This window comes from Aquila chrysaetos, chromosome 7, assembly GCF_900496995.4.
Source record: "Aquila chrysaetos chrysaetos chromosome 7, bAquChr1.4, whole genome shotgun sequence".
Taxonomy (NCBI): Eukaryota; Metazoa; Chordata; class Aves; order Accipitriformes; family Accipitridae; genus Aquila; species Aquila chrysaetos.
Genome location: NC_044010.1, coordinates 1,301,185 through 1,433,437, shown reverse-complemented (window position 1 = coordinate 1,433,437; position 132,253 = coordinate 1,301,185). Strand labels below are relative to the sequence as shown.

At 42.7% G+C, this 132,253-nt stretch overlaps 7 protein-coding genes and 2 long non-coding RNA genes across 14 annotated transcripts; 5 read left to right on the top strand and 4 right to left on the bottom strand.

Annotated features, from left to right (window-relative positions):
* Positions 1–1,702: 1,702 nt before the first annotated feature.
* LOC115343757 (cystatin-B-like) lies at positions 1,703–8,168 on the top strand. Its single transcript, XM_030020160.2, has 3 exons — positions 1,703–1,928; positions 6,508–6,609; positions 7,342–8,168. Exons 1-3 carry the CDS (start codon positions 1,818–1,820, stop codon positions 7,468–7,470), a joined length of 342 nt encoding a protein of 113 aa, XP_029876020.1. The 5' UTR covers positions 1,703–1,817; the 3' UTR covers positions 7,471–8,168.
* A 3,275-nt stretch (positions 8,169–11,443) lies between these two features.
* Positions 11,444–18,366, bottom strand: LOC115343758 (cystatin-A-like). The gene is made up of 3 exons (XM_030020162.2): positions 18,180–18,366; positions 13,902–14,003; positions 11,444–11,667 (listed from the first exon to the last, which is right to left on the bottom strand). Exons 1-3 carry the CDS (start codon positions 18,243–18,245, stop codon positions 11,539–11,541), a joined length of 297 nt encoding a protein of 98 aa, XP_029876022.1. The 5' UTR covers positions 18,246–18,366; the 3' UTR covers positions 11,444–11,538.
* On the bottom strand, positions 18,270–33,314 carry MIX23 (mitochondrial matrix import factor 23). 5 transcript variants are annotated; one of them, XR_005932855.1, is made up of 6 exons: positions 33,191–33,313; positions 32,219–32,344; positions 31,555–31,701; positions 28,111–28,170; positions 24,434–24,547; positions 18,270–18,366 (listed from the first exon to the last, which is right to left on the bottom strand). XR_005932855.1 is itself a non-coding variant. In XM_030020158.2 (5 exons), exons 1-5 carry the CDS (start codon positions 33,239–33,241, stop codon positions 24,497–24,499), a joined length of 435 nt encoding a protein of 144 aa, XP_029876018.1. In that variant the 5' UTR covers positions 33,242–33,313; the 3' UTR covers positions 24,254–24,496. The 5 variants fall into 5 exon arrangements, 2 of the variants coding, with proteins under 2 accessions (XP_029876018.1, XP_029876019.1); XR_005932853.1 differs by lacking the exon at positions 18,270–18,366 and adding an exon at positions 22,552–22,639; XR_005932854.1 differs by lacking the exon at positions 18,270–18,366 and adding an exon at positions 22,646–23,131.
* Positions 33,315–33,471: 157 nt separating this feature from the next.
* On the top strand, positions 33,472–42,504 carry FAM162A (family with sequence similarity 162 member A). The gene is made up of 6 exons (XM_041124913.1): positions 33,472–33,575; positions 33,882–34,104; positions 34,587–34,712; positions 37,032–37,140; positions 40,333–40,441; positions 42,247–42,504. The coding sequence occupies exons 3-6, from the start codon at positions 34,634–34,636 to the stop codon at positions 42,340–42,342; spliced, it is 393 nt and encodes a 130-aa protein (XP_040980847.1). The 5' UTR covers positions 33,472–33,575; positions 33,882–34,104; positions 34,587–34,633; the 3' UTR covers positions 42,343–42,504.
* Positions 42,505–47,232: 4,728 nt separating this feature from the next.
* On the bottom strand, positions 47,233–99,950 carry KPNA1 (karyopherin subunit alpha 1). The gene is made up of 14 exons (XM_030020156.2): positions 99,834–99,950; positions 87,133–87,266; positions 84,608–84,715; positions 83,235–83,334; positions 82,562–82,656; positions 79,609–79,740; positions 71,349–71,437; positions 69,399–69,498; positions 68,664–68,827; positions 67,416–67,494; positions 64,264–64,389; positions 52,634–52,761; positions 51,728–51,906; positions 47,233–50,259 (listed from the first exon to the last, which is right to left on the bottom strand). Exons 2-14 carry the CDS (start codon positions 87,259–87,261, stop codon positions 50,072–50,074), a joined length of 1,617 nt encoding a protein of 538 aa, XP_029876016.1. The 5' UTR covers positions 87,262–87,266; positions 99,834–99,950; the 3' UTR covers positions 47,233–50,071.
* Positions 99,951–100,028: 78 nt separating this feature from the next.
* On the top strand, positions 100,029–100,934 carry LOC115343759. The gene is made up of 2 exons (XR_003924273.2): positions 100,029–100,530; positions 100,653–100,934. It is a non-coding gene; the product is annotated as an uncharacterized LOC115343759 (long non-coding RNA).
* A 3,024-nt stretch (positions 100,935–103,958) lies between these two features.
* FBXO40 (F-box protein 40) lies at positions 103,959–118,597 on the top strand. Of its 2 annotated transcripts, none has more exons than XM_030020153.1 (3): positions 103,959–104,316; positions 111,954–113,849; positions 115,940–118,597. In XM_030020153.1, exons 1-3 carry the CDS (start codon positions 104,308–104,310, stop codon positions 116,135–116,137), a joined length of 2,103 nt encoding a protein of 700 aa, XP_029876013.1. In that variant the 5' UTR covers positions 103,959–104,307; the 3' UTR covers positions 116,138–118,597. The 2 variants fall into 2 exon arrangements, with proteins under 2 accessions (XP_029876013.1, XP_029876014.1); XM_030020154.1 differs by lacking the exon at positions 103,959–104,316 and adding an exon at positions 107,784–107,828.
* Positions 114,133–119,126, bottom strand: LOC121233439. Its single transcript, XR_005932856.1, has 3 exons — positions 118,597–119,126; positions 115,604–115,684; positions 114,133–114,474 (listed from the first exon to the last, which is right to left on the bottom strand). It is a non-coding gene; the product is annotated as an uncharacterized LOC121233439 (long non-coding RNA).
* Positions 119,127–122,632: 3,506 nt separating this feature from the next.
* Positions 122,633–127,959, top strand: TAPBPL (TAP binding protein like). The gene is given in 7 exon segments (XM_030020513.1): positions 122,633–122,657; positions 124,108–124,181; positions 124,183–124,282; positions 125,533–125,820; positions 126,303–126,644; positions 126,829–127,134; positions 127,853–127,959. Coding segments are annotated over 7 exon segments (1,242 nt in total).
* Positions 127,960–132,253: the final 4,294 nt, after the last annotated feature.

Here is a 132,253-nt window from a genome sequence, read left to right as displayed (position 1 = left end):
TTTCAGTAGCCAAATAGTTCTAGTGCTAGTGAATCATTCCTACGGGCCAAACCCAGTACAGTAGCCCCTGAAGCGAAGCTGACAGCACCGAAAGCAGAGAAGAGCTTAATGCACGAAATGAAAATGACACAAGGTACAAACTGAAGACTCTGCACGAACACACCCAACGTGAGAAACAGGACATCACCGTCGGCTGACTTGTTTGGCGAACAACACTGGCTGGCTATGCACACTGTAGATAATATTGACATTTGGGTGTTATTCATTCTTTGGGCAGTTTTCATTCTTCAGGTGTTTTCTGTTCTTTACATCAACTTCAAAGGAATTTGTACCCTGGCATGCACTGACGCTCCAACAGCTGCCATAATTTTATAGTAACAGACCAACCGTGCTGTTTGCTGGGGAACCCCCATCCACCCTCACCGCACATGTACGTGGAGCTCCAAGCCTCGAGCTCCACACGCTGCGTGAGAGCCGCTGCTGCAGCCTCTTGTAGTGACGCACGCTAGATGCAAGGGAAGTTCAGTTAAAAAAAGGATCCCCTTCGTCAAGGTGAGTTGCAACCAAACCCTTTTTCCCATGCACAGAGGAGGGTCTATGTTCTCATCCTGCCAAGTCCAGGAGAAGAGGAAGTTTGCTCAGACGCCTGTCCGAAAGCCTGTCTGTGTGTCACACAAGACAATACTGATGAAGACAAGTTGAAAAACATCCTTCTGTTGAAAGCTCAAGCCTGCGAACCTCCACTGGCACGTCCCACCAGAAGTTGCCCATGTGAATGGCTGCCCCATCCCACCCCCCATGGCTCAAAAACCTACTGGAAATCATGTGCCAACGCTGGTGTTTCCTGAGCCATCGGGTAGAGAAGCAGCCACAGTGGGGACAAAAGCAAAGAGCTTTAACTCTGTGGTGGGATTTCCACTGGCAAACTTGGCTGATGGGCAGGGAACCATCCCGGTTAAGAGCCCGATGCTTCACCCTCTCTCTGCTCACAAACCTGGCAGAGCTCTGCTTGCCCATTCCCCCAGCAGAGCACTTATTTGCTCTCCACAGAGGAGAGAGGTGATACCGGGGTAAAGATATCCTTCTTCCCCATTCTTTTTCACGCCATGTCCTCCCTACCAGTGCAGGAGGCCCGTTCAGCATGCGATACCGGCTGCTGCTAAATTCGGGGTTATATTTACCAAATGTACGGAGGGATGCTGGGAAGCGGGGGGGAGGAAGGTAGGTGTTTGTTGTTATTGTTTTCCCAAGGAATCTGGAGGTTTAGATTGGGGGGAAATTTAGCTAAAGACCTGAACATTCAGACTGAAGTCTCAGCAGGGGGTTTCTCAAAGGCTGGATAATTCCCCCCAGCCTTCGGTTTGCTGGCTGAGGGACAGCAAGACCAGCCTGGGAGAGGGGACGACGGACCAGGGAGTCCCGCAGAGGGAAACTCTCCGCGCTGCTCAGGCGAACATGTCGCTGGAAGACGTGACACACTGGAAAAGCAAAAAGCTGCAGCTCAGGACGGCGGGACGGTCGCAGAGCCCTCACCCACCCAGGACAGGCCGCAGACCTTCTGCGGATCTTTTTTTTTTTTTTTTTTTTTTTTCCTTTTTAATCAGGCTAGCGGACAGACCTGCTCCCACCGTACTCTACTAAAAACCCCGCCCCGGCCCGGCCGCCTCCCCCGGGGCGATCGCTGCCTCCCCGGCGGTGCCGGGGCTTCCCGCTCTCCCCCTCACACCTCAGAAGACCCCAAAATCAGATTTAAGCCCCCGCCTCAGGCCCGGTCCCGGTGCCGGTCCCGCCCCGCCGGGCCCCGCCTTGAGGTGGTGATGGCGGAGGTGGGGGGGGGAGGAAGGACCGGAGCAGCCGCCACCATGTTGTGCGGGGGGACCTCGGCGGCCCGGCCCGCCACAAAGGAGACGCAGCAGATGGCGGACGAGGTGAGGGGACCGCGCTGCCTCGGCAGGGAGTCCCCGGGGGCTCGGGAAGGAGCCGGCGGCGGGCGCCGGCAGCGCCCCGGGGAGGAACCGGGGAGGGGGGGGGCGGTCTGGCGGGGCTGCCTCCTCCCGCCGGGCCTTCTCCCGGCAGCCGCCGGCTCTCCGTGAGGGCCTGCCCGCCGGGGCGAGGGGGTGCCCGGCGGCGCTAGGCTTGAGCCCGGCGCTGGGTCCCCGTCCCGGTGCGGGAGATGGCGGAGGGCCCAGGTGTGCCGCGCCATTGCCCGACGCGGCTGAAGGCGGAGAGGCCTTCCTTCCCCCCTCAGTTGAAAGGCGGGAAAACCGATACCCTGTGGAAATATGCCGGCCCTGCGGAGCCCTCCCCGTGCCTGCTTGGCCTTGCGTAGGTTTATTGACGCCGGGCAGAGCCGGTTCGGCATCTTAAGAGGACGTTTTTGAGGGGTTTAGAGAGGAACCATAGGCAGCCGTGAGCGCTCAGGGGGAGCTGGGCCGCTTCCAGCTCCGTCCCCGGCTCCGCAGGCGATGTGCTACCCGTCAGGGCAGCGTCCCGGCTCTAAAAGGTCCATTTTCTTGAGCTCAGATGGTTCTTACAAAGTCTAAACCTTGTAGCCACCGCTTTTGGGGTTGGGTGGGGTTTTTTTGGGGGGGAGGATAAGCAAGAAAACTTCTCTGCTGCTTCTGCTATTCCCCAACGCAGAATTCAGCTCTAACCACTGCCAGCTCCAAATCCTGATACAGTAACTTAAACTGCCGCCCGTGTTAACAGAGCACATGCTTTTGCTCTAAAAATGCTGGTGTACAACTAAGTTCTTTCAAAGCACGAGGCGTTGTTTCAGTCGTAGGAACTCAAGTTACTTCTGCTTTTTGGTTTTATCAGCTAGGGTGTGTCAAGCCAGTGGAGAAAGATGAAAGACGAGCTCCAGCTTCTTACGCTCTTTGTCATCGTCTGGTTTGTTCCCCTGGCTGCAGCGGTTTCTAAATACGTACAGAGCACCCAAAGGCACAGCAGTCATTGAAATTAATGTTTAGCTTGTAGAATCTGATGATTCTGCATTTAAAAAAAGAGAGGGATGTGCATCTCCTAAGCACCAACCTGGGTTTGCAGTAATGAGTACGTTATCGAGAATTGCTGAGAGAGTTGCAATTACTGTTTTGACCTGAAAAGGCCTACGTGTCATGTTAAAAGATAATGCAGGTATGCAATTAACGTTGCACATGGACTGAAAACTAGGTTTGAAATCCTGACTTTCTGTTCTGTGGCAGACTGCAGTGGTTTGGCAATCCAAAACTAAGATGAAGAGTATAAAAATGAAATCTAGTTGGATTCAGAAGTGAACAGAATTAACCAAAAATCTGTCATTTTCATTTAAATCACGTAAATATTTCAAAGTTTGTCCAGCTTGTTTTGACTGCCAGTTTAAATTACTTTATTTAATGAAATATAAATGGGAAAACCCCAAACTGAAAACTTGCCTGTGCAGTCATATCCACATCTGGATACAGACTGTGAAGGAAACACTAGTTTTGTTAAATCTAGGTAGACTTCTCAAATTGTTTTGTTTGCTTAAAATCACATCTTTGTGGAGATTTGTTAGAGCCTGCCAGTTCCCTTGCCATAAATACATTTCCTGTTCCTGCTTTTCCAGTCCTTGCCTTCATTGTGTTGTTTCGTAAGAATTGTGGCGATGGCTGAACGTTGTTCAGATTCGTGGTCCTGGCAAGTACTGCTGCTCGCCCAGAGCAGGTACAGCGTGAGACAGAGCAGGACAGCTTCCTTCCAACGGTGTCTGGCTTAGGAGTTCCCATAGGAACTGCCTCTCCACAGCAAGGATTTCCACCCAGGCCTGTTCTGCCTTTGGCTTCTTACTGGCAGCTGTGGCAGAGGTTAGCCAGGGTGATTTTGAACCACCTGCTTTTTAGTAACTGCTCTGGGATTAAGCAAACAGGCCACGCAGAACAGCAAAGAGCCTTCAGGACATGATAATTTTCAGCCCTGTGATTGAATCACAGTTTGGGTGAGAAGGGACTGCACCTCCTGCCCGAGCACAGGGTCAGCAGCCCCAGGCTGCTCGGGGCTTTGTCCAGTCAGGTTTTGAAAACCTCTGAGGATGGGAACTGCACAGCTTCTCTGGGCAGCCTGCTGTACTGCAGCAGTGTCCTCAGGGGAAAAGTTTTTCCGTATATCCAGTCTGAACCTCCAGTTTCAATTTATGACCATTGTGTCTCATTCTTCTGCCATCACCCCTCAGTAAAGAGCCTGACTCCTTGTAGGCACTGGAAAGCTTTCCTCAAAGCCTTCTCTTCTCCAGGCTGAGCAAGCTCATTTTCTTCTCCTCACAGCATGAGTGCTCCAGCCATCTGACCTCATGGTGGCTCTCTGCTGAGCTCGCTACAGTTTATTGACATCTTTCTTGTATCGGGGGCCCAAAACTGCACGTAGTATTCCAAATGTTTTCTAGCAAGTGCCAAGTAAAGGGCAGTAATCGCTTGCCTCTCTCTGTTCTGGCTAGGCTCCTCCTGATCCAGCCCAGTATGCTCTTACCTTTGTTACCACCAGGGCACAGTGCTGGCTCATGTTTAGTGCCCTATCCACCAGGACCCCCAGATCTAGGCTGAGATCATCCATCAGCTAGCAGGGTGGGCTGATTCCGGGTCTTTCTGAGACTATTTCTGTCTGGGCTCTCCCTCCCCATACTGAATTGGGATGCCTGTTTGTCACATGCTGTGGTGAGTCATTGCCATGATAACACCCTGACAAGCTTGCAACTGCATGCAACTCAGCTGTCCGCAGTCATGGAGCCCAGTGTTCAGCTTCCTGGTGGAAATACAAAATGTGCTGAGACAGGGCAATTTTGAGACCTAAGAAACCAACATAGCACAGTGCCTAGGATTGCTAAGGGAGCATGGGACAGGATAGGGTCAGTGGGATACATATGTCTGCCCTCTTCCCTGCTGCTTAAAATTTGTTACAGTAGCTCCAGTGATGGAAACTGAAACCACTTGCTCCATCTCCTGACTCAGGAGAAGGGGAGGATGGAGGACTGAATCACTGCACTTTCTGGGGCTGTGCCCTTCCTGGCATCTTAGAATGCAAAGTGGTTGGGTGTGCTTTGATTTCCATATGGCAGAAAATCATACGTACAAAAGCATCCAAACATTGTTATCTTACTTTTGATGTATTGTTCACAGCCTGGAAGAAGCGTAGAGGTATGACGTCTGAGAGAAGATGTACGGTATGGTCACAGCCCCCAGGGACAGGATAGTCACTGATGAGCCATCTTGCAAAGGCACCAGAGTTTGGTCCTGCGCCTTCTCGGTGCTAGAGGTGGGAGAACGTAACCAGTTGCAGGAATTGTTTCTGTTCCTACTTCACCAGCAGCACCTGAGCAGTGGCAAACTGGCACTTGTTTTCCCCCAAGGAAGCAGGTGGGATTCAGGCAGGAGAGCAAATGTATTTATTCCCCTTGACTTTAGGAAGAAGGGGAAGTACACCATATAGCTGGAAAAAGAGTATCTGCTCACTGCTGGTACTGTTGCACTGGGAGTGGAAGGAGGGCTACATAATGATGCAGTGCAGGAGGTAAGGCCTGGGTAGAACTGTGCTTGCAGTAAGGACTCCAAGACTAATGCATCTTGTCCCTGTAAACAAAGCTTGAAATCTGCTTTCCTGACCAAGAATTTTACCATGTAGCTGTGATGTTCTAGAGAGCCAAGTGTGGGAGACAAAGCTGCAACACAGGAGTTTCATGGCTCCCTCTGAGGTATTGGGCAAGTTCTTTTGACTTCTTGAGCACTGGTTTTACACTCTGGAAACTGGGATGATAACTCAGAAGCCTTTATGGTTCAGTTATTTTTTGGAAAATATTTGCAGTTTGAAAACAGTACAGATTTCAGCAGACACGCTGGAAGAACTGTCAAATAAGTGTTTTAAGAACTTAGGCTTGGGTAGTTTGCTTTCAAAGCTTGATTTTTGGATGCCTGTCTGTTCTGTGATGCTGGATCTGTAATAACTTGTTTTGAATTTGAAAAGGGAGCTAATGCTGAAGACGGCCTTTGTTGTAAGAATGATGTATATTAAAAACTTCTCTCTAAAAAGACCTATAGTCTTGTGCAGGTAGATACTGAACCACTTTATATTTGTTGTTAGATATACAGGACAGAAAGGGAAGCTGAGACATCAATAGAGGAAACAATTTGTCATAATAAATCTTTTAGCATACCCACACAATTCTCTTGTTGGAGGCTCCACACTTGGTGTCAGTCTGTGGCGACTTAATCACACCGCTGTCTTGGCTTTGCTGCCTGTCTAGATTTCTGATCCTGCTTTATTCATTTTAATTCATTTTATTCATTTTAATTCATTTTATTCATTTTAATTCATTTTATTCATTTTAATTCATTTTATTCATTTTAATCTTTTAATAACTTGGAAAAGCAGGAACACTCTGTCTGGGAATTCAGAAGCAGTGACCTGGAGGGTACTGAGGCACACTGATAGTGTGGGCCTTAAGCCCTAAATACTTGAATCTTGCATCAGTCTTAAATAACCTATTGTTTCCTTAAGGTGAAACCTCAGCTAGAAGAAAAAGAAGGGAAAAAGTTTGATGTCTTCACTGCAGTGGAGTTTAAAACTCAGGTGGTTGCTGGAACAAACTACTTCATCAAGGTAGAGGACACTGGGCAATGGAAATTTTTATTTTTTTTTTAAATGTATAATATTTGGAATGGTGGGGGTTTTTTTTCTTTACTTACCTACAGAGATGCTCATGATTTGGGCTTAATAAGAAAAAAATCTGTACGTTAAAAAAAATATACTAACCCCCCCCATCTCCCACCCTGTCTCCCTGCTTGTATTAAATGGAGATGAGAGTACTTCTCTGTTTTCATAATGATTTTTACTTTTCAGTTATTTTCTGAAACTTGGTTTGGGGGGATAATTACACATCTGTGATGTTGAGCACTAACATTGCATTAAGTGAAGTCCAGATGTGTAAAGATACAGTGAAGTATCAAATCTGCTTTGATTCTGCCTGTAGTGATGCCGCACACAACAAACAAGCAACTGTAATCAAAGCATTGAAGTGCTTGTTGTGCCAGATAAGATTAGAGCATTTTGCATGTATTTAATATATTAATCACTTCTATGCAACTCCGATTCCCTACCTGTATATTCCCTGTCTCAGGCACAGGGAGGACTAACAAGCATAGACGGAGTAGGTGGTATTTCCACAAAGTTCTAACTCCCGGTCTGGTTTAAAACAAGACCGTGCCTTCTGAGGTGATGGTTTTTCTTACCGCCTCTCTGCTTCTCCATCCTCAAAACACACCAGTCTACACCATCACTGCTGCTGGAGGCTGCGGTTACTCCGTGGAACTCACTGGTTTTCATGCTTTGCAGGTCCATGTTGGCAATGATGAGTTCATGCACCTGCGGGTGTTCAGAAGCCTTCCTCACGAGAATAAGCCGCTGAGTCTCCACAGTTACCAGAGCAGCAAGACCAAGCATGATGAACTGGCTTTTTTCTAGCAAGTTTATCTATCTATCTTGTGTGTTTTCCTAATGGCTTCTTATGTGCATTTTCTATAGGCTGCAAAATGTTGATTCCTGTGCCAATGAAGGAGAAAGGAAAGTGTCTTGTTTTATACTTAATGCTGGAAGAAATCATTTTCTCTTATGCCATTCCCTTCCTGTGCAAAATCTAAATTTTAGAGTTGCACAGCTCTCCTTTCACCTATACTAATGCAAACCCAAGTAGCTGCACAGACTTCAGTGCAACTTAAGCGGAATATTGTGACCGAGTGCTGTTAGTGGACTTCCTTGGGCTGGAAATTGAAAGGGGAGTGATACTCATGTATTTGCAGCAAGGAACAAGAGAAAAACCAGAATCTTTTCTGTGCTGTTTTGCAATTGTGAATATATCTGTAGATGTAAATTGTACTCTGTATTTTATTGGCAAAGACCTGAAGAGAGACTTGAGCTGAAGCAATTTTGAAAGCAAGAGAACGGGGAGGATTATAGTCCTTTGAAACAAACATTCCCTTGGTAATCATGTTTATCCTCTTGCAGCAGTAGGGTGTAATGTCCAGTAGAGGGTGTATGAGTTTTAAAAAAAAAAAAAGAAAACAACTTGATTATTTTCTCAGTCCTAAGGAAGAAGTCCTGGAAAGTAATTTAAGCTGGATGCGTTTCTGCATTAATAACAATAAATATTTCTCTTTAATTGAGATGGCATATTTGACTGGTGTTTCACTGGTCTCTTTATTGGTTTTCAATATTGGTTATTATCTTCCTCAGAGATTTTTTCCATGACTTTTTCATATTCCAGATAACCTTATGTTTATTCTATGTTTTAATTAGAAATACTTTCTTTTAATCTGGTGAGAGACATGAAAGCTAACAAGAAAGGCTTCTGAAGATGTATCAGCAGCAAAAGGAACACTAAGGAAAATGTGGGCCCTCTGTGCTCAGCGGAGCAGGGGACCTGCTGGCAGAGGGCACAGAAAAGGCTGAGGCACTCAATGCTGCCTTTGTCTCAGCCTTTACTGGTAGGACTCGCCCTTGGGAATTTGAGGTCCCTAAGGCGACTGGGAAGGTCTGGAGAAAGGAAGACTTCACTCAGCAGAGCTGGATCAGGCTAGGGGAACACTTAACCCGGACTTAGACAATGCCATGGGAGTTGAGGGGCTGCACCCATGGATGCTTCGGGAGCTGGCCAGTGTCACTGCGAGGCCGCACTCAATACCCTTTGAAAGGCGACGGGTGTCAGAGGAGGTTCCCGAGGACTGGAAGAAAGAAAATGTCACTCCTATGTTCAGGAGGGGCAAGGAGGAGCATCTGGAGCACTACAGGCTCATCAGCCTCACCTCAGTCCCTGGAAAGGAAAGGTGATGGGGCAAATAATCCTGGAAGCCATTTCCAAGCACATGAAGGACAAGAAGGTGATTGGAGGTTGTCAGCATGGATTTGCACAGGGGAAATCATGCTTGATCAACCCGATAGCCTGCTATAATGAGGTAAATGTCTTGGCAGAGGAGAGAAGCTGGATGTTACTTACCTTGAGTTTAGTAAGGGGTTTGATACTATCTGTCTTCCATAACATCCTCATAGACAAACTGATTAAGTACGTGCTAGATAAGCAGACTGCAAACCAGCTGAGCTGCTGTGCTCTAAAAGTTCAGCAGCCCATAGTCTGGTTAGAGGTCAGTCCCCAGGTGCGTACCCTTGGGGTCAATATTGGGACCAGTACTCTTAACATCTTCATTAATGACTTGGATGATGGGACCAAGCGCACCCACAGCAGGTTTGCAGGTGACACGAAATGGAGAGGAGTGGCTGACGGACCCGGTGGCTGTGCTGCTGCTCAGGGGGATGGCAGCAGGCTGGAGACGTGAGCAGATGGGCATCTCAACTGTCAGCGAAGGAAGATGCACAGTCCTGCACTGGAGAAGGAATAACAGGTACAGGCTCTGCAGAAAAGGGCTCAGGGGTTGTCCTGTTGGGCACCTTGCGGCAAAGGTGGCCACTGGTAGCCATGGGCTGCATTAGGAAGCGCGGTGCCAGCAGATGGAGAGGCCAGTCTCCCCCCCCTGCCCCGCATTCAGCACTGGTGAGACCACCTTGGGATTGCTGTCCTGTTCTGGGCTCCCCAGTACAAGGCAGACAGGGATGTACCAGAGCGAGGACAGCAAAGGGCCACCAAGACAATTAAGAGACTGGCACATCTGACTTAAAAGGAGAGGCTGAGAAAGCTGGGCTTGTTCAGCTGTGGCAGACAAGGTGAAGGGGGAGGCAGCAGAGCCAGGCTCTTCTCAGTAGCACTCAGTGCAATGAAAGGGCAAGAGCCAATAGCCACAAACTGAAATACATAAATTCCATGTAAAGATAGGGAAAAAAAAAAAACCAAAAAAACCCACAATGGTTTTTTTTTTTTTCTCTTTAATAATCACAGGGGTGGTCAAACAGGGGCCCAGATTGTCCAGAGAGGTTGTGGAGGCTCCATGGATGGGAGAGTGCCAAAATTCTGACTGCACATGGCCTTAGCCTTTGAACTGAGGGGAGACAGCCCACTTCTAGATGACACTGCTGCTTGTCCTTGGCCACAGACTGAAGAAATGACAAGCAGCTTTGAGAGGAGAGGTCATGGTGAGCTTGCATGCGTGTTACTGGGCTTTTTTTTTGTTAGAGGTGTGCTCTGTGTGAGTGTGTAACCAGCATTGCTTAGAAGGAGCATGTTCTGTCTCCTCATTATTAGGGGGAGTTTACGTGCTTTTGCTCATATCAGTGCCTGAAAAGTCCCCACACTCCCCCTCCAATATGAAATAAAGGGAGGGAGTAAGTCTGGCTTATTATGGCACTTCTTGTTTTGCTAAAATAAAGTGGGTTTTGAGACACAGGGTCTTTTTTGGTGCTGGTAACTCCCACCCTGAAGTGTTTTCACAGTTCAAAAAGCTGAGCATTACTTCCAAATGCTATTCTGTGGGATGTTAGTGGTGATAATGTGAGACTTGCTGCATCTTAAAAGATTTGTAACATTAGACTGCAGGATTGAGCTCTTGTGGAAACTATATTAATTAGATGTGTAAGGGAAGGACTACTCCCAGGAGGCCACAGGCTGTCTTTATGCTTTGAGGAATTAAAGCATCTGATCCAGGATACTGGCATGCAGAGAAATGGGCAGCTGCCACATTTTTCTAGGCATGATATGCCTGTGACAATTACATGCCCATCCTTCACTACAGCACCAAAACATGAATACAAGCAAGGCATGGCCTGAAACCCATTTAATCATTTAAAGTCTTGTGCCTGAGCCTGAGCTCCCTGGCAGGTAATACAAAGGCCCCTACCTGAGCAGCTGCTAACAGGAAAGTATTTTTGTTGTGGATTGGGCTTGCCTTCAACCTTTGTCACCTCAGAGCTCAGTTGAAGACTGCTCTCGTTGCAGGTGGCTGATGCTACAAACGAACAAAAAGGAATGAGCTCTGTAGATCTCCAGTAAAGCACACTCACTAAGTGAGGACGGTCACTCCCTGCTCCAGGGGCTGAATGCTGGGATTCAGCTGTCTCCGCTGTGGCAGGGGGCCTGTCCTCCCCAATGCTTCAAGCCCCCCCACCCTGCTCCCCTACAGTGAAGCTGCACTTAGAGGGGGATGCAGTTTGGCTTCTCAATTCCCCCATGCCAGAAATTATCTATGGATCTATCTATCTATCTCACACACTTTCTGAGGAGTGGCCAATAGCTTGTATTTAAATGCACTTAAAGCAAAACCAAGCAGCCACCCACTGAAGTACGTAGCCTGTTTGCCTGAAGTATACTCAGGAGGCCCAAGTTTTGTCTTCAGAGGATGCCTGGGTGTTTTGGAAAGAGGAGCTGACATGGGTGTGCTCTGTCTCACAGCTATAGTATCTCAGGTAGCAGAAACAGCCTTGAATAGTATTTCAGAGCCTACTCAAGCTTCAGCCAGGCAGCAGACCTAGATGTAACATGCAGCAGATGAACAAATAGCTTTCAAAACTTATTTTATTTTCATGCATTTACTGAAACAGGCAGAATCCACATGCAACTTGCAGAAGTGAGGCACCATTCCTCATCATCTCTCAGAAGTAGGTCAGAGGATCATCTCTGGTTTTGCCAGTCTGAAAACTGACAAGGCTGGGACCTTGGTTCTCATGAGGAAGGCTCTCAAACACCCTTAAGTGGACATAGTTTTCATTGCAAACTTGGACCTAGAAACCAAAACAGCAGGAAAGTGAAATTTTAGGTGTATCTCCATTTTTACTTCAACAGCTCTTAACCCAAGTCTGGATCGTAACTGGTATGAGAAACTGTCTACACCTGTAGGCAACTAATAAAAACCTTCAGACTCATGTGAATGGAAAATGAATAGGACTGCTTGGGTGTGGAAGCACCAGAAGGCACAAGAGGAGAAAGGTTTTGATGGCGTCATATTTTGGACATCAAGATCCCGGCACATCAGCTCACAGTTTCTTGGGACACTCAGGGTAGGAGACAAGAGACACAGAAAAATCTTAATGACTCAGGGGTGGGGCAAGATGCAGAGACAGTGTCAGCTCCTAGAAGGTACAGGAAGATGTATCCAAAACCGGCACACAGTCCTAAGAAGCAATAACAACCTGAAAGCCAGGAAACCTTGTCAGCAGAATTACTGCAAACACATCAGCGCCTGAACAGACAACTGGACACACACCTTGATGCTTGTGGGAGTGAGTGTGAGTGCCTGAAATAATTTTTAAAATAAACTCACCTTCCCCACCAGAAAATCCTCACATAAAGACCTGCTACGAAGTTGTGCATAATTTCACACACATACAGAGCCAAGTGCAACAGGTGCTAAACTCTCACTGTGTGAGGTATATAGTATTAATGGAAAGTTTAATGCCTTAGGCTCCAAGAGGTTTTTATATGCTTTCTAGTAGCTGCAACGTGGCACTGTTTGTTTCGGTCTGGATTACATCTGAGCTGTAAATCTGTTGGTAAAATACTAGTGATGTGGAAAATTCAGAAGTATAAATTAATCTTGTGACAGAATTCATTCCAGGTAACCCTAAAATGAGTAACTGTTTCCTGTCACTTGCAAGACTGGGAAAGAAGAGACAAATCATCCATTTTTCAGTGTTATAAATGGATTTCTTCCAAGTTCAGTAACATGTCAATCATCATTTCTGAGTAGTTTGGTCATGAGGTTTAGCATGGACAGCAGACAAGTATTTTACATTGGCTAGGTCAGCAATAAGATGGCACTAAGGGAAGAAATGCAACTGGGAATGACTTCTGGCTTTACTGCAGCCTTCTTGTAAATTGTTACTCTTCATTACTTAGTACTTCGTCTACAAAGTGAAAGCACATCTCACAGGAGCAAGGGAAGGATAAACATCATTCATGTAAGACTCAGACTAGCCATGTAATAGGTAGTCAGTCAGTACAATCCCCTGGTGCCCACATAGCAGAAATAATCGTTAAGAGTTATTTTAAGGAAGGACCTAGGAAAAAAGAAGGTTTGGCAGCTTCTGTCCTTCCTGGGATCAACTAAATATGCTCATACTGTCTCTGCAGAATTACTGTCCCCCAAACCCTACCTGCCCATTTCTTTAATAAAAAGATTCTGACTCTTGTCAAGGGAGCACATCCTACCAGGCATATGCCTGCACACGTGTGGGGTTAAGATACAGCAGTCGCATGCAATGTTTGCTCTACTTCCAGAAAGCCAGCCTGCCACTAAACAACGCTTTCCGGCCTTCACTTGCAAAATATGCAGTTTACTCACAGAAAGCTGCCCAAATCCACGGGTAGGGTTTTCTAGTAGAGGATGAATGGCACTATCAGAGGGTTCCAGATTAAGCATTACCTGTTTCTCCTCTGCAGCGGAAAGGGGGTTTTGAAAATACAGAAGGAACTAGCAGGCAGGCTGTACCTCTGCAGCACATGACACAGAACCAAAACATCAACACACATGCTTACATGCAAAACTAGTCAGTAGACTGTGAGATGCTTGCATTAAATTTTTTTAGAATTAAATTCACCCTAACTCTCCGTCAGATCCTCAGGCTGACTTCAAATTCATCATAGTAAACACAACTGGAGGACACAGAGGCAATAGGAAAGCTACTTTGCCTTGAAAGGAAACAGGAGAGCAGAATTATGACTAATTTAAATAATTTGAGCTGATCAGGCAATCTATAGTCTTTGAGTAAGATGATCCTAAGAAAGTTATCATTCACATCTGAAGAAGCACAGTGCCTGTTTTATAAATTTTTACATTCCTGTTCTACAGTAGTGCCAAACAGAGGAATTTTATAAGCATCTGGAGATAGTCCCTGACTCTATTAGTCACATCAGATGGTTTTCTACTACATTTGCTTCTCTTTCTTGCTATAAGCCACTACGCAAGTCACCTATATTGTTTAAATACAAAGCACTCCCTCCTATAATATATACAAACCTTAATAAAGTAGTTTATCCCAGCAACCACCTGAGTCCTATACACTATGGCTTTAAAGGTGTCATATGTCTTGTTCTCCTTGCTTTCAAATTGTGGCTTCACCTGTAGAAAGAAAAAGAAATACGATTGGCAGGTTGATATTTAGGCTTTTCTTTCACATCTACCACTCCAGTTTTCATCCTTTCAAACAGAGGCCCTTAATGAAATAAACCCAGAACCCCCAAAATTCAGTTTACACCAAGACCTCCAGCCCTCTTTCCTAGCATTACCTCCAGCATTTTTTAAAATTCTGTTAGAATTAGACTGCCTAGTTGATTCTTCCCCATCCTGAAAGCTGTCCAGCTAAACTGTCTCCTGCTCAGTAGAGGGGAACTGCTACCTGCTGCCCTTTTAATTCTTTGTCAAAGGAGCTAGGTACCAAGCCGTGCTCCCTAGCAGGGTACACCCCGTGTCAACCGCACTGTTACACAGCGGTGCAGGACAGCCCCCCTCGCCTGGAACACCTGCACCCACACCAGCAGGGAGGCTGCAGAACCCTGTTATGTTTCGCAGCCTCAGAGCTGCACTCGATCTGTTTAATGTTTTTCTTTAAGGACTTGCAGTGAACAGGGTTATTTGAGAGTATCAAGACAACCACCTGATCAAGTAGTTCCAGAAAGTTATTCTAGTGCTGGTGGAAGCCCCGCAGCTAAATCTGTAATTTAAACTAAATACATCCTTAAACATCTAGAACCATGTAAAATACAACAACTGTAAGTTACAATGGTCCAGGATTAAACTATATACTTCCATCTCCCAAACTGGAAGTACAGCCTTTACATTGTGAGACAGAAATCAACCCCCAGACCTGCATAGACATCATCAGTCCTTCACTACGTAGCAGCTGCAGGTCATGTAGTTCCAGAAGAAACAATGCTCTGTGCTGACAGCATTCACGCTCACAGCTCAGGTAGATGTGTTTATGCACAGTACACAGTTTAAGCCCTTGTCGATCTTAAAATTCGCACAGTTCAGACATCTACAGACTTTTCACATATATATTAAAAAAAAAAAGTGTAACAGTTTTTCCTGAAACACACAAAATGTAGGGCAAGTTTTAAGTTCAGCAGCAATTACAGTGATACTGTCTTCTCAGAGATGAAATATTCCTATAATTACTAGGCTGAAAGGGCAGGGGGGTAGCAAGAGAGATAGCTGTGAGCAGCGGTGGAAGTCTGGCCAGGTGTCTGGGGTGTAAAACAATCACTGGTACATAAATCATGACTATAGTTGTTTGCATCTGATGAGACAAATTCCCTACAGAAAGGCAACTGCAGCAAATGTAACCCAAAAATTTATTTCTGTCATCTAGAAAGCATAAACAACCTTTGGCAGGCTGGGTAACAGCCTCTCCTCTGCACGAGGTGCCCCTGCCAATGGCCTGATGCATTCCAGAAGTCGGGCAGAGAAGCGCAGCGTCACTGGGCAGCCTGCTCAGGCAGCCCCCGGGAGGGGCCAGCAGCACGTCAGGGCTTCTCACCACCCGCCTGTTTTGCAGAAGCACACAGAATTAATCGGCTTTCTCAGCACATCCATCTACAGCTGGCTGCCACCCCATGGCATTCCTTCCTAGCAGGCACATCCTGGAAAGCACGCTAGGAACATCCAGATCAACTACTTCCAGACAGTCAGAAATTATCCAATTCATCATATTCAGGCTCCTCATGATCTCTTACTCTGCTATTCTTCCAAGCAGCTTCCACAAGGTTTCTATACCAGGGAACCGACAGCTATACTTTCAACTCGGGAGCTGCTAACTCTAGCACACCAGGGAAACTTCAATTTCCAACCCTCTTCCAGCTGGCTGGGTCTGGGAGCTCCTAGGATGCTCTTGAGTGGCACCGTTTGGTACGTATTATTCTCTCTCAGAACAAAACAAAACAAAGCCAGCTCTCTCCAATTTTACCACCTCTCCCAACCTCTGACCATTATGTCCCCCACTTGTTATTTATTGACAGAGCCTTCAGTAAAATCACACAGGCAGACAGCTCCTTAATCCTCAGAGGGAAAAATGTAACATTCCTAAGCTCTTACCTAACAGCTCCTTAAACCCAAAACATTTCTCAGTTTTAGGCAATGGCTGTAAAACAAGGAGACTGAACAAATAATATTCCCCAGCTCACTAAGGAAGACTATAGACAAGGCACAGGTGTAAGTAAATAATTATGTAATCCCAAGAGCAGATAGAGCTTGGGCATCCCAAGGTCTTCAGATGCTCTTCACAACTTTGCTCAAATCATATGAATTGCTTCTCTGCTTAGCAGAGCATAAAATCCCACAGAATTGCATCATTAAAGGGCGACACCATTATCTGGTCAGAAGTAAAGCAGGATTGCCCCAATTTAAAGTTTGTCTCCACAAGAATCTTTTCCTTAGAGAACTATACCAAAGCCTCTGCAGTGGAGTGTAAACTTTTTCAAAGGAAAAGGACCAGGGAGAGTGCTCTCCCGCACTCAGCACAAGGCAAAAATTCCACCTTGCAGAAAATAAAGAACAGAGAATAATTTGTTTTCATTTTCCTGAAGCTACTGAGAACAGAAGAATACCAAAATTAAAGTCAGTCCTCTTCAGGAATCGAACAGAAAATCTGTACATCTGCATTTCAGATTCTGTATTTGCCCTGTACTTTGTGAGAATTAGCACAGCCTGAAACGAACATTCACATTTCTAAACACGTGTTCACTCACTGACAGTTAAGCACAGTGGTTTCATCTCTGATACACACTGCAATAGGGTGGGATCTTTTGATCACCCGTAACACAGCCTAGCATTAAAAACACAGCTCAGTATCTGGCATGCTACACTGTCCTAGCAGTGTTGAAAGGAGGCCCTTAAGATATTTCACAGACTCATGAGTCAAATTTCACAGCCCCCAGCTAGCAGGAGACATTGCCCTCCCTGTCTTACACATGAGGAAATAAGAATTGCAAATACACAAAGGTGCCACAAGTCATTGCCTAGGGTCTCCCCTCCATAGGTAGAAAGGAATTTCTGACCTCTGCAAGTGCTGTTCCTTCAACTACTTGTGCCAGCATAGGATGAACACTGTTAACTGCTCCCGAGCGATTCAATGGGTGTCCCCCAAACAATTTTAGATAACCCTTTTCTCTTTCTGTTCTGCAGTAAATTACCTCCCCTCTGAAAACCTGTTATCACCACCCCCCAACACATACTCCAGCTCTCCCCCATGTATGCATGCCCCACTCTGGCAACGCCAGCTGTGGCTGACCTATAAAGCCCTACAGCAGAAGAAGGCTCAGAGGAGCTGGGCAAGGGTCATGTGCCTTCGAAACACAGAAAATAATGCAGGGTGTGAGTGACGGCAGCTTCTGCAAAGAAGCTGACTTTATCTCAACACAAAGGGGATCAAAGCATGTTCATTTTAGATAAACAGCTATGTCAGTTGAGTGGATCAACTGGTGGTGTAACTCCCTGAGTTCCTTAGAAGAACGCGAAAACCTCCCTAAGTCAGCCAGCCCAGCACGGGAACACGAGATGGGAGACACAAAAGGAGCTTTCACGTGCCATGTTGTTCCGCTCCCACACTTCAGGACACACTTTATGCTCTTTTAAGAGCTGCTGCACTGCAGGGCGTTAGAGCATCTACAGAAGGTGGTGTTCACACAGCTGCTTCCAGGACAGGACTGCTGCCTGTAACCAACCACCACGGCAACTGGACTCACCCTGCCTGCCTTGTGCCAAGCCCACCTTGCCCCAGTGGCTCACCAACAGCCCCTGCATCAGCTGTGACTCTAGAAAACACCAGATGCCAGCAGAGAACATGCTGTTTATCCATAGCCTTGTCCCATATCTTTTTTTAGTGCATACTACCATGTGGTTTGTCCTATCCACGTCCTTCAGTAAGGAATTCTACCAAGGTAGACTCTTCCCCCTTCAAATACACCACCTTTAATTTCAAACAAGTGACCTCAGTGCTGGCATAGTAGAGCTCGTCTTTGAACTACATGTAAACATGAACCAAAGGTAGCCAGTACTATGCCTGGCTACGGACAAGGATGAGACAGAGAAGTGGTTTGTCTCAGTCTTACCTGTACACTGCCTACGCAGAATGCTGAGAAAATACTTACTGGCAATCAAGGAGATTCCCATTTTCAGCACTAGCTTCTTCAGTTTAAACACTGGTTCAGTATCATCACCTGGTCTCCCAGCCTTTACCCAAGCTTCAGGACTCAGCCCTTTGCACACAGAGAATTCGTCTTTAGATAGGTCACAACTCACCTGGTTAACGATATGCTGGACTTCTGGAGTAGCAGGCTTGGTCTCAGATAAGCCCCCAGGCATCATCGTGGCAGGTGACTTCTCTGAAATGATGGGTAGTTCTGAAGAGGGAAGTTTAGCGCAGTCTGAGCAGAGTCACCAGGCATCTCGTATATATACATGTACATGTGTCATGGAATCACATGACCTGTAACATATGGAGCCTACCATTACTGAACTGGAGAAGGAAAGACATGGGGAAAACAGGGGGAAAAAGCAATGTAAAGCACTGATAATATTAATACTAAATGTAAAAAGCACTCTAAAACCTTAACTGTATATAGTCTCGAAGTCAATAAGAAAAGCAAACAACAGCCTCCAGCCACCCACATCTTAAGACAGTTGGTTTGGGCTGAAACTAGAACCTCTTGCCTCTCCACCCATGTGCAGATGACTAGTCTGTGCACTTAGGAAATAGATCAAAGTCACACCCAGTATTTCCCAACACCATTCAAGATTAGAAGAAAGCATGCAGTAGCTTCCTTAGTGCAGGTCCCGTTCAACTTGAAATTGTATTGTCTCAATATCCTACCGAGCGGGAAATAGGAGCAGATTGCAATGTATTTTCAGTGACATTTACTTCCCTCTGCCTGACCAGAAAGGTGCCAAGGTAAACAAGAGAACCAGAAGGGGAAAAAACTAAATCCTAGGTTCAGGTAAGTACTGTAAATAAGTTATTTCTGCTTCTTTTCTATCAAACCTACAGTTGCATTCAGGCAATCATAATAACAACTGAATATGCAGTACCATTTACATTTTTATTGAAACTCTAGTGCCAATTTCCTGGAAGACAAAGTACGATCCCTCTCACTACATTAGTTGTGTGTGCACAATAGCTGTTCTAATTTCAAGGTACTTTAATTTCACACACAGCTGAAATATGTAACATGCAGAATAGTCAGAAGTATTCATTCTGCAATTACAGTCACAGACATATGACATTGTACATTCATAAACGGTCATGAATATGACTAAGTTCAAAACACGCGCAAGCTACTTAAGAAAAGCTAGCAACTGTTAGCAGCCCTACCCAGTAAGGGAGAGCTAACACTTCAAGACCCCAGAAAAACTACTCCTCTTCAGTATCCTGCCATCTCCCTTCTCCAGCAAATGGGAGGAATGTTGTTCCAGAGCCAGGACAAGGGAAGTAGCGACAGACCAGATAATTTTTAGTCCCTAGGGTGGGTACATGGGAGGGGTAAAATGAGAGTATGTGCTGCAACACAGGCAATGGGCATTTCTGCTGAAAGCAGCAGTAGGGAATTCGCTAGAAACAAGAAACCACAGCAATGGTGACCATGCAACACAGACTTATTGGTGTCCTAGCCAGCCTACCGGCCCTCCTCACAGATGACAAGTGATGCAGCAGACTATAAACAAGTACTTCTTATCTAACTTCAAGGCCTGTTCTTGGCTCAAAGGACCTGAGATTGAGAAATTGGGGCTGTAAGGGCCCTAAACTCAACTCAGGAGCATGTTACCAATAAGGATCTTGCAGAATTTCCCAAACTTGAGCAGCAGTGTTATGGGAGTAGATGAAAGGCATTTGAGGAAAAACAGTTGTCCTGAGACAACATCTTTCTGAACAAACAGAAAAATGTGCCCAGTTCTTGGAAATAAAGGGAATGGGAGGTGTTAAAACTGGAAGTCTGCCACTTTCTCCAAATTCACCACTCCAGATGAGTTCCTCACAGCCCAGTTCGTGGAGTTAATTCAAGCTGATGAGCTCAAACTCCATCTTTTGCACAAGACCCTGCTGACTCACTCAAATGCTGATCATCTTCCACCATGTTCCTATCATGCATCTTATTCACACAGCAGGACAGATGAGCTAACTAACTGGAAGAGCCAGCTCCCCGTACTGAGGCCAGAAGCCACAGAACGCGTCCAACAACCATGCAGCACCAATGCTAAACCAGGATATTTTATAAACTTCTCCACTCAGCAGGATGCACTAACTCCCCTGGCAAGGGATGTTGGTAAGATCCCCAAGGTAGCACTACCCCCCTGGAGAACTCTTGATTCTGATTAGTAAGAAATACACTGAGCACAAAGACTAGGAAGATTAATTTATAATCTTGGAAAAACTCTAGGTGTGAAACTAAAGATGTTAATGTTGCACAGAAATCATTCATTGGACTCCACATTCCTGGGTTTTCTGGTTTTTTACTTCAGAGCATAAGAACTTTCCCCCGCCCCCAGAACACACAGAGTTGTGCAGAAGGGAAGGGAAAACAACACTAATTGTTGGCAAGCTGATGCTAAAGTTTACACAGGCCAATCGGTCTGTTTTCTTTCCACATGAGTGCTAATGGCCATCACAAAATCCACTGATATTTCTAAGATTGGGACGTAGTACTCATCCTGCATGCATAGTTCATGAAGTCACTTTGAAATGCTGACGTTTCACAGACCTGCTATCAAAGATCATCAGTGACTACACACTATCCTAGGCAACCCTCATCTACACCTCTCTCCATTAAGCTTTGGATGTAATGGAACAGCATTTGGAACATTGCCTTGAAAAGAACAGCTGTCCCCATTCCATTTCTTGCACAACATCGACAAGCTAGTGAGCGTCTCCACTTCAGTATCTGAGACGCATTTGATATTACATACCATTCCAGCCTGCACGCACCATTTGCACAGATGGCAATTTCTCTTCACATAATCGTACTGCTGTTAACTTGGAGAATCTCTGCTGGGAGAACAGTACTAGTACTCTTTACAGTTTTAAAGCTGAGTAACAACTTGCACTATGTACTATTCCAATAATAAAGAAACAAATCTTTACAGCTTGCAGGCCACTACTCTCTGGTCTTATTAAGCAATTTTAAGAAGTAGAAGCTATAGTCAATAAAAACACCAGTACAGAAACAAAACAAAGCAAACGAACAAACAAAAAAAACCCAAACCCCAGGGTTATCTATTTATGAGTTATTTTTAAAGCAGAAATTAAGCCACCTCTGTAGAAATTATTGTGAAAGCTAAGTCAGTAGGTCAGTCTTCTGATTTCACAGTGACAGGACACATAATTGTGACTGGATGAAATGACACATGGTCTGCACCATTTTAAGAGCTGCTGAAGGAAAGCAGCCCTCCATCTACCAATTGAAGATCTATTTGTCATCATCACAGTAACATCCTTGACTTTCAAGATGCTAGTCTGCAAAAAAGGTTTCCTCTCCTGCTACCCACTCTGATTTCAAGAGATTTCTGACATTGTACACCAACTAGGATTAATAGAAACCCAAACTTCAGCAGCAAAAAGTTACCATATCCCCGCCTATGCTGAGCCTGTGGTACCAGTAAAGAGCCTCTTCCGCTCAGTCTGCTTCAAGACAACCAAATCCTATCATTAAAAAATTCTGTAAAGAGATTACCTACTTCATCACTCTCAAGTGCCTACAGGCTGCATAAGACAACAGCACCAAGTGCCAGAAAAAAAACACACCTCCTTCTATTTCACAGAAGGAAATAAGAAGTACATGCTTGAGAGGACTTTCCAAGCAAGCAAGATCTGCCCACCTATATTCACCATTTCTGGAAAGCCCCAGAAGAAGGGCAAGCCACCTGCAGGAGATCTAGGCTCTGGGCAGGGGCATCAGTTGTGCTTTTTGTTCAAGTGCCTTTACTTGCAGAAATAAAAGTTAGAACCAGGAAAAGAATGAAATCCTGGTATTTGTGGGGTCCATTATTTGATTCACATATGACATCAAGCAGCCCAGTAATTTTGTGACTACCTTGATGGCAAAGTTGAAGCACGATTCAATCGCAGACTAAGCACGATCCTAGAATGGACAGGGGTCACTAGACACAGAGATTTTACCTGCCTTTGTTTAGTGTGGCCCATAGCTCATACCAAGGCCATTTACATACCATCACAAAACATCCCACTTCACAGGCAGATCTTAAGTACTCAAAAAATAGCAAAGCCATTTTCTCCTTCCCTGTGCCCCAAAGCATGGCATGCAATTCCAGTTACTCACCTTAACGTTCCACTAAGTTCAACAGCAAGATTCAAACAGCCTCTGATCCAGGTGATTTGCCATGTACTGTAAGAGATATCCCCCTGTGCTCAGAGCAAACTAAATAGAGGAATTCAACTTCTTAGTGCAACCCTCTGTATACAAGCTGCAAACACCTGAAGAAGGGATGTTTGGGACTTAGAAGTCTTCTTATGGTATGAGAAGTTTTTCACATACAGGTTTGTATAGATCTACTCATTTGGCCTTTTGTTCAAATGAAAAATAGAGCTATGTTGGGGTTGGGGTTTTTTTACATAGTTTTCTCATAACAAGTGCTAAGCTGAGCTACTGCAAAAAAAAAAAATCTGCATATGTATCACATCCATTTCACAGGTCATTTTTCACAGCATGTGCTTAAGTGAAGAAGTTTTCCCACAACAGCTGAGCAAACATCTGGATGGATAGAGGAGGACAGTGATTAATTCTCATTACATTCTCTAGTTTCTACAGAAATACAATACAAGCTTAAATTTCAAGAGTATTGATGACAACTCTATACACACTGGCAGAAGTTTCTATCATACAACTGGCTTAAAAGGAGAATTTGTCTCCGCAGTTGTAGATCCAAGCCCTGGAGAGAACCAATATTTTAGACGCCTATATTAGAGGTCAGTATCAAGAGTACCAACTTTGAAATCAAAACTAACTGTTCTCAACATCTCATTAGTGGACCATCTCCTGTAGAAATTAGGTTACTAGCAATTCAGCATACAGTTCTGAGCAGTATTTGATTTCCACTTCGAGGATAAACAATTATAAGAATTTAAGAGTTGAAGAACAAACATGTTTTCTGCTTTCAGAGTTGCAGAAAAACAATGAGAATACTTCAAGAGTGAGACGAGCGCTCCAACTGGAATAAAGTTCTGCTTAGAGCAGTTGCAGTACCTTGGGAAAAAAAGGAAAAAAAAAAATGAAGTTTGAACATTAGGATTTACATCCTCAAAGACTTAAAATATATTTCTGCCTCACTGTCAAAGAAAAGTGAGACTAAGTGACTCTGCTGCCTAAAAATAAAGGCCACCAAGTAGTTTGAGTCTCTGCTGGACAAACAACTGTAAAACAGATGATGCTGCACAGATTTTTGCCAGCTGTCAGTAACACAGGTACATTCCTCCATTTACTTCCCACACCCCGTATATGCACAGCTTTTAGGAATGTGAGAGTATATAGTAATTTCAGTGTGGTTATTGAATTCCAAGTGTTTGCAAGATGGGGCCTGTATTTTTAAGGCTCTGTTCAAGTTCAATGGTTCTTAAAGACATATCACTAAGTAATAAAAACAGCTGGCAACCCAGCAGACCTTGTCATTTGACTGTCAGCCAATTAGAGTTAGTAAAAAAAATCAAGGTATAATTACAGCAATGCTGCTTTCCTCATACTTAGCCACTTTTAAATGCTGTGTTACTGCAGGGTTGTTGCATTAAAGCTTTCTAAATACAACGCTATGGCAGAATCAACAGCATCAGGCGTGCACAGCTATTTTCTCAGTTCAAATGCAATTCACCTATAGAATTAAAGGTTCAGAAGTAGGGACAAAATAGGGTCACTGGGTAGTTAACTGTCTCATTCCTGAATGAGACATATCATATCCAACCCAAAGTAGTTTTAATCGACACCATGTTCCCAATCTAAAGACAAAATCCAGAACTTCGTAACGCAGACCAAAGGACAGTATGCAACAGATGCTGCCTGTCAGCATTGTGGGAACAGTGCCTGTATCCACATGCAACCCTGAACCAACGCTGCTAGTGTTGAGTAGTTCGGAACAATGCTGGTAGCTTCTTACTTTCAGGGATGCTGAACCTACACTTGCTGATCATTCTGCAATTCTTATTTCCTTTCAGAATTCAGTAGAGTATTTGCACAAACACACCAAGTTCACTCATAGTTTAGCAAGCACCAGTTCAGGGAGAGCCCTGTCCTCCCTGCTCAGAGCTGGTTTTTACCATTTCTTCCCCTCTAGGACTGCTGTAGCTGTAGAAGTTCAAGAAAGATGCCAGTTTCGCATTCCATTTGAAAATTATTTTAATACTATAAAACTCATTTGTTCACATATTTTGTACAAAAGACGAGTTGTTTTCTCTTAATTACAGGAGAATCATTTCAACCTTGAGATTTCAGCTAAGTAGGTCCAAAACAAAACAAGACTGGGTTCTACTGGTTCTGGAGGGTCCCAATACAGCTCACCCAAGGTCTCTTTCCAGTTCGGCTCTCATGGTTATGGACCACCTTGATGGAAAATACCCCACATCATTGACTCTTCGGAGGCTTGTAGTGAATTCGGCAACGCTCATTAAATACCTGAGACACCAAAACAGAAGAGCAAAAGCGAATCAGCCCTCATCCAGGAGATGATCAGAACTTCAGAGCTAGTTCAGTCAACTATCTCTTCATGTAGCACCCATCTCAAGCTGCCCAGCCCTGCTGTACCAATAAATGGTACTCACCAAGGCATCTGTCTCCATTCACCTTCTCTCCTGGCTTTAGTGAATCCAATGTTTGCAGCCTGATGCTGGGGGACTGCACAGCACTAAAAGTTTCCTCCCTCAGATAAGGCAGGCTCATAATCCTGGTAGTCTGTTATCATCAAAGATGCTGATGCCTTTTTTTTTTTTTTTAAAAGAGGGAGGGAAATTATCAGTGGAAGGCTCCTGACCAGCTGTGTTCTGTTAAGTTCACTCTGGCATTCAAATTTGGACACTGTATTCTTCTCTTTCCTGAGTAAAGACATTTTACGTTGTCATGACAGCTAAGAAGAGGTGCAAGGGCTCTTGGAAGCCACGTTCACACTTTTAGTTATCTGACCGCAGGTGCTGATGCTGCCAGCCCTCCTATTGCAAAGGGCACACTGCTCTCACCTCACTCACCTCTGGCATCTTCTCTAGGCAAAATTTAGCACACAGAACTAGAGACTGAAGATCATGTTTATTTAGCTTGAACTGCAGGCCTTGTCAAGCAGACTGCTTACCCTAAGGAGGGCCAATAAATGTGACTAAAGTAAGGCAGTCTGAATCAAAAGCACAACACGTAGGCTCACACCAAAGTTACAGGTGCTCCTTTCAAGCGATTTCGTTATTTATCGTTTTGGCTCCAAACTTTGTCCGGCACCATGTCCTGAAAAGCGACACGAGCACCACCTAGCACCAAGTTGAGGCACTGGCGGTTATTAGTTCCCCCCCCAGCACTCCTGCAAGAGCACGTTTTGGCGAGCTGTCCAGGGACTTTTCAGATCCAAATGCCTGTGATCGTCAGGATATCAAGTTTCGTGAACTCTCCCATTGGCTTCATATGCAAAGTGAGCAGTCTTGTAATTTTGCATAAGTTATGCATCACTTCATATAAATACATTATTTTAAACTGTATCTTCCTAGAATCTTCTACAGCTGATCTTATTCAGAGTTCAGAACCTATGGCAATTTCAGCAAAAGTGATGTTTGCAGCATGCATTAGTTTTAGCATTGATTCTTAACAATTTTTGAGTCATTTTCAACTTCGTTTCAAATTGAATTTAGGAAACAGACATGTATTACAAACTGCTTCATACTGCAGAAAACAAAAGTTGTGATATAGTTTCACATGCACACAGCCAGCCTGTCCTACTACGTTACCACATGCAATGGACACCTCTGGAAGAGTTAAGAGTATGTAAAGGTCTGAGATGAGGTAAGTGATAGAAGGAAACTGCAGAAACTAAAAGCCACAAAGGGTTCCCATTCAGAAGCATTGTAATACTAAGCAAATTGCACCATTTTTGTCCATTGTCTGTCAAAGACATTTTAAGGGCATATATGTCTTAAAGGGTACTGGAAATATACTCTAAAACACTGTAAAGGTCTCTTGCATCAAACAACACACCAGCTTGCTATCATACAAACTTTTAAAGCGTTTTTAACAGTAACTCTGCAGCCTATGGAAGGAAGATCAATACTGCAATCTTACTAATACTGCCTCCTACTTTTAGGATCACTGACCTACAGATCTCAGCGTGTTAGTCAGGCCAACTAACTCCATTGGTCTACCTGTGAAGTGCTACTCTCATTTTTCAGACAGGAAAAACACTACCTGAGAAACCTTAACATTCATGTTACTATGCAGAAGTATGATTTTGCTGTCTTTTACATATTAATACAAAACACTCCAAGGATAAACTCCAGTGTGGAGGCGCTGTACAGAGACTAATGCAAGTGTCTTGTTTTGGAAGTCAATTCCCTGTTTGGTATCAGCCAAACAAAATTCCGCTGCATGCACTTCTATAAAGCAGCATCTTTCTGTATGCCACTATTGCTACAGCTACCCAGAGTAAGTGTTTGAAAATAACCATTTCCTAATCAGATTTTTCCAATCAGTTTTCTGTTGGTTAAGGTTAACGTAAATATGCAAGTGTACGTTCCAACTAAAAGTCTGCAACAGTAAAAAAAGAGTGGAGGTCCTCACCTGCAAACCAGTAACTACTCCCATGTAATAAACTGCATTCGGTCCACAACTATGAGTGGTTGGTTCCAATTCCTTCAGTGACATATTTTTTACAGGCAGCTAAATGAGACATTTATGTCTATATTCAGAGGGTGACAATAGCAGAGCTAGAGATAAAACCCAGACATACTTTCCTCTTCAAGCCCTACTCTAAACACTAGCAGGCTAAAATATCGCTGCACCATGTGTACCTCACTGTTTATGAACTCTCCATCTTCAGGAAAAATTAGACATTTTTGTCACTAGCAAAAGCTTAATGCAGCTACAGGACATCACTGGTATCAGTGCTAAGTTTGGTGCCAACTCTGGGCTTTGGAATGGAGATTGGGGGCAGGGTTTGTCCCCCTATAGCAGACTTGTCATAAAATATTTGCCACTGGTGACCTGCAGCATATTGTTAAGGCTGTGGCATTGCTTAGTCATATCTGAGCTGGTTTAAAATTCATTAAGCTTAAGGGTAATTAGCTTTTTCAGACAGTACAGAGGTAGTACTGACAGCAAAGCATATGTGGAAAACTGTGTAAACGTTCATCTAATCAGCCTGCATTGAGCTGTATTGTGGTGACTAGACCTCCAAGAATAGGCAAGACTTAAAGCTGTATTGCCTTTACACTGATGCAATCTAGGGGACTAAAATCCTGAAGTAGAGATTAAAAAGGGAGCTGCAGATTTGCAAAAATCCTTTTTACATTTAGAGAGGGAAAGAGGCTCTCTATACAGTATTGAAAGCTCTGAAAAGCTACAACAAACCAGAAAAGGATGCTAGATGTGAAATGCTGCAGTGATAGAATAGAGCAACCTCAGAATTTAAGCTCAGTGTTAAGATCACTTTATAACAAGATAGCGTCTGGGGCCATCAATCCAGAGGGTGATCTGCCCCTTCTCTTGACACAGGAGAGCAATGGCAAGCCTGCCCTTTGCACCAGGGAGCATCAGTCCAGGCCTGCAGAAGCTCCATCAGGAATAGGTTCAACTTCTACAGCCCTCTGGCCTCTGCTCAGAAGTGTGATCAGTACCAAACACAGCCAAATTTGAAAGACTCATCTCTCTGACATTGTTAAAGGCCCAGTAAACCTTTTCAGACAGGCCACCACAGAAAAGTCTACAAAGTCCTTAGCCACTGGGCAAGGTGGAGGAAGGGACCTAGACAGGGAGTACTCCACAGTCCTTCTTCCCCCCTAAATCAGATGCTTTTCTTTCCTTTGCAGTGCAACTGAAAAGCTTTGATATCTGCATCCAGAACTGGGGAAATGACTGATGTGAAACATTTCCCCCAGTACTGCCCTCACCTATTTCTAGTTAACCTGCCTCACAAGGCACCGGTCCTGCACCTCCCGTGCAGGGCTCTCTGTTGGGACAGAACATCATCACTGTTTTAAATGACTGAGTACCTTCCAGCTTCTGTCGTTTACCACTTCTTCAACATTCAGCTCCGACTGCATCAATTTCAACTGCAGAAAGTAACAGATAAAGAGATTATTGTCAAACAGGCCTCCTTGCAGCCTTCAGTATTTACTACCATTGCAACTTACTAGATCACAACCCCAGTACTAGATGCGAATCCCCTCCGATGGTGCAAACTGAAGGGCACAATGTGTGATCATTCCGAAAGCCTGGCCCTTCCATTCAGCCAATACTCGGGGCAGACTGAAGTCTGCAAGGGCATGGTGAAAGCAAACTCACAATGCAAGCCTGGCAGAAGTAGCTCCTGATTACTAATGCTCAGTTCTTAAATATTGCCCATCAAGATTTGCTAGCAATTAACAGATTAACATTAATGGCTTCACAGACAAAAATAACTATGCCTAATTCGAGCCCTTGGCACAGGGAATGCCACTGCTGGGGTTAGCTCTGCAGCCTTGAGTTGTCATTCTTCCACACATGCATTACTAGAGTCATACAGGTAGCTGGCAGCAAAGCTAGGACTCAACACAGATCTCAGATGCTGGATTTAGAATTAAGACCATAAAGAGATCCTTTCCACTTCCTTTGGCACCTACTCTGTGCACTGACCAAAAAAGGGTCTACAAGAACAGATCACGGATGTGCATGCTATCTGAACCAGTTAATATGTTATGTGATCACAGTAGGACAACTCAGGTTTACACAGATGCAAAAGCTCTGGCAAGAACTACCACAATACACAGTTCTTGAGCACTCATTCGACCCATGAGAAATGTAAGAATCTTTTTGTTTCGCACCTATTACAAACTCCAAGGGGCAGGTGTGACAGATGTGTTTAGGTCACCTGCGGTAATTTGACCCTGCCACGAGGCCCTGAAGCAATAGTAGCAGATAAAAGAAACCATCTGCCATTTTTGCCTACCTGCATTTAGGATGTATTTTTGTTACAGTCTTTAACACAACAGACTAAGAATCAGAGTTTATCCATTTTAAATGCATGATTCCAATTAGAGAGATGGTGAACAGGTGCAAGCCAAGACAGCAATCGCATCAAAAACCTTCCAAGTAAGATGTCCAGACACACACAGCTACTACAGTTGTTGGATGGACTTTTACCTACTCAACAGGACTTCAAACTGTTTGAAATAACAATCCAACATCCACAGAGTGACTAGATGACCAGGATTAGTCTCTATAAAATAACCACTCAGAAGATTTGTAGCAGTTCAAAGAAAGGTTTTTCCTGCTGGAGTATGTGAATAGGTTTACAATCATCTGGACTGTGACATTAACTGCCTTTGAAGCCAAGCCTAAGCAAAACTACTATTTTAGCCTCTTCCTTAGAGTTGCAGACCTGAACAGCAATATAGTATCAATCAACATGGCTATACAGGGGGGGTTGCTGTTGTTTTTAAAACATGCTCTTATATTTTAACAAGCCTTACTAATTTGCTTGATAAAGCTAATAACCATTATGCTGTATGTTTTGGATTTCCAGAATTTATTTGGTTGGATATTTTATGACACCTCATTCAAGTAAACTAAGATGATAACAAATGAATACAATAATCAAGTGATGTTTTAATGTATGTGGATTAAAAGAATTGGGTGCTAGACTGACACTACTCCAAGTTTTCTTATTCAATGACCCCAAAGTAATAATTTTGGATAAAGTCCTCCAATTTGTACCATTAGCAGGATGAGAGAAACACAACAAGATTGCAACCAAGTGAATATACATTTGAAATGCGTGATCTTAAATGTAGGAGGGAGCAGGCACCCTATGGACACCTCATAAAGTCCAAGTGCAAATTTGAGATCATTTCATCAAAAGATTTCTGGGATGTTTCCAAATCATGGATTGCTTTTAAGACTTGAAATCACCTCCAATTATTAAACATTATCATTGTGATCCTCCTAGTGGTTTCAGTGATAGGTTTGGGGCTCAGTAATTAAGTCATTTAAAGAACTGGCTCTGCAAACAGAATTCGTAGGAAATACTAAGCTACCATTGTAGTTTTCCAAACTAAGATGGATGCTTGTTAGCAGTTCCATAAGTGAGGCTTGAAGAATAAAACCACTTGCTGCCACCCAGTTCTTTAAATCTGAGCTCAGGACAGAGCACTTCTCTGAAAAGCACATGAACGAACAGTCCACTCACTCAATGCCTGGGAAAAATCAGATTATTGAGTTCAAGTCATCCCCTCAGGAAGCTCTCTTGCTTCAACTCCATCAGCGTCCAACTGCTCTTTGAAACAGGGGCTACAATAGGCTCCTCTTGGAAGTACAGGGGTAAGTGAGGTAGTTCAGCAGCGCAAAAGCAAAATTTCAAGACCCATCTCTTCAAGTCTTATAGGACTGCAGCAGAGAAAGCTGCACCCAGGATATAGGGCCATATATATATGTGTGTGTGTGCATATATATATATATATGATGGTAGAACATCTGGCTGTTATGAGAAGAACTCACTGTTACATTGGAAACTCAAAGGCACCATTTTAGAAACCCTGGTTAGACAGCCCTCAACAGAGGAAGGCTCACTAAACTGCTGAACTCAACAGATACACCTAGGCAGCGTATGCAAAAAAAGCAATAAGCAAGCAGTCTTATTTGCTATGTGCTGCAAGCATATGGTATGGAACACGAGCCATACAGAGCAGGTCTGGAAGGGAAATCAATGGAAGAGTTCACATCCCTACTAATCTCCACTCCTAGAGCTACACCTGCAGTATCCCTTCCCCTACAAAGGGGGCCCTGGAATGGCAGCAAGAACTTCAGCAGGGTTCCTTTCTCTACTTCTGATACTCCGTCTAGATCACCTCTGCTCACCTTTGGTGAAGTACACTTTCCGTCCAGAGGCCAGAAGGTTGACAGGGTGTTTTGCACATTAAAATTCCTTATGCAAACCCAGAAGTCTCTATCACACCATCACAAGGTACTCAAAAAATTAATCCAAGAAATACTAAACAACAACAAAGTTGGTTCAGTGGAATTCAAGGTTGCCTGGTAGCTCCTTATAGAGGACAGGAACTCCAGTTAACACACCAAGTAAGATATACTCGTTTTACAAGATCTCAAAAAGACAAAATGAACCTTCAGGCATTCTGAAAGGACCAAGCGAGCCCCAGGTAAATTGTATGCTACGTGGTGTTAGTCAGCAAAGGTTAGAGTCCACCATGGGGAAGTACACATGTTTTTCTACGGCATTTGTGTAATAGGATCTCAGAAAATGCTCCACTTGCAGGATAAAAGCTGCTCTGTCTTGAGGGCTAGGGGAAATGGTTCTCACAAACCCAGCCAACAAGAACCTTGGAGAAGACTGCCCAAGTCAGGATCCACTCCAGGTTCTCTCCATCGCACTGGTCTTTCCATTTGGGAAAGATACCCTCTTCTTCCTCTCTAAGCGATCTCTAAAAAGCTCCACCACTCACCTTTGTCTGCTCTTTCCTGAGTTGCTTTAATAACGCTATGTCATCCTGGGCCTTTTCCCTCTCTTCTCTGAGAGTTTTCACTACACTGGAAGTCTGAGCAATGCAGTTTTTGATGATTCTCTCTCTGCTGGTGTGAGCATCCATCAACTAAGTGGGGAAAGAAAGAACGTCACAACAACTCAGCAGAGAATAAAAACCTCCGAGTTACAAATTAAAAGAGAGACTTTCTAAAGTCAAGATATTGCTGTGCCTATAGAAATCCCTTTGACTCTATAATTCAGATGTTGGAAGCAACACTGCTTTGAGCAGCAGCTACCAACCTGATCAAAAGTCAAAGATACGCATGAGCAGGACTCTTGTAAAGTAGCACAAAAAGCGTGCTAGCACCCATTTTAAAAGAAAGAAGTGGACTAGGCTAACGCAGTGTACCTTGAAGGATCAGTATTGTGGAACAAATTAAGTTCCCCACGTGGTTTTAAACTCAAGTAGCTGTTACATGAATGTGGTTTAGAAGCGTAGAGTTGTCAAGTATGTCAGTTACAGACACATAAAGCATGACATATAAAGGCAGTGGTTTCCTTAAAAACTGAGGATGCTTTACTGGTCACTGCACATTAATAAAACAACAGGAACTGTGCTGAAAGTCAAAGGAGCGCACACTCACAGACTGGTACAGCTCTTTACACGTCTGGCCAGCATCAATTTTCCCCACAAAGGAAGCCGTTGGAATCGTAGTGTTTAATTCATGGACAATTCTGTCATCGATTGTCCTCATCACCCTGAGCAACTCCTGTATTAAAAAAAAAAAATTAAAAAAAAATTTGTTTATATCTCTGAGAAAAGCCTACTACAAGAAAATTTGCATGATTAAGCCTTTTAAAAGAAAACTAAGTAGACTGCTTACAAACAGCAAAAAAAACCCCGCACCAAATGAACAGTTTCTATGCTAGGGTACGTGCTGCAAACCAACTAGTCTACTTAGCAGCGAAGGCCGAGGTGGGGGGGGTCAGAACTAGTCAGTGCCGAGTAACTTACAACCCCCCGAGCCCCCCCCGGCCCTGCTCGCCCCGATTCCCTCAGGAAACCCACCCACCCTCCCCAAGGCCCCTTCCCCTCCCCTTAACGCTTCCAGGCGGGAAACCGGGCACGACCTGCAGCAAAACGGCAAACTTCAAATTTAAAAAAAAACCAACAAAAAAAACCCAACCAAACACGGTTTTGAGGGGGGGAGGGAGGAAAATGTTTAAGAAAAGAGGTCAGGTGCCCCCACCTCCGCCGGCCCCCTCACACGAAGACCCCCACCGTACTTCACCTTCCCTGAAACAACGGGAAGGCACCCACGCCGCGGGATCCCCCCGGGAAGGGGATTTCCCCCCCACCCCCGGCCCCGCTCCCTGTCAGAGACCACCGCGCTCCCGCCGCTGGGGCTGAGGAGAAGGCCGGACCCTTGCCCCCGCCCCCCCCACTTCCCGCCGCATCCCGATCGCTGTGGGGAGGGGTGACCTCGCCGCCCGCCCGCGCTCCCTCGGGGCCGCGCAGCGTTTCCAGGAGGAGGATGAAGATGAGGAGGCGGCGGGAGCGCGCCTCTCCCCCCTCCGTCCGTCCATCCGTCCCTCCCCAGCCCCAGGCGGGTTACCTGAAACTCGGCGAAGTCCTCACAGCTCGCCGCTCCGCTGGGCGCCGCCATATTAGAAAGGCCGAGGGCCGCGGCGGCGGCCAATCCAAGAGGGGAGGCGGGATGACGCGCACGGCACGGCGGTGGGCGGGGCGAGGCGAGGCCAGGCGGGTCCTGCCTGAGGGCGGACGCCCGCTTCCCCCGGCCCGCGGCGGAGCGGCCCCCTCACGGCCGGGCGTCCCACACCGGCGGCCCGGGCCGCCTTCACCGCTCTCCAATCCCGGAGCCGGGGCGGGGCGGGACGGGACGGGACGGGACGCCGGCCCAGCGGTGACATTGAGGGGAGCCGGGGAGGGCCTGGGTAGCGCCGCCGGGGCGGGAGGCCGCGCCATGTGGGGACGCGCTGGTGAGTGAACCCCCCTCCACACACACACCCCACACACACAAACACGCCTCCGCCGCCGCTCTGGGAGGCCCGGGGGCTGCCCGCCGGTTCCCCCCCCGCTAAGGCGGCGGGTGAAGCGGCGTTGTCAGGCCCGGGGCGGCCCGGTGGGACCCCCGGAGGTGGCGGGTCCCGGGCGGTTGCGGCAGGGGTGAGGTGAAGAGCCCGTGTCCGATGGGCGTTAAGGCTTGAAGGCTGGCTGGTTTCGTTTGGGGAGGGAGGTGGGTCGGCTGTAAACGTACGTTTATTTTTTATTTTTTTTTTTTCCAGAGCTGGAATGTAAAGGGCAGCTGTTTCTCGTAGGAGAGACGTTTTCGGCTAGCATAAAGAAGGAAAAAATAAGTCAATTTCTATGTTTAAAAGTCCCCTTTTGCCTTTCAAAGTATTTTTTCCCCCCTCAGAATTTTTTCATTCTATTAGTGAATTAGAAGCTCTTTCTTGAGAGTATGTTTTCATTGATAAGGTGCCCTGTCCTTTTCTAATACCCTACAAAGTAGGTATCTCAATACAGCAAGATTTTGCTTTTTTTGGCTTTTTTCTTGACTCTGTCAAGTCTGCCACTCGCTTTTGGGATGTGACAAGATTGGTAGAATGCTGGTGTGCCGTCCTTAAAATTGCACTGTCCGAAGTCTATCTGCAGCATATGAATAGATAAGTTCCTTGAAGTTGTGATGTGCATTGTGGTTTAGAAATTGCTTGTAGGCTGTAATCTTGCATTGCTATTTTTTGAAATAAGGTTAATGGGCAAGCTCGAGTCATAGCTTATAGACAAGCTTTAATTTCTTTGGTAGGCTCTGTTACAACTAAATCTGGTGCTTCTCGCATAATACTAGATTTGTACCTACTGTTTTTCTTTCTTTTTTCTCTTGTGCTTAAAAAAAATCAACGACTTCCATTTAAAAGCTAGTAGTATTCTCACTCTCTACTATTCTGAGTTAGATTTGGCCCCTTTGCTTCCTCTGCTTTCTCTTCCAGATAGGGCTGTTAAACTGCTGGGAAGAAATATTCCCTCAATTCTGAGGATGACTAAAGGAGTGGATCCGAAGACAAGCAGGCGGCTTTGCATTAAACCCCAGGAACAAAGTCAACTTCAGCCAAGAAGTAAGAGTTTTTCATAACAATCATGCTATGTTTCGTGTCACGAAATACTTAGATATCCCGGCTGCAGTCATCTGAACAGGAATTTGGCTGACATAGATGCTAATCTATGATTTTGTGAGAGGGAATTCTGATCCTTAGACTGAAAAACAGAGCACTAAATTTAGCAATAAAATCTTGTTTTTTAACAAAGCCAGGGGTCGATATTTCTTCTTGTGACAATAACACAGCTTTCACTTTGTAGCAGGTCACTAGTATCTTACCTGACGTGCAGTCCTACACTGAGGCTCTTCAGCTGCGCTCTAGAACAGACTGTTCAACCCCAATGTAAACTACCGATGTTTAGGAATGTTGTACGAGCTAAAATACTTCTGCAGTTTTTCATAGTACAACCAACTCCAGCTGTTCACAAAACTGAACATGTCCTGCAGGAGGGAGTCAGTCTGAATCATTGGCTTGGTTCATGTTTAAGGGTGGAGTTGGTCAAGTAAAGCTCAGGCCATGAAACATTTTTTCACTATATAGGGGACAGTTACAATGCTCTAATCAGGCTTCCTGTATAACACATTCCCTTCATGGCCTACTGATGCTAGAATAAAAGGAGCATACAGATGTGAAGCATTTTGCATACTTCTGTGTTAAAAACATAAAGCAGCTGTACTGGGTAAGACCAAAGGTCTCCATAACGGTGTGATGTCTCCTGTAGTGGCCAGTAAAGGAGGCCCCATACATTTTTGCGAAGACTAATAGGAATGGCGACCAACAGCAAGGATCTAAGGAAGAGTATAGAAAGAGGGCAGACATAGTGTTTCTCCCCTAGACTGCTGTCCCAGAGGCGGCGTCTTTGTGTTTAATGGTCCTCACTGGATTTTTCTTTCATAAATTTGTCCAGTCTCTTGAAGCTGGACCTATCTTTAGCATCCACGTTCTCTGAGAAGGAATTCCTCAGCTGAACCATGCTGCGAGAAAGCAAATACAGTCTTGTGTTTGTTTTTGAACCTGATGGTGTGCTTTTTTCAATCTGATGTTCCTTGATTGAGTACCCCTTCCAAAACAGGACCTGTTCATTGTAACTTACACTCCTAATGTCGCTTCTGATTCCGGTGCCCTCTGTTGTGCTGGAGGGAGCTTCAATTACTGCTTTTCCAGGCCAAAGGGTCTCAGTCTACGATACTGTTTCTTTTATGGTGGCCATTCCATACCTGTGGTCGTCCTTACCAATTTTTGCTGTGCCTGTTCTGTTTCAGCTGTTTCTGAGATGAGGGATCAGTATTTCACATGCTTTTCAAAATGCTGGAGTCACGGTTTTATACAATGGCGTAATAATGCTTTTGTGTTGGTCTGAGTTCCTAATCATTGCTAGTAATGCTGTTTCCCTTTCTCACTATTACTGAACATTTTGCCAAAAACTCTATGAAATCCCGAGGACTTACTCCTCAGTAATAATGGTTAGGTTAGAGTCTGCCATTTGTATGTGAACTGGAATTGCTTCCTGTTCATATACGGGGGGTTTCACTGGCCATCTCGTGGCCTGGGGATTCTGAAGCCCTGCGGCTCTTTGCGCATAGCCCTCTTCTCTATGTTTTTGAATAACTTAGTGTTGTCAGCAAACTGTGTATCCACCCTACTTCCTAGATAATTCATGAATCCATGAGGCAGCACACATCCATACAGGATACCTCCCATTGTTTAAAAAAAAGAAAAAAAGCTGTCTATCTTTACACTTTGTTTGCTAGATTTTAATGGTATATTATGTACGGAAACCTTCCCCCATTACATTCTGAATATTTTGTATATGAAGTTTGAAAGACTGAGCTGAAAATTAAGGGACTAATCTTTGCCTATGGTCATCTGTTTGTTTATACCTCCAGATAAGATAAAATCTTACACCACCTGGAAAAGTTAACATTCTGTGATGTAATGGTGCAGCTTATTGGCTTTTCTGTAGCAGTTCCATTTGATTCTTTTTTTTTTTTTTTTTCCAACTAATTTAAATGTAATAGGAAAACTATAATATCACAGCACCTTAGGAAGCTTAGATGCTGGAGCAAGTTCTACAAATTTAGAGCTACAAATACGGAGGTCTTGGGCAAGATTGGGCTTTCCTTACATGGCCTCAGTTTAGTCCATATTTACAGGTTTGTTAATCTGACTGTGATATACTTTTGGTTCCCTAACAAACTCTAGCAATCTTACTTAAAATTCTGCATTGCTTACCCTAACTGGTCTCATTACAGCTGTGGCAATTCAGCTTCTCTGACTGTTGTTTTTGGTGTTTTTTGGGTTTTGTTTGTTTGTGTGTTTCGTTGGGCTTTTTTTTAGGTCGGTCTCCTTTGAGGGTGCCTGGACACAAGCCTACAGACTGGGAGAAAAGATTTTTGTTGTGGGCAGGCCATTTCAAAAAACCAGAGGATATACCAGAGACTGTCTCGTAAGTGCCAGTTTTGAAGCTGTAAAAGAGACGTTGTCTACACAGGAGTAAGATACTTGAATGTAACTCCAGAATAACTTTTCTTAAATGGAATGGGTTTTCACAGCTGAAAAATCTTACACCGCTTTGTTTGGTGTATCGTCTTGTAGACGAGATGACCTGAGCAGTTCTGTATTGCTGAGATAATATATCCCTTTTGATTTTTTTTCTGAAGGGATGACCAGCATCTATCAGTTGTTTCATTAGAAAAACATCACAAATCAGTTAATTTTTACTCTTCTCTCCCAATCAAAAAAGCTTTTTGTGAATATTAGTGAGCTTTTTCTAGTGCTTTTCTCTATATGTCAGTCTCCCGTTGTGTGAAACTTTCACGATAGAGCTATAGAATAACTGAAACTCATTTAAAATATTTATTAATGAATGTCTAGAGGACACGGGCCAACTTTCTTTACTCTTGCAATCTAAACTAACAAACAGTGGAAAGGCTCCCTAACAAAAAATATATATAGTCAAAATTTCCCTGTTGCTGGTGGAGCCCAAATATCAATGCTTTGCCCTGTGTGAAAAGTAGAAAATAAAACTGGATGTTCTAGTTTGTCTAAAACGAAGATCAAACTTAACAACAACAGGCGATTATTAGTTTAAAAAATGTTCCTGGTGGTAGTATAGTTATTTAAAACGTGCTTGTAATGCTTTTAAATATATGTATTTATTTACATTAAAAAGATACAGTAAATCTTGTACTACTTGGGTAAGCAAACTATGTAGCTGCCCTCTAAAGATATTGTTTGGATGCACCATACGGGAATTGAAAATCCACCCATGTATCTTAAGTTTTTTCTAAATGTATCATAATGGATAAATACTGTTAAAAAAAGAGTTCTTCAATTTTGTATTGAATCATTTTTCTTAAAACTACATTTGAAATAAACAAAGGTGTAAATTATTAAAACTTTACTAAATTGTCAGTTCATGTATTTTTGCATACCAAACGCTTGTTATGAGTGTGTTTAAAAAAACAGAGTTAGCAGAGCGATTCAAGTCATTTCAATGGTTTATTGAAAGGACAAACCAACTTCTGATAAAAGCTGACCATTTTTGCAAATGCATAGGGAATTCTTTTTTTTTTTTATTTAGGCAAATAGTTCAGCCAAAGCTGAGAAGACGATTGAGAACTATAAAAGCACAAAAGCTTGTTTTCCTGTTCTGAGCTGAATTAAGAGTGGGTTGTAAGGGCTTGCAATATAACTTGGTAATCTTGCAAGATGTGGTGATCAGAAGTAACTCGTTTATTAAACAAATGTTCATCTTAGCCACTGAATTGATTTAAAATGCAAATTGTGTCCAGATAACTACCTTTTCCTCTTGTATACTCTAACACACCTAAGGTACTTAAAAAATTAACTAATGAAGTTTTTAAATCCCACTTCTGTGCATTTCAGCTTAATTGCAGCCTGCACCCAAGTTGTTCATTGCAGGTTATTACCAGAAACAAATAACCTGGAAGCTAAATTTAACTATTAGTTTCATGGCAGATGGACATGTTCCCTATGATCAGAAATTTTGTACTCATATCAATACTTTGAAACAGTGATCAAATCACTCTTGCCCTCCTCTTCAAAAACAAGGACAAAACTCTCTTCAATTCTCAGGTCCTATGTGATTTACCATGTTGAACTATCATGGATCCTTCGGTATCTTTTTTCCTCCAAGTACAAGGGTCAAAATGTGGTAAAAGATTCCATATTCACTCATGTTTCTGTGAAGTGGTAATTTCCCAGTTCCATTAAATCCACTATCCATGTTAGTCTGGGGTATAGTTACCTAGTTTCATGCATTTATTCTTTCATCACATGATGTTGATGCTTTTCTAGTCATCTGTAATTTTATAATATGCCAAATTTAATCAATGAGAATATTAGACCCTTGAGAAGGGAGTCAACTGCTCTAAATTCTGCAAGGGGAGTTAAACATGTAGGGTACAGGTCTTTGGTTATGGTGGAAAGCACATCTAAAATCATTATGCTTCACTGGCCCTTCTTGTATTGGTATCTCTAATACGAACTTTAAATTTGCTGTAACTAACTGAGATGTCATTTGGGTAGAATGATCTTCAGAGTTTAACCCAACTTAAAATAAATTATTTTTTTGTTTTGACTCACCACATGTGCAGCTGGAAGGCTTTAATAACTGATACTCTTCTTGTGGAACATTTCTGGTTTTTAAAAGATAACAGCAGACTAGGCAACAGGTTTCCCGAAGGAGTAGTATAGCTACTGGTGTGGCTAGATAAGCCCCCTGAAATAAAAACCAGAAAGATTTAAAGGAGTCCTCTGTCCAAAGCTGATGTTGGAAAGCTTACAATCCTCCATGCCTCCTTAGATTACCTTAAGACTATTTACTCTAGCAGGAGGGAAGTGGTAATCACTAGTCTTTTACCAAGTCCTATTCAGAATTTCGGAGGAGCATTACATTCAGCAGCCAGTATGTCATCTATAGCACGATGAAATCCTGTAGTAGAGGAAGCCTTCTTGCTTGAAAATATAGACTGTGTCATAAATGAAACTATTTTGAAGTTCAGGCAGAAAGAATTGTTAAGCTGTGATAATGCTTCCCTCTGCCCAAGAAACTCCCAACTGTTAAACACTATGCATTTTATTCCTGCTGACAAATGGTTTTTACCATGCTTCTGCTATCGAGCGAAAATGCATGTTTTAACAATGTTAAATACACCACGGTTCTAATATGGATGGCTTTGCAGATACTGGAAGGTGGTAGTGAGCACAGAGGGAGCTAACATTAAGAAAAACATTGTATTAGTAAAACCTTCCCTCTCTTTTTCCTGCCCTCTCCACAGTGAACATCCATACTCAAATACTGCAGCCTTCCTCCTTTGCGTTGCAGTCCAGTGGTCTGGAAAGGCAATATTGTCTCTTAACAATTACATAACTGAAGTTAAAAATGTTGGGTTTGTTTCCAACTTTGAAAGGAATGCCTTTGTGATCAAGTATCTCCCAAGGTAGCTGGGGATAAGCCTTTCCCATTCTTCTAAAACCTTTTATGTGAAAAGAGCCAAGTACTGTTAGCATTACACAAATTACAGAGAGCATGCTAGGAGAAATTAAACAATTAGCCAAATGATTTATTTGGGTCTCTCATAATGAGTCTGTTCTTTTATTATTATTTCTTGAGGATTGAAACAATCAGAGCAGCAAAGACCACACTGCGTGTGAAGATCAGCTACGTAATGATTGCCTTGACAATATTGGGATGCATAGTCATGGTGATTAAAGGGAAGCAGGTAAGCACAGATTTTTGGCTGGTGAGTGCAAATCAATCTTCACATGAACTCCTCAGCTCCTCTTATGAATTGTTAGTACTGTTTTGTTTCGGGTTTGTTTTGGTTTTGGGGTGGTTGGTTTTTTTTTTCATTTTATCACTGAGTAAAAACTAAAAATAAGTCCATCTAGTTCACCAGAAGTGACCCTCATTGATTAATTCTCAAGTCAGAAAAGGGTGATGTCACTGTTAAGACTGTATATGCTTCCTTTAAAAGGAAAAGAAAAAAAAAATATCTTTTTTTCTCAGTGCAATACTTAATTTTAGCTTGTGCTGTTTTAACACCTTGATTTTCCTGACGGGCTGTGAGAGTTTGAAAGGAAAGAGCACCTTCTGTGGTGAGGATCTGGTAGGCAGGTAAATGCTCCTTGCGCCACTGGGGCCCATACAGTGACTGTATGGACCTGTTGCAAATGCCTCTCTACATGCTGCAACACTCATAGAATCAATATAATGGAAATAGCAAATGAGTATGTTTCTCCACAAACAGGCTTGAGAATTTTCAAAAGTCTTTTAAACAGTGAGGAGATGGTCAGTAATAATTCTGTGCCCTTTAATTGCATTAGAAAATAGTCTTCCTGTAGTGTGGATGGAACAAGTTTTCTCAAATTATTGTTTGTTGAACTGAAAAACTATTGCATAGAAAAGCTCCCATGTCCTGCAGATGCTGAGCATCCCTCACATAGAATTTGACAAGATATCAACGAAGTTCAGTATGTGGCAGAATTAGGTCTATGATTTAATTTGCATCATATGAAGAGAGTAAAGTTTAAGATTCCAAGTGCAGCAAAGGTTAGTCATGCTTTAATTTTATGTGTTTTTTAACACAGTTGGTGAACTATTAACTTTGAGGTATTTCTGTAAAGAAGCAAGGAGCGCTTTTTGTGTACTGAACCCAAGCTAAAGCCTCTTGGCAGCATTAGTCTTAAAGTCAAGGAACGTGAATATAATCTGTGCAACTTATTGTCATGTTACTTTGGATAAAAAGCACAGTGGTAACAGAAACACAGTCCGCTACATTCTTTTAAGGATGACTGGAAGCAGAAAACCCTAAGCTTAAAGCACCTACATGGATGGGCAGAACTTTATTTGTATGCTGCCTTTCTCTGAAGGAGTTCTTGTGATGACAATGTTCAAACTTGTTTCTGTAGACTACTAAGGGTTCTAGAGAAACCTTAAAACTAGTAACAGAGTCTCAACCCCAGCACTGTGAACTACTGAAGTATCAAGTGACATTTGTGTCAGCATTCACCTATGAAAATGAAAAGGATGCAGCACTCTGAAACAAAACAGTGGAAAGGTTTTTCACTGGCTTTAGCAGAAGAGATCAAACACTGACAATTCCCAGAACATTTTCGTCTTACGTTGTAGTAGTATGAATGCAAACACCAGAAAGAGAGGAGGACAGCTGCTTTGGAACCCTTGTTTTCACAGCAGCTGGAATCTGTTAAGTTTAACTTTTGATTTGTTTCCAGTACCTCTGACTTCTGAAGACGAGAGATTAGTATTAAATACTGACCAGAAGCACAGAATATATCTTCTAGTGCCTTAACAAAAGGGTTTAATTTATTCCCAGAGAAGTAATGTGTTTAAGCCAAAATAGTCTCTGGATGTTTTATTTTAACCCTCTCTCTTCCTGGCACTAAAGCTGACAGAACTATGCCTTGGTCAGGATAGGCCAGATATTTTGTAAACTATTGATTCCAGTTTCATCTCTGTGGTCCTTTAGGTGATACCTTCTGCTCTTGTTTTGTCATTATATTGTAGGCTGTAAAAAGGAATGAATCTCTTACAAGCATAAACTTGGAGAAGAAAGCTCAATGGAGAGAGGAAGCTACTCGGAGTACATCTGCTAAATCTTAGAGGAGAAAATGAAGAGACCAAGGACTGGGAAAGAAAAGCTGAGTCCTTTTCAGCACTGGAGGGAGGGCATAGTCACATCTTTCCTGTATGTTAGTTCTGTACTCTCATGTTCAAGAAAGAATGAATACATTATCCTGTAATTAATAAAACCAGAAATACCTATTTTCTTTTTCTAAAAACCTCCCTTTTCTTCCTAAGTCTCTTTTTCCTGGTTAGTGGAACAGGACAAGTGAGCAAACTGGACAAACAGAATAGTTGTTTCTCACATGAGCTATGCACTAGACTAAGTGTCTTTTAAAAGACTGCAGGAGCTGTACCTGCATTCTTGGTACCAGTCTCTCTTATGAAGTCTTCTGCTCTTACTAACCACTTACTTACTTAGGAGAATGTAAGTGGGACACAAAAGGACAGCCTATTTGGTTTCCACTTGTACATAAAAAATACCTTCACTGGGCTGTCATCTGCTATCACTGACTATTTCAGGTCCCTCCAAGGTTCCTTCAGGAAGAATGGTGCTATATGTATTCGATATTGTTACCGGCTGCTTCAAATATTCTGTATGTTCCTCTTTGTGCAAGAGAGAACAGTTATTTGGGGAGCCCTTGAGTCAAGAATGATTGTGTGACCTGCATTAACATCATCAAAATGATTGTTAAGTTATTAAAGTCTGCTTACCTGGTCTAGGTCCAATATATTCTTGCTGCATTTAAGTAAAGGATTACTTTTTGTGAAGAACTGCCTGCCTTTGATAAAAAGAGGAGGAAGATCAAAAGTGAAATGGCACTGCAGAGAACCAGTATGTTGCAGATGACAACCTAAGGGTTTTTACACCAGAGCTGGTAGTGAGTTGAGAGAATGTCTCATCTAAGGGAACAGAGATAATTATTTTGAGGAATACTGAGCAACAGCTTCAACCTATGTTACCAGATTTATTCATTGGAGGCACACGAGTATGAAAAAGTCAATCAGGCATTCCTGCTCTCTGCTGCTGAGCTCTTTTTTCCAAACCTTATTTAGATTTATTTGCATTTTTCCCCCCTTTTAAATCATCATCTGTGCTTTCATGATACTAGCCCACTTAAAGATCGTCTGCCTGAAATTTTAGAAGTAGCAGACCCAGTAATACCTGCAAAAAGCAACTCCCAACAGTCCTATTTCTGGCATTCATCCCAGAAGAGTCACATAATGTTCATGCTGAACAGCCTGCAGCAACTGGAGACAGTATTTTTCCTCCTCCTTTCAGTTCATTTGGAAGAAAACGTAGATTGGAACTGTCAGGACTGCTCAAAACTAAGTTATTTCCCAGGACTGCCTGCTAACTGGCCCTGGGGACTCCAGAAGCAGAAGGGGAAGATGGGTTTGACAGATTTAGTTTGTGAGCTTCCTGATAGTGGGAGGCAGATTATTTTTCTTGAAACTTTTTCCTGATTATTTTTGTTGTACTACTAAAAATTAGCACTATTACTGAATAAATTAAAAGCCCTACAAAAATGCAGGGTAAATCTTGTCTTTACACCTGGAAAAGAGAAGCAGTATCTAGTGCAGTCAGTCCTCTCTAGTACTTTGCCTTTTACTCTAGAGCTAGAAAATAGCTGCTGCAGTCCATCTTTCTATTAATTGCATTTCTGGGTACCACTCATATTGACGAGATATAACCAATCAAACAAGCTATGCAGTCATTCCACCACAGAAGTTATGACCTTCAGGTGATGCCACAACCTGTCATCAGATTCTCTGTAAGGCAATAATTGCAAGTATGACGTCAAGCAAGCAGAGCAGGCTTCCACAGATTTGTCCACTCATTTAGCACTGAATACTGGGTGGAATTAAGTCACGCTTAATTCCACTGCAGGTATGTGAACAGATCTTCCATGACAGCTCTGGTTCTTTGTCACACCAGTAGGCACACAGGTGGGAACCAAAAACATCTTCCCAAATTTGTGTGCCTGTGCTCACGTATGTATTAAATGAGACCAAAAAGGAGAACATGCACTTTAGACTATTTCAGGTTACCACGAAGAGAAACTTGTGATTTGATTTATGTTTGGTGATGGCAGAGCTTAAAACCATGCATCTCAAAAGTATGCCCCTTTCAGTAAGCACCTGAGTGCACTCTGTGAACCGAACGGACAGGTACCTCATCTAGTTTTTGAAATAAAACTATTTGGACTCATCCAGCTGGTAAAGTATTTCAAATAAAAATATGTAAAATACCACTTAGAAAGCAACACTTCAGAGCAGCAATGGTCACCACTTTTTCATTTCACTTAGATTTGTAAGTTCAAAAGCTCCAGGTAGAAGTCATACACCCTTTCCTTCTATCACTCTATCACCACCATTTCAGCATCTACCATAAAAATTGTGCATCGCTACACTCCTTTGTGTTTTTTTTAGCTTCCATGAAGGCTCCAGAGTCTCAAATAAAAGCCTGAGCCATTGGGCTTTGTGCTGTCTCCAGCTCACTCCCAACCGTTGCAGTATTTTCTTTGCAAGTAGTTGGGTACCAGAAAAATGAAGTAAATCTTTCTCAGAGAGGCAGTGAAAGAAACCACCTCTTTCCTAGTGTGATGGCTTCCAAGAAAGCACTTCTAAACACAGACAATGGTTAAAAAACCAGCACGCATTTCTGGCCTAAGCAGCCAGTCTAGCTGACTGGAGAACTTTAATACACCTCAGACCACCTGATTAGCTCGGAGCTTTAACCTACAGCCTTTTAACAGTGCCTGATGGAGAGGAACATACTAAGCCCTTAAACAGTATTTCATTTTCTTTCTCCCCTTCAGCTTGGTCTGCAAGACCATTCACATTTATTCAAAAAAGTCAAATAATCAATCCTATACCATATGCCAGATTGCTGTACCTGTTCCAAAGGCAACGGAAACTTCCTAATGCAATGATTAATCTGACAACTTGAACACTGCCTCAGAAGAGCACGCAGGAGCCCTATGGACATGGCCATAGCAGCACACACAGAGGTCTTGTTTATTTTTCTACTAAGACTCAGGCATCTAAAGAAAGACCTTCATGTCTACTGGCTAAAATTAGCATGGGAAAGCACTAATGATGTGTTGTGCCAGTTCCAGAAGCTTGTGCGAATTCCAGAAGCAAAGAAATCATACTGGGAGATGTGGGGAATTACTTAAAGCTGGCACAGAGATGCAAACTGCACAGAGGTAAGATAGCTGTTCTGGAAATCCTCAGAGAAGCACGGACCTATATGGCCAGGAGCACTGTCACAAGTAGGACTGGGTGGTACGATTTGATTCTTCAACAGTCTCAGTGCTGACAGTAAAAAAAAAAAAAAGCAGGTTGAAGAACACATAGGTTTTCCAGGGTCATTGCCTTCCTCCCTTCCTTTAAGATTAAGTGAAGGGACTTTGACCACCAGTATTTGGTTGGCATGAAGGAACCAACACAAGAATTTAAGAACAGGCTGAAGTCTCTAGGCACCAGTTGCCTCAAATGATTGTTTGCGTGTGTGGTGTTTTCCCAGGAGCCCCAAGCACTGGTCCTGGCTTAGTTATTGAGCTTTCCATAACCTTCTGCCCCATCATCTGTTGTATCCTGAATCCAAGAGAGTGACCCTGCCTGCCATGTTCCACTGGGAACTTTACCAACAGAAAGAATGATAGCTCCTCTTTGCTGCCCCAACAAATACACAGCTTAAAAGGCACTAGAGGGCTGCGGACAGGACTGACTGACAGCAATTCCAGGCAGTCCTGCATCCTTCCTTTCTCTAACACCCAGTTTAAAATTAGCCATTGTTAAAAACTGAGCGTAATAGTGCCACCTCATTACTGATGCTGCAAGAAGAAGTCAAGAGATTCCTGGCTGTCATGAATCTTTTCGCCTTACCAGCCTGTGGGGCTTTTGGAAGGTGCTTAGATATGATCTCCAGAAGCAGACAGAAACAAATGCATTCATTTCAGTTTTCAGGATAAGGGAAGAAGAAGATATGCGAGATCACTTTTCTGGCACTACACACTGCATGGCAGAGCTAAGAGAAGAACCCAAGAACTTCAACAGCTCCCTGCCCTATCCTCTACACGAGACCATGCTGCCTCCTACTTACACACAGAACAAGAACAGATCATTCAAAACACAGTGTGACCTTCACAAAAGTGGAAGCTAGAGGCATTCTCTGAGATAGTTCCTGTTTGAGCAGCAGCACATCCTTCAGGAAAGCAGAGAATAATGGTTTCAATGTTTCTAGCAGGGGACATAACCCTCCTTACTCTCATGTCAGACTAAAATAAAAAAATGCCTCACTTCTCAACTGAATGGAACTTGCAACATTTTTACAGTCGTTGCTGTTCCAAATTTTTTAGCATCCCTTTTTAATTGCTGATAGCAACACCAAGAGCGTTCCTGTAAAAAAAGACTTTCACCAATGCCAAACACAAAGTTAACACAAATTCCCCATTTCTGCTAAAGACTTCTTTTTGTACCTGTGAGCGTTACACTAGCCGCACAGAATCGTGTTAGGAAGTAGCGTTCAAGCAGTAACGTATAATGATCCTCATACTCTTTCAGCAGCGCTTTTCCTCCAAAACAGAGTCCTTCACCTGTGGCCTGAACATTATTTATTAGATGGGTAACGTTACACTACACATTTGGCTCTATTAAAATGCAAATAGTTTACTTGCCCTTGGCTTACCAAGTAATTCTGATCAGTCAGTATCAGCGAGCTGTTCCCTTCATAATTCACAAGTCTGATCTCCCTTCCATACTCATATAATTTGCAGCCTTTGTTAGAAGTAGATTTTGTTTCTTTTCAACCTATTAATAAGGCTAAGTAAAGCAAGGCCAAGAACTGGTTGCTGGAAGGTCCTGATAGAAATACACTCAATTAAGCACCATTTAAAATTAAATTGAGACCTATGAGTTAGCCACATTTTAATCCATTTAATGTGTGCCATGTTGATTTTTTGTATTGGTTTAGTTTTCAGTCAAAATATTACGCAGTACCAGTCAAATGCCTTACACAGTCTAAGTATATAGGACAACAATATTACCTGTGTCAACCAGGCCTGTCACTTCAAACAAACATACCAAGTTTAAAGATTTATACTTATCTGCTCTGAATTCACATATCCACGGCAAAAGTAACAAACACTGGCCAGGCTCCTTACACAGGAAGGCACACCATTCAGCTTAAATGGACTCTTTTTTAATTCACTCATTTAGAGGCAATTGTCATTATTTTCTTGGGGGGCAGGGGAGGGAAACGCCAATGCACCACATTGTTTTCACTAGCCTGGAAGAGAAAACACTTATATATATATAGATATATAGATATATAGATATGTATATATATACACACATAGGCATGTGTGTATATATATACGTGTGTGTGTATATATGTATATATACACACTAGTGTATATATACACAGAATATACATATATGAATATACAGAATATATGCACACACACTTTGCTCAGATTTGTTTACAAAATATGTAGCATTTTTATACCATCCAATAAGAGGTACATGATTTTAAACAAATCTTATAGAAATGACATGTTATTGGAAATTTACACGTAAAAAAATCCAGCACAAAAAAATCCAAAAGCTAAAACAAGATTTTGCTACTAATCAGTGCTTCTATCACCCTTCAAGAAAAGAGAAACACAGTTATTTATATGTGATGTAAAGGCAACATTGAGGGGTTTTTTGCTTTTTTTAAATTAACCACCAAATTTAACCCCCTAAAATTACAAAGAATCGAAGTCCATTTACAGATCAAGTGCAGTAAACTAAATGTTCCTTCAGCACAAAGCAGCACTAGAGAAAATAACTGGGAGAGGGAAGGTGGAGGCCAACTGGCTTAGCTAGGGAGGCAGCAGGTGGCTTCTGCAGTGGCCACACAGGTCAGAGTCTCCATCCTGAAGCACAGACAGAACTGAAGACTGTATTTAAATAATGGTCACACAGAGCTGATGTTCAGGCCTTTGCCTAGCTTCTTTCAGCAGTTTGACAAGTGATTTATATCTTTTTATTATTCTGTATCCAATGGGCTGGTTTTGCTTTTGCAGTGGCTTGTCACTGAGAGGAGTCTTAAGGAGGATCTTGCAGACAGTTCTGCCACTAACATTTACCACAGGTACATGACGCTGCAGCTGTCAGTGGCGATTTTGAAATGTTTACACTGGACAAATATGTGTTCCAAGCATCCAAAATGGCTTGAAAGAACATAGCCCGATGCAGGGGGGAGCGGACGGCCTGGAAAATCCATTGCATTTACAGAAACGGAACCACCACTTTCAATCACGTGGCATCTCCCCAGTTGGGTGAAGAGTTTGGTGTCAATGTCAGCTGAACTCAGTGAGGAGTGGCTGGCCTTTGCATCAGATGTCTGTGATCCAAGCGGGTTGCGGAGCCAAGAACATGCTGCTAGCAGAAGGGCAGTCTACAGCTGCGGATGACAGCTGTCATGCAGTCAGCGATGCCTTATAGATGTCACCTGTAGGAACCATGCGTTCCATGCTAATTCACCTGAAGTCCCGTAAAGAGCAAAAGGGAAAAATGAAATGAAAGGGCCAGGTGGATCTGGGTGTAATAGTACTATCCTTTGAATGTAGTGTCATTTTAGTTGTTAAATAAGGGGCTTGACTGGGAGGACTCTTTATTTTATCAGGTGAGCTGGAGAGGAAGCTCTTGTCTTGTAAAAAGGAGATCTAACACTCCTTGTGCTAAGTTTTACAAATTAAGATTTCTGTATTCAGAAGGTAATTTTTCAGAAGATAAATCTGTTCAAGTCACGCTGTGTAAAAATGTAGAGAGGCAGACAGGAATTTTTCAGCCGTAACTATAATACCAAAGACCAGACTCTGGAGCATGAAGTCAGAAAGGGCTTGATTTTTAAGGAAGGCCCAGCTGGACCATACTGTGCTGGCAAGCAGAAGTGGGGGTAGTTTCTCCATTCTAGAAGCTGGTTTGGAAAGTCATTTCTGGGGAGGTGGTAAGAGTGACCTATTCACAGGCTCTTTTTTTGTGGATGGAGAGGAAAAACTGGGAAGGTATACAAATCTCCACAGTGGTCTGCAATCCAGCTTGGGAGCTCAGTGTTGAGAAGGGATGGGGCCAGATGTGTTCAGTATTCTTAAGAACCAGAAAACATGTCCATTGCAGCCTGTTGTTGCAGGGGATAGAGAACTTAATTCCATTACTTGTAACATGTTCCATATGCCAATAACCCCAGCTGGCACATACAGCAAAGTAGATACATTGCATGTGAAGATTTAATGCATCTCACACAGCCATCCAAAGAGGCATCCAGGGAAGAATACGGGGAATGATTCAGCTACGTTCTCAGAAAGTCTGAGTGTCTCCCTGGACTGCAGGCACACACTGCAGCAAATACAAGAGAAAGGCAGCCTTATCTTGGATGCCAGGAGTGTGCGGGCTAGTGGAGGAGGGATTATTTTCCTGTAATAGGAGCAGGGAATATCTCAAAGTATAGAAAGGTGCCTCAACTCCACACAGATGACAGTGGAGAGGTTCAGAATCTAGAGGAGAAAGGTGATTCTGGCAACCCCTTGCCAAGGAGGGGGCATCCTGCCACGGAGAGCCAAAAGTTTTCCAGACGTATGTAAGAGCATGTGCACAAGGCAAGCGAATGAGCGCAAACAGGGTTATGGAAAACGTTGAGAGAATCACTCCACGGGTGGCTTGTGGCTCGACAACAGGATTGGCTAGGTAGAGGAGCACACAGCACAGGGGCACCTCAGAGCTGGAAGCCTTCCATGGGAGCCTCACACTGCTGGAAGATGTACTGTTGCTGGCTAAGATCCACCTGTGGGGCAATGCTGCTGTCTTCATCCTCTGTTCCAAAGTAGTGCTCAATCAGATCAAAGGCCTTCTGATAAATCTCTTGATTCTCGTGGCTCTGCAGGAATTCAATCTTGTCCAGACCTGCAGAGAAAAGACGTACATTAAAGTTATTAAAGCACATGACCGTGATCATTTTCAGTCTGTTGTGAACATCAAGTTCCATGACAATTCTCTCCCACCTTCAGAAAGAACAGGTCCCTCTATGGAGACCCTTACCCAACTTGCACTCTCCACAACCAAGGAAAAACAGGTTGAACTACAGAGTTCCCTGTAACTGTATGATGTGTTTCATACTTTCTGTCTGCCTCTACCTTTTCACTGAAAAAATGAAATCAACAAGCTTGAATAGGTAAAGAACAAGACCTCAAAGACTTTTTCTGAAGAGACTTTTAGGACCACGTTTCCTGAATATGTGTTCACAGTGCTTTGTTTACAAGGACCATGACTACAGAATCACCTAACTGCAAGTTGGAAGAGACTTCTGGTAATCATCTAGTCCAACCTGCAGCCCAGCCCAGCACTACTACCAACACCAGATGAGGTCAGCTGTGGCTAGCCAAGTCTTCAAAACTTCCAGGGATGGAGACTCCATTACCTGATCTGTATCACACGTATATACAACGCAGTTAAACTCGTGCAACTAGGTTTTGGGCAGACATTAAGCAGATGGGCAAACTCAGGCCTTGTAGTCAGAAACAAATGGCAATAGCACAGCAAGCTAAACTATCTTTGATACCTAGAAATGATGCCATAATGAAATCCATGTCTTAGCCACTCTAGTAAATCTCTAATATTGGGAACTGTAGTGGCTTTCTTGTCTGCTCCTTTTACTATGTATGAAGACTAGAGGAAACAATTCTCTGATACTCTATAGACATTTCTGCAACACTGACAGAAAAAGGAAGTTAAAACCTAGAAGCAGGCAAGAAAAAACCCTATTCTGATATAACTCTTCCCTGGAAGTGAAGGTAACCATGAAGGGAACCACGGTTCAGGAAACCATGTTCAGTGATACTATCCTCCTCTATACTCCTCTTGATAACCCATTTTTATTTATCTTAACAAGTACTTGCCAATCAACAAGAAAATTAACCTTAAGAGCAGCAGTACCTCAGAACTGGGGTGAAATCATGCAGGTACACGCCAGAACCTCAGCACAGCAAAGGCAAACAAGGAAGTTGCTGCTGCTGCCGTAATTCTACAGAGCAGCAGAGAGGAAAGGGAAAGATCTGAAACCTGAGTGACAGAGCAGTGTGCCTGAACTTTTATCTGCTGTGGAGGGAAGATACAGAGGCTGAATGACACCCAGAAGGTTCCCTCAGGGTCAAAAGAAATTAAGAAAAGACGATCTGCACACATCGTCTCCAATCTACATACAGACAAAGATAATGTAAAAGATGGAGTACATTGGTATATGGAGACTTGTCAAAAACCAGTTAATTTTCAGATAATCCTGATGAGGAAATTAATAGAATTGGGTCTACTGAAACTCTAATGGGTTCATGATCATTGCTTTAACCCCTGACTTCCACAGATGTTTTGCTCATACCATACGCTTCTTCAATAAGAGCGCAGTAAGGATTAATGCCAGTGCCACTGCGTTTGGATTCCTGCTCTCCAAGCCTCAGGATGTTCTCCAGCCCGTTCAGTGCTACTTGCACAATCTTTGAGTCCATTACTGTAAGGAGGTCACAGAGTGGTTTGATGCATCCCAGTTCTACTAAATACCTGAAAAACACCACATGGAACCCAGTAAATTGTCTGCAAAACTATAACTAGCGTAGCCATTTAAGCACTTAGCATGAAGGTCTAATAACCAAAACAACCAGATAAAATATAAACTTGACTGGAGAAACTAGAGAAATTATAGACACTTATTTGTATCTAGTCAATTCTGCTGAAACAATGAAAATAACTTCAATACACCTTCTCTGTCTCTCTCTATAGATATGAAATAATAGTTTAATTTTGTAACTTAAATTTTAATCCTATAATTTATAAATATGTTTCTGTTAACATCAACTATATTAATTTAATATATTTATAATTTTATTATTTTATTTTATACAAAACTGCATATAAGCATAATGTACCAGTAGAAGTTAAACAGGAAAAACAATGCACATGATGCCCTTGTCTGAGGGGCTAAGCTATTCCTCTCCAGACTGCTAATGCACTTTGTTATACTCTACAATGACTACTAAGAAATTGCTTTAAAAGTTGCATTTAGTTTTGTCACATAAGAGAAATGGTTCCATTAATAAAATAAGTATTACAGCTGAAATACTTATGCGATTTCTCCCTAAAGGAATGCATAGCTCATTCACAACTCAAAACTCTGGATACAATACTGGAAGCATACAGAAAGGTTTTCCAGTTTCTACAATATTAGTTTGATTTCTTGCACAAGCACTAATTCACTCAATTGCATTGAAGGATTTGAACTATTTCGTACTTGATCTGTTCAGCAGAGCCCCCAGATGTTGCATTTGTGATTGCCCAAGCAGCTTCCTTCCTTGTCCGAAACTCAGCCGTTTGCAAAATATTTATAAGAGCTGGAAAGATATGGGCATCTATGACTGTCTGCAAAAAGAAATGACATGTCAGGGTTATAGATTAGAAATAACTTCCTTGTCCTGACCTAGTTAACGTCTATGCTCAGCACAACACATTAAACAATGAAATGCTACTTATCAAGGAGCAAAAATCAGTTTTCAGCTTTACATTCAAAACTTTAGCTATTGCTGGGATCTGTGCTTATCCCAAAAAAATTCAAAACACGTTCAGACTGAAGTGACTGCCATATCTAATGTGTTACCTAATCATACCTTGACAGCAAAAGAATACCATACTTCCCTTATTTTTCCAGGTAGTGAACCACTCAGCTATTAAGTCAGTAAACCACTAAGTCATTAAGATCCCCTAAACAGAGAAAAAAACTTCGTAAGCCTGTGTGTCATACTACATTTCCACTGGGTGAGACAACAGAGCAAAGATTGTAAGAACTCCACAAAACAAGCAAGCACCAATATATTCTTTCCTGGTGAAAAGACAAAGCAATGGATGGTTTGGTAGTATGGTTAACTGCTTATCTCACCGAACTGATACAAGTCAAATGAGTATCTCGTCAGCAACTCAAAGTTTCTAGTAACTTCCTCTGGAAAGAGCCTTTTGCAATAAGACACAGATGAAACCAGTGTAGTTACACACGTATGACAAGGGTCTGAAACACTTCATAAGGATCAGTCAAAGAAGCAGGAGCTTAGGATTATATTTTTAAACTACTGTTTTACAAGTCATCACAGAACTGATAAAGGCAAATTCAAAGAAAGCCAAAGAGATCCTTTTCAAGGAGCTTCGCAGAAGAAAACTAACAGATTACATACAGCAAAAAGCTATAGCCAATTCAGAGTGTGGAAGTTTACCCAGTGAAAAAAACAACTGCTTAGTATTTCTTTTACCATTCCTGTTTGTCTGGGCATCTGCACTGCTTTGTAAATCCATACCACTTATCAGTTCTATGAACAGTCCCATTAACACTGTCTCCTTTACCACAGAATATACACTTCTAATACAGCAGTCTAGGACCCTCAAGGAAAACCACTCACACTTCCATCATGCCATGTTATATTAGATTTGTATCTTCAAAAAACAGAGTGCATTTTCCCCCAACATATTTTACTGGGAAAAAACACTTAAAAACATACAAAAGCAACACACTGTAAGGGTACATGGAATGTGAGAGCATCTGCTTCATTAAGGTTATCAGATCAAGGCCCTTTTCAGCTCAAAGGGAGATATAAATAACAGGAAAGTAATAAATAAAACATACAGCGACACAAACCTGACAGGCAAGGGATAAGAGAGACAATCACAAAGGAGGAAAGGCTCCAGTCACTAATTAATGGGCCATTAACAAACTACAGGCACAGCTTTGCATCGAGCCAGCCTGGACTTTGTAACTGATAAGCCAGGGACAAGTGGGACTGTGCAAAACTTAATAACAAATCTTTTCTTAACTATCTTACCATGTAACCTCCCTCTCTAGACCGCACGAGTGCTCTAAGGATTAGGTGCTAGCAACCGAGATCGGCATGACTGAATTTGGGCCAGGAACCGGATCAGACCTCAGGAGAAACCTGTGTGTCTGTGGGGCCAGCAACTGGAGCAGGTGGGGGTCTCAGCATCAGTAGCTGGAGGGGGCAATGGAGGGAGCATGTTTCTGGGGTGCTCTGTGCAATGGGGGGGATTTACATTATCCCCAAATGAGACAGCGGGAGCTGAGGATCACGGTGTACATAATTTGCTGGCAAACTGGACGAGGCAGCAAGTAGGAGGCCCAGGATCCAGGCATGGACAGAGGGCCTGGGCTGATATTCAAGGGGTCTGTAAGTGTGGGGATGCTTGAGACAAACGTGTGCATCTGTTTCCTAGTGAGTATCAAGCTGAACTAGCCAGTGAGTAGGAACCAAGTACAGTGAGTTGAGAGAGCTCATGATCCAGCCATGGACAGCAGATGGGCAGAGAGCCCACATGGGTATTCAAGAGATCTGCGACTGTGCGTGCGTGCTTGTGGATCTAGAGAGCGAGGGCACGCGTGTTTTCACGAGTGAACTTCAGTCCTGATCAGCTGGAGAGGAGAAAGAGGACTTGGCAGTCTACACTTATGTTTTATGTGGGTCCAGGTAGTGCTATACAAGGGTGTCGTTGAGGTGGAAGCCCTTATAAGAACAGAGTGTTAAGGGATGTTAAGTATTCTCTACCGAAGAGCTCGATACAGATCTAGCATAGGATATGTGAGGGCATTAGTATTTTACTATTCTAGCAAAGAACAAGTCAAAAAACTCATTATTGCTTCTTAAATCTTCTCCCCAAAAGAAAACTTTTACATGAGATTTATTTCCTTAGAAAGTGTCTTCTTAAAACCAACTTCTTCAGTAAGTACTAAAATCAGACTATGTTACATGATGGCATGGAACTAAGCACATCTTAGCTGACGGGCAGTAACATACTTTGAGCCTTCTTAATTTAAAAAAAAAAAAAAAAGTTACTTTAAAATGTTTCAATTTAAACTTGTAAAATAGTAGGAGAATTCCAGAACAAAGGGAACTAGCAACGGGAGGGCAGCAAGCAAGTGGGAGAATCACAAAAGAATGTTATTGTTTTCTTTCTGGCTCAATCAATTTTGCAAAGACTAGGGGGTAAAATTACTCTTCTCAGAGCGGAGAAATGTGCATTTGAACCTTTTCAAAAGGAAATTAATCCAGGTCTCACATCTCTTGGGTGAGTGCTCTTATTTCTAATTATACTTATTTCTATTTATTTCTATTTCTTATTCTATTGTGTAAAAGGCTACAGGCACCTTGTTTACTTTCTGCTCTACAGTGAAGTTTGCTATCTTTACCCAAGCAGAACAGGTTAAAGCACCACGATGAATTGCAGCCTCTCATAAGGCACTTCACTGAAAGAGACTGGCTCAAGAGAGAAGCAGATTATCAGTCACTATATTTTTATTTTTTATTTTCCTACTGCTTGACATGCAATCCAAGTGTTGTCAACACCTCACACTAGCATGAGTCCCAGTTAAAGGTACTTAACTGTCCCTCTGTAGTACAGCAAAGTTTTTCAACTAGCAGCCTGTCAACAGTTGAAACTCTTAGAGCTTAGATTTAAAAAAAAAAAACAACAGCAGCAAAAAAATCCCCATAAAAACCAACATTAACTAGGTCAGAAAATAGTTTGCTTTAACCTTAATATCTTCACTGGATTTCAAAAGTCCAGTTAAGCTCAGCACGGGTAGAAACAATAAAGCATTAATACAGAGAAAGTGCTAGCAGCATCTATTATTTACACCCTATGTCTTGCAGCCTTGCCCACAGCAGTTACTCTTGAAAGCAAACTAGAATGCCCAAGGATTCCTAGCTCTATGGTATTTTACGTGGGAACAACAGTTATTGTGGAAACAAACAGGCCATGTTTCCCTTTCAGTTAAATTCCTTCTAAGTGATAAAATAGTCAACTACTGAAATAGAATTTGGGGTTTTTTTGTTTTGGGGGGGGGGGGGGGGGGGGGTGGTCCTTGAAGAAAAGCAAACCTCAGGCAGAGCAAAACCTTAAGGGACTGTGGCAGGATAAGGTACTTAAAACTGCTGCAGATTTAGAAAGTGTTAATTCAAATTACTTTACTTTTTTAGCCTTACTATACTGTGTGCCTGACACATGGAAGTGTGTTGAAGACTAAAGTAATGTAGTGCTTATAAAATGCTCAGGATAAGTATAGCTTTCAAACAAGGTGAACACAGTTAAGGGATTTCAGTTCAACAAGAACTTTATAAACATGTGAAAGAAATAAAAAGGAAATGAAAAAATCAAGTTGTAAACTAAGAACTGATGTACAAACTACTGCAGATCTCACTCTGTCACCTGTTCAAATGTTCCACTATTCCTTGAAAAAATGAAAAGTGCCTTGGCCGTTCAGGAAAATAGTGGGCAATTGCCTCATACATGCCTGTCCTGGTTTTGGCTGGGATAGAGTTAATTTTCTTTCTAGTAGCTGGTATAGCTACTGAAGATGGATCTACATACAGGGCAACAGTGAAGATTTATATAGAACAAGAATAAGGATTCCCCTTTTGTTTTTTTTTTATCCTTTTCCTGATGCTTTCTAATACTCACATTTGGTTTAGGCTGCTACTACTAGGCACTGAGGTGGTATCTTCAAAATACATTAGAAATCTCTTTTCTGCATAATAGGTAATCCAGAGCTCATCCTTTAATACATTAAACTAACACTGAAATTTTTGCCCAACTGCATCCATTCATATTTGTTGGAACAGAACTCCATCTTGAATTGTAACTATGAGTCTTTCAGGAAACTGAAATTGAATTTTAATTGAAAACTGAATTTTCAAATTTAATTTGAAATTGAACTGAATTGTAATGCTCAGCCCTTCAACAAATCCGGCCCTCACTTTTGAAGTGTCAACTTTTCTGTGTTTGGGTTTTTTTGTTGGTTTGTGTTTGTGTTTTTTTTTTAATAGATGGTATCCCTGTGCTGTAGCCCTTCAAGAGGGTTGCCTGTCTCTTGGAAACATTCTATCCTTCTTATTTATTTTAATCAAGCTTCTTCACTTTATAGTATTTGATTTTTAAAGAGTGAAACTAGATAAAAGTGAAGTTTTAGAGTTTTATTACATCTGCATGGATGTTGAATCTAAATACATTGTAGTCACTCTTAGGGAGCAGGTCTTCAGCAGTAGTATATTAAATTAGTATTTTGAGCTGGTCAATACCAAGTGAATTTGCTTCTCCTCTTTTTGGTTCCCACAAATAAATCACTTATGATATGCAAAAAATACACATATACATTTAGTATGCAAGTGTTGGCATCATGTGTCTAGATATGATTCATCACATAAATGTGAAAGCAACCAAGTCTTACAGCATGACTGTTTTTCTGCTCCTGCAAGCTCTCTCATTACCTTTAACAAATCAAGATTACAGTCACCACCCTAGCTGGCAGCTGTGAATATAGCCCTACTGCCATGATCTCCTCCTCCTGGCTGGAAATTTCAGTTCACAGAGGCTTCTCAGTTACTTGTGTTCCAGTTACCTTGTTTATTGATTCAATTTACAACTGCTTTTTAAACAACATAGCAAGTATTTGTAAGCCAAAGCTACTTAACATGATGGCATGAGTACAAAACTACTGCCACCTGAGAGCCAGGAAGGAAGCACTTCAGGTCTCAGTTCTAACAGACTTCTATGCTGTTGACACAGACACCTAAGCCTATATCCAAACTGTGTATAAAGCAAACTTCTAGCCAGTTTACACAAGGTTGCTACTGCTGTCAGGAGGAACCTGCACTATAACGAACAGCAACTTGTTGAGGCATCTCTGGCTTTTAGGGTCTGTCCTACAAAAAAAAGATAGCAATATACACCGCTGACTGCTGAGGTTTTCAGGCAGAATAAAGGAATTACAGGTATTGTAGCTCTGCTGCCCTCAATGTGGTATGATATATGGGATTCACCACACGTAGAAGCCTGAAAACAGATTTTGTACTTAAACGCAAACTTAAACCTGAAAGAGATTCATCTTTGACTTTCACTGGTCCTGAAACAAGTACGACTTTGTCAGCAATGCCACATTTTGCTCCTAATTGAGACACTTTTTGAAGTCCTGCCACCACAAACAGCACATCAAGATTTCAGACCACTCATGCAAACTATGACATAAACCAAACACACTTTATATTTAAGTAATTTGATACACTGTTGCCGGTGTAAACCACAACTCTGTGTGAATCACGTCATTCCTTTTCCATGACCCTAGCGTTACTGTGGTCTTTTTGCAGACGAGCCTCTGACAATTCTTAGCTTGTATCTTTACCCCAATTTGTAACAACGTATTTCATTCCAGAGTTTTTAGAACTGACAGGCAATGTATCATTTGCTACACTTGACCATGTCACATTTCAGCAAGGATAGGAAACCCTGAAGGAGGAAAAATATGGCACAGATCCTGTTGCTACCATGCCTAACCAATACTCAGGTTTCCAGATGTTCTTGTGAGAATTTAAGGTATATTAGAAAAGAAGTGATAAGTTTCTTAACCTGTCAACAGGAGAGAACTCCTATGATGTCTTCACTGTCAGATATGGAAGATTGTGTCTGATGTACTGCCTTTCATAGCTTTTCAACGGGTTGCGAAGTTAGACACAGAACATTTTCTGAGGTATGTGATAGCCTTTCATACCCTTCAGAAGGGTCGACAGTCAGGATTTAGCTTCAGTTGTGCAGTTCTCCTTCTGACTCCCAGGAAGATGTAGTTCCCCTTCTCCCTGACTGGGGAAGCTATCCACTGAAGTACAGCAAAGCTGTATACAAACTAGGAAATTAACAAACAAAAACTATACTTAGTGACAATCATGACTGCATCAGGATATACACATCCAACCCAAACCTTAAAAGCACAGAAATAAAGAGGGGAAAGACTGCTGTATTCCACCACACTTTTCTGTTGCCTAGGCACTGTTGATAACACACTCTGAAAGGCTTTCAATTCCACCTTTGGTGGAGAAAAAAACCCAAGCCTCCTGTGCTCTAATATGAGCTACAAAAGAAAGTTCAGCACGTACTTTCACACATTTCATGCATGTTAATTTATATTGCCTTAACACTAGAAAGAGCTTACTTGATGGTGTTTGAGTGCAAATCTGATGGTCATAGGCTGCTGCCTTATCTTTTAGAAATGGCAGCGAAAGCCTTTGGAGTGTGCTACCAAACAGCATCGTAGGCAGTATGAAAGTGGAAATGAATATAGAAGTCCTTCCCTCCAACCTTATATTTCTATACTTTAGAGTGGGTGGATGGAGGGAGTGTAACCCAATGCAATCTTAAACAACACTAAATATAGCTCTGTCTGTTAATATTGGTTAGGTAAAATACCTATTAACCAAAATATTTCATTTTCTTCTTGGTGTGCAGAAGAGATTGCGAGATTATGGCTTGAGCACTACCCAAAGTTTCCACAGTATTCTAACATCCCAACTGCTCTGGACCAACAAGCCACTAGCTAGATCAGCTGGTAACTTACAATAATGTGGTTTACGATGCCAGGCAGACATTTAACTTTCAGGAAAAAAAGTTACCATGTGCTGAAATTATTCCTGTCTGATTTCTGGCTAAAGATTGTGCATGTTCAAAATCCAATTAGTATCACAGAGACTGGAGTAGAACTGGCTACAGGCTATGACCTCTAGCAGGAACTATCGAGCAATTTGGAGGGACTGGGGAGAAAGAAAAATTATTTAGTTTAGAGCTGCATCTAGTATTTTAGAATTCCTTCTGTAAGGAAGACCAATTCTCAAGAAGTAATGTTTTAATTCATCACAATCTGAAATTAATTTAGAGAAAGAATAAAAGAAAATACCTCAACTCACAGATTAAATAGGCTCACCCATGATCTTAGTTAAATCAGATATTCTTCCCAGATGGGAATTATCCTTTGTCCTCACAGCTACTAAAACAGACTAGGCTTTTATTCTCTCCATTTTAGCATATGGCCATCTTCAAGAAACACTTCAACAAACAGCATTTTCCAACTTCAGAAATGAATTTAAACTGGGTTCTGGCTCAAATGTTTACAATGATTTTGACACTGAGTAGGAGTCATCTGAAGTAATACTTCAGAGAAGTCTTTTGAGACAAGCAGGTGTATCAGCTCTGGAGCGGAAAGGAGGTTTCATCACACCTTGTATCGCACATGACATTCTCTAGGTTGAGACTAAAAACTAAAGAATTAGAGCCTTTCTGGAACTTGTTACATGTCTGTGATAAGACTTTCCTTTCAACATGAGATAATTATTGCAATTACACCTGCAATTGCCAATTTTACTTCCAAGAAACAGTGGCCTTGAGATCTCCCATCAAGCATGTTGTAAACATTCTCCAATGTCCTATACTTCACAACTTTTCTCTAACAGGCCTCCTTCTGCAGTTCTAAAAATCTAAGCCTCATGATGGACGTGATTTGCAATATGTCATAATTACCAGGATAGTTATCTCCTGCTCAGAATCACAAACACTGTTTTTTTAATCTCATTTTTATAACTGCCAGTATAGATTAAATGGGGTATGCACTTAGGGCAGTCAGTGTTTCACTATACAGCATGTGTGTGCTCAGAGTTCAAAGGCAGCTCAATTACTCTGAACGGAGCCTGAGGGATTCTTAAATGAACTATCGCTTTTACTTTTGAGAAGTTGCTTTTTACATTTTTTCAATGGACTTGAGTAACGAATGCATCAACGTGCTTCCAACCTTGCCTGTGACATATCCTAAGGCAGCTGCTTTAAGCTAGATTCTTTTAAATCTACATGTATTTTAGTGATTTGGTTGACAACGTGTTTTCTTCCTGATGCAACAATCCTGAGAAAGAAAGCTTCTACCCACACAACCACAACAACTATTTTTCTATGCAGAATGAAGGGGGGTTTTGTACTTTTAAAGAATCACCTGCTAGAAATGAAGCTGCAATATTAATGGCTCATAGCATTAATTTCCCTCTCCCTGCCTTCCCACCTCACCTTTCCAAGCCACAAAGCAATTCTAGTCTGTTCTCAGTAGAAAGGGGGCAGATCTAAACTGGTGGTAAGACACCCCAAAACCTTTAAAAAACTACTAAATACACACATGCATAGATGTACCTAATGATTTTGTTTAGATAGATGAGGCAAATTTTGTTTTAACAAAGGAGAGATTATTTTATCCTTACTTGTTTTCAAATAAGTGACAACAGTTTAAGAGACAGAGGATTACCGAGGGTATAGTTAAGAACCTCCACACCTAAAGCCTTACTTTTACATGTCTGAGTAGTGGATACCAGGTGTGAGAATACTGTGCAAACAAGGACAGGCACTTACTCCTTCACCTGAAGAGGAAGACGTGGTACAGTGAATACTTATGTAGAAGTCACAGAAGTAAATACACTATTGAAAGAGCTTCTGGTGCCCTAGAATTTCAGTTACCTCTAGGACTCTTCACAACTGTATCTTCAGTAGATCAAAAATATGAAAATAGAGATCCTGAAGTTTTGAAAAAATGCTCTAGTAATAAACTTTACTTTCTATTGCCACTTCCGGTACTTATTTCTTTATGGAATAACCTGTACAGGTATCTGATTTTCTCAAGCTCTTCTTTTTCTTAAGTTTGCAACATTCCTGTATGATTGTGCATCCCAAAGCAACTCTGACAGACTTGGGAAAAACCACAAGGTTAAGAAAATGTATTGGGATAGATTGTTCCGCAGAAAATGCTCTTAGACTTCCCAGGAAAAGTAGAAATGGCCTTCTAGAGAAAAAATACTGCTCCTCCCCGTTTCTAAGGTGGCAGCAGCATGGATAAAGCAGCCAAAAGATTCTTCACTGCAAGAAAAGCAAAGGCAAAAACATTTTTACCTTAGCACAAGCAGCAGTAACTACCTTCTCTGCACTGCTAAATGCACAGCAATTACAATTGCTGATGCAGGAAAAAAACAGTGGTACAGTTGCTGATTTTACACAGCACTTTTTGTTAGAAGTTCAGCTAGTCCACAGACTAACACACAAGCCACAATAAAGGCAGAATCAAAATTTTTGGAGCTCTACCAAGGTTAGATTAAGTAACCATATCGTTCTCTATATCTGACAAAAAACATGATCTTCGGTGGCCAAAGTAAAATTTTGACTGAGAAAGCCAGAGCAAATACAACTGTAGGAGGTTTCTTTGCTTGCAGTTCCACTTCCATCTTAGTCATGTCCTTACATCAGATAAGGACCTACACAGCTTTCCACCTTCATAAGTTTTGTTTTCTTGCCTGCTCATTTCCTAACATAAGCATCTCTGAAGTTAGACAAGCATTGGCTCTTCATGCCAGGAAGCTTAGCAGAGACTGAGTTATCTTCCACAAAAGTATTAACTTTATTTCCCGTGCTTTCTGAGATGAAGACCTCATTCAAAGTATTAAGACTTTACATTGCCCCTTCAGCAGCTGAATGTTCTTTGTAAGGGAGAATGTATAAACAAAAGATTGCAAGTGCCACCTGCAAAAGATATAATACACTTTTTCCTCAGGAAAAACATGCAATCTCCTGCAAGTTTTCTGCAAAAAGAGAATAATTCTATCCCTTGGGTGAAGAGGGTTAACCACTTCATGCTAATTCTCATCATATAGAATGAATAATCCAGAGCCATCAGATACAAGACTAGCAAGTGTCAGGCTGCCTTCCAAGGAAAAGGATATGAAGGAAAGAAGTACTCCTTGGCCACTTTTGCCAATGTATTATGGGGCTTGGTTTACTTTCTGTGCGAACATGCATTGTTTCTGCCTGGTTACTAATGAGCGAGACAAATATTTCTAATGTCTAATATTTCTGCTATTTATTTCTGTTCCTCAAAGAATAGATATCTCTAACTGGACTTCCACACATCCTCTGCAATCTCTGAAAATACTCTCTGTATCCAGTGAGAGAAAAGAGCATTGAGAAATATAACTTCAGAAAAATTAAATCTGATTTACATGAGGAAACTTTCATTCAACTGCCTTGATGGGAACCTTGTATATTTATCAGATAAAGCCTGGTTTCACTACAATCTGTTTTTTCATCACTTCTGAAAAAGGGAAGGAATGAGGCATTGTCCTTGAAAGCCAAGCAAAAAATTCACCTAGTATAGCTGTTCTGAAAAAAACTCCATATCCAAGGAAAACAAAACATATTTAGCAGTTTCTTCTTTATCTAGTCAAAGAAAAACTTTTCTCTGGGAAAGAGATGGTCAATCTCTCATTTATACCATCTGGAGACAAGTCCTGCGAATTCTTCTTGATGGCTGACACTAAGTCCAGACTCAGAACAAAGATGTGGTCTTTTGGAAGCCTAATTGCAAAGACTGACATAAGGGAGTAACTTTCATTTGCTTCTGTGTGCTGTCACTTACCATGAAGGGATTCCAAAATTTGGTGTAATCAGAAAGGACAAATCCCAATGCAACATGTTAGATATCCTCCATTATTGTTCAGTTTAATAAATAGCAATTTTAGATTTGGCTAAGCACAACTGCCTGTATCAGGAATTATAAGAAAATATAAACAGGAATAAAGAAAGTATTTTACAATGTAGGTGTCTATATCTGGTGGTGAAATCAAGAAATACGCAAAGTTATTTGATTCTTAAAGTTTGTAGCTTACTCTTTTCATACTTGAGAATTTCTATATCTTAGTGATTGTCAAAGGCATGAAGCAAATATTTAAGACAAGGTTTTCTTGAGCTTAGCCTCATTTTGTCATTCTCTAGCATGACCGTCTCCCCACCTTATAATCTGTAGATGATTACAAAATTAAGTAATTTGAATTTGAGAGAGACTGGGCCATTGAAATATTCTCATTATGCACAGAACCTACAATATACTTCTGCTTACATATAATTATATATCTGTGACTGTGTATACACACAAGTATGCACTTTATACACAAAAACCAGTGTACCACCTGGTATGTGTTTCTTCTAGCCTGCAAGACAAAGATTACTGATCATAGCTGAAAAGGTTACCTGGATCTGGGCTCTGTTTCCAGCTGTTATATTAGATATTGTCCAGCATGCTTCCTTTTTGATAGATTCTTTTGGGCTGCTTAGCAAGTGCAGTAAACTCTGCAGGGCTGAACAATTCAGAATTACCTGAATACAAAAGAAAGAAAAAAACAAAACAAAACAAAAACCAAACAAACCACAACTTAGAGGAAATTTAGGATAAATAATCACAAGAACAAGGAACACAATGTCTTCAAAATCTAAAAAGCATATCCCATCAGATGATCCTCAAAAGTAAGAAACAAACAAAACCAAAACCAAAAAACAACAACAAAAAAACCCACCCCAACATAAACAAAACAAAAAACCAGCAAGAACTAAGAAAGAAACGTTTGCAGGAAAGCTAATAAGCAATTCAGGTAAGAGATCATTCCTTCATTATGATTTCAGTGTGACCTGAACACAAGAAGATACTAAGCCCATTACGACCAAACAAAAATAAGATGACAATATTTTCCTGTCATCTTGTTTTCTGTATTTTTGTGTACTTGGAAGCTCCAACTACTTCTGTTTTCCACATCAGCTGGCACAGTGGGGCAGACTGTTGTCAGTGTTGTGTCCAGTGACATTATGAACGGGCAATTCTTATTAAAAATTTTAAAATATTGTAAAAAGTTGCAATTTTACACAGCAGCAAAGTTGCAGGAAAATCTGCATCTCCAAAATAAAAATTTTAAGTGCCCAAAGTACAAGAGAAAATGCCCCAGAACAGTGATGTTACAAGAGCAAATACTTGATTATGTCGTGTGTGATACTGAAGGGCTTTTTGACCCTCTAAAAAGGGCACAAAACAGGATTCAATGACTGAAAAATGAATTTTTTTTTTTTTTTTTAATTAAATTCCAACTTCTTACAAGTAAGAAAGAAATTGGAAGAGCCCACCAAGAAGCACGGTAGTTTTGCCATGTATGGCAAAAGCAGGCAGCTTAGAAAGAACAGTGTGGTACAGAATTTTATGAGAAATTCTTCAGTCTGTTTGTGGAGGTCAAAAGGATGAGAGTCAAGCTGAATCATGGTGATGACTTCTGATCGTGAAATCTGTGGACTGAATTCCCTTGCTTGTATTCCCACCCCACCCCCCGCCCCCGCACATACTCCTAAAACCTTTCTACTCCACATTAAGATTAAAAAAGTAAAGATTACGGTTCAGAATTGTATCAGGTATCTACTGGGACAAATTTGGTTTTTTCTTCATGCATACTATATATGGTTTTGGCCATCTCCAAGCACTGGCAATTGTTAATAGTTGGAAATGAGATGTAAACTAAAAGCAGGTTTGTGCTCTGAGGTTGTACAGAGAAGTTTTCAGGCAACTGTGTTATATGTTGCGTTCATATTCAAAAATGTATCAACTATCAAAGCTGGGCTCTTCCTTCTGATTAAGGATTTTTATATGCATTCTGTACCCTTCTTCAGCATACAGCACAATCTGCAGGCAGGACTATCAAGCACTTAAACAGTTACTAGAATGTTACTTAAACAGTTCTCTAGAATTTTAGGAAAGCTTATGGTATACTCCTCTGAAAAAATTGTGCACAACAAAAAAGTTTAAACATTTTTTTGAATTAAAATTAAGATTTATGCAGTATTTAATAACTTGCATTACATGTGATTTAGTGATCCCTTGTGTTTTTATTTTTAATGAAACTATGAAATTACAAAACACACCTCAATCATTATGACTGATCTGCAAAACAAATGCCATTGAAAAAACACAAGAATGCCTATGCAATTCAGCTACACAAAAAATATTGTAGCAATCAAAAAATCACATTAATCTCCTCCTAGTGATAAGATACTCAGTGTCCTACTGCTGCTAACTCATCTTTATCTCTGATCTCATTGTCACAGAACTACAGAATTCCAAAGGATATATTTAGACAAACCAAAAAATAAGCATTGAAAGAAGCCTCAAGATAAGGAACCTGGATTTTCACTTTGGCATAATTTACATGGAAGGAATAACTTAACACTTTGAATGGGGAACTAAAAGCTTTATGCATCTACACCTCACTGAAAGCATCTTTCTCCACACTCTTCACATCATCTCACACCTCTACCACTGCTACCACTGCCTCCTGGATGTCCATTTCACTGCCTCCACTGCACACATCTCCCCATTTGCAGCTACTACTACTTCTTGATCCCATTTCTCCCATCAGTTCTAGTAGAGTCAACAGCCACCACAGCAAGCCTCTTTGAGCCTCTCACTTCAATCCAATTTGGTTGTGCATTTGTCAGACAGCCCTGCACCACACAGGCATGCTTCTAGTTTGTGAACTAGAGATGGAGGCCAAGAGTCAGCAAAGTTTCAAAAGCAGTAGCCTACTCTATACTCTTCTTCCTCATATTCCCAATTAAGCCTCACAAAAGGTTGTCGGAATGCACAAAGAGTGTAGGGAAAAAACTTTAACATAAGGTACAACAGCAGAAGCCTGTAACTGGAGCTTCTGCTCTACATGTAAAAAGAGATTGCTACGAGGCAGTGGATCACAGCTAACACATGTATGCAAGGCACGGACTCTCTGCTCCCACAGATTTTAAAAATTGGTGGGAGCTGCTGCCTCTTGCAAAACCTACCAAGCAGCAGGATGACAACCTAGTGCCTCTGAAGCATCAGGTTTCCTGGTTCCCAGTTTAATTCCAATACAGCGGTGGGAGTCACTGCCTCCTACCGATGCTTCTCCAAACATATGCCCAGACACAGCTACATACCATCCAAAATCTGACCAGACACTCGGTTTTGGTATATTCATCATAGACCATCGACAGCATCAAATGTGACAGGCCTTTGATGGCCCTACCATGGCATATAATTCAGCATAAAATTCAGCCCGAGGCAGACTTGCTTTAAACAAACTAGGAAAAAAAAAAAACCCCAAAGGGTATTCCACAGCTATATAAAAATCTCAGACATAGCTATGTAAAAATCACCAATAGTTCAAAACTGAACAGAAAAACTATGAAAACCACCACATGTTTTGAGGCAACTAGTGTCATCAATCCTTCACTTTCAAACTTCAAAAGGAACAAGAGGAGGTGCTTGTGAATAGGTTACCACAACTAACAGAAAGATGAACTGCAGTACAACACAAGAGAAAGTGAATCCATACCTGGGTCTGGATATCATCTCCTGTAACAATGTTCCCAACAGCTCGTAAGGCAGGAGATACAACTTTGTAGTCGTTGTGCCTAAAATTACCAAGGAAAGATCTAAGTGTTAACCATCCTGAAGCATCTCCATCTTTACATCCTCAAGAAAGGAACATCCATCAGCCAGGGGAAAACCTCCCTGCTAAACCTGACTTAACTCTCACTATCTGAATCAAAACACTCTTTGATTTTAAACTAATGGTAAGTCTTTCTAGGGTTTCTAAATATTTAGGCCTTTAGATATCATTCAGGAGCATAAAAATAAAATATGAGATTAAAAGAATACAAGTCCTTCAGAGTATAGGCATCCTTGGGAGGGAAAAAGTAATTCGCTTTAACTATGAAACACACTTAATGTAGCATACACAAAGGCAGAGAAGAAGACAAAGGAATACGGGTAGAAGCTGTGTGTTTAACCCATACAGCTGTTTGACCATCTTCTGCCATTATATGCATCCTCCCATCATCATTGTTAAGTCAGGACTGGAATAGGAAGGGTGAAGTAAGGAATTTTTTTCTCAAATGAAAGCACTTCTTTATAAAAAGGTACCTTGGGTAATACATTCTACTTGTTAATCCAGCACCAGATTTGCCTCAATCTTAAGAGCCTTAATAGTCTTTTTTATTCACATCACTGAAAACCATTATTTCTTGTTCTTAGGTAACTGAATGCTCCACATCCTTCCCCTATACCTGAAGAAACAGCTCTGAACAAGGCCAGTCTCCCTGACCCCAACTCCCACAGCTACACTTTACTGACCAATGTGCATACTCTTCTACAGTAAGGGTTTAGGAAATTAATTACATTTCAAGTCCTTGGCACTGTCGATTCTAGTAAATTTTACTTTTACATTTCCATCTTTGATATCCTTCAGCAATTTCATTGGTAGGTAATTATAACATGGGCTTCAATGGTGCAGAGAAAATCCCAGTACATATTACGGATTTTACAAAAATGCAGCTGTTAGGTGCAGGAAAAAGTCTCTTAAGAAATAGCGGAACTAGTACAAGGGAAGTTCCATTGTTTCTGTTACTCATGACAAATAGAGAAGACTGAACACAGACAGGTAAAATTAAAACTCAAATCTTGCTTTTTGGAAATTACTACATTTCAAGACATATCTAATTAAACTTCCTATTGCTTCCTATTGAACCTTGATTTTAGGGAAAAAACTGGATAGTACATTTGCTCAGAACAAATTTCTTACATCAGCAATTCCACAAGTCTTCTGCAGACTCCTGCATCAATCACAGCCTGGATTTTATCATTGGGGCCATCAGACAAATAGGACAAAGCCCAGCAGGCATCAGCTAATACATCTGTATCATTGACAAAGAGCAGCCAGGAAAGCACACTAAGACAAGGTGAAACCTGTAAGACATTAAGAAGAGATACATACATTGTGCAATTAAAAGGGCCAGAAGATCTATTAACATGTCAGTTAATCTTGTATGTGACATTATACGACTAGGCACTGGCATCTCAAGGTTCAATACTCAAGAAAATTTCAGACCTAGGTAGCACTTCTGTGCAGGGCTGTAGCTACACAAGTACGGAGGAGCATGGCAGCAGAAAAGCACTATGAGAATTATTCAGCCTCTGCAGTACAATGTCTGGCAACTTGAATTCATACTTGTCCACTAAGATGTGCCATACTTTGCACTACAGCAGCCAAGACGTACAGAGTTTTGTTCCTCTGTGGGATGGTCATCTCCAGTACCAGAACAGTTACAAAAAGCTAGGAGGCAGCTATATTAAAACAGTGGCTGTAAATGTCCACCCAAAGGACTAAATACATTCAAAAACTTCATCTGTAAGAAGTCCATACCTTGTTTCAGAGAAATTCTGAAACATTTCTGCTACTGAGTTTAAGTTTCACCACCCTCATTGCTTACTTGGCTACCACCACCTCACAACACATTTCCTTTAAAGCATCTCTTACCTTGGCAAAATCTGGAGGAGGATTTTTCCCTCTGCAGAGGTTGGATAGAGCCCATACAGCATTTCGGGTCATAGTGAGACGGTTCTGTTTTGAAAGCAATCTAAAACAAACCAACAAAAAATTCCAACCTTTGCTTTTTAAAAATCAAAGCCAGGCAACCCTGTAGGATCAACTGCATGAATCATTAAAATATAAATTCAGGCCTACATTTTAACATACACCAGGGCAAAATATGCTAGATTTTTTTTCTGTAAAAATAAATCCTCAGGAAAATCATGCTTGATGGCTGGATACTAACACACATGTTAGACATATGAATCCCAGTATCCCGACAAGAATAACAACCATTACACTAAAAGTGCATTCATTTAATTGCTGAGATACTGCTGTGGCAGATTAACAGTCAAAAGGCACAGGAACTGCGACAAAATTACTCTAAGTAGAAGGACCTGCAGGTAGTTTTGGAGAGTACTCTCTTCGCTGAACTGCATTTTTATGTCAGTCTCAGACTATCAGCCCCACTTTTACACTTTTGCATGTTAACTAGTGAAGAACAAAACATATCCTCAGAAAATGTGTATAATCAGGTTTAGGGTTTCCCAAACATTCAAGACAGTCACGTATCTCACAGCAAGCACCATTTACAGACATTCTGTGCACACTGGCTCCAGTCCCGGCATATAAGAGCCTTGCCCACTGGGTTCTTGTTAGAACACCATTCTACAGACCACCCCAAACCAGTCTTTTCCCGCAGCTGTTAAGGGGTGGCATCCATACACCAGCCGCAGGGTTCAACTTCTGCTCCGTAAGGCACAGGAGGCCCAATGATGTGATGAACTGTAATACTGAGACCTTTATGAGATCTGCATACCAAAACTGCCCTCTCACATTAGGACTATCACACCGACCAAAGCTGTGTCAGCCACTGTTACATTGTAAGTCCCCTTATGTGAGACCAGACCTCACACAAAGACACCTGTGGAGTTGATTAATTAAGTCAAACACAGCGTGAAGCCTCTAAACAAGGCACTTTCCTAACAGCTTAGAAATGACTAGCCATAGCGCTCTTTGGCCTAGGAGGAATGCAGTAAGGCAAGACCTAGTTTTTCCACAACTGTAACAACTCGGTTTCTTTTTCTCATAGCCATCCCACATTGTAGCAATATCTTTATGAGAATACTGGAAAACTCCACTGCTGCAAACAGAGTTTGCAAAGAACAGAGACTGAATAATCCTAATTTGGTCATAACACAAGATGGCATCACTGTTTCAGCAACACTATGGTCCTTCAGCAGAGAACCAGCAAGATAATTAGCAGACTAGAGAAATGACACACAACAGGAGGGTTAGAGACCCGGATTTGTTCAGCCTTAGAAGGACACTGTGTAAGGGGAGCTATAACTGCTGCCTACAACAGTTTAACAGAAAGGAGGAAGCCAGATCCTTCTCAAAGGTGCATAATGATAGGACAAGAGGCAACTGCCACAAGGTGAAACATAGAAAATTCTGATTAGAAATCAGAACATTGTTTTTCACCATGCCATGGTCCAATACTGCAATAGGTTGCCCCAAGTGGTTACGGAATCTACCTTTGATGTTCCAGATTTGACTGGTTAAGTAGCTGAGCAATCTAATCTGATCTCACCTGCTATGAAGAAAAGCTTTGACTAGATGACCTCCAGAGGTGCCTTTCAACTTAAACTATTCTATGACTCTATAATAAGCCCAGGCATCCACCCACTCTGTAGAATAAAATAGATCCAGCTTAGCTGCTCCTAAAACATGTTTCCATTTTAGCTCCATTACAAAAGTAGTTCAGGAGTCCCCCATTAAAAAGTCTGATTACTCCACAACAAAACTAATCACTATTATTCTTCAAGGCAAAAACCAAACTTCAGTCTTATCAGACACTCAAGCAAAATTCTGGAAAACGTATTAAAACAGACTTACTGCAATAAAGGGGGCAGGATATTACAGTCCAATACATAGTCTCTGCACATAGTGCTGTCTCCAGCAATGTTGCCAAGAGCCCATACTGCCTGCAACGAAAAACAGAATAGTAATTGCTTTTATTCTCACAATTCAACCAGTTTTGTGTATGTTTTAGAGTGGGAGATACTCTGTTCTCACTGTTAGATCCTGGACAATGTACAGAAGGGGAATGCATTCTGGTTGAGTATTACATATATACACCCAAGCTCATTATATGATTCAGGAATATTTACACAGATCTAAGAGGAATACCAAAACAGCCAACATGTATGTCTCCAGAGACTTCGCAGGCAGACATAACCTTGTTCTGTCCACAATATAAGAGATGAGCTTATCTCCTCAGGCTTAGTAATGTACTAACTCTACATTCCTCCTGGTTCAGAGCTGGTTCAAGTCCAGATGTTCATAGCACAGGTCAAACAAGTTTGTATCTACCCAAAAATGTGTGTGTGGAACAGCCCATATTAGTATTTCCTAAGAAGCCATAAAAGCATGCATTGTTTACACAGTCATATTAAGAATGCTGACACCAACTAAGATGAAAATGGAATCTATACGCGAGATAAACCAATATTCAGAATCAAAACGTTCAGATGGGCATTGGCATATATTCTTTAAGAGAAAGCTATACAAGACAGAACCCGTGTTGCCTATTAAGACATATGCATGGCAAAATGCAAGACATATTTTCTCCCTTGGACATCAGTACTACTGTAACCCTTCATTTTGAGAAGAAAAGATCTAAAATACCAGAAGATAATTAAGGAAGCACGAAATCCATCTTCTGTAATATGATGAGAATAAAAGATTTAATTGGTTTTGATTTATACTTTTGGTTTAAGTGGTGTTTTTGATATCACTGTCCACTAGTAAGAGAGTTTTAACTGAAAAAAATTAAAAGTAGCCTATATGAAGTATAAAAGCCATTTTATGACTTCCATGCGATTTACAGATGATACTTTGTAACCAAGAAAGTGTATGAAACTCTCATTTGTTATTTATTTCAAGTTAGCAGAGGACCAAGTTCACACCAAATAGATACATATATCTGCTTATTTGGTAAGACCCGTATAATGTCTACACAACCACTGGAAATACTTCCAGTAGTGCACATAGAGGACAAAAGCAATCCTATTTATCATGGACAGCAGCTGAATGTCTTCCCCACGTTTCTCTTCAGTTGAAGACAATGTATTTATTTGCAGTAAAATGTGTTACAGTGCATAACTATTTCTCCAACTGAACATACCTAAGTTCCCCAGACAAAACAAGCATGTTTTTCTCTCCGTATCTCAACTTGAAATAAATTGCTCCTCTAAAAAAATTGACAGAATAAGCCAAATTTGTTACCTAAAGGAAATTCTTGGATAATCTGAAATAAACTTATTTATTCATTATCGATACGATGTCAATTGATTTGTTGCATCAGATTTCTACTGTAACATGTTTTTAAATGGTGACAAAAAGATGCCACTTTAAAAATCAGACTCCAACCACTCTAGAGGCCCAAAACCACTAGCAAATCCTGCAAAATTAATACAGCTAAAACCAGATGTAGATACAAAATGTAGATACGGATGTCAGCTTGCTAAATACAAAATAAAAAGGCTCCTCCTCTGTACCAGTATTACCAATAACACCCCATAGATAGATCAATCGGAAGTCCCTAAACTGCAAGTTGTTAAGAGACTAGGGGACTATTCTGGGGAAGGATTAGTGTGTTTTGTTCTCCTACTGTTTTTCACGCTTCTGCTGTCAGCCAGTCAGAGACACGGCACCAGGCTATACTGACCTTTGCTGTGAAACAGCACAGCCATTACTACACAATGTCCCCCCAAAACTGATCTTCATCGTGAAAAGTTATTTTTCATACCAATCCTTATTATTTTATTATTATGTTATGACAACAGTTTGTCTGAAATAAAAGTATAACCTTGGGTCTGGCAGCCTCATGGACTTAAGATGGAGAAGGCAGCTACTGGAAAAATTTTGCTTAAGAGACAACAAATGCCACCTCCTGCAAAATGTCATTTGTATTAGAACTGTAAGAAGCCACACTCATTGCTCACTGCAATGCTTGTATTTCTGCAGCAATGAGAAGCCCGAAGAATGAATCAAAGATTTCAGCTGGTTCTAAATAAACTTGTGGATCTTCTAAAAATGTTTAGGGGTGAAATCGACTTTGCAATAATTTCCTTTTATTGAACATGTGGGTAATTTTGTATGAAGATACCATCTCCTTGCCTGGACACCCTTACACACATTATAACACCTCTGGAAGCCGTATTTCACTTGTCTGTGGACTTTGTTTCTGCCATTATAGCAATATCTATTTTTAGGGTTGACAGCAGTGATAATCACTTAATCCAAGAATCCATTCTGACCCTGAATGACAGACTGGTTTTGCAACAGCAAATCTCACATCAAAAAGTCTGACCAGAGAAGTCAAATAGCATCTCTACTGTTTTCCCACTCTTGATTTTTTTATGGCAAGAGAATTCTGGCCAAGTAGCCTGATATCACAGGACCTGGGGTAAGAGAGGATGTTGCAAGAAATCCTTCTAGTGATAATGACTGATAGTACACAAGATGCTAAGAAATTGAAATAGCTTTAGAAAAATATGGAAGGTTTTATTCAAAAAGGAAGATGTCTTTCCTTAAGGAGTTACTTCAGCTCTTCAGATAAGCAAGGAACATAAGTCAAGCTCATTTAAACTCTTCTCATCAGACACTGCTATAAATACAAAGCTCTGTCATGGTTCCCACAGACGACATGTGAACAATGACAAGTGTCTTCAGGGTCTGTTTGTCTGAATAATGTTCAATGATTTCCACTGCTGCTTTTGTGCACTCCTCAAGATGCAAATGGCTTTCTTGCCAGAACATTTTGGCTTCATTCTATACATCCCAAATGTTTTTATCTTCTTTTCTGGATAGTTGCAGAGGTAAAAGGATATTTAATTCCATTAAGTTTCAGAGTTTATTAAATTAAAAAAAAATTTTACTCTCAAAAAAATTCTATTTCAGTACTTTCAATATCTACATTCAGACCTGAAGATGAAAAGAATCTGTAATTTTAAGATTTGTAGTCTGACTTTTTAACCAACATCTTAGGTAGCAAAGTTGTGTGTGAACTGAAAACGCTAATGCTGCGTTGTCAATTGCAGCTTCTATTTTTATACACCTGTATAAATTTCCATTTATGGCTAATAGTGGAGTAGGGATTGTTGCAGGTCTCCAGTTTATTTTTCTCATTATTAAACTCCAGTGTTTTTTTCCTGCAGTGCTGAACAACTTCAGCAGTCAATAACAGTAAAGTGCAAGTTTTGTAGAGTACTTTTGAGCCATATGGTGCCTTCTGTGAATAATCTGTGTGCATTCTGACAACCCTCCACTTTCCCCTGGATTCTGAAGGCTCTCAGGCATTATTTCATTAGGGCTTTGGATATTTAAACCAAGTGCTAAACCAACCACCAACAGCGCGTAGAGTCTGTGCCTCTTGGTGGAGAAGAAGTATTATGAAGTGAGAATCAACACCTTCTCTACTTTTGGTTGCTGACCTGGGAAATGGATCTAATGCTGGGATGAAGACACTGAAGATGAGCTTGCATACAAGTGTGATTGGATAAGTGGACACAAGGAAGGATATCGTAAGGCCACATTCCTAGGAGATGACTTCTACTACGCCCCAACACAGAAAACACCTTTCTTTCAGTGGCTGGGGTGGTCATAGCTCCTTATTTCTCGCACCTCATCCACTCTAACACAGAACATAGCTCATACTCATGCCTCAACTGTTTTTCCACATTTTGATTACTAAGACCTAGTTAGTGGGACTGCTGATGTAAAAGCCAAACAGAACTTGGACACCAGACTCACAGGTCACCTGTGCCAAACAAATGATGGTTACCAAAAGGAACAGCAATACAACTAGGAATGGAAAAATACTGAGGGGAAAAAAAAAAAACATTGGTTGCTTTAGCTGAAAACACAAACATTCCCAAAGGAGAACGGGGCAGCTGGGGATTCTCCTGCCACGGGCTGTCCAACAGAACACAATGACACATATCTGTCACTGTGAAACAATCTCAATCATCTCAGACAGGGAGCGTAATGCCTTGCATGGTTTTTGAAGGAAATTCAATGTTCATCAAGGAAACCCAAGTTGACATCTGGGTTTTAAATACATCAGCAAGGGAACTCAGAAAAGAACTGCAGCTAAGACACGGCTGAAGCTAGATCAACCTTAAGCATGTCTAAAGGGCTTTGGAGTCCTTCAATATAAACAATTTCAGGCTGGCATATCTAAATTTCTAGGTGTCTTTTGGAAGAAAAAAAACTGTGATAAGTGGAAGAAGGCTAGGACGTATGCCACTGACTAAATCTAAAAATCAGTACACCAAAAACAGAACTGGTAGAGGTGGAGAGATGTAGCCAAAGCGTTTTTCACAAATAATGGACACGTAGCTTCTGTAATAAACTCAGTTTCTTTGATGGGAAAAATGGATGCCAAATCATTTGACCACTGATCACAGAGAAAGACTGATATACAATCTGAGAAAGACTGATATACAATACAAACAATGAAAGAGTTAAAGGATGGTAGGGTAATTAAATGTCAGCCTGCATAGCTTAATGGGAAACAGATCTTGCAAAAAGACATCTTCTAAAAAGATATAATTTCATTAAAATACATATTGCTTAATAAACATAAAGATTCCCTCACGCAGACTTCTATAAAACCGCTGATTTAGAATCACACTAGACTCAGAAACTAGCATATGCAAAAGAAACAGTGCAACACATTAGATTAAAACTAGCTTATAAATATGAAAAATAACTGTTGGGAAAATCATGATCAGGTAAGGTAAACTGGTATCTGTTCCTGAGCTACTGCTAAGGGAAGTTTGAAATAAGACAAATTCAATGGTATAAGTCTGCGAGACTGACTTACTGTAAGACAAAAACAGTGGATAACAATTAGCCAGTAAATCAAATTAGAATTTTTGGGGTTGGTTTTTTTTTTTTTTTTTTGTTTAGTTTATGCTATGCTACATATTCAAAATTATATTATCACTAACATTTCCTTCGACAGAATTACTATCCCACTTAGCACAAAGAATGGCTTACTAAACACAGCCTTCAATATTTCTTTTTCTCTTCATCCTTTACTATATGGTTGTAGGGCTAGCTTCTGGCCCATCTGCCCTGAACATGTAGTTTTATTTTCTGTATTTTCCTGTATTTTTGTAATTTGTTGCAAATGTAGCAAGAGTTGCTTGCAAATAATAATCTTCACAGTGCTACTGTGAGAGAAGATAAGAATCATCATTTTACAGAGGAGAAAATTATGGCCAAGTATCTCCCAGTTTCAGGAATCCAGCTTCAGAAGTCCAGGACCAGATCTGCTCAAAACACAGACCTAATTACAAAAGTCACTTGCAGAAGTGCCGAGTTGTCCTCAACTACAAAGCGAAATAGAAATATTTCACACTGAGCATTCAAAAAACACAGAACTAGTATCCACTTACTGAAAACTGATATAAGCGAATTGTCCAGCATCAGACACTAGGCAGTAGATAAATGTATATCAGAAACCTGCAATTGCCTTAATCATAAGAATCTCTTCCCTTTTCTCCTTCATTCACTGTAACGTGTTCCGACTTTAACAAACAGGGCCACAGTGTGACAAATAAAAGCCTCCTTTACGACCCACCGATTTGTTACCAGGGCAACAATCTGTACGTATACTGAATGAGATGAGAGTCACCTGGAAAAATACTATGCAATTGTGTATTAATGCTATCCTGTAATGCAGAAGTATGAGAGCTAACTTTTAAGTGCTTAATGCTTTTAATTTTTGTCTTAATAGATACTATGGTGAAGTGTTTGGTATTTTTTAAAGATGTTGGAAAAAACAGAATTTCTTTCATGTTGGCCTGCATCAAACCCAAAGTCAGCTGTGAGCAGTGCTGCAATCTCTACACCTGCAGCCCAGAAACCTGCTATGAAAAGGTGTAGGTAACACTTCGCAGTGGTACATCTTCCTTCTTTAGCACAGCTTACTACAGAGCAATTTGTAACTAGTATTTAGAGACTTATTGGTAACAGAGGGATCATGGATTCAGCACCTGAATTGCATAGAAAAATATTTTGCAGTAATTACAACCCACTCTGCCTGCCTGCAGTCTGAACTTTAACATGTCAGCAGTTTATTAGGAGGCAGAGGGGGAAGGAGACAGATAAACTACTTAACTGTGGCCCCTAAGCTCTTCTGTTAATTCACACATCTTAAGGCTGAAGGCTGCACAACTCATTCTAAACAGGTTCGCTCTTCCCACCTGCTCTCTGAACATCAGCAGGGATGGTAACAACAACCTAATAAAAAAAACAAGTTAGCTCTTGCACAGAAGATCATTAGGAGCAAAAAACTGGAGTAGCCCCTACCACACTCAAAGCATCAATCATTCTGCAGGAACAGCACCATACAAGTGATGGCTGAATTTGGAAAGTAATGCCACCAATTTCAACCCCCAAACAACAAACTCTAAAAAGCATCACATAGCTAAGTCTGGATGGATTTTCACATGGGCAGAACATAGCATTCATCTGCCATTTTGGCAAGCTCCCTATCACATTTCTAGTTTCTACAACAACAGACAGACTCATTTCCTCAAAGGAGGCTAAAAAAATGGACAAAAAAAATTTCTTATTTCCTTTAGTATCATTTTCTCAAGCACCTGAATTCAATTTCTTTTAAAAAAAACTTTTCAAAAATAATTCATCCTGAGACAGACCATTGAAAATGAAAAGTTGCAGAGTGAAAGAACTAGAAAGCTATAAGCAACTGAGAAAATAAAAATAAAAATCTGTCTGTCTTGTGGAAAATGTTAAGCAACCTTAAGTACAGGTGGTACATTCTGAGCCAGCTATAAGAAAGAAAGGCAAGTTACACAAAGCGATCCAATGCTTATGAGTCGGGACTTCTCCAATCATGCATCTCAATACAGCCAAATGCAAGGTCAGACATCTAGGAACAGAGAATAGAGGTCACTTACAGGATGGAGAACTGAACCCTGGAAGTCAGTGACTCTGAAAAGAACAATGGATCATATTGGATAATCAGCTTAACCTGAGCTCACAGCCAGCTTCTGTGGCAAAGAGTCCGCAAAGACATCTTGGATATTTAGACACCAAAGTATCAAGTAGAAATTAAAATGAGGTACTATCTCTGCAAACAGCATTGCTGGAACAGTGCTACTGGAATACCCAGTGCTTGTAATTTCACCACCACAAAAAGATATTGAAACAAAGAAACGTTCGGAAAAGGGTCACCAAAAACACAAACCAATCACCTCAGAAATAGCCTTATAATGAGAATTCAGATCTTAATTTAATTTGCTCAAGAAAAGCTTAAGCTATGTAAGTAGCTATAGGAAAAAACAGAGCTTACTAATTGAGTAGACAATGAAACAAAAGCAAACACCCGGACCCAAAGCTAGTCAAATTTGTACAGTAAAGGTGCATGGTTTCAAGTTAATCTTAATCCTAACTGAAACTCTATTTGTCAACATGATTAATATTTCATCACCCTAAGTCTTCAAAGCAAGATTACATGTCTGAAATACATCCTTGTTCAAACACAAGTTATGGACCTCATGTGGCAATTACTGAGTCAAATGTTTCGTCTCTGCTTTGCACTGATCCCTTTGGGCCTTAAAAGAATATTCACCTACTCTGTAAGGAAGGTAGAGAACAAACTACAATTTCCACTCATGCTTTATCTTCAGGAGAAACAAGCATGAACTTTCCATCTGTAAAGCAATTTTGTAAACAAGACTTCTTGAATTCCTCAATACACAGAAAAACATTAACCCATTAGAGATCATAATGCATTACCACATTGGTTGTGGTTAAATATATAATTTCCAGAAAAAGAAAAATACAGTACTTGCTTAGATATCTTAACACACACTAGGTAGAAAGGAACTGTTGTGCAAAACTGCCAAACACTACATTTCCTCTAAATGCTTTCTTACAGGATAGCCTTGTTCCTTTCAGGGGAAAGAAAGAAAAAAAAAAAAAAAACCAACCACCAAAACCAAAACAAACCAACCCAAACAAAACAAATAAAAAACCAAAACCAACCAAACAAAAAAAAACCAACCCCACCAACCACCACACACACAAAAAACCCAACACCGTTCTTAATCTTTACCTGTTCCTGTACATCTTCAAACTCTGAACTAAGCAGCTCTATGAAGATGGGGACGGCTCCTGCTTGGATCACTATTCGAGTCTGAAGGGAATTTCCCGAGGCAATATTTGTCAGCACCCACGCTGCCTCAAACTGGAAAACAAAATAAAAAAGAAAGTTTACTAGGAGCCTTCTATGCCACACCAAAAACGAAGACTAAATGCCTTTTAAAGACAGAAAGAATTGGCATAGGGAAAGCATGAGATATTATTAACACAGACAATTTGCAAAGTAAGAATCAGAATCATAGAGTTAAGAGTTATTGGTATCACTTAAAATCAAAATTTGCAGAAGTTCCTTATGAGAACAAGATCGGGTTTGCTGTGGCTTTTCAAATATTATTTTTTGTTATGCAATTATGTTACCTTTGGTCTGTTCTACTGCCTTTCCCTACTGGCTAAAAACCAATACACAAAAAATGAGTCTTCCCACAAGACACCTGATACCTGCATTCACTGAATCAGCAATGACATTCCTGAAGATGTACGAAGAGAGACACTGTCAACATTGTTGGACAAAACTCAATGGATATAAAGGAAATAAAAGCTATTTAAAAAAACAAACAAACAAAAAAACCAAAACAAACAAAAAAAACCACACAAACAACTTTGTGATCACAATCTGGTAGAACTCTGCAACTACAGCAAAGTACTCCTCTCCACCTGGTGATCAGTATGGCTGCAAAGAGTTATTAGAGTATGATGTTTTTATTCAAGACTTTAAGCAAAACTGAGATCCTGAATTAAAAATCTGTATTTTTTGATCTGTTTTTGCAATTTATTTTTATTTTAATCTTAACTTGATAAAACATTAACTTTTTAAGCTGAAATGCAAATTTCAACACTACCTGATATAGACCTCAGAAAATATAGATTCTAGAAATCTAGATTTTGGTAGATTTCTGCATGCTTTTCAGTCCAAAAATTATTACACTACACTAGCAAATTTAAATCCTATCAGATACATTCAGAATCTAGTGAACAAAGACTGCTAAAAGTTGAATGAAAAGGTAAAAAACAATGAACAATAAAGTAGAAAGTTGTATGCTATAAATGACCAATTTTGACATTACCAATGAATTTTATTAAATATTAAAATTTATTAAGTTTTATTTCCAGTTAAAATCCTGATATACTTTCCAAGCCTAGCTATCTCTTAAGAGCAGCAAAGACTTATATTTAGGATTTAATCACAAAAGCAACTTCTGCTAAGGAGATGCACAGAATCCTGAAACAGGCCTGAAATAAGAACTCAACAATTAAGCCTAGACTTGTAAGGCTTTTAATTTTTAAAGTGTTATTAATTATTAAAGACTTCAGTTTTAAAAATACAATTAATCCTACCCTCCTGATCAACTAAAGGAGAAATTATCTCCTGGTAACATGCGATCAGAATAAATGATTCCAAAATACATTGTTGTAATACAAAGAGCATGGGCTCCAATAAAGCAGAAACACACAATGTCAAAACTGCAAGACTCATCATTAATGAACTAGAAGCAAAATGTTCAGGCCAGAGCTTAAGGCCAACATAACATGTACTTGCTTTCCTGTAATTATACCTTCTCTGAAGTGATCATCCAGTGTTTTGTGATACAGTATTATTAGTCATCTTTCAAGCACAGAGGTTTCTTACCCGTATTTTAGAAATTGCCCTTTGGCTTCCTAATGGATGCCACCAGGTTCTACTCAAGTTTATATTTTCAATGCTTTGTTACAAACTCTTTAAGACAAGCTCGGCAAGTTTCAACTTTGACTGATTTTTGCTCTTTCTGTGTAAAAATCAATACATGTTACACAAGTAAGGCCATGAGAATTTGACTCAGTCTACAATTGCTTTTGAAGTTTTTTAAACTAGAGATGTAACTGCATTTGATGAAGTATCCTCTACCCTTATTTTCCCTTCCTATTCAAATATTAGGAGCTTGTTTCCCTTTATGTGCCTGTCTTAGACTTCCATGCTAGAGCCCTGTAAGTAATAAAAGGCATTCTTTTTTTTTTTTTTAATATCAAATTGCTTACAAACTTTCCACAGTTGCAAACCAACTGGCTTAAATCTGATACATACGCTTAGTTACTGTCCACAGACTCCTCAAAGGTAGCTAATAGACCTTTGGAATTCTGTGGATATCAATCTGAAAAGTAATTCCTATAAATGGAACCTTTTCCCTAATGTGTAAGAAAAAAAGTATCAATTTTGTGCATATCTCCACTCACCAAAATTTGGATTTCACATGGCATTAACAAACTTGTTGCCTTATGCATTTTGAAAGAACACTGATTCTAACCTCTATATTGTATTTAATGGTTACCTGTTAACATTTTTTTTCTTCACTAAATGATTCGTTTTCTTTCACTTTCTACTAACCCAGAAGGAACTCTGACCAGAAAAAAGGACAGCTGGAAATGAGACAAAGCTCCAAGAAGCAAGTCCAAGACAAATTAACCACCATTGTAGCAAACACAATTTAGTTTTTCAAACCAAAGCAAGTAAGTTTCACAGTTTCTATGTTTATCATTATGGATTCTAATTCTAAAATTTTTTAAAGTTAAGTCATAATTCTGAAGATTTAAAACTGTCTTCAATTAGCACAAAAAAGACAAACATTAAAGTTTAGTTTAATAGCTTTTCATCTGTTGAGGTCCAAATTTCAAACTCTGTTTTTGTTACATGACAAACTGTAAAGAGCCCATCCTAGCAATCACACAATGCAACTCAGACATCTCTCTCTCTCTCTCTCTCCTGTCCTCAGAGGCCTTGCTGGAAACCCTAAAGATAAAATAACTTTTTTAACCTAGTGAAGAAAAAGAGAGGAAGTACAGCTAATTAAAAAATCACTGATTTTTTTCTACCTCATTTGCATCACCAAATGCCTTCATAATATAGGAACATAGATATATTTATATTTGTATACCTGTAATGTACAGTTTTCTTTTCGTTTGAGGAACTCCACAAACCTGGCCACCACTCCTGGTGTGCTTATGACTTCATCTATTGGGGGATTTGGTTCTATTTAAAATAAAAACCAAAGTTAGATACATTCATTTCTTTGTAGGGAAATTCTCAAATTACCGCTTCAAAATAATATCCAAGGACATACTGACTCCTCTTTTCTGAGAGTGTGTTCTTTTTCTACAATACTGCTTTACCTTTACTAAAATGCAATGGATGCCTATCTGTCACCATAAGAAGACTCCAGCCTGAATTCTGAGGTAATGAGGGTAACATGATTCAAAACACTAATGCACTCAGTAATTCAGGCAGACCAACTTTAGAGCAGCAGTTCTGTGAAGTCACTCTGGCATGCACACATGCAGAGAAACTTCGGCATACCAGCATATTTGAGCCATAGAGACACTCCCTACAATATTTAAACTTACATTCAGGAGTAGACATCACATCTGCATCACTTAGTAGTTACAAAGATTTCAAGAAAAGAAGTGACTATTACATACACCTGCTGACATTTTGCAAAACAGAGCTTCATCCAGAAACCTGTGTATGAAACTCAATCTTTATTGCTGTCAAAGTAAAAACATATGCCAGGGACACTTCTACATTTTTTTCCAAGTAATTTCAGCCCTTACCTTTAGAAAGAAGCTTTCGGAACTTCTGGGTGGCTGAAAGCTGCTGTTCTGGACTATTGGAGAAAATCATCTCAATCATATCAGAGGTGATGACTGCACTCTAGGATTCAGGTGGGGGAGACAGAATGAGAGTGATAGAGAGCAAGAGGGAAAACAAAACCTGGGATTAGTGGTAAAAAGGTTACAACGTTTGTTAAAGTGGTATCAAGTTTATCTCTTATTGAGTAAAAACCAAGGTAAGTCCATTATAGACAACAAATGAGTCATCATACATGCACATCTACATAAGCAGCATCATTAAGTGTAGATTTGTCTGTAACAGCTAACAGCTCCAACTGTTAAGACCCTGAAATTAATGATATTTAAAATAGTAAACTGTATAATGGTAGTATCTATCTCAATTAGACAGGCTCCTTTCCTTACTTTTTACCATCTAGTCACTTCATGTAAGCTTCCACACAAATGATTAAATGGTATTTAGGACTTGTCTGGCATTTAAAGACTATCTTGAAGAGTAAACCAATATATTCTATTAGTGATCTATCACACTGTTTATAGGAATGTCTCTGTTTCTCAGTAATTTTCAAGGCTGGTATAACCACCAACAGAAACCAAGCCCAGCCTGAATTCTATGAAAACATCATTGGCATACTCTGAATGCAGACACAAGTGTGAAGATCAGTGGTCAGACTTTTCAGTGAGACTGCACTTTCCTTAAACCTCTCTGTTAGAGCCCAAATCCCTTACCATTTTTCTTTCCAGGGAGAGAAAGAAGTGGTAAAGCAACAGGGAGAAAGCAGAAAAGCCTAATTTCCACTAAAAGTTTTTTCTGTAGGATGAAATTCCAGCTTGGAAAGGAGTTTAAGGATACATGCAGCTAGATAAGCTAGGCCCAGCTGTGTTTCCAACACCCTAGCTAAAAATGGTGCTGCTTGAAAGTCCACTAACAAGGATTTCCACTGAGCCCCTTTTTACTTTGTAAACTGCAGTAACACATTGCCTGGTTTGCATTTTCACATTTCAAGCATTATGAATTTCAGATTAAAAAACCCCAACAACTCTGGGCAACAGTTGAAAAAATCACCCATAATGGTGAACATCAAAACCAAGAAATAATCAGCTTGCCTGTAACAATGACATTTTACTTAATTTTCTTGAAAGCATATCCACTGAGCAACCACTCACTCAACCGGTAACATTCTTTCTCATGTAACCTGTTTCAGGGCAGTTCACTGAGACAGGTGTTTAAGAGCCATCCATAAACTCTTTGAATGCCACTCTTCACATTCTTCTGGAATTCCATTCCCCTCAAGTCACTGCACAACAGGCCTGCCCAGTTTCAGCAAACACTGTATTCCTTTCTTATCACTTACAGAAGTCATCTCCATGTTGTTCATCTGAGCCTCATGGAAGCCACCATCCGACATCACTTCCTCTTCTGCTTCCTCCTCAGCTGTTGCAACATTTCGGCGTTTAAACAACTAAAGAGAGAAAGTATTTAGTATATATTATATAGCCAATATATACAGAGTATGTCACATTAGGCTGCAGTAAAAATGACATATGCTATCACCTGAAAGAAGCTAGTATACTGGCTACAGGACTCCTCCTGACAGTAAATGGAGAAAGTTTAGCTACTCATGGAGTAAACGAAAACAGCAATGAATGTGCTAGAATATTGTTTCCCAAAATTTCTGAAAAATTCTCACTGATATTCCCTTCTCTTCTTCACATTCCCCCTCCATCTACGAGCTATCTCTAGCTTCCAGGCAATTGCTTTCTTGCAGAGGATGCTGGGGCTTAAAGACCTGAAAAATTGCTGTATATAACAGATCTTTGTAGAACACCTGCAGAGGCTGGGATAATTGAGTTACAGTGGCAAAGAGAAGGCTTTGGAGGATGACCATATGGGATTGAAATTATACTGGGATGAACAGAATTTGATTGCTACCACTTAGAGAAGGTATTCAGTTTGAGATGTCATGAGGAGAGCTAGAGAGGCTGCAGCTTCTCCCTTTAATCCAGCTGTCTCATTGGAAGAAACATTAGCAATGACAAGATGGCTTTGGGGGTGCTGCTTGGCCTGTCAAGTTCAGGAAGCAAGACTCCAGCATTGAGCCATGTCAGATTTGCACCGCTGCAGACAGGCAAGACAGAGGCCTGACACAGACCTGCTGTTACTCTTCCCTCCAGAGAATATGGGGAGGAAACAGTATGCAAAACTGCTAAGTCTATAGCAACCCTAGGTCAGTGATAGGCATCCTTATGGAATGCTATTCCTTCTAAGCTACTATATGATGTGCCCACTCAAGCTCAAACATGTGCTCAAATACAGCCTTAAACCAAAATTTATACATTGCCAAGTTATGTGAAAATTCAGAGGCCTGAGGTTGTTTTTGTGGGGTTGTTCTGCTACAAAAAAAAAAAAAAAAAAAAACAAAAACAAAAAAAAAACCTCATAACACACACCAAACCCAAACAAACACCAAAAACCAGGGAATTTAAACAAACTTCAATGAGCTATGTGCCGAATACATAAAAGAGAAGTACCTGTAGAAGGTCTGAAATTGTAGAGCTGCAGACTCTGCTTGCAACTCTACTTCTGCTCCACTGTTTGTCCAGTTAAGACTAACAGTTTTCCTTAACAGAAGGAAATACTGCCACACACTTTGTTTAGCGAGCCTGTGGTAATTGGGTCCAAGGGAGGTCAGAGGCACAGATAAGACAGAAAATGACTCACGGTTTTCCTAATTTAGTAACGGCTTTACAAGTAAGACCAACAACAGTCTGCACTACCAGAGGTCTGGAAATGCTACCTGTAGATACCGAGCAAAATCAACAAGTATTGCAATTTCCTCTCAGAAACTCTCCCCTGCCTTTCCTTGAAAGCATCTGGTATTGACACTGTGAAAACAGTATTAAACAGAACAGATTACAAACTTGACCTAACATTCCAAACACAACCATATTACTGTCTTCATTCTAACTCCAAAAACCTCAACATTGATGAAAAAGGCTTTGTTATAACTTTGTTTGAAATCGAACCAATCCCTTAAAGCTTCCAATGAACACAACTAAGAACAAAAGGAAGAACTGTTCAGTGCTACCTGTTTTTATCAGAAGATGGTTTTCATCATGTCTTGTCACTGCTGCCATTTCCTGATTAAACCTGGAGAGCGCCTGCCACTTTACAATGTGAATGAAGTAGTAAGAACTAGCAAGACATGAGCAGGTAGAGAAGCTTAGTTTCCAAGCTTTTTTCTCAACCATTTTGCCTGCAACACATACTAAATCCACTACTCAAGGTACCAGCCTTATGGGCATAAACTTCGTATGAACTTTTGTAAATTCATACATGAACTGAAACTTAAAGACAGAAAACTGAGAAGAATCAGTCAACAAATTATTTCTCCCCTCAAAGAAATCATTACTGCAACTTATAAGGACTTGCTCAGACCTTCTCCTCCTTCTATTCTAGCCACAGTGTTTCCTTCCATTTCACCCCAGCTTGCCACTCTTTGAACAGAGATTATAGCCACCACAACTCAGGTAGCAAGGAAAAGAAAAACCAAAACAAACAAAAAACCATAAACAAAAAACAAAACAGGAGTTCCTCAATCACCTTCAGTGCAAGGTCAGACAGCTTTGTTCAAATCATCTTTAAGCTGCTCCAGCCAATCTTACACTTGAGTGAACGAGAGGCACTCACTCTGAGGTTTTGTAGAGCCTGCAGGAGAGGCAGTAAATTCTGCAAGTGACTCATTTCAGACTGACTATGTATGAATTTGGCAGGGCAGGAACAACTAAGAAAGGGCTTGGGAGAAGCAAAGAGCCAGAGACAGTGTAAGACAAGACTGTTTAAGGACTGATTACAGTTATCACAACTGTAGCACAGTACCTGTTCCTCTCTCTTCTGCTTCCGTAGCTGAAGACCCTCTTCCTCCCGCCTGCGACGCATCTCATCAGGGTTTAGAGATTTGTTCTTGTAGCTCTTCAGTCGGAAATTCTCTTTTCCTGAGGTCGTCATGGTTCCTTTACAATGCGATTAAAAAAGAGAAATCAGAAAATAATTACTCTTCAACAACATAACATTTTATATTGTCTCCATCTCAATCTCTGTAGCCATGCACTTCCAGCCACTGCCCTCCCTATATCCCGTCACCTGACTTCCAGTAACTCAGAAGGTGTAAAGCAAAATTTCACAGAATTGTCACTTCAGTGTGCCAGTTCTTCACATCAGACCAACAATCTTTTATTTTACTCTCAGAGACTGCAAGGCATGAATAAGTTTAATATTTTATTAAGAAAGAACTGAGATCTATAAGGCAGAGTATACAGCCTGGGCTAAAAAGAAAACTGCACTAATAAATCTTAACATTTCTCCACACAGGGAATTAGCCAAACTAATTATATTCCCCTGTCTTCACTCAGAAGTGAAGGGGCCTTTAGCTGCTTTTTAGCTTAATTCACTTTGCAAGTCAGTACAGGGGCTTTTTCGCACTCCAAATCCACATTTTAAGTTAATTCAACACAACCCCGTGTTCCTTCTATTCAGACAAGGCCTCCAAGAAAAATGAAATGGAAAGAGAAATGTTGGGTGAGGATGGTTTAACCACTGAAAATGCTCACTCCTGCAAAGAAAGCAGTGCTATTCTTCCCCTCCTCTCCACCCCCAGCCTCTAATCCTGCCACTGTTTATGCGGAGGGGCCTTTTTTCAGTCTATGATTTCCAAGTACTGTCTGTCTTACGTAACTCAGTGGATCAGCATTTATAGCTACCCATGATGATTTTCACATGTACAATGCTGCACTTTGGAGTTACTTAGGATAAAACAATAGCTATAGAACTGTGTGGAAAGACCACGCACCCCTTAAATCAATGGGCTGTGGATCAGGTCTCTACTCTTAGTGCTCCATTCTGCTGCTACTTCCCTCCTTACATCCCCCCTTTAAATTCAAAAAAGGTTGGGAAACAAATTCTAAACACCTCAGTATTTCCATGCATCTTCATACAGATGCAGAATCTCCAATATGTTGTAAATATCTGCAGCTCTGTAATACAAAATTTAGGAAACTACGTTATATAAAAAGTTACTCTACAGGGCTTTTAAAGGTCTCTTTCAAATGCCCTAACATGTTGTATTAAATATGCTACCTACCTCAGATTCCGTAAGCACAGAATCACCAGGTGATAAATGATCTCCTGTGCGCTTTTTACTTTAAAATGGAGCAACATGAGTGTATACAGACTCTCAACAGCTTAGGTTTCCTATTTAAAATACATCAAATGTATAATCAAGTCTACTTTAACCTCCTCTTCTTTCAGTTAGCATAAGGAGTTTTAAGAGATTTAAAAAAAAAAAAAAGAGGATACCGAAATGTGCTTCTTATTAGAACCCCTTTTTAAGTTGCTGCTACCTGACAATCGTTTATAAGAATTCTGATGATCAGAACTGACTTTCACAGAAGACATTTCGGGTATCACTTCAAGCATTACTGTATTCTGCCAACTGAGATTTAAAAAACTGTTAAGGGACATAAAACTACTGTATTCAAGATCAGTCACAGATTGCACTGAACACACCATAAAAGCCTGAGCATATAGGTAAGTAATTCAGCAGCCTAATTCTGCTGAAAAGGCTCTTCCCGAAATGGCTTTTTTTTTTTTTTAAACAAAGGTCCTACAAAAAGATAAATCTCAGAACATGAGACGTTCCCTACGTCATTCTTAACAGCTTAGAGACCCCTTTCTTCCTGTGTTTAGGTGTCTGAGCTTAAAGTGTTAATGTTTCTTGCAATATGCTTGACAATAACATTTTCTTCCCCTTTTTAGTTTAAGTGACTACTACCTGTATATTAAACATACAAACTATCTGAGGAAGCCCTGGATTTTAACTGTAAAAAGAAATTCAGGCTAACAAATACTCAGAGTACAAAATTTCTTCTGTTTCTAAAACATTTTGAAAGAAATATTTGGTATATTTTAGAATTAGCAGAATGAACTCAAACACCAGATGGACAACCATGAGCTAACAGGACATGCCTAACAGGAAAACAGCTTTGCAGCCACTCTAGTCAATCTGCCCTTCAACATGAACAAACACGGGCATACACAACAGCCCAGATAAGATCTCAGGCCTTCCATGATGTTATTAATAATTCTCCATTTTTCTCTGAAACACATCTTCTCAAACTCACAAAATTATATTTGCCTTTATTTGAGATTTCAGGACTTTGACAGCTCCTGTGATCAATTCACACCTTCACTTTCAATCCCTAAAAGTTCTTCATTTAAAGAAATCCTCGACAGGGAACATCTTCATTTCTTAACACTGGATTTCATCTCATTTCTATTATGTAGCCCCCTCTGTGTGATGTTCCAGTGTTTCTAAACATCAGTGACACCATCCAACTTCACCATCAGCAAGTTTCCTTAGCGTATTCTTCCTTATTGTACTTACTTACCTAGTTTCCCCTCATCCCCTAACTTGCATATTGATTTCTTTCAATTAATTTTGCTTCTGACTTTAAGATAGTAACTTTCACTTTCCTCTCATAGCTGTTAGCCCTCTCCCATTGTACTTTACATCATCATTTCATTTATTGAAAATACAGGCACAGGATTTACTTGAATTCTCTGACTTTACCTGAACCCCTCTACCTAATGGCTTCACAAGAATTATTTATTACACCCTTTATAAGCTTTAGCTGCAACTTTTGGCTACGCTCATTGCTGACTTGCAAGACAGCTCACTTTGCTGACTAACTCCTCCTATTTTCTGAGTAATCTGTACACTTAAAATCTTTTCAAAATAGTGTATTGTGTTTTACCTGAGAATAAAGCCTTCCTACAAATTCCTACCATCAAATGACTGGGAAGACAGTTTCTTCTATTAAAGGTGAAAAAATTAAGCTCCCTTCACCATTGAGAAGTTGCCAATTCAACTAGTAATGAATTCAGCAATTTATTTCATAGTAGTCCCTCACTGGTAGTAAATAAACAAAATCCCAACACATAGCCACATATCCATTTTATATACCTGCCTATCTAACCTGTATAACTATTAAATCCAAAGGTTTTTTCCTAAAAGCAGCTTTTGTAATATCCTCAATATCTCCTAAAATCAATTCTTTCTTCATCATTCTTTTACTGGTTCCCCAACTACTGGTGAAAAATTCAATGACCACATCTAGAATTTCATCGAGCCCCCATCTACTGCTAGCATCTTTAGATGTATTCAGTGTGAGCACACAAATTATTTTTTTAGGACTGAAAATTTAACAATCCTATGTTAGTTGTTACAGTCGTCCAAGGATTGTTTGCTATAAATCTCCTCTTCCATTTTTCAGGATGTAGCCTTTCCCCCAGACTAACCCACAGAGACAAAACAACTTCAAATTGCCTCACTCATCTGCAACAGCTTTGTTGTGGCTTAACTGAAAATCTTTCAATGGCTACTTTAAGTTCACCTGTGGTAATTTCTTCACAGCAAAGAGCAAACCCCAGATCTTCTCTGCACTATCAAAATTAATGCTACTTCTCATGAAAATCTGTGGTGGTTGTCATGGAAATGTTCTACCCATCTTTTCTTCCCTAAAGATAGCACAATATTTTCCACATTTTTTGGATACTCCTGTCTACAGATAAAAACCTCTGGCAACCTGGTGAGGTGTTTTCATAGTGTATTCTTTAGGTTTTTGAGCAGCACCACTAAAACCCCATATGACACTTTCTCTCCTCAGTTTGGCTGCCATGAAAAAATGATTTTTTTAGTAAAATTAAAAACACCAACTATTCCTGAATGTCTGCATTTCCCTAAGGAAATTATGATCCCCAAATTTTTCACTGACCAAGACGAGTATCCTACCAAATGTGGATGTGTTCTAAGCACACATTTCTAGGAGAAAGGAAAAGTACCGCATTTCTCCTTGCTCATCAAGTCGAAGAAATTCAGAGGCACTGGGAAACGCAGAGTCACTTACTGTGATGACCTACCTTGTCCCAAGCTATCATCTAGATAGGAACAAATATGAAGTCCCTGCCTTCTTAAATCAGATATCACTGTTACTAGACTTAAGGGCTTTGCCAGAAGGAATGCCATGTGACTAATACTCTTGGATATTCTACACATCAGAGGTATCCAGATGTAAAAATAAAGGCCTGACAAATCAAGACATGCGTAACGGTATATATAAGCCAGATGACTGAAACTAAGATTACCAACTACACTGCTGATATTGGAGACTGTTAGAGACAAACCTTCCTTCTTTGGAATTAGGGATGGGAATAAGGAAAAAAAAAGTATTTCAGAAGTGTAGACCTGTATGAGAAATTCTACCTTCCAATGGAAATATATCAGAAGATGAAGACTCAAAAATGAAGGCGGACAAGGAGGTTGAAGAGAAAAGGTGTAAGTGATAAAAAAAAGTTATCTTGAAGATCCATGATCCAACAATCTACCAGTCTACATTTCCTAACTAACAGAGCCAAAGACTCACTGGAGGCATACTTGTGAGCTCTAGTGTACCATCAACCTGCTGTCTCTCCTTTAGACTGCTGCCAGAGAGACAGTGAAAAGACACAAGAGGCTCTGTCGGCCCTGAAAGGACAACCCGTGATGGAAATGGCACTGTATAGCTGGAACTCCAAGCACTGAGAGAAGCTGGAGTTATTCAAAGTAAGAAATGGTTCAGCTACGCTACAAAACCCTTACTTCCAAGGAGATTTTTGTTTATTGGCTCTGCCGTAGGACTCTAGACTTCTTAGAGAATTGAAGTTTCCTCACAATCATGCTTCTTGACATCACGCCAAATACCTACAGCACAGCCTGGACAGATGTTTGAGCAATTCACTGAGCTCTGATTACAGGACGCATCATCTTCTGACACTCTTAGTGAGAGACTAGAAAACCTATCCAATTTACAAAACTATCTTGAAAGCAGCACTTGGTCATTCATTACTCTCATTAACACACCCCCTACCAATCCAACATTTTGGCCACAAATGTGTTTGGTTTCTTCCCCATGAAGTGCACATTTTGGGAAGTCCTTCTAATTTGCTTTTTGGCAATTCTAAGGCAACAGGTTCAGGATGCTAACAGAAGTATTTAAATCTTGTGGAAGTAAACTGTCAGCTTTCCTGAAGGTGATAGACAATGAAAGATCTTCATCATAAAACCATTAATAATATAGGGTGTAGAATGATAAAAAATACGACCTGGAATTAATGTTATTTCCCTGGAAAAACTTCTAGAGCAACATCTTACATTTGCCATCATCCTAGAGAGATGAAAACACATCCACCAAGTCTCTACACTGTTGACAGTGTTATCTGAGGGAAGAAATAAAATAAAGAAAATCAGCAGCCTGACTTCTCTCTTCACTGCCACCTCCTGTTGTTTGAAAAACCGGCTCAACCAGATAAACATTTTGGTGAGACCGTATCTGCTTCTTTTGCAAAATTATTTGACAAAGCGTACTGGATTACAGGGGTCTATGGGAATGCCCATCAGTAGAAACACCCATATCACCTAAGGGACAGGGGTGTTACTTTCTAATTTCAAATGTCTTCAGACTCTTTTAAAGCTCAGGACATCTAGAGGAAAGGATATTTAACCGTCTCAAGTACAAAAAGCTATTGTTCAAGCACAACACAGCTGATTTCTAAAACCTTTGCTTAACTTTCTTCTAGCTGTAAAATGGGATTGGGAAGCATGTCCCCACTATGAAATTAACAGTTACAGTATTTGTAAAGACCTGCAAAGTAAGTTCTGCTGATCATATATCAAAACCTAGCACTAACAAGGAAACAAAACGATGATGTGAATTTCATTTTCTGTGGCTTGGGAAAGCTGCAGCAGCAGGCACAAGTGCTATTCACCAGCAGGAATGACAGACTTCAGTTTACGCAGAATAGCAGGGACCCACACTCCCAGGGCAACCCTCACACAAGAACTATGGAGAAAAAACAGAACCACCACCTCCTGCTACCCAAAAGGCCAGAAGATTAAAGGAGCTTCAAATGTAACATAAGAGTCATAGCTAAACATGGAGAGAATACATAGCCTTGAAACAGGGTTCAGACTTTTAGGGACTTTCTGTCAAAAACTGGAAGTAGAAAAGGGGACTTCTTCATGGAATTGCTGCCCATCTCCGTATCTTTCAAATCTGCTTTATTTTGCAGGCATACTAGACCTATTAGGTTTTTTCCATGCCCAGTAGTAGGCCTTAATTCACAATTGTTTCTGTTCTAGCACCTTTATAAACCTGTGAAATAGCAAACCAAGTACTAATCCAACTAATCTGTAGCAACTTTGGCATGTTCTAGTTCTAGGTCACTTGGCAAGTTGGACTGGTACTTGCTTAAAAATGAGAACAATCTTAAAACTTAAGACAATTAATGCATGGCTTGAAAAGACAGACAGTTTTGCACATTATGGAACATCATATTACAAGATGAATTAAAAACCTCAATATTGACTGTTGCTCAAAAGCAAAAAAAAAAAAAAAAAAAGGAGAAAAGAAAATAGACTGCGTTATCTGAACAATGTTGAGGACACCTGATGTCAAGTTTGTAGGGATGTCACATTTCAACAATGTGACCTCCTCATCTTCCACAAAAGAAAAAAGGGCTGAAAAGGTGGTTAAAAAGAAAAAAAAATAAACCACCACCATATCAAAGGTATTTCTACAAAATTACTAATCTTGAAGGGTCAATTGAGTACACCCGCAGGTAACATTCGGAAAGATCTTCTGTGCTTACACAAAGTAGTTTTTTTTAAGAGACATGCCTAAAATCAGGCCAACACCAGCTTGTCAGGCCCCTGACGTTCCTTTTTTACACTTTTTTACACACACAGAAAGAAACAAAACAAAAAGTCAATTGCAGCAAAAAGAACACCAACAGAAATAGAATTACTTGACACTTGGTGCTGTCTCAAACTGAGATGAAACATCAGCCTGTACTACTAATTAAGCACACTGACAGCCACACAACTGGGCACTTAAATCAATTTTTAAAAGTTAAAGGATTATGCTTTTTTTTTCCTTTTTTTTTTTTTTTCTTGGAAGAAACACCACTGAAGAGATGAAGTAGTAATGCATTTACAAGGTTTATTGGAGAACAGTTTTACCCAGGGGGGGTGGGGGAGGTGTGTGACAATAAAAGATTATACACAGTATATCTAGCACTTCACTATACCTTTACTATCACAAGGATATTTCCAAGATTATTTGATTTCAATTTTTTAAAGGTACATTTTGACTTAACGAGGGCAACAGATACAGCTTTCAAAGTTCCAAAAAGCTTTTAACTTGAGCAAAAGGGCAAAAAACCTGACTCTCAAAAGCCAGGTCAATTTAAAAGGAAAACATCTTCAAATTTAACTGAGCCTTTCTGATTTGAGCTGCAAACACAAAATTCCTTTACTGCGTTCAAAGTCATTGCAGTGCAATAAATCTGTTTCAATGAAAAAACCTAACCCTGATTTCTATAATCCCACAGTCCACAATCAACCTGAAACCAAAAAGTTCCCACAAGTCATAAAACAAAGCACCTAGTGATGGGGAATTAAACTTTTCAGCTGCACATGATTATATTAACATTGAAAAAAATAACCTCACGTTAACTTGCCCATCTACACAAAATAACAGAAGTAATTATTCCTGTGTGCCAAACTAAAACATAAGCTGTTTTTCTTTTACAGCAGAGATTCATTTCTATTTTGATTAAGGTTACAGCACACCTTCCCTGCACTTACAGAATGAGCTGAGCCACAATATATTTTCTGTAAGGTCATACCTAAAAACCAGACCATTTGAAAAACAACAGTCATCTCTATCACTTGATAGTCATCATCTTCATTTGACAGCCATCATCTGTCAGAAGAAAAATCATCCTAACATTTCTAACATCCCAACACATCCTAAACATTCTTTACAAGAGAACAAGACTGCACCTTTCAGCATTTCATATCATGAAAATATGAAATCTCAGGCACTTTAAAACAAATTAGGTTAAAAATAAACTAAATTATTAATTAAGTTGACTGTGTAGTTTCAAGCAACTTTTGTTTGGGTTCATGAATATCAGAAGGCACTGAAACCAAACCAACCTCATGCTTCCCCTGTTGACAAATTTGCCTTCAACAAATTTATTGGTTCCTGTGACTCAGCATTATGGAAGATGTGTGCAAAAGTACAAAATAACAGTAAGTCAAAATTCTACTGATTTCATACTAGCTTTGGACATCAGCAACCAAAAGAGTCACATAATACTGATGTATCAGCCACATCAAGCCGAAACCCAAAGGAACTTTAAGGCTTGAAGATGCTCATTCTGCCTCCCTCATCCCATTTACACCTAGCACCCCTCCTATCAAAAGCTCTCGAATCCAACACACAGCACATTCACAAAGACATCTCTTTTCCTTTCTGATCATTTCTCAATACAAAAAAAAAGGTAGAACGAGAACACATAGACAGTTAAAGAGGTGATCATGTGGAAGCTACACAAAGGAGTCCTGCATCTTTAAGAGGCAATCTCATCCCCCTTCAGACAAGAAACACATCACAACAGTCTAATACTAATAACATTATTATCTGACTTTACTTAAAGGTAAGCTGTGGTTTGTGCGCCACCAAAAGGTGCTTGTTTGCCAAAATGACATTTTCATGTATCAACAGGTGAATTTGCTTACAAGTATAACCTTAGCACTAGATTTGGTAGGCTTACAATGCCTTGTTTGGATATAAATACATTCAGGATGTTTAGCCACAGGATATTTCTTTCTGAAATCAGCATATCGCTTATGTATAATCTCAACTTTATGCCCAGACTGTAATAAAATAAAATAAAATAAATAAAGATCTGTGTGTGTCAAACTGGTTAGTTTCTCACAGAACATATGAATCCTCCTGCTGAGCCTGGCAAGCATTCTGAACTACCAAATAAAAATAGAAAAAGAGAAAATAATTACTCTAGATCATAAGGAAGCTTTCAGCAACTGGTGACTAGCTAAATCTTAAGTCTTACAGCACACTCACCCTCTATATACACCCAGGAACGCAGTCGTATTTCTTTCAATTCTAATGCTTTTAGCTTCTGCCTCCTCATGACACTAAGCATTAATTATGTTTCAAGAAAGTATTCACTTTATACCAATTTAAAATTTCTTTTATGTCACTGAACTCCATTTACTCCTGTCTTACATGAATGGATCAACAGAAGTGACAACGCAACGTCCAATCTATCATTACTTCCTACCACTTTTTCATACCCTCCCCTACCACTAATACCCTTCTTAAACCAATTCTGGTGAAAGGAAATTTACTGACGGTCACCCACCTTAGACTACCTCTACTTTTTATCCTCAAAGTGAGTTATTAAGCCTGCACAACATTTAATGCAGTTCAAGATATTCATGAGGTGGCATAATATAATTTCCAGTCCTACTGTTCTACAGATTTTATATTTAGCAGAGGTTTTCGCCGAGTGTTTCATTTAAAATTACCTTTGCTGTTCTTCCAGAGTTCCTCTACCTTCTTCAAAATAATTTAAAAGTACTGATATTTCTACAGGCCTTGCATCCTACTGCTGGCATTCTGTATCTTGAAAACCCCACATTCATTCTTGGAAATAACATAGAGCAGTTTAATCCATTACTTGCTTGACAGACTTCAAAAACCATAGCAGACTAAGGATGCATTTTTCTTCGGAGCAGAAAAAAACTAACTTGCTCTCATATCACTGTCCCTTATCTCTGCAATTTACATCAGCATTTTTTTCACTAGTATTATTATATTATTTAAACACACTTGTTCTCTGAAAAAAAGAGGTGGTCTGGCGTTTCTAACTTGTTGTTTGTCCATTACATCATTCCAGAACCTCCTGTTTAGCTATTTCAGCCACTCACAACATTTCATCAAGTGAGTAATTCCTTTAATGCCTTTTATTTTTCTTGACTTGCTCAAGCCTACTAGGCTCCCTCACACCCCTATTCCCTTTGGCCTTCAGAAGTATTTAAACGAATCCATTAAACTTAGCTATTTGCTGCTGCTCTTCTATTACCCCTTATGTTTCCAATTTACATTAAAACCCCAACCCTAATTCACATCACTTTTTTTCTCCTTTTTTATCTGCTATATTTTATGCCTCTTGACACAGACTTGATTTCCATTTTTCTGGAGGGCATACAGCCATTAACCTCTCACCTCTTGCCACAAATTTATGTTTTCTAACCTAGCAACTCCTTTACTGTTGCCTTTAAAGGTACAGTTTCCTTTTGTGTTCTTAAGGATATGAGTTAAGCCCCCCATTTGCCCCTCCAGGACTTGTAAAACACTTCAGAAGAAAACTACTGCAGTCCTGTGGAGAGCCAAACAGAAAGATAATCAAAGCAAGTCTGCCAGATATAGGACAGTCTAAAACAAAATGTACCGTTCTGTTCACTTTAGCTTATTCAAAGGAAGGGAAAAAAAGAAAAAAAAAAAAAAAAGAAAAGAGCACTGTATTGAAACACTGAAGTTGAAATAAGACTATCAAACAATCTGGTTAAATAAACATTTACACTTAAGAGTCTCTATAAAGAACCTTTTCAGAAACTGCTACAACTTCTGACTGTAGTACTTCTAGTTCTCATAGTGTCTTTGGTCAGTGCTGCTGACAGGGGCTGTTGCTGCCTTTCCCTTTCTAAATGGACTAAACTGTAACTTCTCCAGAAACCAGCACTCAGCTGAATATACAAGACCACATAAGCAAGCCAGCTCTGGAGACATCAATACAGAGAACATTGGGGAAAAAAAAAAAAGAAAAAAAATCAACAGATGGCACAGTGACAGCAAAAGGTAAACATCCTGGTACAGTGTTAGAATTAGAGATAGGATGTAACAAAGACTCTCTTCAGAAGTTTGGGGTGGGAATCCCAAGCTCCCAAAACAGCCATGTTTCTTGGAAGTGAAGCATCACTGCACCTGTTTGAAAGATTATGACAAAGGAACCCATTCTGCGAAAAACCTCTACCATGTCATCTTACGTTACCATGCCTCAAGCTACTCTTCGTTTTCCCTGTGCCTATGGGTACGTCTAAAGGGTAATTAAAAGGTGCAACCACAGTTCAAGTAGAAACAAACTTGTTTTGAATGAGCTAGTTCACGTGTCAACGCACGTGGTAATGTTGCAGGGAGAACAACATAATGAAGTTACAACAAAAACAAGGACAGATACCCCAAAGATTACTTTGATTCAAACTATGAATTTACACAGTGTTCTATTAACTATTCTATTCTAACTATTAATTGCCACAGGTATGTAAAAAATAGCTTTAAAATAACTAGTTTCTAGGGATAAAGTTGCAATCCCATTTCCGGATAGCTCACAGATATATCCCAACTTTGTTAAGTCTTTCATTACCACGCTCAGAGCAGAAAATAGGCCAGCAAACAAAAAAAATCCAGAGAAACGGCAGCTTGAATAAAGGATAAAGAGACTATTAAACACAACCATTCAGCACCATTTGGGAATTCTGCAGAAACAGCAGCCCAGTATTTTCACAGCTCATGACATATCTTTTCAGCCCAGAGTTTCAGTTTTCATGAAACGCCCTCAAGAGGCAAAGCTTAAAAATCATCATTACGTGTCCTCTTGCCCGAGCAATACAAATCTAAAGATTATGAATGGGACGCGTTTCTGCTGGTTCTAAGGTCTCCGGAGACGTGACAGGTGGAAACGGCCACCACGGCTCCAGAGAAAGCACAAACCCTTCATCCCATATAGGTAGTCAAAGAGATAATAACGCTGGGGTAACGTCAGTCTGCAGGGAGAAGGGATAGCTTTGGTAAAATCAACTAAGACCACAAGGAAGGTGGAAAAAAAAAAAAAAAAAAACCCAAAAAAACCCACAGAAACCCGCCCAAGCTTGGAAGACCCAGGAGAACGTTCCCCTTCCCCTCCCCGCGGAGCTGAGGCGCTGCCTCTCCTCACACACACACACACCCCCGTCCCCCTCGGGAGGACCCCACGGCCGGTCCCACGGGCGCTCAGCAGCACCGGAGAAAACCCGTTCTTTACGGCACGCTGTTACCCCGTCTCCCCGCAGCCACCCCGCCGATTTCTAAAACCGGAGCCGCCTCACCGGCACAAATCCTTACCCCGCCCCCCCGACCCACACCGGGGTTCCCGGGGCAGAACCGAACCGGACCGGACCCCCCCCCCCCCCCGCCCTTCCCCTCCCGCTTCCCCCGGCGGGAAACGACCGGCCCCGGCCCACGCGCGCGGCTCCCGCCGCGCCGGCCGGCCCCGCCCCGCCCCGCCCGCGCGGCCCCCGCCTGTTGCACGCGCGCAAACCGGGGACGGAGAGGAAAGGGGCGGGGGGGGGGGGGGGGGGGGAGAACGAAAGAGAGAGACAAGGGCTCCCGCGGCCGTCGGTACCCCCAGCCCGGGCCGAGGCGTCCCCCACCGACCCCACGCAGGGACCCCGTTCCTCCTCCCGCGCCCGGCCCGGCCCCGCTCACCGCCCGGCTGCCGTTATTCCCCCTCTCCTCTCCGCCCGCCCTCCCGCCGCCACTCTCCCGAGGCTCTCCCCCCGCTCCCTCCCTCCGTACCTGCTACCGGCGCGGCCCGGCCCGGCCCGGCCCGGTCCCGCGCTGTCTCCTCTCAGGCCCGAGGCGCGCGAGCGCCGCTCCCTCCCTCCCTCCCTCTCCGCCTGCCTGCTCCAGCGCTGACTGGCGACGGCAGCGCGCATGCGCCCCCCCCCTCCCAGCCAGCCGCGTAGCTTCCGGGCCTCACCGCGGCACCCTCTGGGAAGAGGAGAGCCCTTTCCGGCGAACCCCTCTCCGCCCGCCCCAGTCCCGGCGAGGCAAGGAGGCGAACCCAGCCGGTGGCGACGGCGTCCGCTCGCCCTTCTCGCAGTCAGCGGCTCCTTCCTGCGGACGGTGACACCCGGTGGGCGGCGTCCCGGATGAAGACTACGACTCCCGGCATGCATCGCGCGTCCGGCGCACCCGCAGACGGGGCGCTCCCTCTGCCGCGGGGCATGCCGGGAGTTGTAGTGAGGCTGGGAGGCGCCGCCGCAGAGCGGGAAGGTCGCGGGGGGGGGGGCGGGAAGAAGGCACCGCCCCTCCCCGCCTGAGGGGCGGCGGGCGGGTCGTAGACCCGGAGCGGGAGGCGATGGCGACCGGCCGGCTGCCTCCCTCAGGCCGTGGCGCAGCGACCGCCAGCGGCAGGGCGGTGGTGTTAGGCCGCCGGCCGTCACCTGCCGCCTGTCAGCGCTGCCTCAAGGGAACTTCGTGACAGGCAGCGGTAAAAGGGACAGGGACCCCCCCCCCCCCCCCCGTCACTCCCCCACAGGAGGGGGATTTTATAGCCCGGGATAACCTAACGAGCTGATATTTCCGCTTTAATTAACGCTTCCTGCCGTGCAGGTTAACGTAGCGGCGGCCCCGGTGTCACCGCAGACCACGCGGCCGCACGCCAAGCGCCGGCGTCGAGGAGCGGAGCCGTTTCGAAGCCGTTATTTCGCGCCTGTGGCGGGAGAGGCGCGGCGGTGGCCGCGGAGCCGGCACGGAAAGCCGCAACAGCCGCCAGTCGCCCGTGGCGTACGTTGAGACAGATAACGTGGCGTTAGGTTGCGTGACCGAAGATGAGAGAAATTTTATGTAGGTTATATACTAAAAAAAAAAAAAAAAAAAAGATCCCAAACCTAACTATACTGATCATTAAGGAGGTTATGTTCTAAAAGCTCATCTGCGCACCGGGAGACGGCAGCGGGGGGACACCCCAAAGCGCACCCTGCCGGGGTGCTCCCAGGCCCACCCCAGGAGCCATCGGCCCGTCTCCAGGAGCACAGGGGCACGACGGCAGGCGGGAACCCGAAATAAGAAAGGGACACCCTGCCAGGGCTGTCCCGGCCCCAGAGCACCTCTAGGGCTGGGGGGGTCACTGCGTTCAGGGGACACACGATGGGACGCAGGGGCAGAGCGTTTGGGCATTGCACGGGACTCTCTAGGGGAAGACCCAAGGGCAGGGTTTGGGTGATTTGTGGGGGATCAGGTGTGGGAGAACGGAGGGATACGGGAATAAAAAGGGCCGGTTGCGTCTCAGTGGTTTGTGATGGTTTGGCCGTGCCCCGCGCCTGATCAGCGCAGCCCGTCCCGTCTTCTCGTTAACCTCCTTTCGCGCTTTGCCCCGGGCGAGGGACTCTCGTTACCCCGTGCGGGGGGTCTGGGGGGGTCTGGGTGCCAGCGGCTGGGACCGGTGCCCGCGGGGCAGCCCCTGGCGTGGGCGCAGGCAGGCGGGCGAGCGCGTGAGCGGCAGCGAGGGTGCAGCTGGGCCAGCCGGCGCGGGGGCCTGGGGGAGAGGAGAAGAGGCTGGGGGACCTGGGGGTCCCTGGGGGTGAGACCACCACAGGGGAGCTGGCTATGGGGGACCAGGGGGACTGAGAGACTGGGATTGAGGGGCAGCTGCTGGCCACTGCCTGAGCCCAGCTGCTAGAGCGACCCATGCCGTAAATACGTGTGTGAGTGTGTATATATATATATATATATGCACATATGCTCACTAGCACACCTCCATCCAGCTCAGCCAGAGGAGGGGGTGGGATGACGTCACTGGCACTGTGTTCATGTGAGTGTTCTGTGTGGCTCGCCATGTAATCTGTGTGGCTGTCTGTGTATATGTGTACATATGTGGTGTATACGTGTATTTGTGCACAAGCTCAGCCTGGCTGCTGCTTGGACCTGGGGACATGGAGCTGCGGCAGCTTCACCTCTCTCAGGCTATCAGATCTGGCCCAATTTTCCCATGTCAATAGATATGTATATTTGTATACATATCATATGTATACATATACATATATGAAATACATATCATATACATAAGTATATTTCATAGGGCTTCTATATGGCACAGCATTTCTTCCCATAGAATTGAGATAAGAGAGATTAAAGCAGACAGGCAACAGCTTTCTCCCAAAGCATTTGCACCCAAAAATAAATACCAGTTACACTTTTCTTTCAGAGATTTCATGTTTCTCGCACCCTACCAGTAAGCACATCTGTACTGCAGCAGAAGGTCTGGTTACAGTATTAGTTGGCATTCCTGAGATACCTTGAATCAAATTAGCGCAGGTCAGGGCGGCAGCAGAGATCTGCAAGTTCTCCTCTTCTTGCTGAGAGTCTGGTTTCAGGTGCGGCTGAGCTCATACAATGGTCTGCTGCAGGTACAAGGATGAATTCCTGTTTCCCGTCACCTTCGCTCTTCTGCTCCCTTCTCTCCACCACATGCTCATTTTCAGGGATGGTGAACTACATTCATTCTGCGCATCTTGTGATACCCTGCCCTAAAAGGCCACCACAGATGATGCCTTCCTGCAGTACAGCTATCACTTGCAGGGAAGGATTTGCAAAACTTGGCAGCTTGTGTTACGTGAGGCTGTGAGGCAGAGTACCGAACAGAGTGAGGCAGACCCAGGGCAGGCTCTCTGGGTCTGCATGATCACTGGGCAACACATGGAAGCAGTAAAAAGTGCCACCAGAGTTCAGACTGTCTGGAAACACAGAGATCTAAAACCAGGCTGACATCAGGTGCTGGTAAAATTAAGACGGAAGGTAGCTTCATTTCTGACAACAGCTACTTCTGAAGCCCAAGTATTTTAGTAATCTGGGTTAATTCAGCGGGAGGGACTTTACTCCTAAACCAGTAATACAGAATTTTGAGAAGCATTTTTCACTTCGTATGAAAGTGAGGCACGCAAGCAGCATGTTTTTAAAAGTCTAAAAAGACGATGACAACATTGAAGGCTGAAGAATGACCCTGAACTGGGGGGGTGAAGGGTGGAAGTGGATTGGGGTAAACAGATCAGCAATCATGTTGTGATTGGGTGAAATTCAGGTTTAGGCATATCACCACCGGCCCCTGTTTTCCCCAGTGCAATGGGATGATAGAAAATGGTATCACGATAATACAGCCCTTTCTAAAAAAGGCCACAAAGCCAGACTGCTAACCATATTTAGCACTACTAAATTACAATTGGCACCAGCAAGCCTTGGTTGTCACCTACTGACATTTTGTTCAGCCCTAAAAATGAAAACACAGTTGCCTGCACTGTTTCAAACGATGAGAGTCACTGGGGGCTCGCAGATAGGGAAAAAGATAAGGCAAAGCAACAAGTTCGTCACGACTTAGGATCTCAGAGCCACCACCACCACGGCCAAAAGATGTTGTTCTGTGTTTCTGAGGTGGTGAAAAGTGGTCGCGGGTGAGCACCCACCGGGGAGAAGCAGCGCCTGCCCCGTCCGCACCCTTGAACCTCACTGACGTGTAGTAGTACCCTATGTCTGCACTCATCACGAGTATGAAATGCTCACCACGGAACTCACGAAACTCGCCATGAATCTCACCACGAAATGCTTTAATTTAATGCTTTTAACCACCCTGACGGTCGCTTCCCCGGGTTTGGCTGACTAAGGGTGACGCTGGGAGCTGCACCCTTCGGGCTTCGTCCCGGTGCGCGGCGGGACCCTTTCCCTGTGCAGCGGAGGGGCTGGAGCTGGGGAGTCTCCCGGGGGTCCCCGGGAGGCGGGGGGGCAGATCTGCCCGGCTGCTCAGCTCTGCGCCGTTCCCGCTCTCTTTCTGCGCACCCCTGCCCAGACAGGTCGGAAACCCACCACCGCTGCCTGCACCAGTTGGTGACGATGGGAACCGGGGGCAAACCTCCATCAGCGCGCGGCGGGGAGCCGATGCAGGGCTCTGGGAAGGGTTTTGATCTTTTCCTCTCATGCAGGGGGCACGGAGTATTACTGGTTCTGCCTCTCGCCTCTCCTCTGTGAAGTATCGCTCCAGAAGTGACAGTGTTAACAAATACAGTGGAAGAGACTGCTCTGTAAGCTGAGCTCCATGGTCACATGCACGGGTTTTATTTTTAACATCCCAAAACTACTTGATGTTTCTGCCTGGGCTTGCTCTGTGTCCTCCCGTTCTCTCCTCTTTCTTTGCTTGCAGCTCTCCCTTACCGACCTCACTTCAACCCAGCTTAGCACAACCGGGAGAGCAAGTGTTTGGTGAACACGCGGGGACTCTATGATTAAGGTAAGGCTTTGTAAATAGAGTTGGAGTCTTTATTGGTCAAACCTTATGCAATGCAATGGTTACTGTACTAAGCTATGAAAATCAAGACATCTTCAAAACAGCCTTAGTAACTGAGATGAAGTAGAATAATCAGACACAAGATGTCTTAAATGACACCCTAAAACAGAGGCAGCTGGTAACTGTGAACGCCTCTGTGGCATGCTACTCTAAAAAAAAAAAAACCTCCATAATATATTCAGTGGATTAGCCATAGTTTGCAGCACTGTATCTGGGATTTTAAAAAACTAAGATGCTGATTCTAAGATGGGAGCTTCAGCAGCAGGACAGATGATAAATCAAAAATTCAATTTCTGTCATTTTCAAGAAACTCTGAGAGAAGTAGGACAAGGAGATACAGTAAGGGTCAGAGGAGAGGCAAGAGCAAGCTTGTGGCAAAAATGCTAAGACTTAAAATCTGGTGAGTTTTGTAGATTCAGGCTGCAAACTTTATGTTGGTAATCCAGACTGAATGAACGATGATGAAGTAAGAATTACAAGGGTTACAGGTACTACTGTACCATTTAGAGAGGTGGCTGCTTAGGAATTTTTATTCAGGAATCTTTTTGCTTTTGTTTTTTATGACACTTAGACCTTAACCGATAGCTCTGAAATTCTCTATAACTGGGCATCTGCCTTGGGTTGGGTTTCCTTTGTTTTGCTTCAAACAAACCATTCACTTGATTATCTCAAGAAGTTTTCAGAAAAGTATGTTAATGAGATTGTTACCAGGGCATAAAATAGAATCTGAGCCCAGAGGAAAAAAAACAGAGTTTGGACCTTTTTTTTTTTGTTCTCAAACTGCAACTAAACTGGAACCTGTTATTTTAAAGCACTTGCTGAAGTCAAACCAAACCCATTTTCCAGTAGCTGATGCAAAGTGAGATTTTGCCTGACTGTGTCTCTACCAAGCACAGCACAGGGACCCCTCGCAAGCGCGAGGAGCAGCAGAGCAGCTCCGTGCCACGGCTTCCCCCTTCTCCCCATCCTGCCTGCTCCCACACGACTGCCCGACATGCCCAGCACAAGACCCTGCTGCTGGGCTGCCCTGCACCATGCTGCCAGCCCAGAGGACCACTTCAGCACCTGGAATTTTGGGGTGGGTTTGGCACAGGTGAGCTATGGCTACATTGCGCCAGGTAGAGAGGAACAAGAAATATTGCTGATCCAGGTCTCATAGCGGGGGAGCGCAGTGTGGGGTTTCTACCAGCAGTGCCCTGTGTTACGTGAACCTCGCTACCCTCAACTCTCCCCTACTTGTCCTGTAACAGCACTAGTGCATTTCCCTGGACAGAAATCGCACGAGCAAGTTTCGGTGCCTCTTTACTGCGTGCATGCAGCACAGATTTATCAGGCGATAAATTTATTTTATTTAACCTGATGGTGCAACAGGTTCTCTTTAGCTCCACGGTCCTGCATGCCAGGTTTAGGGAGCTGAAGAGAAGCTGATGTGCTGCTGCGAGAACCTGAGCAGCAGGCACGCTCTGGAAGAAAAGCAAGGAACATGGATTGAAGTCTTTGCCAGACTGATGCGCTATACGGTGGACCTACTCCATCCCTGTCATTTTAAAGCATAGTTTTTTCAGTATAAAACAATTCCAATGCATTCAGTACCTCTGAACTAGTGGTTATTGCCATGAAACACCACGGCCTCAGCCAGCTGATCCCCAGCTAAAAAATACAGGGAGTACCTCCCTAATTGTCACAGCTTCATCCTTCCATCTTTGGTCAGTTGTCTCACGGAAGATCTTTTCACTCCACATGCCTTATACTGAGGATTTGAGGTTCACCAGAAGGATTGCCCTGGAATCAAAGTGCCCCTGTAAAATCCATGTGGACTTGTTCAAGGTCTGAGCCTCAAAGAAACTACATCTTGCACATGCTCGCTAGAAGGTTGTTAGTGTCATTGATGAAGATTTCATCTATACCTTTTATTCTCCCTTTCCACCTACCCTGAGCTCTACCATAGTCACTGCCTGACTCATTTAAAGCTTGGCTGGCCACACGTGTATGCAAGATCAGTCTGAATGGCAACTGCAGAGCAGAAGTGCCACGAAGGACAGTGACCCGCTGTGACCAAGGCGGTCACTCAAGCTGTAGCTGTCCCTGCTGTGGGTGTTGAGATGTGGGGCTTGACTCACTTAGGGGTCACCGTGATTCCAGGTGGTGGCATTTTCTTGGGTTTGCTTTTTATTTTGTATTGAAGGACAGGACTTGAGAAAACTTAGGCTCCTGAGAATCATGTGCAAATGCGGTACGGTATGGTTTCCAATGGCATAGTGTTTTCTTCCTCAGCTCCAAGAAATAAATATATCTGTTTAGCAAAGGGAGAGCCGAGCCTGATTTCTTGCTGACGTTGTTAAGTACGTAGTGATTGAGGAAGAGCGCTGCACGAAAAGAGAAGAAAATCTCTAGTTTAAGGAGACACAGATGCTCTCCTAGAAAATGTGATTCTACAGCTGGGTCTGCCAGGGTTTTTGTGCAGGAAGCATGCAACTGCACGTGAAACATCAGAACCTGAGCATCTCCATGCTTGGTGTGTGTAGATATATATATATTTATATAAAATATTATATTTAATTCTATTTCTTTTCATCTTTCTATATTTTAATTCTACATCTGCCACATAGAAGTAATAGTATCTTTTAACCTCAAGTACACCTCTAGTACTGCAAAGATAAATTCATTATTGGTTGTGAAACCCCTTGGATACTAAGACAGTAAATATATTGAAAAATCCTGTAAGGAAACTAGTAACTCTGTATTCACCTCAGGATTTAAGTATTATGATAAAAATGAGATAAACACCATATACTGGGTAACAAGGATTAAAAGAAATAGAGAGTATGTCCTGTCTGCATTATACACTTCACCAAAAGTATTCACATTCCTTGAAAATATTTTTCTGTTGTAACGTTACATATATATAACTTTAACATTCTTGGCTCCAGCATTTGGATGCAAACTTTCCTGAGATTTTTTTTAAGAGCTCCCTATCATGTCTTAGAAAGACTGTTTTGTGTTCATTTGCAATCTCATCTCAGAGGCACTCTTTAAGGTAATTATCTGGGGTTTCTGGTGGCCCTTTTTGATGGTTCTTTAAAATGGGAGGCATCCCTTGATTCTGTGTGAAGAGCTCAGACATGACGTATAACCTTAGCATGTCATATGGTCAGTCACATATAGCAAATACCAAATAAGAAAACAGTAGTATTGTTTTGGCTCATTGGCTGCAACTGAACCAAATATATATTTACTGAAAAGAAATTGTAATTGGTTTATAAACTGTAAGTTATTGTCACCGAACAGATCTGCTCCAGACACAGACATATCTGCAGTTAAAATAGCAGCTGTATATTTTTAAACCTTACTTGATTTGCTGTCATGACGGTCTAAAAATAAAGATTTACCAAAGTGGACAGACTGCGGACTGGATTTGCATCCTTTCTTTCCACAGTAGCTTGAACATGATTCAAGTAAGTATTTCTGTTTTGATTTTTTTTTGTAACTCAGCTCTTAGGAAATTTTGCAAGTTGCAGGGAAACAAGAAGTGTACAGGTTTAGAGAAATGTTTCATCACCCAACCTATCTGTGTGTCACCTGCCTCTGGGTGTTAGGTATCAAACTTACCGAGGCAAGAATTCGTAAACTTTCTGCTCAGGGTTTTGAAAGTTGTAGTTTGTGTACTGACAATAATACCATCAACTAAACCACAGAGCTAACTAGATCATCAGTTAAAATACAGAGCTCCTGATTACCGGCATGTCAGAATAGAAGCAGCATTCAAACCCTGATAAATATCAGGAAAAAATTCTCTATCCCTTCTTCCTGTCCTCTAGCTTCACAGATTTCACAATGAGAAGAGAGGCATAGAAATAATTTGTCTGAAAAGAACAGCATATACAAGTTAGAGATGAAGTAAACTCATCTAAAGAATACCTGGATAATGATGCAGACTGATTCTGAATCTGAAAGATCTGATATGGTCACTTTTCATAAACAAGCATGTATTTTCTTTCTCTGCATGTGACTGGGATAGGGTTCAGTTTCAGCATACAGCAGTGTGATGCAGGGTCCTCTCCAGAAACTTCGCAACCAGTCCTTTCTGTGTTTTGGAGAACCATAAGGCCTGTGCCTCTGCCGTATTTTTATTTATCAATTATTTCTCTCCGAGAGTTACTTTTGCAGTGGAAAGTATTGTTCACACGTTCATGTTTTTATTGCAGTGTAATGTACCCAGCCTTCCTCTGACCTTATGCAAGTCATAGCCGGGACTATTTTTAGAGATTATATTTGCAGCAAAATGTTACAAGAATGAAAGCAGCAAGGATGCTGCCAATGTGAAATAAATCCATCTGTATCTCCTGCTTCTCTGAGCTGCATAAAAGTAGATGTAACCAAACAGCCTAAAGCAGGACAGATGCCACCCTAAACCACAGGTATTTAAGGGCTGCATGTGGCTGGGGCCACCCTGGCCAGCACCCTGCTGTCACCCCTGTGCAGAAGCCGGTGCTTCCCACGACAAGGCAGGGAATGTTATAATGGGTAGTCACGAAATACTGTTTTTCTGCGTTGCTGTCTCGAGCTCTTTCCATGCAAACAAAGGTGAAGGTACCTAAGCTTTATACTTCAGAGTGTAAGTTTGTCCCTGGGTAAAGGGACCACCAAGTTCCTTTACTCTGCAGGACCAAGGGGGAGTGGGGTTGATTCATTAGGAGGTGTAAACAGGTATTGGTCAGCGCTGGAAGTTGCAAAGGATGGAACAAAGATGCGTTGAGCAATTAATGCACATCAAATTCAAACACCAGTGTGTGGTCTTTAGTGACTGCAGGAACCCACAAGCACTGCCTTTCCCAGACATCTTTCTTTCTCCGGCGTTCATGACTTCCATTGCCGGCGTGGGAAAGTGTGAGAGACGAGAAGTTAAGACACTACCTCAAGAAAGAGAGGGGAAGCCGCTTCACGTAGCATCTCTTCCCCTTGAGCCTGAGCCTACTTCTTCTGCAGACCAGCTCTCCGCAGGGCTAGGTCACTTAAGCCTGGGGTTGCGAAAGCACTCACATCTAGGTAAACGACACTACTGTATTATCTTTAACCTTAGCAAAAATAACCCAAAGTCTAAATTATTTTACTAACAATGTCTATTTTTTCCCAGAGCCTAATGAGAGTCTGTTGGGCCTATGGTAGTTCCTACTGCATAGAAAGTGTGGTGGGAAGACTTGTCGAAACTTTTTTTCTCATTTTCACAGAAAAAAGCACGCCCTGCGTCATGTTTGGAAACAGAACTTCAGTTCCTCCTTATCATTAGCTCTTTCCCTTCCACAAAGATTCGCAGTAGGCTGAACCAAGCTGGAATGCAGCCCTTACAGCAAGGAGCAGAAAGTCAGAAGTCGGGAGTTTTCTGCTTGCAGCAGCTCTTCTTTGGACCAAGTTACTGATACCAGTTGAAGGCAGCCAGGGAAGTAGCTCCGAGTAGTGACTGAGCAGCCTCTAGTTCTCTAATCCAACAACCGTGTATGAGGGGAAAGGACCACAGGAGGTCCTACATGTTCCCCCTAAACAGCATCTCTTAGGGACATTGGTGAAGAAGACTGCTGGGTTGGGTGGACCACTGGTGTGACCCAGAATGTTATTTCTTACGTTCTTAGATTTTTTACAAAAGAAGGCATGCCTCATGCTAATCACCACCTCCATTTACTTGCTGTCGGACTCTGTGCCTTTGTTTTCCCATTTTTAGGAAGGGTTAACAGCTATTGCCGGGAATTATTGCAAGGGTAGAGATATTATGAGCAAGGGCAACTGAGAACTTTTGGAAGCAGGCCTCATAAGTGCATTATTTTTACATTAAACTCATTTAATTGACTTACCGGGAAAGAATGAAAGACACAATAATGAAACCAAAGCCAGTGGTTCATTGTGACACAAAGCTAGTAATCTGGTAGCGATAACTTTTTTTATAAGGATATTCATACATCATGTTCTTGTACTTCTGCTTTTTGTTGTTGGACCTCAGGAAAATTGTATGTCCTTTTTATATCAAAGGTTTTTAAGGGGAGGAGAGGAAAAAATTACATGTATTTTGAAACCACATTAATATGGAAGCGTGAGAACGGAAATGCAGTCTTCCTTAAGAAAACATATAATCTGTTCGTGTAATAAAGCTGGTTGAAATTTCTGAAACATTTGGTTTGGCAACCTCAACTTGTTCTTTTAATCCAGTCTGGCAGTTGCAAAACGTTCAATTCATGGAGCTGCCTGGTGGCAGCTGAATTTATGAAACGGAGACTGGTGGTGTTCATTACTCGTTGCCTGGGACCTCTTTCTGTATTTTATGGCCCTTTGTGGTGTCACTAACACCTTCATAAGCTGAATCTAAAAGATGATCAGCTCAGGATCACTATTGCTATTCAGTTCCGGGCAGTGTTTGACACTGACCTGTCAGAAGTACATAGGGTGAACTGAAACAGTAGAGCAGTGGTGACCAGTTTTTGTAGGATCATGCTCTAAGACAAATCCCAAAGGAAGAAAAATGGATTCTTTCTCAAAGAGACACCCTGTAAAAGGCATGCTCAGGCTGACTTCTCCCCTGCACCGTCAGAGGAAGGGAAAAGCTCTGTTGAGGTTAGACCTTCATCGCTCCCCTTCTGCCCTAACTGCACACCGTGGTGCTGAGCAGAGCAGGAGATGAACCATACCTGCCCTCTTCTCCTCCTTCCTACCTACTCGGCATTCACTGGTGACAGCACAGGGAAGAAAGGTGAAAGGCAGTTTGTACAAAAAAAAGTAAAAGAAAATGGATTTAACTGCGTGAGTATAACCTTGCAGCAAGCCCCCACTGCACTCTGGAGCTTGTCTCCAAAACGCAGACCGAGGCATCGCCTTATTCCAGGTTTTGACACCTGAAAGTAAATGCAGCAAATAACCTGCCTGAAGGAAAGTCCCCCGCAGTCTCTGTTCCACAACACACAGGCATCATCTAGGAGTCTAAGGGTAAATCAGAAAAGCAGAGCAAAGAAGGCCAGGCAAATTAGCTTTTACCCAGGCTGTTTTCCAGACTGGGAACTGGGATCATGAAGATAACCCTCACTCTCAGCCTTGCTGGTGTAGAGCAAAGGGAGGTTCATTTGTGCAACATTCATGTCTTTATGGGGGGGATGACGAGGCACGTAGGCCAAACAACCAGCTCATTTTTCCAGGGAGGAAAAAGAAACATCATCTTTCCTACTCAAAAAGCATTGAGGAAGTGGGAAGCTCCTTCACTGTGCCTCTGGCAGTCTTGATTTCAGCAGCTTGGTATAGATAGACCCAGTGTAAATATTGGGACAGAAAACAGCTTGCTCCCAAACCCTGGCTGCCTCTGCTGGGCTAACGAGTAAGGACCTCATCTGCATCCGTGCTGCTATCCGACCACGCTGTATCGTGGGGATCAGTGCTGATACACGACTACATGGAGCTGCCAGTCATTTGCCCACAGCCTTATTCCCACTAGGAGTGCATGTGAGCGCCTAACACATAGAAACCAAGCACGGGCACGGAGGGTCTGTGGCCGTCCTTGCTCCTTCGAGCAATAACTCTTGTCTTCTTGTCTTTGCTACACACAGCGCCGGGCTCAGAAAGCTTCCCCTGGGCAGCACAGGCACTGCGAGAGATGTTTCAACCGGCACTGCCGCGCACCGACTGAGCCCTCCATCTCCTGCATGGTGATCAGCTGCCGCCTTCGCTGCGGGGCCGCCTTCCACATGTGCAAGGAGGAGGAGCACCAATTGCTCTGTCCCTTAGAGCAGGTCTCCTGCCTCAACTCAGCCTATGGCTGCCCTTTTTCCATGGCCCGCTTTAAGCTGGCGAAGCACCTCCAGGTCTGTCCAGCCAGTGTTGTCTGCTGCTCGATGGAGTGGAATCGATGGCCAAACGTGGATTCGGACACAACCCTCCACAAGAACATTATGAAGGAGACCTTGAACGAAGAGTGTCTGGACACAGCCTTGGCGCTCAGAGACCAGAAGATCCTTTTCAGGGCTTTGAAAATAGCCGAATTGTTTCCAGAGTGGAGGAAAAAGGATGAAGTGGAAGAGCTGATGGACGAAGCCATGGATGGGGAAGAAGGTGCTGTGGGAGGAGTAGCCTGTGGTTCCCAAGAGGGCGACGACCAGTTGTCCGAGCTCAGCCAACGTGAGCGTGAAGATTTGGCAAAGGACAAAGAGGGAATGGATCTGGGGAGTTACAAAACCTGGGAGAACATTTTCAGCAAAGAGCTCCTGGCTTGCAAGGTAACGGGCTCAGCAGCCAGCACAGGACAGAAGACAGAGGCTTCCAAGAAAAGAGCGTCAGCCCCTCACACTGCCAGCTCCACAGAGAAGGCAAAGGAAGTACCTGACAGTGCAGAAGAGGCAAAGGACCAAAAGCCCGAACAAGTAACACCAAATACAGAAATGACAGGACTGGCTCCCTGGCAAGAAGGGGTCCTGGAGAGGCTGAAGAAGGAAGTTGGTGTAGGTGATTACAACATGTATCTGGTACATCACGGGGGAATGCTCATCCGCTTTGGCCAGCTAGCTGCTTGCACTCCCAAAGAAAAAGATTTTGTCTACGGGAACTTGGAAGCTCAGGAGGTGAAGACTGTCTACACCTTCAAAGTGCCAGTTAGTTACTGTGGCAAAAGAGCACGACTAGGAGATGCACTGGGCCACAAGATGCCAACTTCAGACAAGTCAGTGGATACCTCAGAATTGGGATTAAACCTAGAAGAACTACCTAAGGCAAATATAGTTAAAGCCACACTGCTGTGTGCACTGGAAAAAGAGCTGAAAGGCCATGAGATCTCCGAAGCAAGAGGTATCGATGGACTCTTTATGGATTTTGCAACACAGACATACAGCTTTCCTCTGGAGCCCTTCTCCTCCAGTGCTGTCCTAGCAGATATTCTGGATGAAAAAAGCCCACCAGAACTCCACATGGAGCTCTACACTGAATGCGTAACCAGAAGACACAACAAAAGCAGTTCAGCTTTCACATTCACTTGCAGTCATTTCTTCAGGAGGGACGAGTTCCCGTCCCACTTCAAGAATGTGCACGCTGATATCCAGTCATGTCTGGATGGATGGTTCCAGCGTCGCTGCCCACTGGCCTACTTGGGATGTACTTTTGTTCAAAATCCCTTCCGCCCTGATGGACTTAAGGCCAAGGTTATATACAGCAAGCCTCTCAAGACATTTGCTATTAAGCCAGAGGTGGACACCCTCCTTGCCGAATCAGGGAAGTGCAATTCCACAGTGGCTAATCAAGGGAGAAATAAGGACTTGCTGAGCAGCCTCCCAGTGGAAGTGCTCAAGTACATTGCGGGGTTCCTGGACAGCTTCAGTTTATCTCAGCTGTCGCAAGTGTCAGTGCTGATGAGGGACATCTGTGCCACTCTTCTTCAAGAGAAGGGAATGGTCCTGCTGGTCTGGGAGAAAAGAAGGTATTCCCATGGTGGTGCTTCGTGGAAAGCTCGCAAAAAGGCAAGTGACTGACACTGGGAAAAAGATAGCCGTGGGTTCTCTCCAGATAAAACACAAGCATAGCAAGGGATGCTGCACGTAAGCATGCAGATGTGGGGAAGGATCGTGAGGTTGTGACTGTGCACCACAGTTGTCAGGGGTCAGGGCTGTAAAATGCAGTACATCTAGCAAAGGTAGGAAGGTGTAAATGGACATCTCCTAACTAGCTGAACATCCTCACCCAAGCTTGTCTTGGGTAACCTGTTTGCATGTGCACCATTTTTAGGCACTGGGAACTGAGAATTCCTGATATTTAAGGGTTACACATGGATTTTTGAAGAATTTGAAGTGCATACTTTTTTTTTATTGTTCTTTACAAGCTGGTCTAGAGTATGTCAAAACTAAAACATGCTTTAGAACGCCAAAAGGGTAAAGAACAAGGAGACGTGGCTGTGAGAGAAGCTCAGGCATTCGCATCAGCCCCCGAGGGCTTTCATGGTTAGTAGTTCACAGGATTGCCACGAGCGGTTCGTTGGGTTGTGAGCACCTGAGGGAGCAGCATGGGGATAGGAAGCCTTCTTCTGCAAAGCTGGTCTCCCACTGTTTGTGCTGGAAAATTACCACCCTTATTGGCTGTTTAGGTAGCCTGAAAGAAATATGTAAATACAGCTCAGTCTAAGTCCTAGTTGAACAATAGTTATTACAGGTTGTTTTTTTTCTAGCTGACAGCCTTGCAGCTGCTCTAACATCAAACTGAAAGAATAACATGGGAGACTCGAGCATGACCAAGCAGACAAGACAGAGATCTAGGAACAAATAATTTAGAGATCCAGGGAAGACTCCCAGAAATGATCTAAGGACCTGGCTTTCAGGCAGACACCTGAAGATTCCCACCTATTGATTCTTAGCAAATGGAAGCTTAGCAGTTTATGACTCTTTATTAAGAGAAAGTACTCTTTATTAAGAGTAGACATGAAGCGTGGTGAATTCAAAATCTGTGTAACAAAGTTTGGTGGCTGCAAGTCGAATTAGCCCAATCCAAAACAGGAATTAGCCACTGAAATAATTTACTGGAGGATGTGGCTTCCTTCAGTAAAAGGAAGAAATTCCAGCTAAGCATTCATATAGCAATTAACTTCAGTTACTGTAGAGCAATTTCAAACCAGCAGTATTGAATTTAAGGGCTGTCTAACCCTTTTCATGTTAGCTGTCTGTACTGACCCCACAGGAATCTTGTTTCTAGTGCACAGCTTCTGCTTGAAAACATTCTGTTTGTAATTAGTCTGAATTTCCTGACTATTGTGTATGATAGCTACCATTACTTAGGACTAGGACAGGGTCAGGTAATCTTAAGCGTAGCACACCCACATAGTGTCCTTCTTCCGCAGGAAGTAACATTTTTGGGGAGAAGAAATCTACTATGACTTAAAAATTCATTTACAGCAAATGTTAAAGTGACTTAATCACAGTCTTATCACTACATGCTAGTATACCACTAAATGGTACATGGTATCACTGCAAACGGGATCAGAAAATTTAACTGCACATTTCTATTTTTCACAAGCTTGTATGTCCTCTAGCAATAACTTTAACCTTAGATTTCCCAGGCTTGTTCTGGGGTGGGGTGAATAACAACAGTGTTGTAATGTTAATTACTTTGAAGTTGCTGATGGATGCTTTGGAAGGTCTTTATGAACTCAGGGTTCTTTGAGATACGTATCACACAAGCACGCTGTAGTCACTTTGCTTTATAAACATCTTGGATCACATTGTACCTGGGACGGAGTTTTCTGCAGAGGTGCGGTGGTCAGGTGTCCAGGATTTCCTCATGCCCTGCACTGGATTGGCACCAAAACCTGCAGAAGGATACTTTCCCGTTAAAAATGGCAGATGGTGACTAAAGCAGCAAAACCAGCAAGTACGAGATAGATAACAATACAGACCCCATTTTTGCTTGTTATGCCAACCCTGCACAGTCAGATGTTCATTAACCTGTCTAGTACGAATAATGCACACCCACTATAAGAACATACAGATTTTTAAAATCCTCTTCTGTTTTTACCAACATTCCCGTTTTCTCTCCTCAATTTCTCTGCCCTTTCCTGTATTAGATCTGGCAGTTCAGCAGCCTGTTCTCCAGAGTTCACAAATGGCAGCGCAACGACGTCGCGTGCATGTCGGAGCACCTGAAGAATTGTCCCTTCTACCAAGTGGAGCACAAGACGGACCCTGTGCTGCTGACAGGCATGTCCGAATCTCGAGAGCAGACTCAAAAGACTTTGGTTTCTACTTTCAAGCGCAGAGTCTGAACAACCTGCTTCCCCTCTACCATGCTCCTTTCAGGGCCCTTGAAAAGAAGATTTGGGGATTCGGGTGTAAAGATTGTTGCTTCCAACTCTCCTTTGAACGTACAAAACTGGCTTCTCCCCAGCTGTATTTGAAACACCCTGCATCTTTTTTTTCCTGCATTAATTTAATTGTTAAAACTTCTTTCACTGCTCACTGATATCACATGCTTTCTGATTATGTTTCTGTTCCCTGCTTAATACAGCATCCCGAAGAAAGCAATAAGGATCTTGTTTGAAAAAAGCATCTTTGCAACCTTGAAGGTAGGCTGCCGGTCCTGTACCATGTCCCTGGAAGAGCAGCTAATGTACCTACCTCGACTAGGTCTGAAACACCTTAGTTTTGGGTGGAAAGCCAGGTTCTAGGAGCACAGGTAGATGCCCTCCTGCCTGGCAGACCTAGGGACTGCTAATCTGTTCTGAGGCATGGGCAAAAGAAAAGGAACACCCAAAATTAAGTGAATTAATTAGAACTCCAGTGAGGAGTCAGGAATTCACTGCACAGCCACAGACCATCGTTTAGGACCCCGATTCAGGCAAGCATGGCTAGTTGAGCGCAAGCCTAAAGCTGAGCTTGTGGGAGCATTCAAACCAAACCAAAGCAAACAAACTTGCTCTTTGCTAGAAATCACCAAGTAGCAAAGAGTTTTAGGGGCTCAAATGACTTTTTATATTTTTCAGTTAATAACTTTCTCTGTTTTATTTAAAAATCCATTAAAGCCATCAAAGATATTTGAAGTCATTTTTAGAATGCCTTACCTACTCAGTTTTGCAGCTGTAAATTGCAAATTGTAATTGTAAGCAACCATAAACAGTATGTCAAAGAAATATTATTCTTTTCTGTAAAAGAAAAGGCATTCGGCAACCCGTTCAGTAACAGTATGGATAATGTTTGCTTCAGTTAAATGGGCTGGAGTATAAGAATTTTTTCTTTTTTTTACAGGGCAGAAGAGTGATTAGGATTTGGTTTAATTTTTAATAAATACACTAATTTAAAACCAGAATGTGCTTGTTGAGGCAACAGATGAGAGAAAGCGGGCGTGTTACCAACAGCGTCTGTCTTATTACACTACTTAAACCCACTTCAGAGGCGCTAGTTAGAAATGCCATAGTTGTGGTGGTGGTGGTGGGATTCCTCTGAAATGGCCATAAACCGATTCGACAACTTAGAGCCGCTGCACAGCCACAGCGGTGCTGACTCACACCCCTTTCTTCTTTAAGCTCATCGCCAGAAGTGTGAGCTCAGGACACGAGGTCTGGCTTTCATCTCACCGTCTCAGGCAGGAGAACCTCGCCAGGAGCTGGGACGGCTGCAGGTGAAAACTGTCCCAGGTTGATGGACGCACGCCGAACTTGCCATCCCCGGTCTCGGTACAGATCTGGGCTGAGGCAGGCTATGCAAGAAGGAGCCCTCTCCTACCGATAAAGGTTGCTGATGAACCTGAGCTGAGCGCTTGGTAATCGAAGGCATGAATTGCATGGTGGCCGAAACCATGCTGAGTGCAGCTCGTCCTCATCTACACTTGCGGTTTAAGTGGTCCCTGTGAGATTTATAACCATACGAGGATGTTTTTCTTCTCCAGACACGCACCCTCAGGAGCGTATCATCTGAGTTGAGCGGACAGTGGACTTGTCCCAGGAGCAGGAGTAGCAGCAGTTACAGATTTATTTATTTTTTAATGCTATTCTGTTTTCTGTCCCTAGAGATCCTTTCTGGGAAGTCTCATAGTGCTTTACACATGAGAATAAACTTGTCTGCGCCGGTATCCTGTGGAAAACACAACAAGTAGCATCCCAGTTTTATGCAGAGGAAACTGAAGCAAATGAACACGGGGAACCTAAGCTGGGCCAGGAGCAGTTAAAGCTGCGTGCTCTGATCCTTCACTCTGTGGCTTAAGCCGCTGTGCAAAAACAAACGGGCCATCCTTTAAAGTTGCTTACAAAAACTCACCTGTCCTCAAAACATCCCATATAAAATTAGTCGCCCAATATTATCACTCTGTTTTACACAGGGAAGTTGACAGAGGAGAGAACATACAGCCAGACTTCCTAGACTGGTCTCTACATCAGGGCCTCATCCTTCACATATCATGTACCTGATCTTGAAAGATGCTGAGCACCCAACTGTAGCTGCAGACCACAGTGGCTGCAAATGCACGTCCAAAAATTGGGTGTCAGTATCTATGCTGGGTACTTAAAAAATGGAGTCACTCAAAATTATGGATAATTTGGGGAGGGGAAAAAAAAAGAGGGTTAAATAATAGGGTCTCAGAGTAAGTCAGTGTTCAAGGCTGGTATAAGAGACCATGAAAAACTTCTACGTGTGAACTATCTCTCACCTGATCAGCCACTTAGCTGCTGCAAACTGGTGTAGCTGCCCTGAAATTGTGGCTTATGTTAGGTATGAATTGGGCTCGTTTTACCTTCAGCGCCAGTGTCACCAGCACCGCTGCTATTCCACTTCTGGCCTCCTCCTGTCGATGCCAGAGGATTTTGTTCTTGTATCTCTCTCCTCCCGGAGATTGCATGACTACAGTTCCAGCTTTATTACCACTGATCCTGCTTCTTCCCTGTGCAGGAGGTCAGACTACAGGGGAGGATGCAACCTTCGCAAATGTGGTGGGTCAGGGTGCGGGTCGGAGACAGGAATGTCGCAACCTCTACCTCTTGGGATCAGACGGGGTGTACATACAACATCTAGGAGACCGGATCATTTTTCTTCTGGTACTGCTATAGGTATACTGGAGAGACACAGGCTGTTAATTCACAGAGAGAGGAAGAGACAAATTCACCCCTGTGAATATAGAGGTATACTGCTGTAAACTGTAAATTTGGTTAAGTAACATTCAGCATATACAGTGGAAGCTGAAAATCCAGTCATCTTCAGGTTAGTCTGGTTAACCCGACGCTGGAAAAGGGAAAGCTCTACAGGGGTGCAGAGATCACCCTTATACCGGTGCGTACCTACCTGGTAAATGTCGGCTGGTAGCCACTTCTTACTTTATCTTGTATTTAGCACTAGCGGACAGCTGTGGGCTGGTGTCGGATGCAGTTTAATTAATCAGAGGATGCATGCCAAGCTAGCTCGATGTTGATGGTCCTGCTCATTAGCAGAGTCGGCGGAAGCTGCAAGGAACCGAATTCACCTGCCCTGTTTATCTTGGTGAGCACAACGCTGGCTTATTTAAAATGCGAGAGGCTTCGGTTTGGGTTCAACAAGTCCTTAGGCTCCTAGTTTAAGCTCATAACTTGTCCAACGGAAAGTAAAAACTCTTCCTAAATTTCAGCTTGAGGGATTTGATTAGAAAAAACTGGGCATTTGGTGTTTTTCAAAACAGGTCTTTTGCTGTGGTGGGGTCTGAACTGGAAAAGGGGATCCAAGTCCAGCAGAGCATTGAGGTTGCTCTCAGTCCAGATCCCACACTCTGGACCTTCATGGCTTTGATCCCATTTGTGCTGCCCACATCTCTTGCGAAGGGCAAGAGCAATACTCCGCACACTCCAGGCTGACGTGTTCTGTGGTGTTTCCTCTCATTGGAAGAACGGGAACTGAAACGATGGCATCATGGACATCAGAGAGGTCAGAGCAGGGCAAAAAGGCTCGGGACAAGAGAGCGGAAAGATGGGAAACAGTAAAGGTAACGGGTTTGGATAGAGGAGACATGCCTGATTGTGGGTGTCATGAGGAGAGGCAAGTGGAGAAAGGTAAAAGGGCACAGGAATGAAGGGAAGTGGGATGTTGAAGAGGTGATGCAGCTGCAAATGGTTTAGGAGAAAGCGGTTCAATTCAACAGACACTAGGAGGATAAGAGTGATGTTTAGGAGAGCAGAGACGTAAGGGGAATGGAGAGTTTAATTTATTTTATTTGGTTTCTACTGACAAAGTAAAATATTTGGATAAGCCTGGTGAACTCAGTGAAATGCAGACTCTGTTCTGAATTGTAACTTATGCAGTGGACCTCACTCTGTGGCACAGCCTCTGTTCTGGGTTAGAGTATTCAGCCAGCAGATTGTTGAAACACGAGCTGAGAGGCCATGGTAAAACCACAGAGAGTCACAAATTTTGATGTTCCTGTATGCTCATCATTTGCTGCCAACAACAGACTTTCTGGATAAAGGCTTCTCCTTGAAGGGGCTGGAAATTCCCAATTAGTGGAATACAGTAACATGGGGCAGATGATCATTCTTAAGGGGTGAAAGGGTAGGTCACCCACTGACACGTATCGTTAAGTCCAGGTTGGAGGGAGAAATTACTTGCTGGGTCTCCAACTCCCAAAACTGAGTGAGCACAGATAAGGTGAAGTCTATCTGAACAGTGTTTGTTATTTTGCAAAACTCTGTAACTCCTTGTTGCTTTCTTAAGAATAAAAATCATTATGGTTTAAAAAATCCAGCAAAATCCAAGTCTTAGCTTGTTTTCTTAGTTTCATCACATTAATGTTTGCTTTGGTTTCGAATCAGGTGTGGTAGTTCCTGTACCCTCATATTCACTACGCTCCTTTCCTCTGCTCCACTCTTCACTATCATTTGCCTGGTTGGAGACTATAATTTGTATTTATTATTTATATTTATTTAATTTTAACAATTATTTTTACTTTTGACCCCATCCGCTTTGCATAGCCACTTACTCCTTCCTGATTCAGTTATTTACTTATATTAAAAACTTTCTCTTCTTTTAAAAATCCGTTTTCCAGACTGACATTACATTATATCTACAAACATTTGAAGAAGAGTTTTCTTTGCCATTCTCTCTCCTTACTCTTCACCTTGTGGCTGTTCACCCAGGTAGCTACAGAGGGATTTTTGCTTCCTTACTTGGGGTGCAAGTTCCACAGCCACTGTGCATCTCTTAGAAATTTTGGGCATCTTTCACATCCAGTTTCCTTACCACTACAGTCGACGGTAACAAGTCGTCTTAATTCCCTGGGTTTTAATTTCTTTTGCAACCAACCTGCATGTACAGTACAGGCCTATTCTCATTTAGCTTCCCACTTAATTTATATCTAAGGAAACGATGATCACACGCTCCAAATTTATTTTTGATGACCACCTGCTCTATGACTTACTTGCTATTTACAACTAATGAATCTGTTGTAGGTTCAGCGATGGTTTTGTGAAGGAATTTGTCATCCATCATGTTGAGAATTACAGGCCCAAGGCCCGTTATGATCACGAGAGATTATTCTCTGGTCATAACTCTGAACTTAGTTTCCCCATGGCAGCATAGTTCTTAGTGGGATTTATCTCTTTTAATATTAGCTCTCTCCCTACATATCCAGTTATGAACTTGAACAGCTCACAGCTGACTCTGAGCTGCACCAGAGAAAAGCCTCTTTTAACTTTCTGAGTTTCATCTAAACAACCCATAACATCATTCATGTGATGCTAATGCACTGTTTTTATCTTCCTTTCTATCAGTCCTGAACAGTAGAATATTTTAATACCAGGGATGGCTGTTATTCTACCATATTTCTGTTACCTGCATGATAGCTAGTTTCCACCCCATAGTTAGTCACTCATATTTCTTTCCTGCCAATATCTGGAAAGTAGTTACAAAGATAATGGCACCAAAGTCTTCTCAATAGGAGCAGGTGATACAACAAGGAGCAATGGCAACAAGTTGAAGCTTGGCAGATTCAGGCTGAACTTCAGAAATGACTTTTTTACCAGAAGGGTAATGCAGCAGAATACACAGAAATATGGTAGTACACAGAAATATGGTCGTACACAGGCATCTGCCTCCCTGGCCTCACCTGCTTCCCTTAGCCAAACCAGATAGCCCTTTGGCTACCAGTATTGTCTGCTGCTGCTTCTCGCATCACAACCGGTATATTCTTTCCCCTTGTTGTCTGGGCCTCTGCCCATCGATACCTCCTTATCTGTCATCACATAGTTATTTAACTGGTTTCCACCTCCCTGCCTAGGAAAACAGATACACAGCCCTCTCCCAGCAGCTGCAGCATCGCTGAATGGCTCTCTTGAACACGATACTTACAAGGTAAAGTTATATTTACAAGCTAGCTTGGTAAGTTGCACAACTTTTTACCAGAGCTGTTCCTTTTAGCCAAGCTGATCCAGCATGCAATGGATTGGAGCCCTGGAGAACGGAAGAGAGTCCCAGCTTTAGCGGACACCTGGAGGGATTTGATTACAGAGACCAGTCAAGAGTGGCTTAGTGCTCTGCAAAACAAAGTCTATCACAACTGCTGTGTTGGAGCCTCTCTGCAGTTGTAACCCACAACTCGTTTCACAGCCACAGCGCAGGCTGCAGACCTCCCCCAGCTCCTCTGCACCAGCAGCTAACGGGTAAATCTGCTGAAATGCAGTTTTGGCTCCCCTGGAGCAGGTAGAGAGACAAATCAGAGAAAGGAGCCTTGCCTTATCAGACACGGCTGCTGCCTTTGCCCGGGGTGAAGGAGTTGCAGACGCTTGTGCTCTGCTTCACCAGCTGACGGGAATATGTGGGTGCCCTCTGAGAGCACAGGTAATGCCGGATAATCGCATGTAGGGCCGGGGGAGCAGAGATGAGTGCATCCCCAATTGAAGGGGGATGCAGGGACTCACAGGGTGTGTGACGTTACCCTGGTGAAGCAGTGGGAGAGCTAGGCAGAGCGGCTGGCCACGTCTGAGAGCTCAGGGCTCCTACGCATAACTTCAGCAGGAAGAATTAATATTCCTTACGAGGCTTTTCCAAGAAGGACTGAAGTGGTGAGCGAGGATGAGAATGGGATGCAAGGGGTAAGTCTGTATCAAGAAGCCGTGTCCGGCCGGCACAAGATGCTCAGGAAGTTGTACTGGAAGAGCTGTGGCTGGGGGTTATCATGGTTTCCTGCAGGTGTGTATACATAATTATAGCAGGCCACCGCAAGGGTGAGTTTTGTTACTGCAGGGCTAGCACAGCTGTGAAGAGAGGCACAGAGAAGCAGCCATTTTCTCACCGTGTGTCTGACAGAGGTGGAGAAAGGCAATAGTTAAAATACCATCAGAGCTCATCCATTTCCTCTCTCGCAGCTTGGTTTTTTCCCCGTGATTTTTTTTTCCCATGAAGCCAGGGCTGACTTGGCAGCTGGTGGTGGCATTACACGCTGTCGGGCTCGGAGGGCTTGTTCACGCCAACGCAGAGCAACCGGCTTCTTTGCAGTTGAAGAAGGTTTTACAGGGGCAGGGTGGGAAGAAGAAACAAACCAGCTTCAACCTCCAAGTCTTTCACGAAGATAAAGTCTTTCACAAAGATGAAGTCTTCTAAAAAGCAAGCGGACGGAGAGGTGACTGCTCTCAGAGGCTGCTCAGCAGGTCTGGAGGAGATAAGCTTGCACGCAGAAGCACGGTGGGAAAGGCTGATATAATATTGACTTAAAATGGGACCCGACAACAACAGCCCACCCGCAGGTCTGGGGATCCTCCTGACCGTGCCCCTCTTCCCTGCTGCCTCAGGTGTCCTGTGTGTGGTAAAGCCAAAGTTAACAGATTTAAGGCTTGGAGTTCTTTTTTTCCCTTCTGCTTTGCCAGAGCGAAAGTGAAACAAGAAGTGCAGTCAGGTTTGCTTCCCTCCAGGATTTGGAGGCGGTGTGGGGCAGGATGGCCGGGGGGGCTGGTGCTGTGCGGGGCTCCTCCTGCGCTCACCCCACCAGTGAAGGTCTCCCAGTGAAAACTAGGGTCTTCCTAAAGGTTAATGGTGTTGCCGGAGGAGGGTGGTGCAGGGCTAGAGGGGTCCGCTGCCAGCAGGGCTGGGAGAACAACCCCAAAGTGGCAGCCAGCCCCCAGCCTCCCCATTATTTATCCCCCATCCCAGAGAAACTCATACACTCTTTTTTTGCAGTGGGGTTCATGCATTCAGCTGGTTCTTTTCCTTCCCTAAAGAGCTGGTGAAAGCTCCCATACCAGCACCTCCGTTTTGCAGGGTGGATATTGCCACTGCTCCTGTGTGGGGGAAGGTGTAAGAGGCTTGCTGAGCACCTTTGGCAGCTCATCCTCCGAGCATCCTGCTACCCTCGTGCTGAGGGGGGGCGGTCAGCATCAGAGATGATGGGAACTTGGATGATGTAACCGAGTACAAAGTCCCACAGGAAAATCCTGACTCCTCTTCTCCTGTTGTCTTTGAAGCCGCAGGCAAGTGGGAGAGCTGGGGTGGGAAAGCTGCTGCCGGGGTTTTGACCACCTACGTGCACCGGGCTTCTACAAGATTTCTCTTTAATGAAGTTTAGACAACTGATTTTTGAATGGCCACTAAAGTTTCATGCATGATTTCCTGAATTCAGCAATTGGGACTTCAAGAAAGGAACTTTGTGGAAGATGTTAGCAAACTCTATTGAGGCAGCTCTCTCCTAATGGGGCTATCCTAGATTGCCTATCTCTTGGGAAATACTTTGTCAAAAACAGCTCAGGAATTATTCCACTCTACAGTATTATTGCACCTGTAAAGAGCGCTCACATCTGTAGCCACGCGGGTGGTTTTTGCTAGCGGGATGCATGGTGGTAAGAAAGATCTGTCCTGCTCAGAAGGCGACTTGGCTTTCCTTACTTCACTCCTGGGCGCCAACCTGCAGTCCAGCTCCTGTAGCCCTTGCTTCGTGCGTAACTTTGCAAACACAGTCAAGCAAAGGTCTGAACCTGTACTTCACTGTGGTCTTGTTCGCTGCCTGCAGCGCTTGTCTGTGAGCATGTGCTTCTGTACAAGCTTATTCAAGGCTCTGAGACATTTTCAGAGAGGAAGCTGAAGGCCTCGCAGGATCCGTTAGCCTGGGTCCTTCAAGTGGTGTGGACGGACTGGGCATGGGTGAGTTCAAGCATGCCACTGTTCAGGCATTGCAGACACGGAGTTAATTTCCAGTGATGACCGTGGAAAGCATATAGGTCACTAGGAAGCTTATGCCTATGCTTAAGCCCATCCTATGATCAAAGGCACAGATAGAGTGTGTCTACACCCAGCCACTCCTGCCACCCTTTCTTTCCTTACCCGGGATGCTTTGGTGTTCCCTTTGTTTCTGGATTCAGGCCTAAAAAGAATAAACATTGCAGGTCTTTACCGGGCATTTCACGTACAGAGCTTGGTTTCCTGAGCTAGCTAAAGGGAATCTGTTCTGTTTATTCTCCTTTCCTGAGAACTTCCTTTGCCCAGCGTGAACTCTGTGCAGTCTGGCAGGATGAAATACAATCAACAGACTGAGGGATGTAAGACAGTTAGGACAAACCTCTCACATTCTTTGCAGGCCTTTGTCTATTAAGCCTAGCCTGGCATTTCTGGGCTCTGCCTGACCCCCACAGTGCATGATGCTTCTCCAAAACATGTGTCTCATCATCTTGCACTTTCTTTCCCCTTTTGGATTCAGGTGGTTAAACCTTTTCCTCTATCCCCACAGCCCAGTCGGTATCCATCCCACACGCAGAGTCCCTGCTGCACGCGGACTGTGATGGGGAGGAGGTGAACTGTGAGATCTCCCCCTCCCAGCGGGCTGGCGAGGGGCTCTGCTGTACCTCCTGGTCCATCGACACCCTGCAGCTCTCCAGCGGGACCAGTATCGCCCCGGTGCTCAGCGGACCCCCCTGCGGCAGCTGGGAGGAGGAGGAGGAGGAGGAGGAGCACGATGCAACGCTGCACCCAAAGCTGAGGATGCCTATGAGCAAGGAGGGGACGTTGCTGACCACAGGTGACCAGGTGGCCCGGGGTGCCCCCACAGCACCGAGGGACATGAGGGGAGCCTGCCTCTCCAAAAGTCCCCTGCCCCACCTCGCACCAGGACCTGAGGGCTGCCAGGAGTTGGTGCTTAGGGAAAAAGGGGTCATGCAGATTGCCCCCCACCCTGCCTTCTCCCAGGGTTTCCCATGCCCCAGCCTCTGAGGATGACAAGCACCTTCAAGACCATGACATGGCCCTGGTGTCCACCTGTCTCCCTGCCCCGCTAACCCCACCGGGCTGGCTTCCTCCAGCTCTTCAGTCCACATGGCCCCTGGGGCACTGAGTTGGGTGCCTCCTCCTCCTCCTCCTCCTCCTCCTCCTCCTCCTCCTCCTCTTCCTCCCTCTCCTCCTCCTCCTCCAGGTGGGGAGTTCACTGCCAGCCCTTCGAGCCCGAGGGTGCCTTCTTTAACCACATCTGTCTAACTCTCTGCTTGCCTGTGTTTCTGCTTCTAGTTGAATTTCAGTCATTGTCACACAACACTTCCTTGCACATGCATCTTGGCAGCTCAGTCACCCTCGACTGCCACTTTGCCTTGGCTCCCAACTCCTCGCTGTCCTCCCTGGAGCGGAGGAGGCAGCACCGAGGCAGCGGCAGTAGCCTTTTCCAGTACCAGGTGGGGAGCACAGGCCCAGCAGCACAGCCAAAAATCCACGTGGATGTGGCGGAGCTGCTGGGGAGTGGGGATGTATCGCTCAGCCTGCAAGGAGTGAGCATGGCAGACGAAGGGACATACATCTGTTTGGTGTCCACCCTGCTGCACCAGGCCCAGCACATCATCCAGCTGCATGTGGCTGGTGAGGAAGGCAAACATCTGGGGGCAACAGGAGTCCATGTCCCCAGGCACTGAAACTTTGCCCTGCACACTTAACCCATCACTCCTAACATTCATCATGATAGGCAGCTCGTCTTCTCTCCCTTGTGGACGGGGATTTCTATACCCTGCTAACAGTAAGTCAGTTCCCTGTTTATCTCCTCCAGAGCCTCCAAGAGTTTGTGTGATTCCAGCAGTGGTGTCATTCGAGAGAGATGTGATGACTACTCTGACCTGCAGCATTGCTGGCTATTACCCCTTGGACGTCTCGGTGAGCTGGACACAGAAGACTCCTGAGGATGAAGTGGAAATCCCTCTCACAAACGTACATTTCTCCAGCCACCTGCAAAGCTGAGACGGTACCTACAGCATCACCTCAGCCACCGTGCGGGCACCAGCCACCTACAGCTGCCATGTTTCACACGTGGCCCTGGCAGAGCCCATCTCTGTGAGTGCCCATCTTAAGGCACCGGGTAGGTGTCAGGGGCAGAGGGGTGAGTTCTCCATCCTGCCCAGACCTCCTCCCACCTCGTCTACCCACCACGGGGACCAAAACCTCTGTGTCACACCACATCTGCCCATTTCTCCATGCTTTCCTTCTGGTGTCCTCTCATACCCATCCTCTCTATCCTCCTCTTCCCTTTTGCTTTCACTTCCTCAGCTTTTATTTCGCTCCCTGAAGCTTTTGGGGAGCAAGTATCTCATTTCCTTCAGGGGAAAATAGATTTCATGACCGAAAGTGGAGCAACAGAGCAAAAGTTCGTAGCACGTGGGCTGGACAGGCAGAAGAAAACAGCCATTCCCCAAGGAGTTGGACGCCCAGCTGGACGTGATGTTCAGCTGGACACCAATGCTGCTCAAGAACTACAGCAAAAAATCCTTCCCCCCATTGGAGCTGTTGAAGTTCTCACTCTCCTTGCTGATGGGAGATTGCTCCTGTGTCTCCTCCTGACCCAGCAGGGAAAAGCAAGCAATATTGCAGTTTAACAAGTTACGACACATCAGTCCAGCCAGTATAACTGGCCCTGGGTCTGTGTGGCTTTAGCTCACGTGTGTTGTGTCACACCTGTGTACCTGACAAGAGCATGCACACGGTCAGTTGCTGAGGGATCTCGTTTAACTGTGACAATTCACTGGCTCTTCTGCTGCTCCAGCCAACCTAACATCACTGACCCTCCTCTTCCTCTGCAGAGCAAACGGGATCGGAAGGACTGGCAGTGGGTTTCATTGCTACTGCCATTTTCATCGTTGTCCTCTTCATTGTGCTCAGGAGAAGAGCAGGGAGTTTAAAATGCTGAGCCACTTCCCTCGTGGGTGAGATGCAGCAAGGAGCATCTTCCTCTCTCCTTGTTTTGGGTTTGTGTGGCAGCATTTTGGTAGCAGGGGAGGGGCCGCAGGGGTGGCTCCTGTGAGAAGCTGCTAGAAGCTTCCCTGGCTCCAAGCCAGACCCGCCTCTGACCAAGGCCAAGCCCATCAGCGATGGTGGTAGCGCCTCTGGGAGAACAGATTTAAGAAGGGAAACCTGCAGCCAAGTTTGAGAAGTGGGATGTGAGAAAAACCCCTCTGCAGATACCGAGGTCGGTGAAGGAGGAGGAGGAGGAGGTGCGCCTGAGGAGGGGATGCCCTTGCAGCCTGTGGTGAGATGGCAGGCTGTCCACCCCAGCCCACGGAGATCCATGGTGGAGCAGATATCCACCTGGAGCCCAGGGAGGAGCCCCTGCCAGAGCAGGTGGATACCCCAAAGATGGCCGTGACTCCATGGGAAAGCCCGCGCTGGAGCAGTCTGTGCCTGAAGGACTGCAGCCCGCGGAAAGGACCCATGCCAGAGAAGTTCATGGAGGACTGTGTCCCATGGGAGGGACCCCACGCTGGAGCAGGGGACGAGTGAGGAGTCCTCCCCCTGAGGAGGAAGGAGCGGCAGAAACAATGTGTGATGAACTGACCCCAACTCCCATTCCCTGTCCCTCTGTACCACTGGAGGGAGGAGGTGGAGAAAATCTGGAGTGGAGCTGAGCCGGGAAGAAGGGAGGGGTGGGGGGAAGGTGTTTTAAGGTTTGGTTTTACTTCTCATTATCCTTGTTTTGACTTGATTGGTAGTAAATTAAATTGATTTTGGTTTTTCCCCAAGTTGAGTCTGTTTTTTTGCCCATGACCATAGATGTTGAGTGATCCCTCCCTGTCCTTGTCTCGACCAACGAGCATTTCTTTATATTTTCTCCTCCTCATCCCACAGGGGTGGAGGGGAGGAGTGAGCAAGCGGCTTCGTGGTGCTTTGTTGCCAGCTGGGCTTAAACCACGACACCCCTGTACCCCAGCTCAGGAGAGATGGAGGTCAGGATATCCCAGGATCCTGGAGGAAGAGGTGGGGAGCAGATGAGCCAGAGACTTGTTTCTGGTGGAAAGCAGCATGAGGTGACATTTTGCACCACTTTGGTCTTCCTGCATCTTACTTCTTTTTTTTTTCCTCTCTCCTTTTCAGCTAAACCAAAGTCTTGGCAACTTCTAAGGACTTCAGAATAGAGGAAACCCTTGTGTCACACACCTGCAGTCCATTGTCTCCCATCCCTTGACACATCCTGCTCAGGAGAGCCAGCCCTGCCCGAACATGAACAGAGCTGTTGGTCGGTATGGGACGGGTAGGGCTGCCCTTGGTGGAGGAGCTGAGTGACCGTTCAGAGGCGGACTCACAGAAAAACACGTCTTCGTCTTGGGAGGGCAACATCGATGGCCTCAGCTCTTTGCTGGGATACTGCATTACAAGCAACATGCATATATTTTTAGAAATGCCTCTCTCTGGTTTCAGGGAAAATTAAATTGTTTATAGATGAGTGTTTGTATGACTGTATGTGTATAATACACAGATACACGCATGTATGTAAGTAGGTATACAACATTTACACATGTATGTAGGTACATATCTGTAGATGTATACAGGTACCTTTGATTAATGCCATGAGGCAGGTGTTTAAGTAAGATATTTATGTATGTATGTGTTTTAACTCTCAAGCTGGGCAAATACGTAGGCAAAATGGGTACTTCAAAATGGTAAATCCTGAAACAAAGGAAGTTATGGGTTAAACTGATTGCAAATCAAGGAATCAGAAAAAAATTACTCTCCAGGAGAAACCTACAATAAAATTTTTAACAGAAATCTCACTGCTAGAAGTTTACAAGGTGGAGAAGATCTGTGGTTCTGTAGTTGTGAAAAAGAGACACGATTAAACGCTTTTCCTGCCTAACAGGGAATCTGAAGGTAACACTTAGAAATCTTGTATATAACCAACAGGGAAGCAGAAGAAAGGTGTGGATGGAAAGGAGGTATATGGCACACAATAAAAGTGAGAATTTATGAAGCATACAAGGTGATAAGGAGTGTTCAAAATAATCTGGAAAAACTGGATTGCTGCAAGTGCTAACAGCACTTGGAAGGAGTTTTTTCAAAATACGTTGAAAACCAAGGAATTCTAGCAACAGCCTAGGCTCTTACTGGGTGGATGTAGGTTGATAGAGAAGATTTTTGATGGAGGCTTTTTGATACAGAGAAGACAGCTGTTTGTATACAGAAAGAAACAGAATTGTGTATGCATACTATGTGAGGATGGTAAACAACTTCCTAATCTACTTGCAAACTAAGGACAGTTTTAACAGCATCTATTAAGCGTAAGTATTTTCAGATCAGTAGCCAAGAAAATTTGCATCTCAGAATCATAAAAGATTTGGCTGAGGAGGCACCTGGCCCAATGGAGTTAGGTATTTAAAAATCCTGGTGTACTAGAGAAATCCCAAGGCCTTGGCAGAGCATCTTGTGCCAGTGTTCACAGAGAGAAAGCGAGATGACACCAATGACTGTTGGATGGTTCTGTAGTAATAATCATAGGTAAGAGAGTGTGAAGTTATTACAAGTTAGCTAATAAGCTTCAACAATGAAAATAACATTAATAATTTAGTATGTTTTAAAAAAAAAACAAAGTCGTAAGAAACAAACCTGACTTCATTCTTTGGTGAAATAATACAGTTCGTTGATAAAAGCACTGGTGCAGATTTAACAAACCAAGAAATCTGTAAATTCTGAAGAAAAAATAATAGTGTATGTATACATCATAATTTGCATTATATGGATTAATTACTAGCTAACAGACAAATGGCAAAAATTCATTGGCCAAAAAGAAGCAGCAATCATTGCTGAAAGTGAGTGCCTCTCTGCAAGAACTGTGCTGCTTAACATTTGCATCAGGAGATACAATTGTAAAAACATATTGTTGATAAAATCTGCAAATGGCAAGATCAGTAGCTAAGGTGGAGGGAGTCCTTCAGATCAACACATGTCACCTGGCCAGCTGAGCATACGCGAACAAGACAAGGTGCTCAGTAATGCCAGTGGAGTCTCCTCAAGTACTGGACCATCACGCTGTCTCAATGCTGTTGATCCACGAATCCCTACCGGTTGCCTGACCTGTGGGAATGAGCAAAAGTGACCATGGGCAGAATGTAACCGCTGGTGGAGCAGTTTTCACTTGTATCATTTCCTCTTCATTTTCGATGCATTACCAACAAATAAGTCTTTTTCGTTCCAATGGTTGTCTTCTGTCTGTGCACCTCCACTGCTCTGTGGAGTCAAGCCTACAGCGTGGTTCCACAGCCGGTGAACGGACGGGCTAAGACCCGCACAGAGGGGGGAAACCACCGGGGACTCAGGAAAGGGAGCTCCAAGGGACCCTTGGTGTCCATACTGGTCCCCTTGCTCCCAGAGGCTGCTACTCCGGAGCAGGACTCACGGGAGCTTTTTGTACTGCCTGCTGGATTCAGAGACACCCCCGGATAATCGGTGGGTGCGTGATAGCCGGCTCCTGTGCAGGCGGGGAGGAAGGACAAGCTGCCAAGAGCAGGAACCTCATTGGTGACCGCTGGAAATGTCACTGTCACCTGTGACTGACAATGCTGAGTTGGAAGCCCCAGCAAAGCCTGAAGCTGCAAAACCCTTTGGCAGTGCAGGCTCCCACTTGGGTTTTTATTATGTTGAAAGCCTGGAGGGGGTCCAGAGCAAGATGACAGGACCAATTAGGAAGGTCAGAAAACGCCTTACGGGGGGCACTTGGAGGCATTACTCTGGTCTTACTAAACCAGTATCTCTCAATGGCACCACAGAAAATACAGAGTACTGGTGGCACCATAACCTGCAGAGAAAGGCACAGTGAGAATCAACAGCTGCAAGTTATATTTAGGCATGTTCAGAGTAGAATAAGACACAATATACTCAACAGTAAGGATGATTGTCCTAGCCATCTGTCAATAAAAATGGCAGACTATCTCTCAAGGTCTTCAAATAAAGGCCAGGTTACTTTTTTCAAGCTGTCCTTTAATAATAATAAAAAAAAAACTTAATGGCAGCAGTTAAAAGAGACACTGGGTAGAATTCCAAGGCCTGTGTTAGACATGAAGTGAGAGCTGGTGGTTTGTCTGCCTTTTTGGCCCATAAACTGACATAAAGGAAAGAAAAATAATGGAGAGATGGAAGAAAAGCATTAGGATTGGCTGTATTCCTCGTAAGGAGAAATATACCATGGCACTTGATTTTATTTGACTACCTGCTCT

Coding starts and splice junctions, on each gene's coding strand:
- FBXO40 (XM_030020153.1), top strand. Junction 113,850..115,939: donor CGTGGAAAGCTCGCAAAAAG/GCAAGTGACTGA, acceptor TTCCTGTATTAG/ATCTGGCAGTTCAGCAGCCT.
- MIX23 (XM_030020158.2), bottom strand. CDS start 33,241: ATGGCGGCGCCCAGCGGAGCGGCGAGCTGTGAGGACTTCGCCGAGTTT. Junction 31,702..32,218: donor GTAAAGAGCTGTACCAGTCT/GTGAGTGTGCGC, acceptor TTCCCCACTTAG/TTGATGGATGCTCACACCAG. Junction 24,548..28,110: donor TAAACGACAGAAGCTGGAAG/GTACTCAGTCAT, acceptor TTGGTGTCTCAG/GTATTTAATGAGCGTTGCCG.
- KPNA1 (XM_030020156.2), bottom strand. CDS start 87,261: ATGACGACCTCAGGAAAAGAGAATTTCCGACTGAAGAGCTACAAGAAC. Junction 71,438..79,608: donor TTGAAGATGTACAGGAACAG/GTAAAGATTAAG, acceptor TTTTCGTTGCAG/GCAGTATGGGCTCTTGGCAA. Junction 50,260..51,727: donor TCTTATTGAAGAAGCGTATG/GTATGAGCAAAA, acceptor TTTTCTCTGCAG/GTCTGGACAAGATTGAATTC.
- FAM162A (XM_041124913.1), top strand. CDS start 34,634: ATGACTAAAGGAGTGGATCCGAAGACAAGCAGGCGGCTTTGCATTAAA. Junction 34,713..37,031: donor AAGTCAACTTCAGCCAAGAA/GTAAGAGTTTTT, acceptor GCTTTTTTTTAG/GTCGGTCTCCTTTGAGGGTG. Junction 40,442..42,246: donor TGGTGATTAAAGGGAAGCAG/GTAAGCACAGAT, acceptor ATTATATTGTAG/GCTGTAAAAAGGAATGAATC.
- LOC115343758 (XM_030020162.2), bottom strand. CDS start 18,245: ATGATGCCTGGGGGCTTATCTGAGACCAAGCCTGCTACTCCAGAAGTC. Junction 14,004..18,179: donor TCCAGCATATCGTTAACCAG/GTGAGTTGTGAC, acceptor TTCTTTCTACAG/GTGAAGCCACAATTTGAAAG. Junction 11,668..13,901: donor GGATAAACTACTTTATTAAG/GTTTGTATATAT, acceptor TTTGGTTTCTAG/GTCCAAGTTTGCAATGAAAA.
- LOC115343757 (XM_030020160.2), top strand. CDS start 1,818: ATGGCGGAGGTGGGGGGGGGAGGAAGGACCGGAGCAGCCGCCACCATG. Junction 1,929..6,507: donor CGCAGCAGATGGCGGACGAG/GTGAGGGGACCG, acceptor TGTTTCCTTAAG/GTGAAACCTCAGCTAGAAGA. Junction 6,610..7,341: donor GAACAAACTACTTCATCAAG/GTAGAGGACACT, acceptor CATGCTTTGCAG/GTCCATGTTGGCAATGATGA.